Genomic DNA, 144,179 nt, shown 5'->3' with positions numbered 1-144,179 from the left:
AACAAACAATTAGCAATGTAAGGTATGTTATTAATGTCTCATTAAAGTCTCATCTGAGTAGGCCATGTGACTATAGAGTCATACATGCAGGTGTATGTACAATGGTAAATGACAGCCCACTCCCTTCTTCCTCCTCCATGCCCACTAATAAGCTAAATAGAATGGGGGTGGGATATTGCATATTGATTGATGGAGGCTTCCTCTCCCTGCTATTCGTAGACACAGGTTGGAGGGGAGTGACACAGCCCATCACTGGCAGAAATCCACCCACACCATTGCACCATGCTATTGTCAAAAAATAAAAAAGATTTGATATCAAATATATATTTGCATGATGATTTTAAAAAAGTTTATTTATGTTAACTTCTTATTTTTACACTGTATCCCAAAGGCTGTTCAGCCAGAGAATCATGCACTTGTAATGCATCTGAACCAGGGGTGGACTGACCATTTGGAACTCAGGCACTGCCCGAGGGCCCGGGGTCAGTAGGGGGCCCCATGAGATGCCCCTGGTACCTTTTTCATAGGCTTTTTTGAGTTTGGGCAAGGACACAGGGGCCCCATGATTCCCTATTGCCCTGGGGCCCCATGAGTTGTCAGTCCGCCCCTGATCTGAACCTACAGCATCATTAATGTAGTAGGAACATTTAATTGCAAGCTCCTTTGTTGAAAAGCACCAATGTAAATGGCTCCATGTACCCTGTAAAGTGTTGCATTTTGAAAATAAGGAGACAGAAAGAAAATCTCATTATAAGCTTGAGTAACAGGTCGCAAGGGAACAGGATGATTAAATGTTTCTTAATTATATGACTGCTGCGCTGTTGTTAGCACAACTTACCGCAAGAGGGGGGTGTTGATTAATTGGCTGCTAATTGCTAAGTACAAGTGATAAAAGGTATCTCATCTATCAAGACCTTGCACATTTTACTGTCGCTGGGAAATTGATTGCAGGAGACGAGCTGACAATATTATTATAATCTATCTCTGGTGAGATTCCGCCCACCATCTTATCCCTGGGCAGCTCCGGGAAAATAACACGAAGATGTAATAAATATCCCCACTTAGTGGCAACATATCATTAGGCTTACTGTAATCCTTGATAATTGTGCTTCAAAAATAATCGTCACAACAAGTAGGAGAATGGCATAGTGGGAATATTGGAATGATGCATTTCTAAGGCATGATCTGTTGGAAAACACTTGTCATCAATTACTAACTTACATTCCAAAAATTATTGGAATTTTACTAAACACTTTGCTACAACGAAATCGTGCAGAACTCATTACATCTTCCTCTCGGGTATTATGCCGTTTATTTTGCTTTTATGAGATGAAAATTGCTTCCAAATTTCAGTTCTGGGTTGCTGATACATGAGCATACAACCATATTCATATTCTATAGTTAAAATAAGCAAAGTTTTCAGCCTCATGTACTGTCCTGGGGACCTGCATGCATCTTCTGTTATGACTTATGAGCTATCCTCTTCCACCCACTGCCCTCATCCTACTCTTATGCCTCATTGGCACCTCCATTCTTTGTCAATGGTGCACCTTCAGCATATCTCCCAACTTTAAAAATGGTGCAGATAACATACAGTGTGCGCAATACCCATTGTCATAAAATGATTGGGTGTAGCAGTGTAGAGCCCTTTAGCAGGCTATTAGGGTTAGTTACATTAGGTTTTTGGCCTCCCTGTAATCAGGGAGAGCAGTTATTGTTTTGTCAGTACCTGTTTTAGGCTCTGTTGGTGCAGGCTCAGCTACTTTCCCTTGCATCCCATTGAACTCTGGGATATAGTGGGTGGAAGAGCTTTGACCCTGGTCTGCATATTCATGGCCTTTCAGCCAATCCTTGGTTAGGAAAGTGAGTGACCAGCAGGGGGCTGAGAGGGTGTATAAGAAGGCCTGGAACAGCTTCCTCTGATTCCTGGGGGAATAAGACCCAGCCTGAGGGCTGTAGCATCCCTGGGAGGCTACCTGCAACACCAAAGAAATTTTTTTTGGGTCCCAGCTCCTGCTTGGGCTTGGGGACCTTTGGTCTAGCCACCTGAAAGCATGCAGAAATCTCATCTGGGGATTCAGGACACAGGCAACATGTACAGAAGCTGACTGATACTGCAGGTGGCAACCCAGTACACAGAACACAGAGAGTACCTGCCATGTGGATTCCAGAGACTTTTCTTTGCCCTGTTTGGGGGATCTTACAGCAGTACATCCAGCATTATACTCTTGTTGAGGAGATCCTGTTTGGAATCTCGTTTTAATCAGCAAATAGACTGTAAAAAGACATGCATGGCCTGTTCCCTAACTTGATTGACTGAACTACCATGTGCCTGGCTGCCTATCAGGGAATATAACCTAGGACCAAACAGCCAGACTAGTCCTGGGTTTGCGCTACAGCAGCATTGTAAATAGTGAGCATGGCCTAAAGAGGCATGGCTAAGCCTGAGGGTACTTGCTCTGCACACATAACCTGTAGTACTAGTACCCACAAAATATTCCTTAAAAGAGAAGTATGGCCAAAGATTTTTTTTCCTGGGTCACAGGAGTGCACTTACTTGTGCTCTATGCTCAGAGCAAACTGAGAACTGAGCTATCATTGGTCATGGCATTGTTCAGTTTTGGGCTTAGTTGGTGGGGGACAGCTGCAGCATCACAGCGATGCTGCAGCATGAAAATAAATATGGATGTTTGTTTTCATATAACTCCATACACCTGTTCCGCTTTCTTGATGATTTATCCGCCTGGCTACCCTACTTTCCTCTCCTCTGAACTACTCACTATCATTCTCGGATATTTTAACATCCCTATTAATGTCAACAACCCGGCTACATCCCAACTCTTCAACCTAACCTCATCTTTTGCATTAGCACAGTGTATGCAGTCCTCCACTCACTCTGATGGGAATACATTAGACCTTGTTTTCTCCCATCTTTGCACTCCCTACAAACTCACAAACACCCCTTTTCCTCTCTCTGATCACAATCTCATCACCTTCACAGTCTCCTCGTCTTCAAACAACTATCCCTCCAAGCGGCAAACAATTACCCGCAGAAACCTTCACAACTTGAACCCTACTCCTTTCCACTCTGCAACTGACCAACTCTATGACAGAATCTCTCCCCTGTCCTGCCCTGACCTGGCCACTACTGTCTATAACAGTTCGCTTTCATCCACATTAGACTCATTTGCTCCTCTAACAACACGAAGCATCAGGCCCCGACCATTACAACCTTGGCAGACTGACGACATCAGAAATCTTAAATGACATAGTCGTTCGCTGGAGTGATTGTGGCGTAAAACCAAATCTCAACAAGCATTCACCCTATATACTGTAAATTTGCTCTCTTAACATACAAGTCCTCCCTTCATGCTGTCAAACAAGCCTACTTTGTCACTCTTATTAATATCTTGTCATCCAGTCCTCGTCATCTCTTCTCTACTTTTAACTCTCTACTTTCTCCACCTCCACCCAGTACCTCACTCACTGCTCACGAGATTGCAAATCATTTCAAAAACAAGATTGATGCATTTCGTAGGGCATCGCCACTGCACAGACATCCATCCCACTTAGCATACCTTATACTAAACCTCCCTCAACACTTTCCTCTTTTGACCTCGCTACTACTGAAGAGGTCACTAAGGTTTTCTCAGAAGCCCGTCTCACTACCTGCACCTGGATCCTGTCCCCTCACAACTACTACGGTCACCCTCTTCTTCCATCCTATGCTCCCTCACTCACATCTTCAATCTCTCCCACTCTAACGGTGCCTTCCCCACGCCTCTAAAGCATGCGCACATCACTCCCATACTTAAAAAGCCCTCCCTTGACCCCACCAACCTGAACAACTTAAGACCCATCTCCCTGCTCACATTTACCTCTAAAATCCTAGAATGCTTAGTCTACAATCGCCTGAGCTCCCACCTCACCGACAACAACCTTCTTGACCCTCTACAGTCTGGCTTTCGCTCACTACACTCCACTGAAACTTCCCTACTAAAACTCACTAATGATCTACTAATTGTAGCTTTTGATACGGTTGACCATCCCCTCCTCAAAAAAAAACTCCACTCTCTTGGCCTCAGAGACTCTGCTCTCTCCTGGTTCTCCTCCTACCTATCGCAGCGCTCCTTCAGTGTTACTTATAACGCTACCTCCTGTTCTTCACTCCCTCTTTCTGTAGGAGTCCCTCAAAGTTCTGTCCTTGGACCCCTTCTCTTCTCCATCTACTCCTCCTCCCTTGGTCACTTGATAAGCTCCCATGGCTTTAAGTACCATCTCTATGCTGATGACACACAAATCTATCTTTCTACCCCTCACCTCACCCCTTCAGTCTCCTCTCACTTCACTAACCTACTAAGGGACATATCAGCATGGATGTCACTCCACTTCCTCAAACTCAATCTTTCCAAAACTGAGCTCTTAGTATTCCCCCCAGCCCGTGCCCCCTCCCCTGACTTCTCCATCAAGATCAATAACACAATCATCAGTCCCTCCCCACATGTCAGGGTACTAGGTGTAATCCTAGACTCCCATCTGTCCTTTCAGTCCCAAATCCAATCACTGTCCAAATCTTGTAGACTTCACCTCCGCAACATCTCCAAGATACGCCCATTCCTAACCTCGGAAACCACTAAGCAACTTATCCACTCCTTTGTTATATCTCGCCTTGACTATTGTAACTCCCTCCTCATTGGCCTACCTCATCGCAAGCTATCCCCTCTTCAGTCTATTGTGAATGCTGCTGCCAGACTCATCCACCTTACTAACCGTTCTGTATGAGCCACCCCTCTCTGCCAATACCTCCACTGGCTTCCTATTGTCCAACGGATAAAATTCAAAACACTAACAATAAGGTATAAAGCCATTTATAACTCTGCCCCAAATTACATCACCGATCTTGTCTCTAAATATCACCCAAACTGTACTCTCTGCTCCTTGCAAGACCTCCTACTCGCTAGCTCCCTTGTCTCCTCCTCCCATGCTCGTCTCCAGGACTTCTCCAGAGCTTCCCCCATCCTCTGGAACTCTCTACCCCAAATAATCAGACTATCGCCTACTCTGCTCACTTTTAGGCGATCTCTGAAAACCTATCTCTTCAGGGAAGCCTATCCTGCCCCCAGCTAATACTGGAATCTTCTACTCTTCCAACCAGACCATCCCCCACAGTTACTATCTTTTGTACCACTAGCCCCTCCCCTCCTAGATTGTAAGCTCCAAGGAGCAGGGCCCTGAAATCCCTCTTGTATTGAACTGTATTGTTGCTGTATTGTCTCCCGTTATATTGTAAAGCGCTGAGCAAACTGTTGGCGCTATATAAATCCTGAATAATAATAATAATAATAATAATAATAATAATAATAATAAAACATCTCCTTTAACCACTAGCCCACCACTGTAATTGTGTGTTTTGGGGGCCATGGTATGCATCCTGTTTATTATTACTGCTATCGGACATCACAGATCATAGGAAAAATGCACAGAGCCAATTGGAGTGGCTCTGTGCTTTGTGATTGCTGTGATGACCAAGCACAGCAATCACAGATATAAACAGAGAATTTCATGAATGAAGGCATCCTAGGGAGGCAGGCAGCAGCACCACTGCCGTACATCTCATTTCCATACGGCCTCTTTGGTGCCTGTATATTAATGCTTTCGTCTCCCATATCCTACACAGTAACCCCTTCCTCTCCATCCTCCCTCTGTATATGACCTGTACAATAATGTATATAGTACAACATTTCCAAGCTCCATGTTTACCACCCCACCCCCTCTCCAATGCCAGCATGTTTCCTCATTCCCAAAAAATGTGGCAAAAAAGAGATCACCTTGGGGTGTCTACTTTCCAAAGATAGGTCTTTTGGGGGGTTTTAATACTGTCCTGGCATTCTATTTGATGTACACCTCCTTTAACCACTAGCCCACCACTGTAATTTTATGTTTTGGGGCCATGGTATGCATCCTGTTTATTATTACTGCTATCAGACAACACAGATCATAGGAAAAATCTTGTAACCCATAGTGATCCGTGGGATCAGCTTCAGCGGTTTGCAGCCTGTAAGGGGTTAACTGTGGCAGCTCTGTGCTAAAGGCAGAGATCGGCGATCAGCTTCTTAGGCCTGAAACCGTCACGTTGCTTCAGAGGATACATATCTTCACAGGTCCGGGATACTCATTTTACCACTACACCGGAGGCAGCTGTCACTGTGCCGGGAATCTGGGATCACCCCAATAACTGACCAGGACCTTCACAGAGCTCAGTAGCTCTCCTGGCATCCTTGTCCTGCACCCCCTGTGATGGTGTCACCCGATGCAGCCCCCTTGGGACGCCACTGAAATTGTTCTGTAGACCAAGATAAACACAGGGAAAACTCCCTGAAATAACACAGGTATGCACAGGGTATAGGACAGTAAGAATTTGAGAGGATCAGAAAATGTTTTAATGCTTATCAAACAGACAAAATTATATATATACATACGGTACATATATATATATATATATATATATATATATATATATATATATACACACACACACACATACACACACACAATTATTTGCAGTGCCTAAAAAACACAAATAGGTAGGTTACTATTTATTTGTGTTTTTTATGCGCTGCAAATCATTTCTATGGTGTTTTTTTTCTGTATGAACACTTTTTGCTAGCAGCTAATTTCTATCGCTGAGTACTGACACTTTTGTTTTATAGATTTGTGTATATATATATTTTAATTAGATTTTTATTAAAATTTCCCTTTACATATAGTTTTTTGCACTTAGAACATGGACAGAGACCAACACTTTGAGTCTGCTCCAAAGAATGGGTCAGGACAATGCAATACTCAGTATAATGGCACTGCATGGAGGCTGTAAAAAAGATTTCCTAGTCACTGGAGTTCAGTGACAATAAAACAATCACCCTCTAATTATTGGAGGCCAGTGACAGCAAATTCTTCCCTCTCTCCACTAACTGTTGGTAGCCAGTGGCAGTTAAGAATACCCCTTAACAATTGGTGAAGAAATTAATTCCCACCCCCAAACATTTGTGGTCAGTGGCAGTAAATAGTCCCCCCCCCCAACATTGGTGCTCAGTGGCAGTGAATAATCCCCCAAATCATTGCTCCTCAAGCCCCTCCCCCCCGCCCCCCATCATTGCTCCTCGGTAGGAGGAAATCATTACAGCACCCCCCCCCCCTCAACAAGTCATTGGTAGTCAGTGGGACTAAATAATTCAATACAGTATTGGTGGACACACCCAACATCCGTATTCTGCACTATAGCATCACTCTTCCTGTTGGATCACTACAGGACTATGCAGGAAATATTTCAGAGAAAAACATGGAGGCTGCAAATGTGGCCATCTGATCATCTCATTCTGCAAACACTGGCCACATGGCTGTTGTGCTAATCCCCTGGCCTCCATACCTTCAGTCACTAACCCTGAATGCAGTTACAGATGAAGACTACTGACTTTAGTGGTCAGTGGTTCTGAATACCCAAGGTAGAGGATCAACATAGCAGACAGGAGGCTAGCATTTTACATAAGATCAGGAATGGCAGCCCCCCTCCTCTCTTAGAGAAGGCTTACTTCGAGCTACTGAAATGGCACTGAAATGAGTCCTCTTCTAGTAGTAGGCCTCCACAGAATAATTGGCTAACAACAAAATTTCCATGGAATTATTGATCCATTTATGCAATCTCCAGCTACACCAACTTATCAAAATAACATAATAACATCTTTGGCAAATCCTGGGAGCCCATACCTTTTAATAAACTTTAGGACATTTTAGATTTTTTCATACTCCTGCAAACTGTGGTTGTTTTTGATATAGAAGTTATGTGCCAAATTTTCCAACAATTTAATGTTTGGCACTAGACAATGGTGCAAGTGGATTTCTGTTGTCCATATATATTTGGCACCAAGACCTGTGCCGTATGCAATAGTTGGGGCACATTTATCACATGTGAAAATCTAATTATTTCCACCAAAAAAATTTACATGACAGTCTACCAAGTGACAAGGCCAGTGTCTGTTCTCCCCTAAATGCTCTGGTCACAAACACTCCTGTTTTGGAAAATGGAGGAGGAGGGGGAGCAAGTTAAAGAAAGTTTGAACACTTTTATAAAACAACAGTGATAATTTTCTTTTCTAGAAAGCTTCTTCAGAGTTGTTATGAGATGGTTGAATTGCCCTTGAATGTTCTTTAATATCTTTACTTAATTCTAAACTTAACCCCCAAATCAAAACCTCATTTTGACTCTTTGAATGTAACCCCTAACCTAAGTCTTAGTTTTAAATCTAGCCCAAGACCACATGTGAACCTCTCAAGCCCTGGTGCTCAACAACCACATGTCCTTGGTACTTGTTTTGTGGCCATTGAACCCCAGCAGCCAGCAGTTGGAGCAGTTATTTAAAATTGAGCTGTCATTTCTTTGATATCTAGAAGTATCTTGTAGCATGTCTCCAGTTTTTAATTTTCTACTGTAGCATGTCTCCAGACTTCAACCAAGCTGGCAGCATGTCCACAGTCTCTGACCATTTAATTTTTACTGAAAACTTTATGTGGCCCTTTGGTAATGTTGGTGATGCCTCCCTAAAACCAACCCTTATTCATTTATCCTTAAAGGCTAAACCCTTATCCTTATCCTAAAACCTAACCAATACCCAACCTACTCCCCAATCCTCTACCCTTATCTTCAACCTACACCCTAAACCTAACACCTTATCTTTACTCTACCCCATGAAGCTAAATCTTTATTGTCAGCCTTCACCCTAAAGTCAACCATATCCTCAACCTATCCTTTAAGGTGGAACCCACAATCTTTAAACTTACCCCTAAAGCTAAACCCCTATCCCCAACCTTACCACTAAAGTCAAACCCTTATCTTTAACCAATCCCATAAAGCTAAACCTTCATTGTAAACCTCCACCACAAAGTCAACTGTATCCTCAATCTATCCTTTAAGGCGGAACCCACATTGTTAACCTTAACCCTAAAGCTAAACCTCTATCCCCAACCTTACCACTAAATCCAAATCCTTATCCTAAACCTACCCCTAAGTCCTTGTCCCCAACCTTCTCCTAAAACTAAAATTTTATCCTGAACCTAAACTTTGATGCTGCCACCCTTAATATTATTCCAATAAAAATATTATCGTGGTGATACTAGCTGTGATAAAGCAACTTAACTAGAATTATGTTTTGTTTTGTGCACCAAAACAAATGATTGCTGCAATATGTCAAAAGCAAAAATCCCAGTGCTTACATACAATGTGCCAGATAATCACCTGTGCAGAGATTGTCCTGCTGGAATTCAGCTGATCCATGCAGCAATAGCAACTGGTCACAGGGAAGGTTCAATTCTTGCACTTTCACAAATCCTGACATCAACCTGTCAGGAGATTTACAGTGCTAACATAACAGAAGAGAAACCGCAGGAAAAACGTCTCTCTAAGAGATCATCTGAGGATACCAATAAAGACAGTTGTGTTAGCTGTCAACACTAAAGTATCTAGGGAAAAAGACATATGTTAATGATGATGACTGGTGATGGCTTGAGGGATTCGCCAGAGAATTTACAGTAAAAGAAGGAAGAGAAATGTTTGTAAATGGAATAAATTAACATCCAGTGGAGAAGACATTGTTGAAGGTGATTTGCATATTATTTACCATCTGTTCTTTCTCTGCTGGATCAAAAGGAAATTATCACCAAGAACGAACTTACCCGCTAGATCGACCTATCAAATTGTGTATTTACTGGCTCCCATGTTGATTCACCCTCTATATTCCTCCTGTTACAATTCTTGTTTATAACTAAGGGAACGCACTAGTCTCTGTGCAATTTCTGTGCACATTTGTAGTCGACAGAGTGTGAAAGAATAACTTCCAAACTTCTTAGTTACAGAGGATACAGAAAGCTTATTCTCATACAGCATGTAGAGAACAATCTGAAGTCCCTCAACACAAGTTTTTTTACTCAGTTAGACTTAGCTACAATGAAATTAATTATGAAAAGTGTGCTAGAAAGAATATTGCTTGATATCAATAGCAACCAGTCAATCATTCTTTAAGAAAGTGCTGCGCCGAGTGGAAACACACACCAGAATCGAACCTGTTGGCTATTTTATTAAAGAATATTATTTTGCATCTTGCTGTGTGACATTCCTGTTGCTGGTGCAAGTAACCAGAGAATCATTGTTTCTGACCTGTTGACCTGTAGAAATAACATTCTGTGATTGGAGTGTGTCAAAGTGTTTGGAATTCTGTCTAGTCAATCCTGTGTAGCGCACCCCCTAAGGAGCTGCTGGTGAACTGACTTTTTTCCCCCAATTAAAGGACACACAGTCAAGCACACAGCACTTTCTTCACTTTTTTACTGGCTTGAAGAGACAGTCTATGGGTTTTTATTGAAACGATGAATGCTGATGGGGTGAAAGAGCATGGGATTTCCCAAAACAGGTGAACTGAACACTATAAGGACTCTTCTCTAGTTTGATGAACCACACGAAAATGTCCCACAGAAACTTTAATGCTGACAGATGACAAGGACTTTTCCCAAAAGTCCTGCATACAATCACTAACTTCCAGCACAGGGTCATTTACCCACTCGGCCACAGGATCATTGGCTGCCTTCTTCCGATATCTACCAGGCACTCTCCAGTGAGGGAGATAGGAACGCACACCAACATAGGACAGCTGGACAACCTTTCCCCCCAACTACCTCCTGGTACTCTCTAGTGAAGTTCTTCAGACCCAAACTCCTGGACTACACTTTTGTGAAAAGGCCCCCCAGCTGAAATTTCAGCTGGGACCTTGATGTCTTCTAGTTGGCACCTCCAGAAATCCTGCCCCAGGAGCCGAGCCCTGCACAGGGGTCTCCTGCAGCAGGACTGTACCCAGGAACTCTGCGGCGCCAGCCTCAGACCCAAGACTATTTATGTGCTTCTCCACCACCTTCTGGGCACACCTCTCCAGGGATTGGCTGGAGTCCCATAAATATTCAGGCTGCTTAGTCTATTCTTCCTCCTATTATAATTCTAAAATCCTCTAGAATGCAGGGAAACGTAATCAGAGCAGCAGCCTGTGAGACACTGAGCAGGCCTTAATAATCAACCCTTTGCTTCACTGATATCAGAGGAGCTAACTAAATTTACCTAACACTCTACACTACTCTAGGAGGGTGCTACACCTATATTCAGGCATCACTGCCAAACAGCACAGCCAAATTCTAGACCTTTCCTGCAGAAGGATACACCTCCAGCCTACTGATTGGATAATGAAAGAGTATCAGCACACTGATGAGATCATCTCTCTGCTCTACTTGAGCTCTTCTCCTGTCAGCATGTTCTTTATTAGCACATGTGCACTACAGCTGTGCCTGATTGGCTTGTAGTCCTGAACCTTTCCACTCCCAGTCCGAGCGCTGTGCAGGCACTTACAGGAGGTTTGCAGCAAGACAAATTCAGATACTTACACTACTTGTATTTAAATATACATTGCATTATTTTTAGTAAACACGTAGCTGTACGAATTCAATTTTTAGCTCTGTCTGGAGTTCAGCTGTAACAACTGTTCATTATGAATATCCGGTAACATGACCCTAGGTCAACGTACGACAACGCTATAGCTTAAGCTTAATCCACCTCGGTGGATGGCTATGTGTTATTACCAGTTTATTGTAGGAGAGATGCAAGAATAAAATGTCACAGGGAAGAATTTGATGTGAGCTGACAGGAAGCCGGCGGTGACTGTTGGTGGCTGTTACACAACACGAGGAGAAGAATTCTTCACAGAGATCAGTCTCTAAATGTCTGGCAGCGATCTGGAGGATTGTGACCTCTGTCCAATTAGCATGATCCCTGTCAACGAATATGAGTCACATACTGACTCACAGAGGATGAGAAGCATACATGGGGGATGCTTAAGTCAATCACCATCTAAACAAACAAGTAAAGTGTTATTTACCAAACAGTAAGCAGGGAAATAGTCAGGTGAGAGATACGTTGTAGCAAAATAAATGTCAAGTATGAAAATTGCAGCAAAATCCAAAGAAGAAATTGAAAAAAAAACAGTCAATATAAAATGAGGTGATTGATAAAATGACTACAACAAATTTCAGTTTTTGCAGTCTTTTGCAATGGGAGAAGATGTTATAACCAATTTATGGGTAAGATGAATTCTAACAGCTACAGAAAATATTCCGATAGCAATATCAACTGTGCCAACATCTAAGGCAGCCATTCTCAACAAGGGTTACATGCGGTGGCTAGGTTCCTTGAGCTGTTGCTAACTGACCTTCTATCTGCTGATGCCCTCATAGTGTCAGGTCCAACCCCACTTGGCAGAGCCAACGGCATGACTGCAAGAGTGGAATTTTGACCACCACTGTAAGGAGGGCATTCTTCTTACTGACCTCACTAGAGATAAGCTTGGCTTGGTTCAAACCCATGTTTGGCCACACCTGGAAGGAAGTTGCCAGTGTTTGCCCAATCAGTTGCATATGGGGCATTACCTAGCCTGCAACTACATCTGCATGTACACAAAGGGGTGGGGATGCTCATGACATCATTGAGCTAATATGGCCAGGTAGTCAATCTCATCACTAATCAGAACCAATTTAAGGAGCATTTTCCCAATAACTTCCAATGGACTAATCTTGGCAGGGGTTCCCTGAGACCTGGAAATAATTTTAAGGGTTTCCCTGGTGTAAAAAGCTTGAGAAAGGTTGATCTAACAACTCACAGCAGCAGCAAGGTCACATTTCTGCTGTTATAGTTGTGCTCAAACGTTTGCATACACTTGGAGAATGGTACTATACAGTATGTACTGTTCTGAAAAAAAAAAATAATTAGTAAGCAGGCAAAACACATTTCTTTTACTTCTTATGAGATTCATATTCAACTGTAGGTCATAACAGAATGGCACAATCGTAAAACAAAACATGGCAACAAGTAAACAAATGAAATGACTCCTGTTCAAAAATTAGAATACTATTAGTTCTTAATATTGTGTATTTCCCCCTTTTAGTGTCAATGACAGTGTGCAATCTTTTGTAATAGTTGTCTATGATGCCCTGAATTCCTGCAGGTGGCATAGCTGCTCTTTCGTCTTGGAAAAATGCCTCCAGTTCATGCAAAGTCCTTGGTCGACTTCCATGAACCGCACGTTTGAGATCTCCCCAGAGTGACTCAATGATATCAAGGTCAGGAGACTGTGATGGTAATTCCAGAGCCTTCACCTTTTGCTGCTGCAGTCACTGGAGGGTTAACTTGGCCTTGTGCTTAGGGTCATTGCCGTGCTGGAAAGTCCAAGAGCGTCCCATGAGCATCTTTTGTGCAGAGGAATGCAAATTGCCTGCTAGCATTTTCTGATAACATGCTGCATTCATCTTGCCATCAATTTTCACAAGATTCCCCGTACCATTAGAACTCACACACCCTCAAAACATCGGTGAGACACCACCATGCTCAGTGGAGATGGTATTATTGTCACTGTAGACCCTGCTGACTCCTCTCCAAACATAGCACTTATGGTTGTGATCATAAAGCTCTATTTTGGCCTCATCACTCCCAATTACAGTGTGCCAGAACCTGTGAGGCGTGTCAAGATGTTATTGGTCATATAATAACCAGGCATTTTTGTGGCATTGGTGCAGTAAAGGCATCTTTCTTGCAACTCAACCATGCATCTTATTTATGTTCAAGTATTGTCATATTGTGCTCCTTGAAACAACCACACCTTCTTTGCAAAGCAGTCTGTATTTCTCCTGAGGTTACATGTGGGTTATTTCTTTGTATCCCAAACATTTGTGGCTTCAGTCTTTCTTGGTCTACCTGACTAGACACGTCCAGGGGTGGACTGACCATTCGATCACTTGGGCACTCCTCGAGGGCCCGGGGTCAGAAGGGGGCCCCATAAAATGCCCCTGCTACCTTTTATAGGCTTTTTTGGGTGTGTTTTGAGTGTGGGCAAGGACACAGGGGCCCCATGATCCCCAATTGCCGGGGGCCCCAAGAGTTGTCAGTCTGCCCCTGGACACGCCCAATTTGTTTTGTCACAAATCAAAATTCAGACAAAAGTTTTGTTATTCAGAGATTCAGATGTATCTGAATTTCTGAATCACAACAGTAACTAATTTTATTGAATCTAAAATAAATTACAACAAAACAAACTATCTGAATTTGAAAACTAATTTGAATTACAAAATTAATTTGAATTTGGAAAGGAAACATATTGCAATGAATACAGTCAGGTATAACACTGAAATAGGATGATGATTCCTAGGCTGCTTTATAGAATAGAATAAAATAGAATAGAATACAATTAAATAGAAAAGAATAGACTAGAAAAGAATAAAACATAATATTATATAAAATAAAGAACAGAATAGTAAATAATAGACTAGAATAGAAAAAATAGAATAGAATGAATATAGCTGTCTTACGAAATTCAAATAGAATAAAATAGAAAGAATATCGCTATCCTACGAAATTCATATTTTGAATTTCGAATAAAATAGAAAAAGCAGAAAGAATATAGCTGTCTTCCGAAATTCGAATTTCGAACAGCATAAAATAAAGTAGAAAAAATAGAGCTGTCTTCTGAAATCTGAATTTCAGATAGAATAGTATAAAATAGAAAGAATATAGCCATCTTTTGAAATTAGAATTTTAAATAAAAAAGAGAGTATTGCTCTCTTCCTAAATTTGAATTTCAAAATTCGAATTGATTTTAAAATAACAAATATATGAATCTGAAAATATGAAACAAATTCTGAAAAGGTATCATTCTAACATAACTAATTTGATGAAACAAAACTATTAACTTAAGGAACGAATCCTAAACAAAACAATTTTTTCTGCTGCACATAGCTCTACCTTGGATTGGGTTTAAGTGATCCCTGAATGTTCCACTTATTAATAAGTGATTGAACAGTACTGACTGGCATATTCAAGGCTTTGAATATCTTTTTATATCGTTTTCCATATTTATAAAGTTCCATTACCTTGTTTCTCTGGTCTTTTGACAGTTCTTTTCAATTCCTCATGTCTCAGTATCTAGCCTGCTCAGTGCATCCTTGTGAGAGCTAATAAACTTATTGACTATTTATACACAGCCACTAACTGCATTTTAAAAAGCCACAGATGTGGGGAAATTACCTTTATTTGCCATTTTAACCCGTGTGTGTGACCTTGTGTGTCTGTACCAAGGCCAAACATTCCAGGGTATGTTAACTTTTGATCAGGACCATTTGGGCGATTTCTGTTATTATCATTTAAAGCCATAAAACGTGATAATAAATGGTTTCATATGATCACTATCCTTAAATAAAAGACAGTTTTATGGCATGATCAGTCATATTTTCAATACCAATGCCTGCCAGGATATGCAAACTTTTGAGGACAACCATATACACTTCAGAAGGAACGTTGTCACCCTAGTAGAGGAATGGCCTAGCCAATGGTTCTACTGGCACAATCAACAGGTATTTACAAAATGTTCTCAGGGGTACAGTTGTGTTCAAAATAATAGCAGTCAGACATCACTAACCTGATCAATCACTGTTTTTGGCAGAAATTATATTTCTACATGGCAAATAATTTACTAGCAGGTGTAGTACAGTAATAGAAATCCAACAGACCCAACAGTCATGACATGCATGCTGCTGATTCTGTGTAATTGAATCACTAATTGAAAGGGGCATGTTCAAAATAATAGCAGTGTGGAGTTCTATTAGTGAGGTCATTCATTCTTTGAAAAACAGGTGGCAATTATTGCCCTTATTTAAGGAATTAAGGCAGCAAATGTACATGCTGGTTACAGTGCATTTCTCTATGAAATTCTGAGGAAAATGGGTTGTTCCAGACATTGTTCAGAAGAACAGCGTACCTTGATTAAAAAGTTGATTGGAGAGGGGAAAACATATAAAAAAGTGCAGAAAATGATAGGCTGCTCAGCTAAAATGATCGCAATTGCTTTAAAATGGCAACCAAAACCTGAAAGACGTGGAAGAAAGCGAAAAACTACCATTGGAATGGATAGAATAGCCAAAATGGCAAGGACTCAGCCAACAATCAGCTCTAGAAAGATCAAAGAAGGTGTAAAGTGACCTGTGAGTACTGTTACAATTAGAAGACGCCTATGTGAAGCCAAGCTATCTGCAAGAAGCCCCCGCAAAGTCCCACTGTTGAAAAAAAGACGTGCTGAAGAGGTTACATTGACTGGGCTAAAGAGAAATGGCGCAACATTTTGTGGACTGATGAAAGTAAGATTGTTCTTTTTGGGTCTAGTGGCCGGAGACAGTTTGTCAGACGACCCCCAAACACTGAATTCAAGCCACAGTACACTGTGAAGACAGTGAAGCATGGTTGCGCAAGCATCATGATATGGGGATGTTTCTCATACTACGGCGTTGGGCCTATTTATCGCATACCAGGGATCATGGATCAGTTTGAATACATCAGAATACTTGAAGAGGTCATGCTGCCTTATGCTGAAGAGGAAATGCCCTTGAAATGGGTGTTCCAACAAGACAACGACCCCAAACACACCAGTAAACGTGCAACATCTTGGTTCCAGACCAACAAGATTGACGTTATGGAGTGGCCAGCCCAACCCTGAATCTTAATCCAATAGAAAACTTGTGGGGTGACATCAAAAATGCAGTTTCTGAGGCAAAACCAAGAAATAGAGAAGAACTGTGGAATGTAGTCCAATCATCCTGGGCTGGAATACCTGTTCACAGGTGCCAGAAGTTGGTTGACTCCATGCAACACAGATGTACAGCAGTTCTCAGAAACAGTGCTTATACAACTAAATATTCATTAAGTGATTCAAAGAAATCATTTTTCAGTTTATATAGTGAATGTTTGAGTTTGTAAAGAAGAATACAAACACTGCTATTTTTTTGAACAGTCTAATATTCACTTTTCTTAACCACTTGCCATCCACCTGCTGTTTATAAACGGCAGGACGGTGGCACTCCAGGGGCGGGTTGCCGTTCATAAACGGCACCCACATTTTCTAGCTGTGCGTGCTCCCTGGGAGCACGCAGCACTGCGATCCGGTGCCCGTTGTGTCCTCCGGACACAGTGGAACACCGATCGTGGGAAGGGACCTCTGTGTGAGGTCCCAATCATGTGATCACTCATTGGCCAATCAGTGATCACATGCAGAGTAGTAAGCAAGATGTCACGTGTGACATCATTGCTTACTACGTGTGAAATCTGTGAATGATCACAGAGGTCACATGGTATAAGGCTATTCACAACATCCTTGTACCATGTGACAAGGTGTGACCAATCACAGCTCACACAGTAGTTCTCAATGGCTGCAAGAATGCAGCTAGAGAGAAGGAGAAATGATTGCTTTTACAGCCTTTATGGGTGTAAAAGCAATCAGTGTAAAAAAAAAAAAATCTTCATCACCCCCCTACAAGTAGTACAGTGTCACCATGATGACACTGTACTGCTAGGGTGACAGTATGTAAAAAAACCAAAAAACAAATAATATGAAAAAATGTAAAAAAAAGTTTAAAAATTATAATTTTTGGTTATAAACTAATTTGGGTTATATTTTTTTTTACTAAACAGATAACGGAATACATTTTGGCCAAGATTTATGATGAAATACTATTTATTTGCAAAATTATATAAGAAAAACACTTTTTTTTCAAAATGTTTGGACTTTTTCATTTACATAGCTAAAAAAAATAAAAATCCCAGTGGTGAATAAATACCACCAAAATAAAGCTTTATCTGTCTAAAAAAAATGCTAATAAATTCATATGGGTACAGTGTTGCATGACTGCGCAATTGTCATTCAAAGTGTGATAGTGCTGAAAGCTGAAAATTGGCCTGGACAGGAAGGGGGTGAAAGTGTCCGGACTTGAAGTGGTTAACTTTTTTTAGAGGAACAACATAAATTTGATATATTTTTCTTCATGTTTTGATTTGGAATAGAATGTGTAGTGTTCCCAATGCATTTGTGTGTATGGAAATAAAAGCTATTAGAAGGATTTTGAGCTTTATTCACTTTTTTCAACACACTGCTATTATATTGAACACAACTGTACTTATTAACACAGATCGGTGTTACTAGTATGAAATCCATGAAACAAGAACCAAGCTTCTAATCGTATTGTTGAATCTTGACACTAAATTCTGGACATTTTCAAGGCTAATATACAAGTTATTTTTAAATAAAGCTCATAGGTAGCTGTGCGCTGCTATGGGAAACATTTAAAGGCATTGTTCACTTTCAAATGCTTTTGTTGTTTTAGGTATTAGTGTAGTTATATTCCCAATGCTGTTTGCATTACTTTAGTGTGATGGGCTAACACGTTGTAGATGCAGTTTGTAGTGTCATGATTGATTGATTCCCATATATCCGTGTATTGCTGCAGGCAGCCGGTCCCTATTCACTAGTGGGATAGACAAGGTAATAGGCCTGAATTAACTGGAGGAAATATGAGGCACAACATATCTAAATTTACTCTTAAAAAAATAAAACTAAAGCCCCCAACCTAATTCAAAATTGGACAGTGGCAGTTTTTATAGTATGTTTTGTGATATTGTTTCCAGTACCACACTGAGTTAACTCAAAAGCTTTATAAAACATCAAGTAAGAGTTAAAAAAAACCTTCAAAACCAAAACCATGCATTGCCTGAACCCTATACCATTCCTGTATCCCCGATTATTCACAAATATTCAAAAATATAGACTTCAGACAGGTGTTTAGTAAGTTAGAAGTGTGTTATCTGAGATAAAATAGCAACAAATATTGTTCAAGGGCTGGACAGTATGTAAGCGACTTGGTTAGACCATATTAAAAGAGGAAGAGATGAAGCAGGTTTTATCTTGAAATAGAAATGAGAGTGTATTATTTGAGAGCCAAGTAAACTTTTTTTTTTTTTTACCAAACAATAGTCAGGGGAGTGCTGGCAGTTAGATACTTTGTAGCAAAATAAATGTTAAGTGTAAAAACTGTAACTTGAAATTAAAAACATCAAATATAAAATGATGATGCATGATTAAATGACTACAAATTTCCATTTTTTGCAGTGTAAGTTTGCAATGGGAGAAGAAGTCAATGTATAGTCAATATGATTTCTTAACTGTGCTAACATCTAAGGCACCCATTCTCAACCAAGCTTCCTCCAGAGATGGGCAAGGGTTCCTTGTGCTGTGGCTAACTGAACTTCCATGTGATGATGCCTTCATAGTTCCAGGTCCAACGCCACATGGCCGGGCCAGTGGCATGACTTCAAGAATGGCATTTTGACCACCACTATAAGGGAGGCATTCTTCTTACTGACCACAGTAGAGATGAGCTTGGGTTTAGTTCAAACCTATGTTCAGCAGCACCTGGAAGGCGTAATAAAAGAGGAAGAAACAAGGCAAGTTTGATCGCAAAATAGAAATGAGAGTGTATTATTTGAGAGACCTAACCAAATATATCATATAGCAGCTGAACAGTATGTAAGCAGCTTGGTTAGGGCTGCAATACAAGAGACAGGGACATAGAAGGGAGGGTTAATGTAGAAATAAATATTAAAGGGTATTGTCTGAGAGAGACTATAGCCAAAAAATCAGTTTGTGTGCCGAAGCACCTTAATAAGCCACAAACCTTGAGGCACAATGCAGGATTTCCCTGCAGCAAACATTCGGCAGTTAAGGTCCAGCTGTGGAAACATCTCCTGGCACCTTACATTCCCAAAGCACTGAAAAAGGACAAGAGAGAGAAGACAGACATTCCTTGCCTCTAGGTGCTGCCCAACCACAGCTTTGTCCTGTAGAACCTGTTCACATTCTACTACTTCAACATACAGAATATCTGCCTCTCACTTTAAACCTGCCTGACAAGGGGATTGCCTAAATGTAATGGCATATACAGTATAGCAACAGGGGAAACAAATATGTAGTGATTTGGTGCACACTGCTTTACGGCAAAAGTATGTGATGCAGTGTTGTGCCTGTGCCAGCAATAAGTGTACACTGTGCCCCCAAAATAAAAAAAAGCTCTAACAAAATAACAAGAAATTGGTAAATGTGAAATAACAGAAAATTAAAAAATAGACTGATAAGGTAGGTGTGTGTGTGTGGGGGGGGGGGGAGGGGGGGGGGGCTAGACTGCAACTACAGTTGTTGCTGACACACATAAAAATGGTAGTCCTAAAATGGTAAAATGGTCTGTGGGGTCTCTGAACTGTGCGCATAGGGATACACAACAATATACAGTATGTTTGTTACTGTCTTGTCTCATATTCTGTCCCCCCTGCTACTGTACAGCGCTGAGCATACCCTTTGGCGCTATATAAATACTGTATAATAATAATAATATAGCCCACCACACTGCAATTATTATTATTATTATACAGTATTTACATAGCGCCAAAAAGTTTGCTCAGCGCTGTACATTATAGTGGGGGGGGGGGGTACATGAGAAAATACAGTAACAAAACAATATACGAGAGGTTGGAAGGCCCTGCTCTTTCGAGCTTACAATTTACTACAATATACACAGCATAGCAATTAACTCTCCCTGCACAGATGGTCAGTTCTCCTTAAACTACTTCAGCACACAGTCACGATGAATAATGGGAACCCACCTTTTTAGAGTGAGGAGGCTGGCATAACAAAGCCCCCAATATTGTCTATTTTAAGCCAGCTGACCTCAGTTTAAAGACCAGGTAGTGCATTATAGTTACAAAAAATTTAGTTTGCTGGATTCCCACATTAATTCACCAGTACCATGAACCTTGAACACACCTCAATCTCATGGTAGCTACAAACCCTAACCTCATCCCTATAGGGCAAAAGATCTACAGTGCTGTGAAAAAGTATTTGCCCCCTTAATGATTTTTTTTATTTTTTGGCATATTTGTAACATTTAATGATTCAGACAATCAAACAAATTTAATATCACACAAAGTTAATCCAAGTAAATAAAAAATGCAGTTTTTAAGTGATGATTTCATTTATTAAAGGATAAGTTCACCTTTGGGAACATGTTAAATGTTCCACCTGCTTTGAGGGTGGAACGTGTAACATGTTCCGGTCCTGCAGCTGCTGCCTGCTGCCTGTGACAAAAGTACGGGGAGAAGTTCCCTGTACCAACTGTCAGTTTTCAAAAACAGCACGGCCATGCAGGGCTATGCCCACATAACCTCATCATTCATTCACTGTGTTCTGTGAATGAATAGGCAACAAGTTCTGACAGTCTTAGTGGCTGTTGGCTTATTATTTTTTGTGGAAAGGTGAACGTATCCTTTACGAGAAAAAAAAAACTGTCCAAACCTGCCTGGCACTATGTGAAAAAGGTAATTGCCCCCTCCCCCTTACTAAATCATGAATGTACTGTGATTAACCACCTTTTATCACTTGCTATGTCCAGGTCTGATTACTGCCAGACCTGTTGAATCAAGAAATTACTTACATAGAAGCTGACAAAGTGAAGCAAACTAAAAGATCTCAGAATGCAACACATCATGCTGCAATCTAAAGAAATTCAAGAATAGATGGGAAACAAAGTAATTGACATGCATCAATCTAGAAAAGGTTACAAAGTAATTTCTAAGGCTTTTTTGGACTCCAGTGAACCATGGTGAGAGCCATTATTCACAAATAGAGAAAACACTGAACAGTGGTGAACCTTTCCAGGAGTGATTGACCTACCAAAACGACTCCAAGAGCACAACGATGACTCATCCAGGAGGTCATGTAAAAACCCAAAACAACATCTAAAGAACTGCAGGCCTCACTTGCATCAGTTAAAGCCAGTGTTCATGATTCAACAATAAGAAAGAGAGTGGGCAAAAATGGCATCATGGGAGAGTTGCAAGGCAAAAGCCACTGCTGACCAAAAAAGAACACAAAGGCTCGTCAAACGGTTTCCAAAAAATATCTTGATTATCCCCAAGACCTTCCAGCAAATATTCTATGGACAGACTAAACAAAACTTGAACTTTTTGGAAGGTGTGCGTCCTGTTACATCTGGCATAGAACTAACACAGCATTTCATAAAAAGAACATCATACTGTACCAACAGCGAAACATGGTGGTGGTGTCATGGCTTTGCAGCTTCTAATTTAAAACAAATAATAAAGGCACAGTATTTTTTTTTTTAAAAGTGAACTTATCCTTTAAAGGTTCTTACACTGTTTAGCTGGACATGGATCTGGACAGCCTGTTAGTGATGCTCAGAGTATCTGAAACCCTAACCTTTCCTCCATGTGTGTGTTGAGAAATAAAACCTTTAAAGTGGTAGTAAACATGTTTTTTTAACTTTTACCTACAGGTAAGCTTATAATAAAGCTTAGCTGTAGGTAAAATGAATACCCCTAAATGTACACCGTTTAGAAGATATTCTTTCTTTTTTAGAGCCAGTGCATGCGCTCTTAAGGAATGGGAGTGATGTCATCGAGGCCCGGCGTGTCAGATGGCTGGGTGAAGATGGAAGCTTCTGCAGCAGTGGCAGCGGGCCATTGGAGGGCTTCGTTTTAAAGTGGTTGTAAAGTTTGAAGTTTTTTTCATGAAGGTAAAAAACCTTCTGTGTGCAGCAGTGCCCCCAGCCCCCTTATTACTTACCTGAGCCTCATCAAGATCCAGCGATGTGAATGACAACCTCGGCTGTCACAGGTCTCTGCTTCCTCATTGGCTGAGAAAGCAATGAGGCCATTGGCTCCCACTGCTGTCAATCACAGCCAGTCAGCCAATGAGGAGATTGGGCGGGACCAAGCCATGGCTCCATGTGTGAATGGGCACATGGAGCATTGGGTGCCCCCATAGAAATCTGCTTGCTGTGGGGGCACCCAACAGACAGGAGGAGCCAGGAGAACCTGCGGGGGACCTGAGAAGAGGAGGATCCAGGCTGCTCTGTGCAAAACCACTGCACACAACAGGTAAGTATGACATGTAATTTTACAATAAAAAAAAAACAAAAAAACAATAGAATTGCTTTAAGGTAAGTTTGACATAATGTGCTAGTATGCAATGTATATTAGCACATTATGACATTACCTTGCAGGGGACTTTTTTTTTTTTCTTCTGCGGTTTACTATGGCTTTAAAAAGACAGCAAGTGATTTGTGCCCAATATTTTCTCAGTCCCCCATTTTAACCATGGATTCAACCCTTCAGCCCTGGGATGAAATGCTGGCCCTCCCTATCTCTGGGGTACTCCACCTGCCTCTGGAGGGATCAGGGGGCATTACATTGAACAAAAATGAAAGTTCAACTTTAAAGGATCAATTCACCTTTGGGAACATGCCATGCCGCAGCCGCCGCACACCACCCCCTCTACCTCTGAAGTCTGAGAAGTCTCCACGTACTATCTGTCAAATTTGAAAACAGCATGGCCGTGCGGGGCCCCGCCCACACGGCCGCATCATTCATTCAAGAACTTGCGTGAATTAATGAACTGGGTTGTAGTTTTCAATGAACTACCATGGCGCTGTAGAACGCCCTGGTAGTTCATTGAAGCTTCCTGTCAGAATATCTGCTTGCTCGTACATCCTGTACAGCCAGCAGATATTCTCACAAGTCTGCAGGAGACCTGCATGGCATCAGCGATCTACTGATTACTGGTGTAATGCTTTCCAGGCTCCTGTAGACAAAAATAACAAATGCACATTTTTTTACCTGCAGAAAAATGTGCATTTATTATTTTTGTCTAAAAGGTGAACTTATCCTTCAACCGCTTTCCCGCCATCCTATAGCAGAAACACTTCTACAGGGCAGCAAGGCTGCGCAAAATCACATATATACACGTGATTTTGCATTTTCGGGTAGGGGATGCGTCTGTGATTCCCCGCCACCACCCGATGATCACCTTGTATCACTGACAGGGGGAGAGACCTGTATGTAAACAATACAGATCTCTCCCGTCACCTCCTGTGCATTGCTTTGTATTGCTCTGAATAGCAGATCAATACAAAGCAATGTGCTTACACAGTGAAGCATACAGTACAACAGCACACAGTTAACCCTTTGATTGCCCCAGATGTTAACCCCTTCCTGCCCAGTGTCAGTAGTACAGTGTCAGTGCTTTTTATTAGCATTGAACACTGTTTTGGTTAGTCAGCCCCCCCCCCCCCCCCCAGTGTCAGAATGCCCGCTGCAGACCCGCTATAAGTTTCTGATCTCCACCAATAATAGTATAAAAAAAAAACAATTCCAGTATCTATAACACCATTTATAACTTTCACATAAACCAGTTAATTTACAGGTATTGGAATTTTTGTAGCAAATACATGTCGCAGAATACATTTTGCCCTAAATCTATGAAGAAATATGATTTTTAAAATTTTTTACTGGACGTGTTTAAAAGCAAAAAGTCAAAAATGTTTTTTTCTCAAAATTGTCGGTCCTTTTTTTTATAGAGCAAAAAATAAAACATGCACAGACGATCAAATACCACCGAAAGAGAGCTCCATTTGTGGGGGAAAAATGGACATATATTTAATTTGGGTGCAGCGTTGCACAATTGTCAGTTAAAGTAACGCAGCGCTGTATCGCAACAAATGGCCTGGTCAGGAAGGGGGGTAAATCCTCTGGAGAGCAAGTGGTTAAGCAGCCAGTTTAATCCCCCAACCCCTCCTTTTGCCCCCGGTTCAGGCTCAGTTTTGCAGCAGGTGTGTATAGGGTATAGAGAGTCAGCTCTCGTTCATATTCATCTTTTAGGCAAGGTTCACATCTGTGTGGGTGGTGCCACTGAGGATCTGCATGAAAATCCGTGCAGCCGCACCACCCCACAGAGAAATGCGGACCCGCGGGCGGGTGCCATTAGTTCTAATGTCACGCTGCCCGAACTGGAAAACGCAACCATACTGGGAACCAAGGTTCCCGTGCGGGCTGCGTTTTTAGAAGAAGTGTCACGGGGCACGGCCGCATATATGTGAACCGGGGCTTACAGTCTAACGAAGACCCTGCCAGAGAAGATGGCTTTTACATTGCGACATCCCATTAGCATCAGCCATATTCCCAACTGTAGTCAAATACAACCATACTCTGCTGTCAGATTACAGCAACATAATCCCTACTCATCATTACAATATTTAATGTCTACATTTCAGCAAACCAAATTGATCTTGACTGGCAAAGCCGTAATGAAATGTAAAGTAGCATAATCCCTGTCTTGTCAAATTATAGACTCTTGCAGAGAACTTGCATTGGGAATGTTTACGTAAAAAACATGGTCTTTATATATCACACTTTAATATTTCCAGGTAGGAATAAAAGTTCAAATTCCAAGCATTACAGTGAAACAGGAAATATACTAATTAGTCTGCCTGATAACTAAAGAATCGGAGAGAAACAGCAAGATTGGTCGGCACTGGGAGACATAACCCTAATTACGGCTAAACCCATCACAGACTGGCAAAGGCTGCATTAGCTAATTATAATATAGATAAAAGGCCCGGGGAAAAGCCTGCATAAATCAGAAGCTGGTATTAACAGAAAATCTGTAAAAGCGAGCGGTTCAGCCTGAGTGTATTAAGACATGGGATGCAGGGAGACATGCATTGCTCAGGACTAATTGGGAGATAATGAGGGTTTCAGAGTCACAGTGCCGTACTTGCACCATGTTGCAGTCAAAACTTCAAAGCGAATTTCTCTTAAATATTTTAAAAAATGGAATGCAAATGTAATCTCTGTAATGTTATACTATCAACCTGTATATAAACTCACCGGCCACTTTATTAGGTACACCTTGCTAGCGCCAAGAAAATATCCGCCATACCAGTACACCACCAACCTGAACCATTGATACAAGGCAGGATGGATCCATGCTTTCATGTTGTTTACGCCAAATTCTGACCCTACCATCTGAATGTCGCAGCAACCAGTCTGTCCATTCTCCTCTGTCACCAATAAGGCATTTTGGTCCACACAACTGCCGCTCACTGGATATTTTCTCTTTTTCGGACCATTCTCTGTAAACCCTAGAGATGGCTGTGCGTGAAAATCCCAGTAGATCCGCAGTTTTTGAAATACTCAGACCAGCCCATCTGGCACCAACAACTATGCCACGTTCAAAGTCACTTAAATCCCCTTTCTTCCCCATTCTGATGCTCGGTTTGAACTTGATTAGCAATTTGTGTTAGCAAGCAATTGAAAAGGTGTACCTAATAAAGTGGCCGGTGAGGCCGGCCATACATGGGTCGAAATTCAACTGATTTTTCATCAGAAAATCAGACCTAAGAATAATCGCCCGATTTTCGCTCTGTTCGTGGGTCAATGGCATCGGCCGATTTTTGTGGTTCCTCCCCTTTTCGTTGATCAGGCATGTTGGAAAATTTGTGGAAAATTACCGATTTTGGACTTAATGATGGTCAAATCATACAATCGTTTTTCCAAAAAGAATATGCACATGAGTCGTGACCTGGAAGGAATAGAAGTTTCACCTGTTATATGGGGTGAACGTTATGATTTGGTTGGCCGATTTTCGAAATCATTGATGGCACCATCAGATTACCGAGCAAACAACGTTTTTGATTTTCAGACGAAAAATCGTTCGGAATTCAAACCATGTATGGCCTGCATATGTGTATATCTTTTAAATGTTACAATTGTTGTTTTGTTTTAATGAGTAAGGGCTCTTTCACACGACGTTCCGATAGGGTCCGCCTGAACATTTTTCAGGCGGACCTGATCGGAACCTCCATTCTCCTCTATGGAGTGGCGGGGATAAGCAGACATGTGTCCATTTATACCCACAGACATCCGATGTGATAAAAAGGGACAGATGGGGATCCTATTCCCCTTCTGTCCATTGGAATGGGTTGGATAAAAATGGACAGGTGGACAGGCCCATTGAGGAGAACAAGCAGCTCTGTGTCTGCTCTGCAGCAGCAGAGCAAACATAGAGCTCTCATCTGCTTGCTCAGTGGGGATCAACGGATCCGCTAAACAGGTCCACTCCGTGTGAAAGGACCCTTTAGTGGACCATTAAGTAATTTAAAGCAGCAGTAAACTGAAGAAGAAAAATGTAATATATTGCAGTTTACCCGTTCTTAGATGTAGCTGAATTAGTTTTCCTTTTTCAGGAAAAGAACATTTTCAGCAAGTACAGAAAATATCTGTTGATCATACCAGAAATGCAGTGTCCTTGTCAGGAATCAACAGCAGAGATGGCCGGATCTGCGTAGCTACACTAGGAAACCGGGGCTAGACTGTATATTCTTTATATTTGATTTATTTACAGTGAAACAAAATTCACACCAGTACACAACAAACATAAAAATAAAAAGTGAGCCAAAAACCCAGTGACAGTATACCTGATGAATAAATAAAAACAGAAAGCTTTAGGCTACTTTCACACTGATCCGCGGCATATGTAATATGTATGTATTATTGCCACATTTTTTCACGCCACGCTTTTGCTGAATTTGCAGTGAGTTTTTAAAAAGGACATGTGACTAAAAAAAAACATTTTTTCCATTTTTTTTCCATGTTTTCCATTGATTTCAATGGAGAGGTGTGTTTTTACTGTGTTTTTTTTTTACCGCACCAAACCTACACCAAAAACGCAGCAAGCAGGGTTTTTAAAAATGCACCTGACCTGCAAGGGATCAGTGTGAAGAGTGCCATAGAAATACATGGTCAGACCGTTTTTTTCTGCTATTTTCGAAACACGAATCAGTGTGAAAACAGCCTAACAACTAAACATATACAAGATATACAAAATACGGAACAGAGAAAGTAGAGAAAACTGGAGGTGCAGGGAGCAGATGAGAAGGGAAAACCAAAACTGGGGTCAGGAAAAAAGGAGAGCAGGTACAATGCAGCAGGATACAGGGTAGAGCATACAGGACAGGAACAGGGTACATGGTAACAGTCCTCTCATGACCTCCAGCTCTCATGCTCCTTTGTCTCCTCCTCCCATGCTCGCCTCCAGGACTTCCCTAGAACCTCCCCCATCCTCTGGAACTCTCTACCTCAGTCTGTCCAGCTATCCTTCACTCTGGCTGCCTTTAGGTAATCCCTGAAAACTCATCTCATCAGGGAAGCCTATCATGTGTCCAATTAAACATTTATCACTTCCATCAGCTCACCCCCCACAGTTATAACCTTTTGTACCACTTGCCCCACCCTATTAGATTGTAGACTTTTATGAGCAGGGCCTTCTTAATCCTCTTGTTTTTTTGTATTGTAACTGTACTGTCTCCCTTTATATTGTAAATCGTCATGCAAACTGTTGGCGCTGTATATTAATAATAGTATTAATAATAACAGATTCTGACTGGAGCAAAAGGCATTAAAATGGGAGGACCTAAAAACCCTCCAAGCAACGAGCATCAGAAGGAAACTAATTACTGGGGCCTGCTTGCTGCTGGGGGACACCTTCTAGTTGACACTGGGATTACAACCCTCCGCACAGGGAACCACAGTGCCACCAGAAGGTGATCCAGTTCCTGACACCCTGTGAGCTGTACATAAAAAAAACAATTCTCTTTCTTATGTAAACTACTAATCTCATCATCCCTCATGTCATGGAGTTGAAGAAAAGCACATATATTAGTAGTCCAACCTGGGTGGTAACAACGGCTGCCTGTGTAGATAATCATGATGTGGTAAATCTACAGCAGTTGATAAAATTTGTTGGTATCCTTGCATGAAAAAAGAAAAACACACAATTCTTTTTCTGAAATAATTTGAAGCTAACAAAAGTAATTGGTATCCATATTGAATAAAAATCAGGTTTTACTTCTGATTTTCAATTCAACAGAATATTTTGAATAAGAAAACAAATGAAAAAATTAAAATATCACCGAAAATAATGATGGAACACTTAACCTAATATTTTGTTGCACAACTTTTAGAGGCTATCACTGCAAACAAGCAGTTTCTGTAATGAGACTTCTGCACTGGCCAATAGGTAGTTCAGGCCACTCTTCTTAAACAGACTGCTCCATGTATTTTTGGAATTATATGGTATAAATAATAATAATAATTAAAAAAAACACTGGTTATTAACCACTTCCTGTCCGGACACTTTTACCCCCTTCCTGTCCAGGGAAATTTTCAGCTTTCAGCGCTATCACACTTTGAATGACAATTGCGCGATCATGCAACACTGTACCCATATGAATCTTTTACCATTTTTTTGATACAGATAAAGCTTTATTTTGGTGGTATTTATTCACCACTGGGATTTTAATTTTTTTGCTATGTAAATGAAAACGTCCAAAAAGTTTGAAAAAAAATGTCTTTCTTATAAAATTTTGCAAATAAATAATCTTTCATCATAAATCTTGGCCGAAATGTATTCCGTTATCTTTTTAGTAAAAATAAAAATAAGCCAAATTAGTTTATAATCAAAAATTATAATTTTTAAAAATTTTTTTTACATTTTTATATTATTATTTGTTTTTTTTTGTTTTGTTTTTTACATACTGTCACCCTAGCAGTACAGTGTCACCATGGTGACACTGTACTACTTGTGGAGAATGATGAAGATTTTTTTTTTTTTTTTACAGTGATTGCTTTTACACCCATATAGGATGTAAAAGCAATCATTTCTCTTTCTCTCTGTCTGCATTCTTGCAGCCATTGAGAACTACAGAGTGAGCTGTGATTGGTCACAGCTTGTCACATGGTACAAGGCTGTTGTGAATAGCCTTGTACCATGTGACCTCTGTGATCATTGACAGATTTCACACGTAGTAAGCAATGATGTCACACGTGACATCTTGCTTACTACTTTGCATGTGATCGCTGATTGGCCAATCAGCAATCACATGATCGGGACAGTGTTTCACTGTGTTCGGAGGACACAGCGGGCACCGGATTGCGGTGCTGCGCGCTCCCAGGGAGCGTGCACAGCTAGAAATGGCGGGTGCCGTTTATGAACGGGGCACCCGCCCCTGGAGTGCCACCATTTATAAACAGCAGGCGGACAGCAAGTGGTTAAATAGCATCAAAAGAGAGTGCTATATTTAAAAATTATATATATATATCCTAGATTGTAAGCTCCAAGGAGCAGGGCCCTCCTATCCCTCTTGTATTGAACTGTATTGTTGCTGTATTGTCTCCTGTTATATTGTAAAGCACTGAGCAAACTGTTGGCGCTATATAAATCCTGTATAATAATAATAATAATATTATATATATAATATATATATACATATATATAAATTTACTTTGTTGTTGCAATACTAATTAAACTATCGCAGCACTGAAAACAGAAAAAAGGTCTGGTAATGAAGGGGTGTTCTTTTGCTCTTGTTATATGATTTGCCTTGGCTGTGATGATGTCATCAGTCCTCTGCAGACAGTAGGAATTCTCCTCTGCCCCAGTGATCAGACTGCAGCATTGCATTTTTGTACAAGGTGAAAGGTTGCAGCAGCTGTGGATCTGTTCCAGACTTTTGTGAACCAAGAGCTGCACAGGCACCAGAATTCCCTTGATGTGATCACCTTTGAAACCAGCATCTCAGTCCAGAACTAGATGGTGACACTGAATGATGACTGCAGTTTAAGACCTCATGCACACTAGGCTTAAAATTGGTGCATTTACAGGTGTTTGTTTTTTCAGCCTGTAAACGCACCTCTATGTTAGCCTATATGTCCATGCATATATAGGCGTCTTAGAGGCCAAAAAAAAAAAAAAAAATCACCGGTGTGCTCAGGAGAGAAGCTTTTGGGCAGAAAAAACATTGTAGGGGCATTGTGGCTTTTATCACATTTTTGGGCAGAATTTCTTCTGCCAGGAACAAAGGCGTTCACAGGAGCTGGGCAAATGCTCAGTGTGCATGAGGCCCTACACACAAAGGTAGACAGAAACACAGGAGAATTATGACAAGAAAAACATCCCCCTGGCATTTCTAACTGTGGCTATCTTGAGTAAGGGCAGGTGATTCATTTAGCATTTACTTTCTGGAATCTATCTGCACTTAGCTCAGGCATGCTGGCAGGAAGGTGTGCTTAGCTGAGAAAACTCCTCCTCCACTCCTCAAAACGAAAGAAACAAATGTTTATGAAGACTCCCAGGATGTATGGCATCATTTTTACCTAGGCCAGAGAGCAGGAAGCAACTGAAGAAATGTGTAGTACTACCCCCTTAGGAGTCGCTAGAGATTTGGGTCCCTCCATAGTCCTGCACAGCCAGGCAACATGCATTCCCTACATTCAGAATTGTACCAGGAGACGGTAACCAGTCCTTGAGCTTTGTTTTGAAGTTTTATTGAGTGGTTTAAAACTAGGAAGGGGTAAGGGGTGTACGGGACAACCAAGGGAAATGGCAATTGAGGACAAAACTTCATAGGTGCTATGTACAAGTCTTTACAGCAAAGTCTCTCCTCTGGAGAGCTAGCCTGCGTCTCCTGTAGTACCACCCCAGACCCCAGACCCCAGATCCCAGATGACTCCTCTCCTCACCCAGCTGTAATGGATGAATCCCTCGGCAGGGTATCCAGTGCCACCTTCATGTCACATTTCAGCCTGGATCCGGCCTAACTGACGTCCCGAGATTTCGGGAAAAAGACCTTGCAATTTTCAGTTTTGTAATCTTGAGAAAAAAAAAATTTGCAGCAAATTATTTACTCTTGTATTTTGTCATGGAGGCACCAGGAACCTGGAAAACGTAATACTTTTCTGTAAGTTTCCTTTTTCAGTGCCTATCCATGGCAGCATACACCCTCCCTACCTCTTTTCTATCACCGGCAGTATTTGATACTAGTTACCAGAATGGATTGGGGGGGACCCTGGTCTTTCTTTTATAGTTAACATGGTCCTGTGGGTTGGTTGTGGGCAGAGCAATCAACCATAGGAAATGCTGCCATGGTTAGGCACCAAGAAAGGCAAATTCTGGTAAGGTTAGTATTCAGTTTTCCTATCTATTTACTAAGGTTAGTAGCATAAGGATTAAAAATAATTAAGTTATATGTAAACCCTCACCTTGTAAAACAACCCATTCAGTTTAAAATAGAAATGAAAGGCAAAACATGTGTGTATAGATATATATATTAAAAAAAAAACACCTTTTTTTTCCCCTTTTTTATAGGTGATCACATACCCTTTGTTCTTAGCTGCAAATAGAGATGAGGGAGGAGAAACAGCAGCACACTCATCGTCCCACTGATTTGCTGTGCAGGGGAGAGGGCATGTCAAGGACAAGTCTCGTCACTGGATGAGAGCCAATAAACAAAACAAAACCAGCGCTCAAATCTTCATGCAGACTAGGACAACTGTAACTGCCATTCGTTGAGGTGAAGCCCTTAGAAGATTGGGAAATCTTGGTACTGGTGAACAAAAGCAAAACAGGGCGCACTGTCTTCGTGCATTACCGTGGTGAGACACAAATTTATTTAAAAGCATATACATGTTAGAATAGCAGGCCTACATTTTAGCTTTGAAGAAGGGAGTACGTCTCCCGAAACACGTTAGCCTACCATCACTTTGGACTGCTATTACGGACTCTTCTTCTCTGTTTTTATTCCTCTTTGGTTTGTGAGTATGCATGTATATGCTTTTAAATAAATTTGTGTCTCGCCACGGTAATAGACGAAGAGAGTGTGCTCTGTTTTGCGTTTGTTCATCATTGGATGAGAGCACAGCAGCAAACTGACCACAGTGTACTCTCAAGTCTGGTGTGGTCAGTTTTTAATAAGAAAGCAGAGGCCTGGGAGGAACACCAGAGATTTCACACAAAGGAAGCAATACAAAGAAAACGGGATACTTTTTCACACAAGTACATGGTATCACAGGCACATAACAGGAATATGAAATGTTGGGTTTACCTATTCTTTACTGTTGATTGAGAGAGTTTAGTGTCACTTTAATACAGTGACTTCCCAAGATTGTCAGCTCCATCTACCGGGCATAATGCAGTGTTTATACTTATTGGGATATTTGAGAAAAATACTGCATTACAGCCACTAGATGTGTTTTTCTTCATACAGTGATTTCCTGTGATCATCTGCTCCATCTAGTGGTCGTAATGCAGTATTTTTATTTATTGAGATATTTGAGAAAAATACTGCATTACGGCCACTAGATGGAGCAGATGATCATAAGAAATCACTGTATTAAGAAAAATACAGCCAGAATTTGTAAAGGATGGAAGGATGCTTGTTCATCCAACAATTTGTCTTTTTTTTTTTTTTTTTTTTACAAAAAGACCCTGATATGTTTGTTTGAGAATATTATAAAAGGGTTCAATCTCTTGTTGTCAATAATGTTCATTGATTAAACAATGTATTCAATAAAAATACAAACCATACTGTGTTACTTGTTAAGTCAGACAATTATTGTGATTTAATTTAAATTCAGACCCCTTTTAGGAAACATTCATACAGAAATCCCACAAAGTCCTAGGGGTTCGCAGATTCTTCCATCTGCAGAGAGAACCTTGCTGGTACTAAGACTGGTGCTGTCTAAGGTCGGTATTCTAATCAGAACCCTCATGCTCTGTATTATGCAAAGATTCAGAGAGCTGCAAGCCATGTAGCATACATCACATTAGTCGTAATTTGGAACCCACAGTAGCTGTAGGACGAGTCACCAGAGGGTGCAATAATTGTACAGTCCATTGGTTATCCACAGGCAGCTCTGAACTTTCCTTACAGTCATGTGACTGCTCCAGTTCAGTTGCCAAGTACTATAATTTAGGGAAGATGAATGGTTTATTAGAGAAGAAAGGTCAGACATTACTTCCACCTGAGAGACGAAGACATTTCATCACATTCACTGCATGTACTACTCCCAACTAATGGATCTAGCTAAACTTTTTACAGTTGGTATATTTAAACTTTCTTTAAATGAATGCTCAGCTTCATGTGGGATTAAAGGCAGACACTTTCAAAAATGTAATAAATGCACCCACGTTAATAAAAAAACAAAGGCGATATTATATTTTTACATTAATCCCTACAGTGTTTTCCAACATCAATTAATGCGTTGCAGGTGGAAAGCTCAGCATTGGTTACCCCCAGCCCCGGGCCCACAAGGAGCTTTAAATAGGCTTAGTTAGCTAATTCTAATGCTGACACTAATCCAAACCAATGCAACTAAGTTGTTAAAGGGTGTTTTTGATGCGTTTAAGGTGCTCAGACACTCAGATACCCTCCAAGTGATTTTTTTTTTATTAATGGGGTAAGTGTTTTTTCTCCCAGCTCACTGATATTTGATAAATGTGCTGTAAACCCTACAGGCACATTACTGTAGACTTGAATGGAAGGAGTTGACAAACTTCAACTCATCCCAGACTCAACATGTAGCTTCATTTTTGCCACAAAATGATGTGAAACAACTTAAAAGCTACATTTTTGAAATGTGAACAGGTCTATCTGCTGTTCATATTATCCATTGTGCTAGCCGTTTGGGGAGCGGCAAAAACACTCGGCTGAGGTGGCAGGGAGGACTTGTAGCAATCACATTCACAGATCTTTGTGATCGCATAATGCGGCTATGTGTGGCTGCAAGAACATAAAACTAAACTTAAGAAAAAAATAGGGAGAGGAACCCCACAGTTCAAGTAAGAGTTCAGGGTAGGGAATGCAACCACATAAAAATGTCTTATCTGAAAATATATTATCTCTCTCACAAGAGAGGGGGAAACAAAAATTAACACCAGCCAATACCGCAGTAGCCCTTGCGTAATTCCAGTTGCCTGTTTATAGCTCTCCTGGTTCTCCAGAACCTTAACTGGCCAGTCCATAGTTAAAGAGTTCAGGGGTGCCGCTATTTATGATAAGGGTGCCAGGACTACACCTTGAGAGGATAAGAATGTATTAAATAGCAGTTTATTGGTGATACAGCTTAATGGGTCATTGGATAGGGGATGTTTCATAAGATCAAGGACTCTCAGTGAAGACAATTTATTATAGACATTGCACTAACAATGTTAATTTTTATATTCTTATCACCACCTTCCTGTTACAGCAGTTGTGCAGGGTATACACATGGGAGTGTGTAGATCAATAGGCTCCAGAGTTCACCCAGTAATCAAAACACATTTACAGAACTGGCCAGGCATGCCCACTTCTCTGCAAAGAGTGTGTGAGGGTATTTGTGCTGAGGGGTGTGGCTGTTAGCCAGCTACGCCAGCACAGAGCACTGCAATGTGAGGATAGAAAACAGCATTTGTACAAAGACAAAATAAAAAATATTTTAAAGAATTTCAAAGTAAATGCAATTGAGTACTGTCCATGATACTTTTTACAGCTACAATCACCTCACTTCAGGCAAAGTAAATGCAGAATACTGGACTATAAAAAGATGCATATTCAAAATGGGGTCATATAAAAAAAAAAAAAAAAAAAAGTTACAGCTGCTGGGACATACCCCATATATCCACTTCCATTCCTAGCTAGCCTCAGTTTTGTGGCAAAGAATAAAGAGATCATAGGATCAGAGGAGAGGGCACTGTGTCCTATACTGTTTGTAATACTCCAAAATGTGGATTTTACCAGTAAGACAAACATTTTTTTTCCTGATTATACAGATGGAGACACAGGCTTTTTAGTCTTTATAACAGGGATGTCCAGAAGCAGTCCAACATGGAGGTAGGCAACACAGCAAACAAGGGCAACAGGCCCACATTACAATCTAATAGGTAAAGAAAGCTCAAAAGCTCAGAGAGAGGCCTATAGCACCTTACACATGGAAACAGCATCAGAAGAGGCTTAAACATCCACCTGGTAAAACGTAATGAATGTTTGGACAGACGCCCAGGTGGCAGCCTTGCAAATCCAAGAAAGATGCCTGGTGCTGGAATGCCCATGGTGTACTAATAAATCTGGTGAAATGTGCCCTGACAGAGAAGGGAGGCAACCTATCTCTCAGATCACAGGTCTTGATTATAACCAATTTACCTTGCAATGGAGAAACAAAAAGCAGGGTGTCATGCTTACCCCTAACACAGATGGTCAGGCTCTATACCTGGCTTCTGTGTTCTTTAACCATAGCAGCCCCTTCCCCATAAGACAAGCAGGAATACCAATACTTGGTTGGCCCTAGGTCTTATACACAATCCTATAGTGCATGGCTACCAAGCCGGAACAGCCCAAACTCAGCACAGTGAACAGGTATTTCTGTTTGGCAGACAAGCAGAGTAGTCAGGGCAGACTGAGTTCTGAGCGTAGGCATTATCCGATCCAAGGTCAATAACAAGGGAAACCAAACTAGCAGGCACAGGAACAGGACAGACAAACAGAGAGCTTGAAGCATGTGTTACATACACTATCACAAGCATGAGACTACAGGCTTGGCTGGCTAAAATCAAGTTTGGACTCCACCCAGAGACTGACTACATCAATTACCTTGCAGGTGGAGTGACAGACAGGAAGAATGAATCACAGTCAAAACTAGGATGCTGGAATGAGACCAGCAGCTGTGGTGAAGCAGGAGTGCTACACACGCCTGACAAAAGGAAACCCTTGTGTGAGTCCTCAGACAGTACAAAGGGGGAATTAAATTTCTGAAAGGAAGCAGTAGTAGAAAGGTAATCTATTGCAACCCACACATTAAGACAGTGCAGTGAAATTTCTAATTGGGTACCTTTGAGCAGGACATAAGGAAGGACATCATTCTGTAAGTTGTAAGGCAGAGACCATCTTGGGAGAAAGGAGGCTTCAATGCTCCTTTTCTCTGTGCAACACCATGAAAGGCTCCTTGCAATATAAAACCACCAATGCAGACACTCTTCTCGCAAATGTAATAACAACCTGATAGACCATCTTCCATGTAAGGTCTGACAACAGAGAATAGCTTCAAAAGGCTGTTTCTGCAAAGCCTAGAGAACAAATAGCCTTAAATGAAAGAGTAAGACGCCAAGGGGCTTATTTACTAAAGCTGGAGAGTCCAAAATCAGACTCCCTTCTGCACAGAAACCAATCAGCTTCTAACTTCAGCTTGTTCAATGAAGCTTTGGCAATGAAACCTGGAAGCCGATTGGTTTCTATGCAGAAGGGAGTCTGATTTTGGACTCTCCAGCTTTAGTAAATAAACCCCCAACTGTCTTTGAGATGGAATGGAAAATGCTCTAATTTGTCCTTTAATGTTTCTCAGGCCAGGTTTTGGTTCAGACCTGAAAGTTTTGGTTCAGGAAGAACAGAATACAACCCACCAAATACTTCCTGGGATGAAAATTCTTTACCTTACACCAAGCACAATAGGATTAATAGGTAAACCTTTGAAAGGAGAACTTTCTAGTCTTCAAAAGGGGATGCATGAAATAATCCGAGAGCCCCCTATCCCTCAGGACTGTCACTTCAACAGCCATGCTGTCAAACTAGCACTCCAGAAGTGGAATGAAACACTGGTCCTTGGGACAGGAGATCTGGATGGTCTGGAAGTTCCCACTAAAGTCTGCCAAGAGCCTGAGAATGTTGGAGAACCAAGTTCTCCTGTGCCACTTCAGTGTGATGAAAATCATCAGGCCACCCTCCCTACTGATTTTGCAAAGCACACAATGAAGAATCTGGAGGAGTGGAAAGGTATAGAGCAGACTGCACTGATCCCATGGAGTCAACCAAGCATCTGCTGTGAATGCCAAAGAGTCCATGGACCTGGTGATAGACCTGTCCAGTTTGTTGTTGAACCTGGATGCAAGCAGGCTATGGTGCAGCCAATTTGATAGAAGACTCAGCCATGAAAAAAAACTACAGATATAATACTATGTCAGAGCAAGGGGTGATGGGAATTTAAATGAAAACTATATTTATTTTTGGTTAGCTCTATTTAAAATTTTACTACTTAATCTAAAATTTCATAAATTAGCATTTAAAGTGTCCTAGTGTTCTTTCATGGTACTGTGTTGGCAGAACTTGCTGGTCTATTTCACAAGGCCATCAAGTAGCGGTTTCTCACTTGTGGGCCATTTCTTTCTAATTTTGAGCTTGATGAACTAGAGAAGAAAGTGGGGGGTGGTTCTCCTCCGACTTATTCAGTTGTGGTCTAAATATCCCCTTGTCTCCTTAGCGTAGTGCACATACAGGGTTATAAATATATCAATAACAAAGGTGTAAATGTTCTTTTCTATTTAGTTCCCAATGAGGGAGCAGTTTAAACCTGCAGATTTAACCAGTTAACAATTTTGAGTCAGCAGGAGCCATGTTGTGTATGTGACTGACCATGCATTGGTGACCTTTGGCATGCGGAGGACTGCCAACACTCAGGATATTTTTGTGTCTGACTTTTAGGGTTCCCATTATGTTGTCACCATCACACATGCATTACAGTGACATACTTACCTGCAATGGTGTGATGTGGTGCCACTCATTTCATTGGCAGAGCATCATTGCAGGTATATGCGTCGCTCTACATAGGTGTTACCACAAAACCAGGTTGCCATTCATTGGAATGGCACCCCAATACACCTTCCTGACAGACATGTAGCGTGCTGTTAAAAAGAGGCACCAAAACACAGTATGTTTTCATTTTTAATAGAGCGGACCTGTTTGAGTGTCTGTCTGAACAGACTGTACTTAATAGGTAAAGAATCTCTTTAAAGCCCACCTCCCTAACCCCCTCACTGTGCTCCCCCCCTGCTTGAGCCTCAGTAAAATAACAGCTACAACTGTGGAGAATTATTGTGGCAGTATATGGTTTCTAAATGGTGATATACTGTTATTTCTGCATTACTTGTGTTAAAATATTCACAAGCAGTCAGCAGGTGGAGCTTTAAAGTGTTACTAAACCCACAACAGTAAAATCAGTCTGTATATGCAGTAAAGCATGCTTGTTATACTCACTGTGGTACATAAGGGGTTAATCCTCTGCACTGTGTAAAAAGGACACTTGACCCGGTCTTCTCTGCCCCTCCTCTTGTTCAAATGCCCACACCTTATCTCCTGTTAAGACAGACTGAACCCGTAGCCATTCTGCACATGCTCCGTTTAGTGTGTACTGCTAGAGGGTTTTTTTTTTTTCTTGGGAGAGTGCACGTGATCAGCACAGGGCCAATCAGTGCTGTCTAGACAGAGGTCAGGGGTTTTGCATTCTCCTAGAGCAGAAAGAAACTCCTCCTACAAGCTTTAACCAGTGCTCTGCTGGGCACTGATAAAAGTCACAGGACTGCTCTAATTGCTGATGAGAAAAGGTATTTAGCAGTTTATATTTACTAAACTAATTGCACTTCCATGTTCTGTGTACTGTGGGAGACCAGATATAGTGAATGCAGGCTCCTGGGTAACACTTTAATCTCCTTTTCTAGTTATCTCTATATAAAACATTGGACCCACACAATTTTAAACTCCCTTGTAAGGGAGAAAAAAAAAAGCAAAACAAAAAACACACACACACACACACACACACACACAAGAAAAACTCAGTACATCTCTGCAACTCATTTCCACAGCTTTCAAAAATACCTGTTTACTTGCCAGAAATCCCGTGTGCTTCTAATTTCTTCTTTGGGCTGCCATTTGTGTTGCAATCCCAACAAGTATCGTCAGCCCTGACTGCTGGACCACAATTCTGCCTATCCCTGCCCCTTCATCTCCAACTCCAACCATAAATATTTATTTCCTTACCAGCAAAATAGTGCTGTTTCCTTGACTCCTGAGAGCGTGTTCTTACACTATGGGAAAAGGTTTTCAGTAGATGTAGTCCTGTGGCTGTCCCTACCTAAATAGGGACTGAGCTCCCAGCAGTTGCCCCTGCAATAATGTAGAAACCTGGTGACCACATCACAGGGAGCTTTAAAAGCAGTTTTTCTCGCTGAAAGCAGAATGTATTGTTCAAGAGCAGCTTTGTTCAGGGTAAATGTGGGTAGTGCATGTTAGCTGTGGTCATATGAATTTCTCTATGCACACTAAAAAGCCATCTTGAAAGCGAGCAAGAAAGGGTGGCTTCCATGGAGAACAAACATAGCTACATTAAAGGAAGTTGGAATACAGCAGCATATGAAAAAAGGAAGAAAAAAAAAAAAAAAAGAAAAAAAAGGGAGGCATTTGAAGGAGGCTGGGCACAATAGAAGGTACTTTCTGGAGTTTTGAATACATACGGTCATGGCCAAAAATATCAAATGTTTAAGCATTCTCATGTTCATTTCTCTTGTTTGTATTGGTATGACACAAAAAGGTGGAGAACCAAAAAGCCACATTTTTCCATTCCAAGTTTGTGATGCACCTGTAGTTTGTAAGTAAATTCACCTTTATCAATTAACAGGTGATGACAATATAGAAATCACACCAGCAACCAGTTAAAATGGTGAAAATTGACTCAACTATTCTGTTGTGTGTCTTGTGTGCCACATGAAGCATGGAGAAGAGAAAGAGCAGCATGAGGATTTGTGAACAAAAATTGTGGAAAAGCACAAGTTACAAGTCTATCTTCAGAGATCTTAATGTTCCTGTGTCCACTGTGCACAACATTGTCAAGAAGATTACAGCCTTTGGCACTGTAGCTAATCTCCCTGGACTTGGATGAAAGAGAAAAACTTGATCAAAGATTGAAACAAGAGGATTTCTCAAATGGTGGATAAAAAACCTCTATCAACTTCCAGACAAATTCAACCTGGCCTTCAGGCACAGGGTACAACTGTGTCAGCTCGCACTATACTTCGCCATCTGAATGAAAAGTGACACTATGGTAGGAGGCCCAAGAGGACCCCACTGCTGACACAAACATAAAAAAGCCAGGACTGGAGTTTGCCAAAACTTACCTGAGGAAGCCAAAATCCTATTGGGAGAATGTGCTGTGGACAGACAAAAAAAAAAAAATTACAGCTTTTTGGTAAAGCCCATCACTCTACGGTTTTCATAAAAAGCAATTAAGCCTTTAAAGAAAATATAGTCCCTACAGTCAAACATGGTGGATGTTCCCTGATGTTTTTGGGTTGCTTTGCTGCTTCAGGATGTCTTGCTCATATGCATGATGCTATAAAATCTGAAGACTACCAAAAGAATTCTGGGGTGCAATGTAGGGTCCAATGTCAGAAGGTTGGGTCTCCGTCAGAGGTCATACAGCAGGACAATGACCCAAAGCACATGTCAAAAAGCCCCCAGAAATGGTTTAAGGCAAAGCATTGGAGAGTACTGAACTGGCCAGTAATGAGTCCAGATCTCAATCCCATAGAGCACCTGTGGAGAGACAGCAGTTGGGAATAAGAACCCTTCAACTCTGAGAAACCTGGAGCAATTGGCGAAAGAAGAGTGGTCCAAAATTCCAGGCAGAGGTGGAAGAAACGCATTGATAGTTACAGGGAGCGATTGATTTTAGTTATTGTTTATAAGGGGTGTGCTACCAAATATTACATTGAGGGTGCCAAAAAATTTGGCCAGATTTTCTTTTTAAACCAAAGTTTAGTGTCACTTTAGGGGCAACAACTATGAATGCTACGGCAATCATGTTTATGGAGTAAACTTGTTTACATTCAATCGCTACACTAAAAACAGATGAATGGGGGATCCATTCCCCTCCATCTAGGTGGACTGGATGACAGTCAGGTGTAAAACGGACAAGCGGTCCATTTACATCTGACCACCCATAGAGGAGAATGGGCTGTGTCTGCTTATGCAGACCGGACATGGACCAGTCATTAGTGGACAGATCCCCCACAAACATCTAACATCTTTGGAGTTTTGAGTGGAATGTGTCAGATTTGGCTTTTTGTTGCTCCACTTTTTTGTGTCATAACCATATAAAAAAAAAAGAAATACACATGAAAATGCCGAAACATATATTATATAATTGCAACAATATTCTTGGCAAAGTGGTGCATTATCTGACAGAAATGCAGGTTGCCAATATTTTTGCCCATGACTGTATGTGAACAGATTTTATTCTTTTTAAACCAAAGTTTAGTGTCACTTTAGGGGCAACTACTAAGAATGCAATGGCACCTAATAGCATCTGAACCTATATGCTACTTTTTTTTCTACCACAGGATTACCAAAGATCTGTTAGTAAAATCGCTGTGATATCATAATTAAAAAAAAATACACAGACATTATTAAGATAAATTTTATTCCAAAACAAATAAAAAAAAGAACAGCACACAGTGCAACACAAAAGTAATCAACAAAGATAAACATCTTAAAAGCAAAACTTGCAAGTTAGTTAAGAGACAAAAAACTAAGTGAAAAACTTGCTTTATATATATTTTTTTTATAAAATGCTTTCTAAAAAGCACAGCTTTTTACCAGTGTAAAGATCTTACAAAGACAAAATATACATTGTAAGACATATTTCTCAAGCACACAGTCATAAAATGACATAGTCAGGTAACACTTGCTTCATTTACCTATACACTCTTATTTCTATAACTTAAATAAAGATGCCAAATCCTAAAAAGCAAAAACAAAGTGAAGACTGTAAAAAAATACTGTTCCACAAAAAAAAAACAAAAAAAAACACAAACTCAAATTGAAAATGTGTCTTGCTTTGGCAGTGAAGGAAGTACGACAGAACCAGTCTGAAAAGAAGTGGTATCACCAAAATATAGGACTTGCTACAAAATTAAAAGCACAAAAAAAAAAAAAAAACACACTAAAAAATACTTCTTAAATATGAAAGACATACTGTTTGTCAACCAAAACATTTGGGTTTAAGACATTAAAAGAAAAGCTTTTACTTTTTTAAAATTAAACCCTGTGCCCAGTACTGCATGCCATCGCTAGAACTGGGGCAACTTGCTGTGAAAGCTGGCAGAAAGCAGGTACCAGGGAGGGGATATGAAGCTGAGTAAATTGCTTTTCAGTGCTCCGGAAGTAACTATATTTTTAACCTGAACCCTAGGCGCACTCTGTCACTTCATACACAGGGCAAGTATCCAGACGTTTCCAAACGGATTTGTAATATCTGCCTTTGGAAGTGAAGAAGACAACAGTCCAAAGGTGCATTCAGAACTTTTGTAAGCAATTAAAAGGTTTGTGGCATACAAAAGATCTAAAAGCCATGACAAGCGTCATCCAAATATTGGGGAAAGGAAGATATTTTTTTCTAATAAAATGTAAAAATTTGGCCATTTTAAATGCTACTGTAAAAACCCTCCCCAGATTTATGAACTCTGTCTGATCTTAATTAAAAGAAGCCACATGGAGCATTAGAGCGTAGGCCATAATGTGATTTCACTTACTTGTCAGCTACAATTAAGCAGATATGCCTTGGCGCTTTGGTTCAAGGGCACGCACCCTGCATTAGGTCATGTGACTCAAAGCAGCTCTGCATTGGAGGCACAGATGTCAGTTTGACTGAAGATTGTGCTGAAATCAACAACCCAGAAAACAGCCACCACGGCTTCAAGTCACATCACCATGACACCTATGGGACCTGCTTAATACATCCAACGGATGAATGTGTACACATCCTAATTCTGCTATGCATGCTCCTTTAATATTTATATGCAATGAGTGTAAAGCTGACCATACAAGGACAAAATTTCAGCAATTTGCATTGAATCAGGCAAAGTCAATTTTGTGGGTGAACATTTCAACACTACCTGAATCGGGAAAACTAACATTTTTTATTGACTTTTTAAAATTCTCAGGTGAACATTGCCTGCATCCAATCAGATGCAGATATTGTTTGGGTATTGTGACAGTCAGGGATGCTGGCTGTGAGAACACAATAGCAAGCAGTGCAGATTTGTCCATCTCTGCTGTTTATCATGGATGAGGAAGTGATGGGGAGAAACTATTTCTCTTGTTCAGACCATGGGTATGGCCATCTTTAGAACTGGATAACTGTAAACAAATGTTTTGAATGTAAGATCTAAGGCCCATTCCACACTAGCGGTTCGATCGGGTCCACCTCTTCGTTTTTTCAAGTGGACCCAATCGTACCCTCCATTCTAGTCTATGGAGCAGCACACATGTTTATGGAGTAAACACATTTACATTCAATCGCTATGCTAAAAACAGATGAATGGGAGAGAGATCCGTTCCCCTCCATCTAGGTGGATTGGATGACAGTCAGGTGTAAACAGACAAGCCATCCATTTACATCTGACGGCCCATAGAGGAGAATGGGCTGTGTCTGCTTACGCAGCCCGGACATGGACCAGTCATCTACCTGCTCAGCAGGGCATTAGTGAACAGATCTCCCACAAACATCTAACATCTCTTTCTACAAAACATAAAATGTACAAATGTAATAAATCTGTTGTAACAAATGTGATCATTAAAAGCAGAACAATAAAGTGGGTTTTGTAAGAAATATTTATTGCCCATCCTGCTCCTAAATTTACAGGCTCTTTAATGATCCAATCTGTCAAACAGAAAAAGGTTCCAAATTTTCTTGCTGCTTGAAACTGTAGACATCCCCATCTACAGAATGTACAGACGCAACATTGCATAAGCTGACCGCTCTCTAGATGGCAACATGGAAAATAATAGTTCTCGATTGTCAAAGTGGCAGCTTCAAAGCATGTACAAAAGAACAAAAAAGGCAATAAAATCGGTGTACAGAGTGGATAAGCTCAGCATTGTACCTTCTAGCCTAGAAACCACCCAAAAGGCAGATTTATACATGGATATTGTATATGATAGTCTAAAGCCAACCTGCAGATTCAGCTCTTGGGGAAGTGCATACTGCAGCCATGTTGGGTAATGTAGATCCTCAACAGCAACAACTGCAAATCACAAACCCTGATCTAACGAAATTATTGCATAGCAATATAAACATACAAAACAGAATCATAACCTTCCCCCCTACTCTGTCGATTTACAATTTTAAGGCCCCGTATGTCCCGTTTCTATGGCCCTGTAGAAAATAGTGCTGTTGTGAAACGGGTCAACCTCGCCTATCCTGAGTAGCGCTTAAGGTTACAATAGTGCTGAAGTACAGAACCTTCTGGTACAGGGCTTGATGGTTCTCCAAAGTTGATATTAAGTCATTCCATCCCAGTACTATGAGCCACTCACTGCCAATCAACTAGTAAATTAAACAGGAATTGGCTCCAGGTGAGAAGCTGCGGTGTTCACCTTGTGCCTAGAATTCAAGAGAGTCCACAGATACTTTCAAAAGGTTGTTGCTCGTGAAAGGCAAAGCAACAGGTTAACTTTAATGCAGCCCTGTCTAGCAGCATATACTTACCTCCCTTATGCTTCCCCACTGCTCCATCTAGCTGCCAGGAGGAAAGTTTACAACTTACACTAGGCTATAGACTCCACATGTGACAGTGCTGATTGGCCCACATGCTCTTTCGCACTTTTCTTTTGCTTCAGCACTGAATGTAGCAATGGAAAGAAAGGAGGGTATATGCGGGTAAAGCAAAACCATAACCTTGCATTAGGATAAGCAGGGAGAACTACAAAGGACAGAATCTTTTGTTTGTTCATCGTGTACAAAAAGGAGCTTTAAGATAAAAGTACTGCACACTAGCATGGATGAGGATAATGGAAAAATACCAAATGAAATAAGACCTTAATGCTACAAATCTGTATATGCCAGCTTTTGCTTCATGCATTCAACCCACAAAAATAGCAATGAAATGGAAAACACAAGTTGGAAAAGAATAAATAAACTCTCTGCTAGCAATCCTAATCGTGTTTGCAAAGCAATACACTATATGACGCAAAGGTTTTATATAGAACGATTACAAAAAAGTACCAAAATATTATTTCTTTGTAAAAAACAGTAGATCGTAAAAGTCTCAGTGTAAACATGGAAAAGGGTCTAAGCAATAGGACTTTAAGCATTTTATACAATAGTGACCCTTTGTTGCATTTTTTTCAGACCTTCTCAGGTTAAACAAAAAAAAAAAAAAAAAAAACACCCCAAAAACTACAAAACTCCATAGATGATGTGCAGGATCCATGCATGTATTTTCCAGTGCACCATTTGGCCACCATGTATTTTATGTGGAAGATAGACAGCAATATGCTTGAGAATGCTTTAAGTAAAATAAACAATAGTAAACAGTATAGAGAGCCCCTTTGCCCTATTCCATGGATCACTAGCTTTTAACTTGAATCCTTTATATTATCTAAACCTGTATAACATACACTGCTGTCTAAAAGCAGGGACCACAAGGTGTTTTAAGGCACCTTTAATATACAGAAAATACTCTTCTCTGCAACAAGGAACCCCCTCCCTCCCAAACCCTGATGCATGCTTTATAGAGGCCTCACACCTTCCAAATATCTTTTAAATCAATAAACGCAATGATATTGGCCATTGTGGTGCTCTTTTTGGACAGTGGAAGGTTGGTGGCACCGGAGCTCCAAGGCAGGGCTAAAGCCAAGACTTCTCTACAGTGTACCACTGTGAATGGGAGAGGTAGTTGCCCTGCTGCAAAAGAACAACTCTCCATGGTTGTGTCACTACATAGATTTCACATGTAGGAAAAAGAGCAAAGTAAAAATCTCTAATCACAGTTCCTGGTTAAGGTCTGGGAGTTGCAAAAGAGGAGATGTATAGTAACAAAGTGGCCAAACAAGGATTCCCATTTCATTTAGAAATTTCCCTATATGCCTTTTACATTGTCGTGAGCTCCATGAGGGCATGTGTTGACAGGCTTCTGCTCACTTCAAACGTGATTTGCATTCCCATAAAAGTCTATGGGGTTGACAAAAACTTCTTGAGGCCATAAGGAGGTAACTGTAGATCAAATTTTGAATGATCTCAGATGTATCTCAAACTTAGGCTACACTCACGCCATTGACACAAGCCAAAAGCCCATCAACAAAGGCTCTCAGTGTTATTGGCAGTCAGGAGGGGAAAACCACTTTCAATGAAGTGACAAAAGACCTATTCCATGAGTCCGTTAATAGATTACATAACTCAGGCCTCCAATATCTGCACATTAGCAAATCAATAGTAAAAAAAAAACTCTGAATACTACATAGTTCTTTGGGCTGTTGTCCTGCTTCACTTGGCATTCTCATGTTTATTGCTGTATGCATACATAGGACTTACAGAACTCTACTTGTAGTGTCCAAGGTCTCAGCTACCAGAAAGAATAACAAAACAGAAATGGACCGTGATCACAAGATAAGCACCCAAGGGTATACCAAAAAGCACCCACGTATGAGCCCTAGTTGACAATATGCATTTTCTTCACCTGTTAATACAAACCAGTGCTGCTTTTTGGAAGAACAAGATGAAACTTTAAAAATCTGACCCACAACATTTTCAAATAGGCACTGAGGCTGCATGGTCTGTCGCAATACTTGTCAGTTTTAAAGGTGACAACTGAAATGCTCTCGAAGAGTAAAGGCAGAGATGTTCTTAAAACTTTGAAAAAGGCTGTTAACCAGATGGAGCCATGACAGATATTTTTAACAAAAGCAGCCTGCTGGTAGAAGGCCAGGCACAGCCCCCCACTAACTTTGTCTCTGTCCTCATAGCTACATCATCCATATAATGTGCAGGGGACTCGAGAGCTGCCAATCATCTCCTCAAATCACAAGTTAAATATCTTTAGAAAAATATTTTCTGTATAAAGTTGGTAAAAATTTCATTCCACAAAAACGGAATGGCTTTATAGCATATCCATTATGAAAGAAGAAGTGAAATGGCAACCACAGAGTTTCTTTGTATATAGCTTCTCTCTTCCTTACAGGAATAAAAGAAAGGTGTGGTTAAGATTCCAAATAGTCAACTCTATGGTTGTTTGCTGGAGGCGGACTGCTTGGCTTGTCACTGTACAACAGAACCTTGTTTGTACTAGTTATTGATTGTCATGTTAACTTTCATTCCTGCCCGACCCATCTGGAGACAAGGCAGCTTTGAACAGTTCTTCAGAAGTTGCTCTATGGCAATGTGACGTCCATGGAGTTCTGACGATAGAGCATCCTTCTCTTGAACACCACAGCTAAGGTCTTCAAACACATCTAAATAAAAAAAAAATGAATATAAGTAACTTGAAAATCCTAAATATCAATTTTAAGCCAAGTATTGAACAAGTAATAGTTAAAAAGACTGCTCTCCCCCAACTCCTATAGTGCATATTTTTTACATGGTATAATATATGGAAGATCTTTCCTGGAATAGTATTTAAGATTCTGTTCTTGAAGCAATACAAAAGAAACCGTTACATTTCCTACTAAACACAAATTCTCCCTAAACTATTCTGTATACCATTCTTCAGGTGTAATTTTTGCACTCCTATCTTACTGACAGGTTGGTTGTTCCTTTGTGTTTTTATTTTTAAGCTTTTTGTTCACAATTCAAAAGAAGTATAAATCACCACTTGAAAAAGGCCCTTTCAACTAATTTTAGTTCATTAGGCACAGGTGATTGTTTAGACAAAAGACCTTTTCCATGTTACACTATATGGCCAAAGGTTGTGAACACCTGAACATCACATCTATACAAGCTTGTTGGACATCAATATGGAGTAGGCTTCCCTTTGTGGATACACCATACCTTTCTGGAAAGGCTTTCCAAAAGGATTCTGGGTGTAGCTATCGGAATTTTAGCCAAAAGAGCGTTTGGGAGTTCAGATACTAAATGCTGAACAAGAAGACCTGCCTCAAAATTGGCAATCTGATTCAATTTAAATTCAAGGTGTTTAGCAGGGCCGAGGTCCTGGCTCTGTGCAAGTCACTCGAGTTCCTTCACATCAAACTAGTCAAAAACAGATCTTTACAGACCTGGCTTTGTGCACAGCAATGTTGGGCAAAAAAAAAAGGCTTCCCCAAAGTGTTACCACAAGGTTGGAAGTACAGAATTGTGTAAAATGTCTTTGTATGCTGTAGCGTTAACAGTACCCTTCACGGGCAACAGCCTAACTCAATCATTTGGAGAGTTGTCCACACACTTTACATCATATAGTAAGCGTAACTGTCAGCTATACACAACATTTGGATCCACATTTTCTCCACTACTGTACTATTCTGCATGTTCTGAGCTGTTTGGTGTAGTGCACATGCAAAAAAAAAAAAAAAAAAAGCAAGCTTTTGTATGCTACTGAATGGAAACATTAATATAAAATTGGGCTATATAAAACAATAGGCTACATAACACAAAACAATGATTTTTTTTTTAAACTGCATTATTGTTGCGTCGATGCCAATACCAAGTATTTTCACAAGTAGTCCAACTCGTGAAAATGCTCCCAATACCCAAACTGATACTTTGCAGTGTGATTTGCGTCATTACACAATTTATGGATGCAGATTGGACAGGACTCTTGTTCAAATCGCATGCTATTCTTTGTGGTGCAAACAGCATGCAAATCCTGTCCAAATCGCATGTGGTTTCCCCACTGCTCCTTCGTGAACTCAGACTTTTCATAGCCAGAGTTCACAGAGCAGCGCTGCGAAAAACCTCCCAGTAAACAGGCGAAGGATTGAGGCAGATGCTCCGGATTCTCAGTTGTAGGAGAAGAGAGAAAGCCATGGGGATCTCTACTCTCCTTGCAGGGATGAAGTGCCTAAACAACGTTTCTCTTTCAATATATTTTTATTTTCATATTAATAAAATACAATACAGACATCTCCCACGATACACGGGAGGAAAACAACAAAAAACAAAATTGCAATATTTCCATCAATGAGGACATATAAGCACATTCCACTGTGACCAACATAAGAAAGGGCACAGCAATAACATCCTTACAGTACAGAAAGGCCCTTCACAGAATGATATGCCAACAATGAACTCAACAACCATAATTAAAGAAAATATAGAATGAGAGAAAGAAAAAGAAAATAGAAAAGTGGGAATAAAATAAGCAAGAGAAAAAAAAAAAAAGGAAAAAAGTGAAAGTAGAGGCACCCCCCCCCCCCTCACCACCGCGGCAAATGGACGGTCCCAAATCTCTAAACAACTTTTGACAGGTCAGCACCTTCACAGTGCTGACCAATCAGAAGCAGTCTAACCCGTATTGTCAACCCTGCACTGAGGAGAAAAAGCCACGGGGATTTCAAATCCACACGGCTATCTCTCCTATCCTTGTAGAGAAGAGAGTATGGGCTAGACACAGACAAAAGTCGTTTAGCTTGTACTATCATCCCTGCAAGGAGAGGAGAAAAAGCTACAGGGATTTCAAATCTCCGTGGATTTTTCTCCATTCCTACAGCTGAGAATCAGGAGCATTGCTGCGGCTTTCTTTCCGCTCCTACAGCTGAGAAATCGGAGCATCTGCCTCCATCCTCCAATGGCCGACACCAAGATATACATCCCCACACGCCCTTCTCTCCCACTCACTGCCCAGTATGGGGTTGGTGCAGGGAGGTTTCCAGCATCACTTCTGTGTGAACTCAGGCTATGACAAGTCTGTATTCACACAGGTGAAACCGCATGCGATTTGGACAGAAATCACATTCCTATTCAAATCGCATGCTATTCTTTGTGGTGCAATTTGCGTCTATACGTTTTGTACTGACGCAAATTGCACTGCAAAGTATCGATACTCGCAAGTACTTGACAGAAAGTATCGATACTTGTACTTGCCGATCAAAAAAATGGTATTGGCGCATCCCTAGTTAAAATGCAATAAAACTTCATTCTACAAAAAATAAATAAATAAATAAAAGGATTACCAGAGACGATAGAGGACTGAAGACAATATGTATACAATGAGAAGGTTATATTATGCGAATCAGTGGCCGTGTTACAGAAATGCCTGCACTCAAAATATGCCACTTAATGCCGTTAAAGCTGTTCTGCCTTGTAAAGTAGAGGCTAAAAATAAAAGCTATAATGCCATCAAGCACTGATAAGCTTTACTGTAAACTATACTTAGCTGGCGGCTTAGATTACTGCACATCTGCAGCTACCGCTGCGGTGTTCTGCTGATTTCCTGACAATGAAGAGGACCCACTCTCTTGTAAAAGCTCATTAAAACTAAACAATTCTTAAACAGTGACTAAGCTAAAAAAAAAAAAAAAAATCTTTTCAACAGATATAATAGCTAATGCATTTACTTGAATATTATCAGCAGGGGGATGTAATTTTTTTAAAATCTTTCCTGCCAAAAATGAGCTGACAGTGCCTTCTGAGGCCATAATGATCTAGTAGGATGGAAGATGTGGTTCTTTGACAACCTAGGGACAGAAGGTTTTGACTGGACACTCCTGCTCTCATATTGCAAAAGCATACCATGTAGTATTGGCCCTTGTGTTGGTAATGCCTATCATCTCTGTTTGGGAAACTGTAAGCTCCTCCTAGCCAGGGACTGATATGAAAGTTCCGATGTACAAAGTTCAGTGCAAAAAGATACTACCTAAACATGCAACCAAAATGTGAGCTAGTGGGTTATGGAAATTTAAAGTTAAACACCAGCAAACATTTTAATGCCATGGGACTTTTATTGCTGTCCATCTATTCCCGAGACCTACACAGTCCTGGCTGACAGCACAGCTTGTAGTGAGGGCACGACTTACTGCTAAATACAGTGGTGCCCCCTCTGCACCACTAGCCTGCTGACTAGACAGTGAAACAGCCGGAACAGAATGACGAGATCATCCCTCTACTCACTCCCATCACCATGCTCCTTGCCAGCACATCTGCATGTAGCACATTTGATTGGCCTACCCCACCCCCCGATCGGAGTTCTGCTGTATAGAGAATTGCAAGAACTGATATCAAGTTAGACTGGGGATACCACTGTTTGCAATAAGACATACAGTACACAGTGGTTTAATGGTTAGAATGTCTGCCTTAAGCACTAGGGTTATTCAAATGTATTCAAACTAGAATACTAACTGCATGAAATTTGTATGTTCTCCCTGTGCTTGCGTGGGTTTCCTCCAGGTATTCGAGTTTCCTCCCACTACTACTTTGGTAGGTTAATTGGCTCCTGTATAAACTGGCCCTACAAAGTGTATGTAAGAATGTGATGGCCATGTACAATATTACGAGATGTGACAATTTAACTCCTGGAATGCCCGCGGCAAGGCACTATGGTGGCGAGACACACAGCCATTTGCAATCAAGTGCATTCTGACATGTTCTACCTTGCACTCTTCTGGGTTTCAGACCAGCTTAGTCTTAAGGAGTAGGAGAAACAACATGTGTGCATTGCGCTGATGGAGGAAAATGAGTGAGAGGAATCTGGAGCAGCGGATTGACATCAAATTTTGTGCAAAAAGTGGCAAAAGTGCAAGCAATACTTTGGCTCTGTTACAACAGGCTTATGGTGAAGAGTCTATAATCTAATCAAGTGATTTTTATTGGCATAGGAGGTTTAAGGAGGGCATGAAGATGTCCATGATGACACAAGAACATGGTACAATGGTCAACCAACATTGTTACTGGGAAATTCTGAAAAGGTTGCGGGAATCTCTTTGGAGGAAAATACCGAAAACTGCCCTGACAAGTGGATTATTCACAACAATGCTTCTGCACATGATGAGTTACGTGTTAACTAGTGCCCAGAAATCCATTCCGGAACATGACCAACCACCTTATTCCTCTGACTTAGCACCCTGCGACTTTTGGCTGTTTCTAAAATTAAAAAAATGCCTGGACACAGATTTAATAACATGCCGGACATCCTGAATACTGTGCAGTGCTCCAGAAAATGAATCCCAGGAATGTTTTTGGCAGTGGCGCAACCGCCTAGAGACGTGAATTGCTTCACAAGGGGAGCAATTTGAAGGGGACGACAGACGCTAATGTATAGTAAGCATGCTTTTTTTTTTTTTTTTTTTTTTTACAGTCCATTCTGGGAAATAAATTGTCACACCTTGTATGTAAAGTGCTGTGTAAAATTGTTAGTGCTATTAAATACATGCATGAAGTACATTTAAAATGATTAATGAATACAGAGCTTTTCTATCTGCCTGGAACTCAGATTTAACAGAGGATTACAGGTAATGATGCACACAAAGATGTGTGGTTTGCAGTCAGGTTCAGATCTTTGCCTGAAGCACATAATAACCTGGCAAGACACAGGCAGTTAGAGAACACAAAGCCAAAGCCCCCCTGATCTCAAGAGAACGCCCCAGTCATTTGATTTTCAGACGTACCCTTAATTTGCCGGAGGAAATGCTCCTTTAATCGTCCCAGTTCTTCGGTGTTCATCAAACTCACTAGAAGATAAAAGGAGATGCACACAGTCAGTTATTTGCAAACAAATATCCCAGTAAACATTGACACCTTTAAAAATGCTGCTAGCTCAGTGATGGGGACCACACGATATACAGACATTTCTTATAAACGGTTTCATCCACTTTTTGAGTCTCATTATTGACTGGCTTCTTAGATTTGTCAGAGCCCCAGCAACAAAAACTCTGCACAGGGGTTGGGATGCCTGTTGGGTTTAGTTTTCCATTATGGAAAATGTTGCTAATCCATCAAGTCTCCTCTTGCTGTTGTGGAGGCAGCAAAACAGCCAGTGGGCAGAGCAAGGTAAGCTGGTTTCTAACCACTGAAGATAATAAGATGCTACCCAACAGTATCCAACCAAAAATGAAATAAGTTTGGGTGGACTGACCCAAACCAATATGCACTGGTGACTTTCACAGGGATAAAACTTTTTTTTCTTTTGCCAACCAGATACACAACGTTGGAGATTCCCTTTCACTCCCTGCTCTGACATTAGCATCGTATACATGATGAGAATATCAGGCAAAAAAAAAAAAAATTTTTAAAAATCGAGTGGCCAAGACCACACACACTCATATGACTAGCATGCAAAAAAAAAAAAAAAAATCATTCAGTTGATATTCTCATCGTGTGTACTAGGCTTTACCTCATTACTTGGACAGGAAATCGAGAAGAAATCTCTCTAATGAAGACACAAACTGACCCTTCAGAACTCAAAGAAAAATTGGGTCAGCAATAAGTTTTCAGTGCTAAGCTCTGAACACAGAACAAGTCAATCTCTAGAATGTAATGGAAGAGACTGTGTACAAAGTACACACAGTTTCCGAAGTCCACCATGCATCCAAGTACTTGCCAGTTGATCCCATGACAAACACCGACCTCACTGCCCTTACCAACCACAATACCATAGGGCAGTAGAAACAAAAACATGGAGAATGTAATTGGTTGCGATGGGAAACGAGAGTAGCTCTTCCTACTGACACTTTACATTTATTTTAATTATTGATCACAACTAAATTCATTGTGCAAAGTAAATGTCCAGCCTTCCCTTGCCTGTCTCCTAATTAGAATCCAGGGGATGCCCAGCTTGCCAATTAGAAAATCGCCTTTGGCAGATTCTTTCATATCATACAGTATGTTAGCTGGATGATTCCCATTATGTTCCACAATCCCCTACAACATTCCCTCCTTGCTGACAGCACATTTGGCAATGCTATGGTACAGTAATTGCTTTATTCCAATTATGCGGTTCCTGAGGTACTTTCATTAAATATAGACCCTTAGTTCCTGGGGTAAAGTGGAGTTAATGAGTAACGCAAACCTAGAATTGTACAGTGCAGGGAAGAACGCTATGATAAAATTCCAGAAGAAAGAAGTCTCACATCCTATATGTCAACAACTGTGGGATTCCTTGATGATGTGGGCAGTGCTTAGCGGATGGGCTATAGCCAGTGGTCAGATATTATTTCAGCAGGAAGCGATCGCTCAAAAGGTGTTGAGGAAATACCCGATTCAGGACACAGCCTACAAGCTAAGTGACCAATTTACAAACTGATATTTATGTGAGCCAGCAAAATGCAAGTAGTTGTGTTCCCTGGTCCATTTGCCCCCATCTCCCCAAGCCCCCTGCAGAGGGCTTCATCTTTATGCCCTTCTTTGGGAAGACAACCTCAGCTGTGTTCTAACTAAACTGACTTCAAACGATTTGGCTTTCTGCTGGTACCTAGCCTGTAAGCCCTGAGTGAATAAAGCGCCACTGCAAGGAAGCCACCACCTGATACATAGCAGAAAAGTAAATCCAGCCATGCAAGGATCACAACTTGACCGGTTCAGCAGGGACCAGCAGATTTTCAATCCATGTATGTGCAGGGAGGTTGTGCAGAAATCGATTTACTGATCAACTTTTGTACAACTGCCCTGTTGAATGTTTGCCACTCAATCAGCTCAGTGGGGATGATTTCCCCATCAACCTCAAATATGTAGATGAGGTAATCAGGTTAGTTTTTCCCACTGGTTGAACAAAAATAAATATATAACTAAATAACTAATGTATGGGCTGCTTCAGAGTACATGGGCTTTATACACAAATGCAGGTGCCCTACATTTGAGATAATTTTGAGACGCATTCACATGGACCTGTACAGAGAAATAAAAAGCAAACAATTCTGATTCAAGGCAATGTGTAGACTACTCCACAGTATCAACCTTAAAAGATAAGTATGGGTTTGTAAAAAAAAATAAAAAATTATACTTATCTAGGTAGATACAGCATCAGTCCGTGCTGCATCTGTCCCCTGCTGGCTTTAGGACTGAGAACTGAGTGATCAAAGATCACTGATCACTTAGTTCTCAGTCTTCAGTGAGCAGAGAGCCAGCAACTGCCAGTCATCAGATCTTTACTTTGTCCTTCCAGTGCTCACTGGAGTGCCCTGTTGTGGAGAGGGTGGAAGAGGCTGGCTCAGGCTCTCTGTGGCTTGCTGAGAGGCTGAGCCAGCTGCCAGTCTATGCATCTGGGTGGTTCCCGATCCAGAGATCTTTTTCAGAGCCTCATACGGCTTAGTGATGTCAGCTGACAGTGGGCTTTAGCCCGCTGCTGACTGAAAACGGGTCACAGGAGTACAGAATGAACTGCGATCATTCTGTACTCCTGAACGTGATCCAAAGCTATTTTGGCTATACTTCTCCTTTAAAATGATAATGCCGCATTCCAAATGTGTCAAAACTCCTCTGACAAATGGACTTCAGACGCAAAATATAAAAACACTCATGTATACAAGCACCAAAATTGTTTCTTCGTTATGTCACCAGCTCCAATTTTCAGCCTTTTTCCAGGCAGAGGGGGTCACAATAGGGGGTCATGATGAACTATTGTCTACCTTGCAGTTTAATAAAAGTATCAGAATTTTGTTAAGTAAGGTTTACTTTACCATGCTGAAAACACTCCATGCAAAATTTCCATTGGGACAGGGATGCTCAACTGGCATTCTGATGGCTCTGCATGTGGTACTCTGAAGTCAACCATGTATTACAATGATTCCTTAGAATCTAAAATATCTGCAAGTATGCAGAAGAAAGTGTAGCCACACAGCCAGAAGCATAGCTTGTAACTCTGTGCTACTGTCAAATAAATAGCAGGTAATGACTACATACATTAAATATTTATATCTGTTGTGCATTGACAACGCTGATCTTCTAAACAATATTATTCACATGCTAAGGAGGCCCTTTGGAGTCACTGATGACCTCTCCTTTTAGGAAGACTAGTTGCCTAGTTGTTATGTGATCTTTCAGGCTTCTGACCAGAAATGGCATGCAGATGAAGACTTTTCTCTGAATGCTGCATGTATGTGTTTTGGGTCTGTGCCTAAAAGGTACTGGAGCCATTGTGGTCAGCACAATAGACAGGCAACCAACATCTTCAGAAGGAGATCAGCAGTGGCACACTACCACATTTCTCTGACTGGTGTACGTAGAAAACATAAAAACGCGAGCATAACCGAGGCTTACCAAAAACAAAACACACAACCAGGGGTGGACTGACAACTCATGGGGCCCCCGGGCAATAGGGGATCATGGGGCCCCTGTGTCCTTGCTCAAACTCAAAAAAGCCTATGAAAAAGGTACCAGGGGCATCTCATGGGGCCCCCTACTGACCCTGTGCCCTCGGGCAGTGCCTGAGTTTCGAAATGGTCAGTCCGCCCCTGCACACAACATTCCTATAAAACATCAAACTTCAGGTTAGCAGCAATCCAGTTCGAACTTGCTATTAGTTTGAATTTCCTCTATGCAGAGACTGTAGCAGCATAAGACAGAGCTGTACTGATCTCCACAGTGGGAGAGTCACAGCGCTATTGACCCATGAAGTCTCTGCTAATAACTCAGGTCTATGCAATCAAGCAGCAAGGGCCATGCCATAGATCATAATGACAATGTCTGCCAGTGTGACTTTGTTAGAGGGCAGGATTATCTCTCAAATCAGACAGGTGACACATAATGGAGACAACGTGAGGTGTGCTGAAAACTGCAGACTCGTTAAAATAAGTTAACTTCATGTTAATGAACTCAAACTTCTCCTCATGTTAGAATTTAGTCCTAATGCACAATGGACATTTTACAGCTGCTGTTTTTGGCTTTTGCCATTTTTTTCTACAGCCAGTAAACTCCCCAGCATGGTACACTATGTATTCATGCACACATAGGCTGTAGTCAGCGTGTTTTTTTTTTCGCAGGGGCGTTTTTTGGCTGGGAAAAACCCCCCAGAACTATTGGGTTTCTAGAGGAGTTTTTTTTAAGCTGTAAGAATGCTCCAACGCTGAAAAGAAAAAAACACGACAAACGAGAGTGTTTAATTTTTAAAAACACAAAAACACGGAAAAACGGGGCAAAAAGCCAATGCAAAAACGCTAAAAAACTTGCGTTTTTAACATGACTTTACACAACTATCGCTACCAGCATTATTACAACGCTCAGTGTGCATGGAGCCTTAAAGTTGGCCTTAACTGGAAAAATAAAGATTTGCTAGCTTTTAGAAATATTAATTGTGCCCAAGCATGAAAAAGTCTTGAGTTTTCTAGGAACTCTTCCTGAAAAATAGCATGGAGGGTTGGTTGGGAGTTTTTTAGTTGGGATTAAGTCTGATATATTGAACAGGGTGATAAGCAGTGGTTCATGCAAAGATGGAAGCGTTACCGCAAGATAGGGTCACTATATATGCTATGTCCTGGCAGCCATGGGTAGATCATTACCTCCCTGCACACCTTGATGCTACACTACTACTACCAAGATGCTTTGCTATTTGGCGTTACATCATTTTCATGGGCTATCTCCAGCAGACCCCTGACCCCCCTATCCCTCTTAACCCCCTCCCCCCCCCCCTCCTGCTAAACCATAGATGGTATAGGTTGCCTCGCTAGCCATTCAACAATCCTACAGACATTTGGCCATGTCTGACTGCCTATCTACACTCGCTTGCTGTTCGCAAAGGTTATCATGTCCATACCGAGCTTAGATTAGGTGAATGCTTTTCCATCTGTTCTAACCTAATTTGTGAAACCCTAAAAAGTCTTCCGGGTCAAATGTTTGATTTAATATAATTGTAATCCATGTGTCTTACAGCCATTGCAACTTAACTAAACCAATAAACATATTGAACAAGAAAAGTCTGATATAATGTAGTGAATGGGATCTACACCAGGCGACCAGTAGACATCATTTCTTTAGGACAGGGTTTCATGGAACCATATGCTTCCTCCAGAGGTTGTTAGGGGTTCCTCAAGCAATTTCTGACTCTCCGATAAGTTCCCACTGACAACACTTATATTTTAAGCGATCTGTAAGGGGGTAATTCATCCCAATGACTTCATGTGCAAGGGGCATTCTTTCACTAATGTATCATGAGTTGTCAATATGGATTTTTTAGCAGGGGTTCCCTGAGACCGGAAAGTTATTTCAAGGTTTCCTCTGTGTTGAAAGGTTGCTTTAGGATATAATGGACATACCATATTTCTGCATTAGAGTATGTACAAATATATTTTTGCACTCCCTCTACAGTGCTCTTAGTCCAAAAACAAACAAACAAACAAACAAACAAAAAAACACTATTACCCCCGGTTCACATATATTCGGCCGTGCGGGCCTCGTTTTGCACAGGCACAAGAGCACATTCATTTGAATGGACTTCTGTGCCCATGACACGCAGGGAAGAAGTCCCTGCACTTCTTTGGAAAACCGCAGCCCACACAGGAACCTCAGTTCCCAGTACGGTTGCGTTTTCCAGTGTGGGCGGCGTGCCATTAGAATTAATGGCACAAGCCCGCGGGTCCGCATTCCTCTGTGCGGGTGCACGGATTTTCGTGCGGATCCGCAGCGGCACCACCCGCACAGATGTGAACCAGGGGTTAAAGGAATATATTCAAACATCTATACATAGCACGAGTGTACTTAACTTTAAAACACATCTTATATATACAGAAGCAGTCTCAGCCCATTTGTCTTACTGTCCATCAAGAGCGACAATATTTGTAAAAGGCATGTACACCTCCTAAGGCAGCGGGTTGCAAACAGTGCAAGACTGACCTTTGTGTGTCCTATGGAATCTGTCACTGGGCCAAGAGGCAGAGTGGGAAGAGAATAAACTGACTTCTTTGTAAACACTATAGAGCCTTCTCAATAAAACAGGGCAAAGAGCAAACATCCATATATCAACTTTCAGTTACACAACTCCAGATTACAGAAATCACACCATGTTCATTGAGCCGGCTTAACGGCAAGGGCACATGGAAAACAATTGTATTAGTTGCCTTATTCACAGCATACATGTGCAGAGCTGTCTGTTGCTTAAAAATGCAGCATGCCTGGCTGTACTGCACTGGCTGTACTGCAGTGTGTGGCAACATTTCTACAGTTTGCTTTTTTCTTTTTAATAAAAAGGTAAACAGTGCATGACATCACCCCTACCTGGCTCCGAATGCACCCCTTCTGTTGTTAACAAGCCCTAAAGTGGAATTCTGTGCAAACACTGTCATGAAGCCACATTATGAGATAATGCAGATAGTAGGGCTGATATAATTTCTCTGAGAAAATGTTGCTCTAATTACCCTCCAGTGCTGTTCACAAACCAAAATACTGGGCATTTAGTCATGTGAACTCTGTCGAAATAAAAGATCAGAGTTCAGGCTGACTGATCCCCCCCATTTACATCTAGCTGTTTGGGAACGCAGATGGGACCGCCATGATTCTGCCCACAACTCCAAATCGCATTGCAGTCCTGGCAAAACACACTACACTTGTGCAGTTTTGCTGTGACTGATCATGTGGTAGTTATGGCAAACTGCATCGTGCAAAGCTTGTCACCCAAAAAAAGCACCTGTTTCTTTTTGAACAAGCAGCTCTACGTGGCAAAACCGCACAGCATTTTAGGTACCATTAAAAATGAATGGCACACAAAAACATGTAGTGTGTTTTGCCAGGACTGCAGTGTGCTTTGGAATGATTCTATCCATGATCTCAAATTGCTAGATGTGAATAGGGCCTAAACTGATCGTTGCTCCGTGCTTTAACTTTAAAAATTTTTTTATGCTTTGTATGTATTCTAAAGAAAATAAATAATTTTTCTTATTTAACCTTTAGTATTCAGTAAATACATGGTTAGTATTAAAAGCATAACAAAGCTCTAAATATATATATAAAACATTTCTATCTGTATATATTTGAGGATAATTATCTGCACCCAATACAGAAATAAAAGATTGACCTATTTACTTTTTTTGACTGTTGAAAGGTCTCGCTCTCTGGTATTGATATTAGAGCAACATACAGTAGATGTGAAGAATGGAAACCATACTTGACCTGAATGTGCAAAGTAACAATGTCTTTTAAAGGCAAGTTCTCCAGAAAGAACAACCTGAACCCACTGGACACATATCTTACCCACCCTCAACTTTATCATCAGAGCTGGTAGTCCAAGTACTGTCTAATTGTGGTGCACCGAAATGAAAATTCGGTGCCAAAACAAAAAATTCAGGATACACTTGGCCGAAAACCGAAACAAACCGTTTTTTTGTTTTAAAACATATATTTTTTATAGAATATAATATTAATAATAATATATAATTGTATTATATTCAACTTTTTAATTTTATTGAGGGCGGGCACTTGAGCAGAGTAATGGCCATGGAGACAGAGCCATTACCGGCACTTTTTTTCTTTCAGCAAAATGCCGATAACCCTATTTTCGGCCGATATATCTGTGCATAACTAGTGTGTAATCTCCACACATGGGGGTTTATTTACTAAAGCTGGAGAGTCCAAAATCAGACTCCCTTCTACATAGAAACCAATTAGCTTCTAACCTCAGCTTGTTCAATGAAGCTTTGGCAATGAAACCTGGAAGCTGATTGGTTTCTATGCAGAAGGGAGTCTGATTTTGGACTCTCCAGCTTTAGTAAATAAACCCCATGGTGTCAGAGCTTACAGACATATGACTGGCTGATCAGGTCCATGCACTGCAGCCAGTAAGAGAGGGCAGTCATATGCTCCCCCCATAGCTGGAAGCCAATCAGGATGGCCAAAGACTAGGAACCTGTAAGAAGACTGGGTGAAGATGGAAGAGCCAGCGGTGGAGCGCAGTGCAGTCATCGCTATAGAGGGGATGGCTTACTAGCCATTTACATCCACTCTACATTATCAGTAGTCTTTCCTATACTTAGTAATAGCCGAAAGTGTTTTACAGGACACAAATGAATGCAATGAAGGATGGGAACTAGGAAGTCATTGTGTGCTATGCTATAGGTTTAGATCTCTACCAAGCATATACCAGTGTGTTACTGAACAGCATGGTCCAGTACTGAAATAAGTTTTTATTACAAAGTATATTTTGGGGTGAGGTATAGAAGACTTACATTGTTCTTTGCTGTAATGCTGATATATTCTTTGTGCAGTGGGTCTAGATTCCAAGGCAGAGTTCTCACTCGATTGTGACTGGCTGGTACTCGGCCACAGCTGGCCATGGCAGAACGCTGTCCTAGGATTCTGAAGAGAGTTGCTTTGTTCTAGTACTCCCTGTCTACAGCTAGAAAGGCTGCGTGCTCCCGTGTCCAGCCATTTCTCAGAGTAGCGCGGTACCTGTGAGTCGTGCTGGGGAAGGAGGGACCGGTCATTCAGCTGCCTGAACTTATAAAGCTTTTGTTGGGTCGGTTTGGAACACTCTGTATCCGCATACAAATCTTTATTCTGTGCGTACTGGACAATCCAGCTGATCTTTTTGCTCAGGATGGTCTTGACCTCCTCATAAGGACTTTTGGTGAGTTTGGAGCGGGAACAGTCCTGGTTTGCAATTTTATGATATTTCTCAAAACAGTCCTTGTGCCCCCGTACAGACTTTGTGTGCAGAAGATCAGACCTGGGGATCCCTGGAAAACAAAGAACAATGGAAATATATTGGTTTGTGTGTAAACCAAAATCATTATTTTCTTTTCCATACATGGAATGGTATGATAATGAAAAGGAAAACAGCTATTAGAACAAATAGAATGCTGAATGTTATCACTGATGAGTAAGATCTTTAAAAAGAAAGCAACTGTTCAAACATCAAAAAATAGATAAAAATCATCTGCAAATGGTATCAGCCATGTGTTTTCATTATGTAAACATACATGTAATGCTCCAAATCTACTGCCATGATAGAAACACAGCAGCTTGTTAAATGTGCAGACAATGATTACAAGATTAGTCCACCAAAACATATTTTAGTCTTTGGTACATGCTAGGGGTGCATCCTCATCAACCCGCTTTACTTTAAATGTATGTAAACCTGAACAGTGAACTTCTATTGGCTCCTTTTTTGTCTATTAACCTGTTGCCACCACACATTAAGTGTAGCAACAAAAGGGTGGACTTTAATGCCCACCAGCCACACATCTGTGTCATTGGGTGGCTGAGGTTTCTGTGCTGAGTGGGCACTCCCAGCACAGAGACTGAGCTGTCAAAGATAGCGGTCGGTCCCTACGAATAAATAGGTAACTGGTAGGACTGTCTCCTGATCTTGTGACCCCAATCGCACTGGTCTCATCATAGTCGATCCTATGGGTATAACATGGTACATGATAACTGATCACAAAGGTTAACTAAGGCTTCTAAAAAAAAAAAAAAAAATAAAGCTCTGCCTAGAATACTGTAGGCAACAAACAGAAGAGTTGTCCAGATGCATGACTCAACCACTTTTTACTGTTCGCATGTGCAGCTTCTCCTCCACAAAGACACACTAAATATTCCTGTTTAGTTAATGAAGCAAAAAGTTTAGCCTCACAAGAAGCAGACAGTCCTTTATCTTCAATAGCAAAATATCTGTGCCCTAGATCCCAGATTCACCTACTTGTCATGGTCATAATGAGGGACGTTCCAGGCCCGCTTGTTTAATGTTCAATAGTTACCATCAAGGCAAGGCATCAAGGAGCACAAACGTCTTTGGTGGGGTACAGCAAGAGGTGTATTGGTGCTTTAAATAACCAGAAAATAAATAGAGATGTGAATCTGGGTTCCTCATCCTCTCTCGTACACTAGACACTGTTAGTTTGTCTAGAGTTATTTCATTTTGCAAGCAAAGGGGCCTGTATTGAGGTTACTATTGAAGATACCAATATTTTACTTTGTTTATTAACAAGGGTCCTGAGCAGTGAACTTTCTTTTAAGGTTGCACTTCAAGGCAAAACACTGAAAACTATTCTTCCAAAGGATTATGTTTGAAAGTACTTATACAAACAGCACTAGAAGTTTTTACTGGAATCGCCTGTTTGCAAATGAAAAGCTTAGTACCCAGGGCTTAATATGAGACTGAAAATGTTGAAAGAATTTCCCTCTGCACAGGCGGCTTGTCCTGAAAGCAGGTAGGACTGTGAAACGGAGATAGGATTGAGAATGTTTTAATTTCACGCTTATTAGCTGATTTCACAAAGGGATGTGAAATTCTTGACAGGGCTGGTGGACATGAAACGTTTGACGGGAAGGAATGTAATGTAAAATTAGGTCACTTGTAGACTAATAGAGTATGAGACTTTTTTCGAACTTTAAAAGGGAACGTGTTACTGCCCATGTATTATGGCTATACATCCACAATGAGTGGTTTTCAAATTATAGCACATGAGCAGCAATATGGCACATTGGTAAGGTCTGATCTCCAGCACAGGACTTAGATTGCATACTCCTGGCCCTCAGAAGACCACTGAAGTCTATAGACCAGCTGCGATTTCTCCTGCGCTCTAGGGCCCAGACCGGTGGCAAATAGATGGAACCAACACCAGAGCAAGTGACCACCAGTATATTTCAGACATATGACTGGCTTGTGCAGCTCCAAAACAGGGCTGGGGAAGCCCGATCGATACTGCAAAGTGAAACAAAAAACAAGAAGCGCACCAACCTTGCGCATTACCTCAGTAACAGAATTTATTAATAGAAGATAGGTACTCACAAACAGCAAATAAAATCAGGCATGTAGTCCTCAAAGGGACTTCAAAGATAAGAAGCCAGTGCGAATCCCATCATGGGGGTAGGCATAGCCTTCGAAACGTGTCAGCTATACTGAGTGTCTACCCCCATGATGGGATTCACGCTGGCTTCTTATCTTTGAAGTCCCTTTGAGGACTACATGCCTGATTTTATTCGCTGTTTGTGAGTACCTATCTTCTATTAATAAATTCTGTTTCTGAGGTAATGTGCAAGGTTGGTGCGCTTCTTGTTTTTTGTTTCACTTTGCACCACTGAAGTCTAGGTGGTGTTTACAAGCCTAGAGCACCATAATGCTTCTTGTGTAGCTGAGAGCAAAAGGGCCGCAACTTTTTTTTTAATCCGCAGAGGTGCAAAAAACAAAAACCTGTAAGTGAACAAAAACGTGCAAGTGCAAAAACACAAAAAAGTACACTTAGGGGTGTGCTTTAGTCTACCCCCTGAAGGGGTAGGATCTCTACCCTGATCCCACGGGTGCAAGGCTCCTGACAGGGACAAAAGGTTTCCACATTGTCCACCTAGCCAAAAGGCCTGGCAGACCCTTTCCTTGTGGTTAGCCGAAGACCACCACCAAGTACTAGGTCAGGGATCCCTCCCGAAGAGAGACCCCCCAGGAACAGGGGAGGAAGGATCCTAATGGCCACGCATCCTCCCCCTAGACTTCTGGGCAGGCCCGAGGACCCACACCCTCCATCCTAGTGAGAAATAAAAACACACACAAAAGTGAAAGGTGACAAAATGGTGGGAGAAAAATTAAGCGGCCGTGCAATTGTGCACTGGCTAAACCCTGATGCCAGTAGCAAAATAATTGCCCTGGACTTAGCGAAAAGTCCTAGCCCTAAAAGGGGCAGTGCAGAAAAAGTGTTTAGAACAGTGACCATGTGCACTTTTCACACTTGGGATCCCACCCCCATGTGCTACTAAAAGCACCCCTGAGGCGACCACTGTCAGGGGGCACTGCTTTGCGGACTCCCGGGTCCCCGGCCAGACAGGGTAGACCCATTCAATTCAGGAGGAACTGGGCCTCTTCAGTTTTCCCGGGGGAATTACTCCTGGGCCCCAACAGCCTGTCGGCATCTCGGTTTCTTTTCCAGTCGGTACTAACCTTCAGAGCCCTCCATCATATCAGCAGGGGTACTATACAGCCAGCCATTCTCACCTAAAAGCAAGAATGACGGCAGAGCACCCCTACTGGACACTGATACAGATACTACACTTAGCTCTTAGGTAGGGTAGCCTTTTGGCTAAGATGAATCAGAGTGACTTGCGAGCCACAGGTGTGATAATTACTAGAGGATCGCAAACATGAAAACACATAACTACAACTGTGTTGGAAATATCTACAAATATATGTTGCGCTCCTAAATACTTCTCAATAAATAATAATTAAATTATTACCATTAAATTAATTCAAATTATGATACAAATAACTAATAAAAGTGTATAAATACCAAAAAATATTTAAATAGATAGTTTCAACTAATCAATCTCCTCCAAATAAATATCAAAATAATTCCACATGAAATACTCCTCTAAAAAATATTTTACCAAGTGCTCATAAATCATCTATTAGTGACATGATGTACTTACTAATACCCTCAATTTCATTTATATTCATAATACCCTCATTTAATATAACAAAAATAATAAACCAACTAATAACCCTCAACTAAAACGCATTTAAATGATCCCCCATAAATAAAAATAACCAAATGCTCATAAATAATTAATAGTGATTAGTATGAATCCAAATATCATCAAAATAGTAGTCCCATTGAATAAACAATTGTTTATATATAGTTACTTGGTGCTTGTTGTTCTTCAATTTGGAACTTTTGTGAATCCTTCAAATAGTGAAGATGTGCGCTCACCTCCTTTGATGCCTGCAATTAGGCTATACAAGCTTTCGGTTCACTTTCCCTGGAACCTGCTAGACATATACTTTTGCTGGTGAAATAGGGAGATCCTTCCTTTAGGAGTAGTCAGCCACCAGAGGATACATCCATTACTCCTAAAGGAAGGATCTCCCTATTTCACCAGCAAAAGTACATGTCTAGCAGGTTCCAGGGAAAGTGGTATTTTTTCGTATTTATACACTTTTATTAGTTATTTGTATCAAAATTTGAATTAATTTAAATGGTAATAATTTAGTTATTATTTATTGAGAAGTACCGTATTTATTCGAGTAGAACGCGCAAAATTTTCAACCAAAAAAAGAAATCAAAGTTTGGGTGCGCGTTATAAACGAGGGTTGGTGTGTGGCGGCCGATCCATTGAGGGCGCAGGCGCTCACTGTACGCGAAGAAAAAAAAAAACGTCCCCTGTGCCGGCCCCGCCCCTTTAAGGGGCGGCGAAAACAGGGGATCGTTTTTTTTTTCTACGTCCCCTTGTCGCGTACAGTGGGCGGCCCGAACTGGCGAGATGCACTGGTGGGGTGACGCAGTGGCGGCCGGTCCATTGAGGGCACATGCGCTCACTGTAGAAAGAAAGAAGAAGAAAAAACGTCCCCTGTGCCTCTTCATTTCGTATGGTCGCTTCTTCATTTCCTTTCCTCGCCCACACGTTACGGTAAGCATTGCTGTTTTGCTGTGTTCTTCATTTTATAATCATATTCAGTGTAGTGTTCTTCATATTATTTATTGATATACTGGTACCCGTTAGATGGCAACTCAGGGAATCAAGAGAAAACGTTCTGCATATGACGCTTCATTCAAGCTCAAAGTTGTTGGTCATGCTGAAATTCACGGAAATCGAGCAGCTAGCCGAGAATTCACTGTACCAGAGACGAATGTTAGAGAATGGAGAAAACAAAAAGTCGTCCTGAAAGATATGAATAAAACCAAAAAAGCACAACGAGGGAGACAAGCCATGTACCCAGACATGGAGAAGGAACTTTATGAATGGATCATTGACCAAAGAAGTAGTGGGTACATTGTCACATCACTCCACATTAGACTTCAAGCCCAAAAGTTTTGCAAAGATTCAACCTTCAAAGCCTCTAATGGATGGACACAAAAGTTTATGAAAAGGCATGGACTTGTAATACGCCAGAAAACAAAGATAGCGCAGAAGCTGCCAAGTGATTTAGCAGAGAAGATCACTTCATTCCATACCTTTATAATCAACCAACGCAAGCAGATTAATTTTGAACTTTCACAGATAGGCAATATGGATGAGACCCCCATGTGTTTTGACCTACCAGGCAACAGGACAATTGACAGCAAAGGGAAGCACACAGTCCAGATTAAAACCACAGGCCATGAGAAAACTCATTTTACGGTTGCGTTATCCTGTATGGCAGACGGTTTTAAACTTAAACCAATGGTGATTTTTAAAAGAAAGACTATTCCAAAAGGAGTTAAATTTCCACCAGGTGTCGTGATCCATTGTCATCCTAAAGGATGGATGGATGAGAAGGGCATCATGTTATGGTTAAATAAAGTTTGGAATACTAGACCAGGCGCACTACTGAAGAAATCCATGCTTGTATGGGACCAGTTCCGCTCACACCTGACAGACACTGTGAAAGACAAACTGAAAAGTCTAAAGACATTTCAAGCTGTGATTCCAGGTGGACTAACCTCTATTCTTCAGCCACTCGATGTTGTTTTAAACAAACCCTTCAAAGACAGAGTCAGGGAAAAGTGGATTACCTGGATGAAATCCGAAGACAAAGAATTGACTGCAAAAGGAAACCTCAAGAAACCTGGCCTATCTCTCGTGACATCTTGGATTAAAACATCATGGGAAGACATGCCAAAAGAAATGATCATCAAGAGTTTTTTAAAGACAGGCATCAGCAATAAAATGGACGGCACAGAAGACGACCTGCTGTGGAATTCAGACTCAGAAGAAAGCGAAGAAGCTGGAGAAACAGATGTTCCTGCCAACTGGGACACTGATGATAAATTAACTCTAAAAGAATGGGAACAACTCTTTAGTGTATCTGATGATGATGAATCTGACTTTGAAGCATTTTAAATAAATATTGTTACCGGTAATTTTATGTCGGTATTGTGTTTACCTTGTCAATAAATGATTTTTATCATGGCCGCACGTGTTCAACAACGTTTGTTAATTACAATGCTTGGTCTGAGCCGAGGAAAAGTGAAACAAAATTTTATACCGATTTTTAATCGAAAATTAGGGGTGCGCATTATACACGTGTGCGCGTTATACTCGAATAAATACGGTATTTAGGAGCGCAACATATATTTGTAGACTTTTGGCTAAGATCATGTCATGACCCCACCGTTCAACAAGCCAATTCCATGGCCTTTGTTAGACTCTGAGGTTCTATCACTAGACTGGAATGGATATACAGGACTTGGCTCAGAGCAAAGATAGAGGAGTGTTCCTGAGATAGTGAGAGCAAACTGAAAGTGATTAAAGGCACACCCAGTCTTGCTAAAATCTGTAAGTCAAAAATTTATAAAATTAGGAGCCAGTAACCATGAAAGAATTTGTCAGGGAAATGGTTATCATGGTGAACAGATTACTAGGATTTGTTGGGCTTTGCTTTATGCCCCATGTACCGTGGCCATTTAGCCCTGATGCATGGAGCCCTGGTGCCAAGTTGAGAGCAGACTGAAAAGCGGAGTGTCTGACAGCCGCCATAACTGGCTGGTGCACCTAGTAGTATGAATATTTAGGGTGGTATGCAACCAGAGACAATATCCTGCGCCATAAGCTTACTCATGTTTAAAGTGATATTAAAGCTTTGATTTCTTTTTTTTATTAAAAAAAACAAACAAACAAACAAACATGTCATGTCACAGTTACCTGCTCTGTCCAGCCCTGATCCTCCTCTTCTCAGGTCCCCTGCTGCCCCCCCGTGTACAGTCCCCCATAGAAAGCCACTCTATTGACACAGGCAGCAGAGCTCAGTCTCACCCACTCATCATAGGGTTTGATTGACATCAGCAGGAGTCAGGAGAGCGGTAAGTCTCGGGCACAGCGCTGGATTGAGATCAGGCTCAGGTAAGTATGGGGATGTTATCTTCTATAACAGAAGGTTTGTTACCCTAATGCATAGAATTCCTTTAAGTAAAAATCCTCAAGGCTTTAAAACCACTTTAATCCTGAGCCATCAGCTTCAAAACAGCATCTGTAGGAGGGCGGACCTTGCAGCACATTATTATGGGGTTGTCTGCCTAAACTAGGAAGAGACAGCCATCTTCCAATGACATCAGTAAACGAAGATAGTGGTGTGTGACCCGGTGTGCAGCATGGGGCAGCAGGACCCAGCAGACCAATGCGGGATTCACTGATCATGTGTAACTTTAAAAGAAGATAATCCAGCTTGAGAGGTAAGAAGAGGGGGAGAGAAAAAAAAAAAAAAAAAGGAAGAATACACTACACTACATAATCGCACTGAAAGCTGGATCAAAATCAGATTGCAGCAATGTGAACTTAGCCTTAGAGGTTATTCTTGCACGCATTTTATAGTGAAATAGATTTTTTATTTTCTGGTACAATAATTTTTATTGTTGCAGCAAAAAAAAAAAAAAAAAAAGTATATGGCAGATCACCCACATAGGGAGAACACAATGTATAATTGGTCAAGTAAGCGTGAGTGAGATTATGCGCGGCAATTATTTTAACAGTGTAAGTTGCTAATGGGCAACTGGAGGAAAAAGTCGGTCTACACAAGTTACTCAAGCCACAAGGTCCAGGGACATATCCGACAAGTGAAAATAGAATTAGAAAACAGAAGGGGAGGGTTTGGGAGAAGAGAGAAGAAAAAAAAAGAAAGAAGGGGAGGACATGGTACTGGAGGGGTACTAGAAGGAAGGGGAGGGAAGGATTCCTGCAGGCCTGGGTGGTGGCATCAGTGGCTAGAGGTTGCCAGGCTGGTCAGATGCAAAGTACAGAAGGCGCAGGACCACCAAGGAGTCCAAATTTTCAGGAATTTGGCATGGGAGTCATGAAAGATGCTGGAAATCTTTTCATTTATCATCACAGTGATCAGGATGCTCTTCACCATTGCAAATGAAACAGAGGGTGTTTTCCAAGCCCTGACTATGGCACACTTTATATCAACAGAAACTTGCAACGTTCATTGCTGCAAAGATAAAACCAGGGATTGGGCAATGCAATAGTGCCAATTTAGCATTTTTTCAGATAGGTACATGAAATAACGTGTGCCCAAAACCTCAAGACCAGAACCTTGTTAAATGTGGACAAATCCACCAGGTGTGAAACACATACCCGCGTTGGCCGCAACCTCTGAAACACCTATCATTGGACGATGGGTTTAGACCTGCAATGCAAGCAGGGACCAAATACCACCTCAGGAGAACTTTATAGGTTGCCTCACATGTTGTCGTGTTGAAAGAACATTTCACTATAGATGACCAGGTGTCAGGAATGGACTTGCCTGTAATGGTGGGACTCACCTGCCTTGTGGGCTGCAGTACCAGGGCTGGCCAGCGGGTGCTCCCAGCAATCAGAGACTCAACCCTGCAGCCAGCCAAACACCTGAAACTGCTTATGCAGGTGTATTTAAGTGATGGCCAGACCTGCAGTCTTGGCCTTGGTGTGTGTGTTTTTCCTGGGCCCTGTATCTTGTTCCTGCATCCCTGTTCCTGTTCCTGTCTCTGTCTGATTCGTTGCTGACCCTGCCTGATCCGGACCTCTGCTGACTTCTCCTGTTTTATCCCTGGCTTGTGACCCCGATCATTCTCTGCCTGACCCCCCTGTACCTACCTGCCCCATTGTTATTGACCCGGCCTGCCTGACGACGCTTGCATTGTATGTATTATCTGTGGGTGGTTTGGTTTGTTTGCACTGTGTTATGTTTTAATATTGCACTGCGTTTATGTTTGTATTGTTAGTCTTTAATAAGTTATATTGTTTATAACTTATCTGAAGCCTGCGTTTCCCTGCATCAGTCACATACCTCTGGTCATACCCTGGAGCCCTGACACCAGGCCTTGCTCCAATCTTCTGGGATCAATAGCGGTCCCCAAGTCTCGCTCTCAACGTGACTTATAGGAAGTGGAAGAAGGAGGGTCAATAGCATTCTAGGAAGAACTGATCATAGACATGGTGCCCAAGGCACTGGGGAGTGTCGACAGATGTGTGCAAAGGCTGCAGTTTGGAAAGGGAAGGTAGAATTAAATCTCAGGGGAGGTCACCAAGTGGCGAAGCTGCACATAGCAAAAAAAACTCTGCAAGCGGAGCTTCATGGGTCTCCAGATTAGAATACCATGGAGGGAATGTGCAGAAGGTTGCAGACCTTCGTGAAGCGGTGGGACGACTACCATGAAAATGCTCTTGACTGTTCTAAACCAGGAGGAAAAAGGATTATTAAAGAGAGGAAGGAGGGGGAGATAAGGTTGCTCAAGTAACAAACAGGGTCCCAGATTTGTATGCTGTGAAACAGAAGGGGCTAAGCGGCGAAAGACACAGCCTATGGGGGAGCCAGAGAAGGGCTGTCATGGAGATCAGTGCACAGTTAGGGAGCTCCAACAATACCCAAAAGGGGGTGTCTGTAGTAGCATGAAGTAGGATCAGCTGGAAAATTTGAGCAGCCATGTAATATTTTGAGATATTGGGGACTCCTAACATTCCACGCAATCTGTGGGTGTACAGGGTGCAGCGTGAAACTCTAGGGCACTTGTAGTCCCAAATAAAAGAGGATTCTTCTCTGCATAAGGTGTAAGTAGAAGGAGGTTATGTGGACCGGTAAGGTCCTAAAATACAATACTTTAGGGAGTACGGTCACTTTGACTGCATGTATGCGACTGTTCCATGATAAAGAGAAACTGCTGAAATAGATTTTTCTTTTTACAATATAATAATTTTCCAAGGTCACCTGATCTTGCTTATGCTCTTTGTCCAAAAATATGTAAACAGTACCTGTCTCAAATACACAGTGTGAGCAGCCATTGTGTAAGTTCCCAAAGGCTAGAACCCTCACACATCTTGAGGATATAATTCAGATAAAAAGACAATAAATTATGCAGTTCACTAAGCAAAATGACCATGCCTGCCCCAGAAGTGCTCTTTATGTCATCCTCTAGGAACAGAGCTGTGCAGCCTTGCTGTAAACAGACACGCAGTTAGCATATTCCTGCCGAAATCGGTCAGCTGGGATTCAGATTTATGTGCTAAATTGGAAAGAGAGAGGATAATAAAGGCAGACTCTCTTCTGAGCTCAAATCGTGCCTTAGGCAGGGAATGTGCATCTCCGGCTCAAAGCATATTGCTAAAGTACAAGGCCAGAGGCTTGGGTTATCCTTCTGTGGATAGCGGACAAATGTAGCTGAGCAGTTGGCAGCTGGGTAACAGCCCCCCCATACACATACACACACACACACAATTCCCAACCATGACACATACAAAACTCCAATACATATAGTCATACCACTCTGTAATACAATGCAGGTCAGACCTCCCCTCTTCAATATAGGATTGGAACATCTTTTAACAGCTTAAAATAAAAACAAAACACTATCTTCACAGGCAATCCCACCACTACCACCATGGTATCATCTATGAAAAGGCTCCATGACTGATCTCAAGTCCAAAAGGTGTCCTATATTTCAGTATCACTTGTCATAGCTGAAAGCCTATCAGGATTCGAGAAGGCACCAATAAGCTTTACTACATGTTTGGAAGGAAACATTTACTTAAAAAAAAAAAAAAAAATGTATATATATATATATATATATATATATATATATATATATATATACATACATACATACACACACACACACACACACACACACACACACACATATACACACACACACATATATATACATATACACACACATATACACATACATACATACATACACACATACACAGGTTGGACAAAAATATGCAAATGCTAGATGACTTGCAGGTGTGAAAGTGACATGTTTTGCATTGAAAGAGGACGTGATATAACATTCTTTTGCGTCGAGACACCTAGCTAACAGGTGGGAAGCCTCATTTTCGTCATTCACTGAGTCACTGTAGTAATATGAAGTCTTATCAGAATTTACCGAATTTCACAGAGGGTAAGTTATTGGTGCCTGCTTAGCTGGTGCCTCTGACTAAAGTTGCCAATTTATTTGCCGTGTCCTGAGGTACAGTTTGAAAAGGTTATGACGTTATATACAGTTTCTGGAAAAACATTGTCTGATAATCTGATAAGCATGAGCGCAGTCGACATAGTCAACTGACAGAAAAAGATTAAAAAAAAAAAAAAAAGACATTGAGCAGGATTGTGACCCAGAATAAGAAAACAACGGCTGCAAAAGTAACTGCAGAGCTCAATCCCAGTCCTCCAAAGCATGTTTCCATGAAAACTGTGCGGAGAGAACTCCATAAGCAAAACATTCATGGGTGAGCTGCAATTGCCAAACCACTAGTGACCGATATTAATGCTCTGAAGAGGAAAGATCATGGACTATTGTTCAATGGAAGACTGTAATATGGTCAGATGAAAACAGCTTCACACTAGATGAGTTTAGGTGTGGCAAACACCTCCCCAAATGTACAAACAGGACTGTCTTGTGCCAACAGTAATGCATGGTGGCAGTGCAATCATGGTATGGGTAGGCATATCTTGGTATTCTGAAAGCCTATCATCTTAAAAGGCAGAGTCACTGCTAGCAATGTTTACAAATTTTGGCCAACATGTACACCCCATGGCGCAGACAGTGCCATTTACCAAGTCAATAATGCTCCAATTCACACAGCTGGTGTTGTCAAATCGTGGTTGCAGACAAAGTCTTGCACCTTCCCTGGTCGTCACAGTCACCAGACCTCAATATCATAGAGTCACTATGGTCAATTTTGTATAACAAGGTATGGGCTTGATTTCCTCCTCTGGCATCTCTGTATGAAGAATGGTATCAAATTCCATTATTCACCATTCAAGGCTTGTATTTGTCAATTTCCCAGAGAATTCAGGCCATCTTGGATGCCAAAGGAGGTCCTGCAACATATTAGGCAAAGATTTTGAAAGAAAAAAAAAAAAAAAAACACAAACACATGGAGGTAGGCCACCATTGCTGACCTAGTTTCAATTTTGTTTCTGGCTTCAATACATTTTGGGTGACCGAGTTAAGCATGCAACTAATGAAGTCAGAAAACCTTACTTGTTCTGAGTTACTGACCCAGAATGTTATGAAGTCAGAGAATCAGCATTATGGACAGCAATTTTCTCAGTAATGCCCAATAATATATACTAAGCTGCTGTAGACAAACTAAATGGAGAAACGTTACCCACCTTAAGCTTGAAGGGGCTAACAGAAGGCTTTAGTGGGCCTCATGTAAGGAGTCCAGTTTATCATCACCAATGTGCAAGCTCTGGGTTGCAGGAGTATTCTTGGTGGAATTGAAGCTGGAAGAACCAGCACCAGATCCACCTCACTTCAAACTGAATGCTGCCACAGCAGTACAACAGTCATTGAGCTAACAGGAGGATTTATCGGGCCTCATGTAAAGATAACAGTTTATCATCATCGATGTCAAACTCTGGGTTACAGGAGAATTCTGGTGGAATCATAGCTGGAAGAACCAGCACTAGATTCATCTAGATCCAAATCAAATGCTGCTACATCAGGGGCGGACTCACAACTCATGGGGCCCCCGGGCAATAGGGGATCATGGGGCCCGTGTCCTTGCCCAAACTCAAAAAAGCCTATGAAAAAGGGTACCAGGGGCATCTCATGGGGTCCCCTACCGACCCCGGGCAGTGTCCGAGTTTCCAAATGGTCAGTCCGCCCCTGTGCTACATAGTCCACTGGCTATAAAAGTAGCAAAAAACATCAAACCCAATCTACTTATTCACTCATCATATCACACCTACTGTAGGCAAAGTATAATTCGTTGGGAATGTATGATAACAAGAAACGAATAGACCAAGGAGAGCTAAAAATAAAAAGCAAAAATAAAAATGCTCACACACAAAAAAAAAAAAAAAAAAAAAAAAAAAAAAAGGAAGAAGAAGAAGAATCCCATTCTCAGAGGGGAGCTTTGTAGCGTGAAGACTCCAACATTATACCAACAAATGTCACTTTATTGAGAAGGAGCCAGTCAGCAATCGCCTGCTCGCTTAACCTCCATTATGTTTGTGCATTTTGTGTTGTAAGCTGCTAAGCATGACTTTGGTTTTTCCGCTCCATCAAGTGACATTAATCCAGCAGGGACTGGGCACTTACTGCCCCCGAATCACAGTTCCCACAGCCAGTTAGGATGTCTCTGCAATAATTTTTCAATTGTAGACACAATAATAGATTTAGAACTCTGAGGCATAATGAAGTCAGTGAAAGGCACAGGAAAAAAAGGGCCAATAAACCAAATTAGTGAAACACTTAGCAAGGTTACACAAGAGCTCTGAGGAGCATTAACAGACTTTCAAAACCACCATGATAACCTAACCAGAATAGAAAATATCTTCGGAAAAATGTTTTTTTGGGGAAAATTAAATTTTGTGTCTTCACATCTGCCAATATGACTATTTAGAGAAGCTTGATTTCTTTGCTCCTGTGTGCACTATACCTTCTCCTAGATTGTAAGCTCCAAGGGGCAGGGCCCCTCCTTTCCCTCTTGTATTGAACTGTACTGTTGCTGTATTGTCTCCCGTTATATTGTAAAGCGCTGAGCAAACTGGTGGCGCTATATAAATCCTGAATAATAATAATCAGTCAAACCTGGTGCAGCTTCCAGCACAGTGAAGGAAGCGCATATTCTCACAGGGTTTTTGATCGTTAACTCTACCAGAAGGCAGTAGTAAGCACAGTGACTCCACCAGGGCTTTTAAGTGACCAGAAGTTGGGATCCAATGTACTTTTCTTTTTTTTCCTACTAATATGTCAGTTTTAGTCTGTTATTTAAGATGAAAACTCCCAGAAAAGCACTATGTTGTGTTTTTAATCTCTGTGGTATAGGCTGTTACAAACATTGAGAGTGCATCTCACAATTTGTCACATAACTAAATACCTGAGATGGAAGCATCAGATACAAGCACCCTTCCCAGCGGACTAGTGATAAGTCACAAAAAGCTTCCACTACAGCAGGGGTGGCAAACCCAAATTCATAGCTGGCCGTATCAGGATTATGGTTGTCCTCCAACGACCAGTTGTATCAGTATAAGACTAGATGTCCAGAGCAACCCCTCCACTATCAGAAGTCAAGAGTCCCCCACTCTCCCTTACATAACAGTGCAACCAATCACCCTGTGCTTTCGCTGGGAAGAAACTGGGGGAAGAGCTGGGAAGCAGAAAGTGCAGGGTCTGGGAGGAGGACCAGAGGAGGGCTGTAGTCAGCTGCCAGAGTCTGCTGAATGCGGAGACAGAGGGAGGATTAGACGAGGAGGTGCTGCAGCTCCACAGAGAGGCACAGGATCTGGTGGAGGAGTTCTGTCTTCCTCTCTGCTGCCAACTGCCGAGACAAGGTGGGGAAGATGAGGGGAATGTCGCAGAAGAGAGGTGGGTCACATGAAAATGGCCTGGTGGGCTGGATTGGGCCCACGGGCCTTGTGTTTGACACACATGCACTAGAGCAGGAGTGTCAAACTGGCGGCCCTCCAGCTGTTGCAAAACTACAAGTCCCATCATGCCTCTGCCTTTGGGAGTCATGCTTGTAATGCTCAATCTTACAATGCTTCATGGGACTTGTAGTTTGATATCAACTGGAGGGCCAACAGTTTGACACCCGTGCACTAGAGGATTCTCAAACAGGCACTTTGTTGCATGGCATATGTTCTTTTAACTGCATGGAAGCTGCATTGCCTAGAGTAACAGAAATTTGCCCCAGCATTTCTATAGAAACGCCTCAATTTGCAAAGGTATGTGAACTAGTTCCAACTACAATTCATTTGGGCCTGCTGGTCTCACACCAAGGTTACAACTGTTGGCATACCTATGCCTAGCTTAACAAACAATAATACCCATACAGTACTATGGGGGAATATGATCATATAGTTTACAGGCCACGTCCGTTAGTGGACAACTGGCTTTTGGACAAACCATAACCAAGCTTAACAAAAAAGGTCATTTTTTGCGGTGAGAAAAGCAAAAGTCACTAAGTGCAGACACCACAAATAGCTTTCCCGGGGGTGCCTGAATTTACTGATAGCTTTGTAATTTCTCTCTTTTACAGGACAGGTTGACGTATAGGAAAGCCAAAGAGTGTGACTGGTGAATTAGGTTTTGTTTGTTACAATCCAGCTCAGAACTCAGTAAGAGCTACTTAACAGAACAGATATCTTTATCGGTCCCATGTCCTTTGCAGTAAATGTGCTTCCTGAACTCAGCCAGCATCAGGGACATGCACGAGTGCTCAGCTGTGGAACGAGCATCTGTGTGAGCAGTGCAGTCCGGCGTTTAACTGGAAGCATAAAACACTTATGATGCACTTAAACATCAAAAACTTTAAAGTAAGTTTGATCTAGAACTTAAAAAGTTTCAGTTTGAAGCCGTCATTGTGATGTGATAGTTACACATTTACTCTCATTCTTAAAGGCAGAGCTGGCCCAAGATGGAGGCACCCTCCTTGGGGACTATGTTATGGGAGGCACGGCTGGACCAGGAGCTTCTCCTGCCTGTGCATTGCACACTAATGTCCTGCATTGTGCAGGACTGAGCCTTTGGACTGACAGCTCAGTCCTGCACATTACACAGGGAGATTACAGCTCTTCCTGTGTAACCAGCAGCACAGAGATCCACTCTAAATATAGCTGCTGTCACCGAGCTCTTATGATTACACAGGGAGAATTGCTTTCTTCTGAGCATTCATTTATGAACAAAAGCTGCTATTGGAGATTTCATTCATAAATGACTGTTCTGTAGAACAGCAGGTAGGCATAGTGCCTGAGAGTACTAGCTGCCAGCTTGCATTGTTATAATTGGTTGCACTGGTCTGCAGACACCTTCTCTCTTGCTTCTCCTTCCAACCCAGCACTGCCAATGTGCCAAGACAAAGAAATCTTGGAGCCAGCGGCAAAGCTTTCTTTGCTGCAAATGTCAATTGGAAGGAAGGAGAAAGGCTGATGAGTGTTCAGAGGGAAAGCAGAGATCTCAGCATGCAGAGGCATGCAAGCCCATGGAAAGAAGCTGAGTGTCTCTCTCTGCCAAGCAGAACTGTGATGTGGCCTGCATTCCTATCTTTATTCAATCTAATTAGACATGAGAATGAAAGGGGTGCTGTACTGTAGCTCCTCGTAGGAATGCCCATAAACTGGGCTTAGCCCTGGGTGGAGCTACAGCCAGCATAAACAGAAAAAAAAAAGAAGGCATGCAACTGAATGGGAGCATGTGCTTCTGCTCGTTGTGGAATAGACACCACATAGATTTAACAAGTATGGTGGTCGTTCTGCCTTTAACCTTGGTGGAACAGGAATAAAAGGTTTGTACTTCAGGTTCAGTGTATTTAGCATCGCTCCCATTGCATTGTGTGATGCAGGAGATATGGCTAAATGCCAGCTTGGAGAATCTGCATTGTAAGTGTAGGGATTGAAGAGCAGACTGATATAGGATGGAAGGGTGTGCACTGTGTCTTTATGATGCCTGTGCTTGTATAGGCATGTTGGATTATACACACTACTTTCATAACAGATTTACTTTAAACAAGTCTTCCAGGATTCAGAAAAAAGGTTCTCAAAAGCATCCAACAATCCCAGTACATACAGGTGCTTCTCAAATTAGAATACCATAAAAAAGTTAATTTATTAATTCAATCCAAAAAGTGAAACTCATATTATATAGAGATTCATTACACAGAATCATACATTTCAAGCATTTCTTGCTTTTAATTTTGATGGTTATAGCTTACAGCTAGTGAAAACTCAAAATTCAGTATCTCAGAAAATTAGAATATTGTGACAAAGTTCAATATTGTAGACTCATGGTGTCACACTCTAATCAGATAATTAACTCCAAATACCTGTAAAGGTTTCCTGAGCCTATAATGGTCTCTCAGTCTGGTTCAGCAGCTTACACAATTATGGGGAAGACTGCTGACTTGACAGTTGTCCAGAAGACAGTCACTGACACCCTCTACAAGGAGTGTATCGCATTTTTCGCTCCATAAGACGCACCTGACCATAAGACACACCTAGGTTTTTGAGGCGAAAAACAAGAAAAAAAAAATATTCTGAACCAATGGACTGCAGACACAGTGCAGGAGATGACCAGAGACTACGGACGCAGTGCAGGGGATGACCAGAGACTGCGGACGCAGTGCAGGGGATGACCAGAGACTGCGGACGCAGTGGAGGGGATGACCAGAGACTGCGGACGCAGTGGAGGAGATGACCAGAGACTGCGGACGCAGTGCAGGAGATGACCAGAGACTGCGGACACAGTGCAGGAGATGACCAGAGACTGCGGACACAGTGCAGGAGATGACCAGAGACTGCGGACACAGTGCAGGAGATGACCAGAGACTGCGGACACAGTGCAGGAGATGACCAGAGACTGCGGACACAGTGCAGGAGATGACCAGAGACTGCGGACACAGTGCAGGAGATGACCAGAGACTGCGGACACAGTGCAGGAGATGACCAGAGACTGTGGACACAGTGCAGGAGATGACCAGAGACTGCGGACACAGTGCAGGAGATGACCAGAGACTGCGGACGCAGTGCAGGAGATGACCAGAGACTACGGACGCAGTGCAGGGGATGACCAGAGACTGCGGACGCAGTGCAGGGGATGACCAGAGACTGCGGACGCAGTGGAGGGGATGACCAGAGACTGCGGACGCAGTGGAGGAGATGACCAGAGACTGCGGACGCAGTGCAGGAGATGACCAGAGACTGCGGACACAGTGCAGGAGATGACCAGAGACTGCGGACACAGTGCAGGAGATGACCAGAGACTGCGGACACAGTGCAGGAGATGACCAGAGACTGCGGACACAGTGCAGGAGATGACCAGAGACTGCGGACACAGTGCAGGAGATGACCAGAGACTGCGGACACAGTGCAGGAGATGACCAGAGACTGCGGACACAGTGCAGGAGATGACCAGAGACTGCGGACACAGTGCAGGAGATGACCAGAGACTGCGGACACAGTGCAGGAGATGACCAGAGACTGCGGACACAGTGCAGGAGATGACCAGAGACTGTGGACACAGTGCAGGAGATGACCAGAGACTGCGGACACAGTGCAGGAGATGACCAGAGACTGCGGACACAGTGCAGGAGATGACCAGAGACTGCGGACACAGTGCAGGAGATGACCAGAGACTGCGGACACAGTGCAGGAGATGACCAGAGACTGCGGACACAGTGCAGGAGATGACCAGAGACTGCGGACACAGTGCAGGAGATGACCAGAGACTGCGGACACAGTGCAGGAGATGACCAGAGACTGCGGACACAGTGCAGGAGATGACCAGAGACTGCGGACACAGTGCAGGAGATGACCAGAGACTGCGGACACAGTGCAGGAGATGACCAGAGACTGCGGACACAGTGCAGGAGATGACCAGAGACTGCAGACAGTGCAGGGAATGACCAGAGACTGCAGACAGTGCAGGGAATGACCAGAGACTGCAGACAGTGCAGGGAATGACCAGAGACTGCAGACAGTGCAGGGGATGACCAGAGACTGCAGACAGTGCAGGGGATGACCAGAGACTGCAGACAGTGCAGGGAATGACCAGAGACTTCTGACCTTTGGGGAGGGAGGGGGAGCGGGTACCTGAATTTGACAGGTACCCGCTCCCACGGAGTTGTCCTTCCCTCTTCTTCCCGGGCCGGCTTCTGTGACAGCCGGGTGCCCACTGCGCATGCGTGAGAAGCGCTGCGCTTTGTGAATGGCCCGGCGCCTTCTGGGACCTGTCATGTGTCCCAGAAAACACCGGATCATTCACAAAGCGCAGCGTATGCGCAGTGGGCACCCGGCTGTCACAGAAGCCAGCGCGGGAAGACTGTGCAGCGCTGGACCGAGGAACAGGTAAGGCCCTGCAGGAGAGAACAGCTGAGCGGCCGGCCCGGTATTCTGACATGGTGGCGGCAGAAATACCGGACCGGCCGCTTTATATTCGCTCCATAAGACGCACTGACATTTTCCCCCCTTTTTTGGGGGGAAAAAAAGTACGTCTTATGGAGCGAGAAATACAGCAAGTCATGAAAGGTCATTGTTAAAGAAGCTGGCTGTTCACGGAGTGCTGTATCCAAGCATATTAATGGGAAGTTGCATGGAAGGAAAAAAGTGTGGTAGAAAAAATGTGCACAAGTAACAAAGATAACCGCAGCCTTGAGGATTGTGAAGCAAAGGTCATTCAATAATATGGGGGAAGATTCTCAAAGAGTGGACTACGGCTGGTGTCAGTGCTTCAAGAGCCACCACCACACACACACACACACACACACACACACACACGGGATACAACTGTCGCCTTTCCTTGTGTCAAGCCACTCCTGAACCAGAGACAACATCAGAAGCGTGGGCTAAGGAGAAAAAAAGGACTGAAATCTTGCAAAGTGGTCCAAAGTCCTATTTTCGGATGAAAGTAAAATCAAGGTCCCAGAATCTGGAGGAAAAGCGGAGAGGCACAAAATCCAGGTTGCATGAAGTGCAGTGTGAAGTTTCCACAGTCAGAGATGATTTGGAGAGCCATGTCATCTGCTGGTGTTAAACCACTGTTTTATCAAGTCCAAAGTCAACACAGCCCTCTACCAGAAAATTCTAGAGCACTTCATGCTTCCCTCTGCTGATCAGCTTTGTGGAGTTGCCGATTTCATTTTCCAGCCGGACTTGGCATGAGCCCACAATGCCAAAAGTACCAATACCTGGTTTAATGGTCATGGTATCACTGTGTTCGATTGGCCAGCAAACTCACCTGACCTAAACCCCATAGATAATCTGCGGAGTATTGTCAAGGAGGAAGATGAGACACCAGACCCAACAATGCAGCAGAGCTGAAGGCCGCTATCAAAGCAACCTGGGCTTCCAGAATACCTGAGCAGTGCCACATGCGGATCGCCTCCATGCCACACTGCATTGATGCAGTAAGTCATGCAAAAGTAGGCCCAACCAAGTATCGAGTGCATACTATACTGTACATGGACATACTTTTCAGTAAGCCAACATTTCTGTATTAAAAGTGTTTTTTTTTATAATTGGTCTTATGTAATATTCACATTTTTTGAGATACTGAATTTTGGATTTTCAATAGCTGTAAGCTATAATCATCAAAATTAAAAGAAAGAAATGCTTGAAACTCTGTGTGTAATGAATCTAAATAATATAGGAGTTTCACTTTTTGAATTGAATTACTAAAACAAATTAAGTTTTTGATGATATTCTAATTTATTGAGATGTACCTGTATAAGAAACACAGTACACATGATTCGGGCCTTTTCACCTGTTCAGGTCCACAATCTTTATAGACATTAAAGTGTAGCAACATGGATTCTTACAAACCTGAGACTGCACCTTTCAAAGTACAACAAAAAGGTTCTTATAGGACAGTCTAAATAAGTACTAAGTGTAGTTACTATGTGATGAACAAGACCAGTAAATAAACAGCTTCTTTTCCCTTCCCTGACTGAGCCACAGCTTGCTTTGTTTTTGTCTCATACGCTCCCCTTCCCAGACACTACAGCTCACAATGGGAGGGCTTTCAGCAGCAGAAGCAGCACTGCCAATCCAGAAAGCAGTGGGCAGGACTAGGTTTGGCCAGGTGCTCATTGACAAGCTACAGACCTGTGAATCAGCAGTCAAAATGCTGATAGCCATACCCCCTGAAAAATTAATTTTTTTTCAACAGGGTAGCATAAGTAGGTATAGTCTAAATGAATGACAACTCTGCTCTGAAATCATCATCAACAGTGCAACATTGATGTGCAGCTTCCAAAGATAGTGCGGCAACACTGGCAGGATTACAGGTATCTGTGGGACAGTGCAGAGGGGCTATGGGATAAATGGAAACTGCAGCACATTTATTTAAAGAGAGTCCACAGTTCTACTTAAAGCATTGTACCATTAAAGTCTGTGTGCATCCTTTTGTTTAACCACTTGACCTCCGGAAAATTTACCCCCCCTTCATGGCCAGGCCATTTTTTGCGATCCGGCACTGCATTACTTTAACTGACAATTGCGTGGAAATGAACCGATGTACATAAATGAAATGTATGTAATTTTTTCCTACAAATAGAGCTTTCCTTTATTGGTATTTGATCACCTCTGCCTTTTTTTATTTTTAACGCCATAAATAAAAGAACACCAACATTTTAAAAAAATCCAATAAAAAAAAAAAAAAAAAAAATCAAAATTTCTTCATAAACATTGAGGCCAAAATGTATTCTGCTACATATTTTTGGTAAAAAAAAAATCCCAATACGCATATATTGATTAGCTTGCACCAAAGTTCTAGCATCTACAAATAGCAGTATATATAATGTTTTGGGTTTTTTTTTTTTTAATACTAGGAATGGTGGCAACCAGTGACTTAAAGCGGGACTTCAATATTACGGCGGACAGTCTGACACTGACACTTTGTGGGAACCAGTGACATTAATGCAGTGATCATTGCTAAAAAGTTACACGGTCACTGTATTAAATGACACTGGCTTGGAAGGGGTTAAACATCTAGGGTGATCAAAGGGTTAATTGTGTGCCTGGCCAGTGTTTGTGTGTACTGTTTTTACTAGGCAATCTGCTAGATTTTATTCCCTTTGCCTTGTTTCGGTCATTCTCCTCGGCGTTCAAGAGGTGTTCATGCTCATCCACTGGCCATCACTTGCTGATCGGCTTCTGCGGTGTCCAATCACAGCAGAAGCAGCGTTCTGGCAGCAGGCGTGTGCCCCCCCAGTGGCGGAAGTGCAAAATCACGTTTATATATACGGCAAATGGTAAAGCACTCAGCAATAAAAAGATAAGCTAGAGGGATGGCCCTTGAGTATCGGAATTTGTTGTCCATCATTGCCTCTACAAACAATTGTTTCCATTCCAAAACAAAGTCTTGCAAATATGAATGAACAAGCTTCCCCGCAGCACTAAAGTCTCAGCAGGTGTAGCTGCTTCAAGGTGAAAGGTGAAAGCAGAGCAAGACTATTTCTAAGAAATTAAGCCTTCCAACTACTACAGGAGTCGTATATCAAATCAGGCACTCAGTCTCCACAGGAATGGCTCACCGCCAGCATTCAGCGGTCATCCACAGTCAAACAAACCCAAAGCAGAACACTGGAGAAGCATCATAGTGCAGTAAGCATTATTGTTATTACGTGCCATCAACTCGAGTGCAAGTCCTAGCAACTTGATGAATAAGTTGGCTTTGTGCTTGTGAGATCCTCCAGTGTCATATCCACAGTTGTAGTCAATGGGTTCAACCACCTAGTAGTCAGTCTCCCTCTTGTCTAGTTCCTTCGATCTTTCCAAACTTTATCTCCTTCTCCCATGATCTCTCTCTTCTGACAGTGTGACCAAAATATGACAGCCGCAACTTCATCATTTGGGCTTCTAGTGACATAGCTGGTTTGTTCTCTTAGTTCTATGGGATGTCAACGGCACACAAAATCCTTCTCTAGCACCAAAGCTGAAATGAGTAGAGATGTAAGAAACTCATTGATGGTTACAGGAAGTGATTGATTTCAGTTATTGTTTCCAAGGGGTATGCTATCAAAATATTAAATTAAGGGTACCAATCATTTTGTCCAGTCCATTTTTTTTGTAGAATGCGTCAGATTTGGCTTTTTGTTTCTCCACTTTTTTGTGTCATACCAAATACAAAACAAAAGAAAAACATGAGAATGCCTAAACGTTTGTAATTGCAACAATTTTCTGGGAGAAATGGGGCATTATCTGACAGAAATGCTGGGGTGCCAATATTTTTGGCCATGAAATGTAAGTACTTGCACTGTATCATTGGGTTTCTTAAAAGTGGTATGCACACCAATTTCCATAAAAGTCAAAACCCTTACAAAACTAATGTTCCCCACACTCTTCTGGTGCCATTTCTGCCTGCCGAAACTTGGCATTTACACCACTTATGTCAAAAGAGAATGTTATAACTACATCAGAAGTGAGCAGCACATATAGCAAAGAAGTCATCAAGAGAACTTCAGTGCTGCAATTTCATACAGTAAGCTGGCAAAAAAAATGCTATTTCACCAACGGATTCTCTATGAATTTAAAGGGCAACCCTGTACCAGAAGCAAAAATAAATATTGAACTATAAAAACTATAGAAGAAACTGTAAAAGGGTCTGTGACCACCAATATTTGTTTGTGTGAGAACTGCTTCTCTTTCCATGCAAGTCAATGGAAATGCAAAAGCAGCAAGGTTTATGTGGCTTAGTAGGTCATCAAGCGCAGAAAAGGTCAAATGCAAGAAAAAAAACAAAAAAAAGTCAATTTAAAGTAGAACTCCAGGCTAAAACTTACTACCTTCACTGAATGTGTCGTCCATCTTCTAGTTCACTCAGTAGTTGCTCTGAAATGGCCTATTCATTTTCAAATCAAACGGTTAATGCTCTTTGATTTCCTGTAAGCAAGACCAATGGCTGCTATGCCTCCTATTCCCCCACTGGTCTTGGCACATCCCTTCTGTAGTTCTTTCTCCAGGAAGCAGTGATGTAATTTAGCCCCACATGCAGTGGTGGGCAAACAGACTCTCAGACACATTCAAAATGTACATGCCTAGTGTACCCAACCAACATTCACTACAAATCCCTGAAGAGAGAGAGACTGAAAGAGATGAGAAGATATAATGTAATCCCTGTTACTCCTCCTTGGCAGAGCAGATGCTGCTATCTTTTGAATTACAGAGATGAGGTCATAAAAATTCAATTAGACTTTTCCTCTAAATTGTAAGGATTTTCAACATTTTAATAACAGTTTAGTGTACGAACGAGTTATTTTTTTAGCCTGTCCCGGAGTTCTTCTTTCATTCACCTTCAAGTTTGAAATAATTGATTTCGGCCCAAATGAACTGGCTATTCACGCTTCTTCACTCAGTAGGTAGGCAATGTAATTTAGAGATTTTAAAAGGAATGTGCAACAGGTTCACTATAAAGCAGACCTCCCTAACCAATATACTTTAGTTTCCTCACGGCCAAATGAAGCGGCAGGACAGCAAAGAATCAAAGACCAGTGCAAACTAAGTTGTCCCAGTTGTAGAGCATGCATAGCTATAAACTCAATATTGATTTGCCCAGCACTATCACATTGCAAGGTCTGCTGTAAAGGCAGATTCCAGCTTCAATTTTTTGGTAGTAGTCTTCTTTAACACAGAATAGTTGCTGTCCCATGACAAAGCCTGCATTCTTATATTAGAAAGAAGATCTCTCCTGGGTAACATTGGAAAACAATGCCAAAAAAACCGCAACAAAACAAACATTTGCCAAGTGAAACAGAAGCCCCGACTGTGGAAACATTAGAGCAGTTAATGTCCTATGCTAAATGTTATCTCTGAAGTAGAAAAACAACGGCACTATATATTCCACAGATAATGGCGCTTCCATTTCCACAGGGTGAACTTCTCCCAGCTCATTAGGTCTGTTCCGTGTAATGTGCCCCGCGCTGTTAATTTCACATTATATAGCTTGATTAGGCAGATTTTGGAGATCACGCTGCAGAGGACAGTGAGCACTCCACATCAGAGGTTCCCTTTCTGCACATTACAGCGCACAAAATAGAATACTGCATTCCAACCTCAAATGTAATGGAATGTTAACACGGGAAACCTAAAAGAACTATCCACCTCAAAAGGCTGGACATGTGTGGCCTAGTAATAGCAGGAATTGCACCCAAGTTATCTTAATTAAGCTGCTTCATGGGACTGAGATCGAGCTCTGCAATCACTTTTGCAGCAGTTGTTTTCTTATTCCGGGTCACAATCCTGCGCAATGGTCTTTTGGTCAATCGACAACTTATCAGGCAACGTTTTCCCATAAATTGTATATGCCGTCATAACTATTGATACTGTACATCGGGACACAGCAAATAAATTGGCAACTTCAGTCACAGAGGCACCAGCTAAGCGGGAACATTTGTCCTTAGAAACTCCGTAAGCTCTGATATGACTTTGGATTGCTAGCAGCGAATGCCAAAACTGAGGCTTCCCCCACCTGTTAGCTAGGTGTCTCATCACACAGCAGAAGCAATAGAATATTACATAATTTTCGCTTTCAATGCAAAACATGTCATCACTTTCACACCTGCAAAATTATGTAGTGTTTCCATGTTTAAGTAAGTGCAATGCTGGTTGCTGTTCTGAAGAACTCTGCTAAATACACTAATATTATGAAGGTGGCTACGTTGGCTTTAGAAAATCCCACCAACTGTGATACGTAGCCGCCATCCTCAGGGCATTCCTGATATGAACCACATTAGTAAGTGCCGACACATGCAAGCTCTGCAATTCCCCTATTCACCACAGCACCACCTACAGTCCAGTTGAGTGATAGCAGGACCAGAACATAATGCTTCCGTGGAGATTGTGCTGCAAACTACTACTACTAAAATAAAAAAATTTAAATAAGATATAAAAAAGGAGGTCATGTTTTATTATCACTCTGGATCCAAAAGCTGCTCTATGCAGGAGGGTGTTTAGTCACACTTTCAGTTTAGAAAAGGAATGTGCCATCTTACTGTCAATATCAAATGGAACATACTGCATGTTCATGTCCTTGAGAAAAAAAGAAGACAAACTAGGAGAAAGACTAGAGCGACCCGTTCCCACACTGATTATCAATCTTGGCCAAGCATTGACAGGATTGCAAAAAAAAAAAAAAAAAAAAAGCCTTCAGGAAAATACACAGCCCTCTAGTAATATCTCTCCCTCTCTGGAGAGGACAGAGTAGACACCCCCTCTGCAATCCTAATGCTAACTTTCCACTGGTGCACGACAATGCAACACGAAGACTGATATCACATTATACATTAGCTAAAGTTAAAACCAGGTCATAAATTGTCAGGAAAAGAACAATAGAGTGTTATATATATATATATATATATATATATATATATACATACATACATACACACACATACATACATACACACATACACACACATTACTATATACACACACACACACACACACACAGTCAGGTCCATAACTATTGGGACATCGACACAATTCTAAAATTTTTGGCTCTATACACCACCACAATGGATATGAAATGAAACGAACAAGTTGTGCTTTAACTGCAGACTGTCAGCTTTAATTTGAGGGTATTTACAACCAAATCAGGTGAACGGTGTAGGAATTACAACAGTTTGCATATGTGCCTCCCACTTGTTAAGGGACCAAAAGTAATGGGACAGAATAATAATCATAAATCAAACTTTTACTTTTTAATACTTGGTTGCAAATCCTTTGCAGTCAATTACAGCCTGAAGTCTGGAATGTATAGACATCACCAGACGCTGGGTATCATCCCTGGTGATGCTCTGCCAGGCCTCTACTGCAACTGTCTTCAGTTCCTGCTTGTTCTTGGGGCATTTTCCCTTCAGTTTTGTCTTCAGCAAGTGAAATGCATGCTCAATCGGATTCAGGTCAGGTGATTGACTTGGCCATTGCATAACATTCCATTTCTTTCCCTTAAAAAACTCTTTGGTTGCTTTTGCAGTATGCTTTGGGTCATTGTCCATCTGCACTGTGAAGTGGCGTCCAATGAGTTCTGAAGCATTTGGCTGAATATGAGCAGATAATATTGCCCAAAACACTTCAGAATTCATCCTGCTGCTTTTGTCAGCATTCACATCATCAATAAATACAAGAGAACCAGTTCCATTGGCAGCCATACATGCCCACGCCATGACACTACCACCACCATGCTTCACTGATGAGGTGGTATGCCTAGGATCATGAGCAGTTCCTTTCCTTCTCCATCCTCTTCTCTTCCCATCACTCTGGTACAAGTTGATCTTGGTCTCATCTGTCCATAGGATGTTGTTCCAGAACTGTGAAGGCTTTTTTAGATATCGTTTGGCAAACTCTAATCTGGACTTCCTGTTTTTGAGGCTCACCAATGGTTTACATCTTGTGGTGAACCCTCTGTATTCACTCTGGTGAAGTCTTCTCTTGATTGTTGACTTTGACACACATACACCTACCTCCTGGAGAGTGTTCTTGATCTGGCCAACTGTTGTGAAGAGTGTTTTCTTCACCAGGGAAAGAATTCTTTGATCATCCACCACAGTTGTTTTCCGTGGTCTTTTGGTGTTGCTGAGCTCACCGGTGCGCTCCTTCTTTTTATGAAAGTTCCAAACAGTTGTTTTGGCCACGCCTAATGTTTTTGCCATCTCTCTGATGGGTTTGTTTGTTTGAGGGAATAACACACACCTGGCCATGGAACAGCTGAGAAGCCAATTGTCCCATTACTTTTGGTTCCTTAACAAGTGGGAGGCACATATGTAAACTGTTGTAATTCCTACACCGTTCACCTGATTTGGATGTAAATACCCTCAAATTAAAGCTGACAGTCTGCAGTTAAAGCACATCTTGTTCGTTTCATTTCAAGTCCATTGTGGTGGTGTATAGAGCCAACAATGTTAGAATTGTGTGGATGTCCCAATATTTATGGACCTGACTGTATATATTATTATTATATAGTGTTTACATAGCGCCAATAGGTTTGCTCAGCGCTGTGCAATAAAGTGGGGGGACAGTACATGAGACAATACAGTAACAATACAATAAACGAGGGGTTCGAGGGCCCTGCTCTTTCGAGCTTACAATCTAGGAGGTAGGGGGTAGAGGTACAGGAGGAAGTGGCTGTGGGGGATGGAGTGGTAGGAGGAGTGGAGGAGAACGGCTGTTAGGTGAGGGTGGGGTAGGCTTCCCTGAAGAGGTGGGTTTTCAGAGAGCGCCTGAAGGGGAGGAGGGTAGGTGACAGTCTGATGGCTTGGGGTAGGGAGTTCCAGAGGATGGGGGAAGTCATGGAGAAGTCCTGCAGTCGGGCGTGGGAGAAGGAGACCAGGGAGCTAGAAAGTAGGAGGTCTTGTGAGGAGCGAAGGGTCCGGGCAGGGTGGTATTTGGGTATCAGGTCAGTGAGGTAGTTTGGGGCAGCGTTATGGATGGCTTTGTATGTCAGAGTTAGTAATTTGAATTTAATGCGTTAAGCAATCGGGAGCCAGTGAAGGGATAGGCAGAGGGGGGTGGCAGAAGTGGAGCGGTTGGTGAGGTGGATGAGTCTAGCCGCTGAGTTCAGGATAGACTGAAGTGGGGATAGCCTGCGTTGGGGGAGGCAGGTGAGAAGGGAGTTGCAGTATTCTAGGTGTGAGATAATAAGGTACGAGTTGTTTAGTGGTGTCTGGGGTTAGGAAAGTACGTATCTTGAAAATGTTGCGGAGGTGGAGCCTGCATGAATTTGCTGGTGATTGGACATGAGGTTGGAAGGAAAGGTTTGAGTCCAGGGTGACACCTAGGACTTTGGCTTGCGGGGTGGGATTGATGGTGGCGTTGTTGGATGGGGGGGGGGGGGCACGTGCTGGGGGGAAAACTATTAGCTCGGTTTTGGAAAGGTTTAAACTTGAGGAAATGGAACGACATCCAGTCTGATATGTCGTTTAGGAGGTGGGTGATTCGGGTGGAGACTGAGGGGGTGAGGTGAGGGGTGGAGAGGTAAATTTGTGTGTCATCGGCATAGAGGTGATAGTTGAAGCCGTGGGAGTGTATAGGTTTGCCAAGGGAGGAGGTGTAGATGGAGAAGAGAAGGGGTCCGAGGACAGAGCCTTGGGGGACCTCAACAGAGAGGGGGAGCGAGGGGGAGGTGGCAGCGTTATAGGTAACACTGAAAGAGCGTTGGGATAGGTAAGAGGAGAACCAGGAGAGAGCAGAGTCCCTGATTCCAAGGGAGTATAGTTTATTAAGGAGGAGGGGGTGGTCGACTGTGTCGAAGGCCGCGGAGAGGTCGAGGAGTAGGAGGACTGAGTAGTGGCCGTTAGCTTTGGCGGTCAGCAGGTCGTTAGTGACTTTTAGGAGGGCGGTTTCGGTGGAGGGTGGTTTCGGTGGAGTGTAGGGGACGGAAGCCGGACTGTAGTGGATCAAGGAGGTTGTCAGTAAGGTGGGCGCTTAGGCAATTGTAGACTAAGCACTCAAGAAGCTTGGAAGTGAGTGGCAGCAGGGAGATGGGTCTAAGGTTGTTCAGGTCAGTGGGGTCCAGGGAGGGTTTTTTGAGTATGGGGGTGATGTGCGCGTGCTTTAGGGGGGAGGGGAATGTGCCAGTAGAGAGGGAGAGATTGAAGATGTGGGTGAGGGAGCGGATGATAGAGGAGGGGGGTGACCAGAGGAGTTGAGAGGGGATAGGGTCCAGGGGGCAAGTGGTGAGGCGGGCTTCTGAGAAGACCTTAGTGACCTCCTCGGTGGTAGCAGGGCTGAAGGAGCGGAGTGCTGGGGAGGTTATAGTGTGCAGGACGCCTGGTCAGAAGCATAAGGTTGATGTCAAATGGGCATTTCTGCTGCTGGATTGGCAACGGAAGAATCGCTAAATAAGCTGATGGTTTGCTCTTGTAAGAAATCGCTCCTGCAGCCAAATGCAGAGAGACGTTGGGTCAAATGCTTGAGTCTTTAGCAATGGCAGCAACATCTTGTTGACTCAGCCAAGGAGAGATTCCATAGGGACAATCAGGTAACCTCTTAGGGATCCTGCCGCTGACAATTTAAACAAATTACCAGTTGCATGGTTGCTAGCAGCCAAGTCACCCATCTGATGTCAGCCCAAGGATCAGACAGGAGGTGTCTACCTCAACATTAGATTTCCCTTTTAGTTTGGAAGCTCAGTAAAGATAATCATAAAAAAAACAACTTTATACATGGGCAGATATGGTGGTAATGTGACTGATTTCCCAATCCAGCAAAGCAATGGAGGCAGCAGACAGGTAAATACAGCCTGAAAGCTCAAATATAAACCTGATTTAGTTTATATTTGAGCTGAGTGTTATTTAAAGACCACTTGATAGTATGCAACAAGTTGTTGCCACTACAACACCACCACTGATAGAACCTCCTTAAACAGTATTCATGTATCATTTATTATACAAAAATGTTCCGAATAGCACCATTTTTTATGCAATATATAAAATGTGATGCCACCTCTCTGTTATTCTCTATGGTAGGACTAGGTTTACTGCTGTGAGGGTGGATGACAGCGATCAATTACTAGTTACTGTCCCTCACAAGTTTCCCTGTGAGGAAGTGAATGAAAGCAAATGAAAGCGAACACCATACATAGACACAGTTAGGCCTCTTGCAAATGCACATAATAAAATTTATTGAGTTTTATACTCAGGATCTCATTAACAGAAAGATCCTGAGTAAAAAGTTTTGTAAAGATCTTGTGTAAACGTGCATATGCATTTACATACATAAAATTCTACATCCTCTTAGCTGCCAGCATTGCAACATCCAAGCATATACATACATATACTACACACGTATGAATGTAAATGACTGCACTCAAACATAAAAAATTATAAAGTGTTATTCTTCAAAACAATGCAGCTGTGTTCAGATCAGTAAAAAAAAAAAAAAAAACCACACAGCATTTTTTTTTTTACTCCCGCGTGCAAGAGGTCTTCTAGGATTTTACTAAAATTGGAGCACACAGAATCTGGAACAGCTGTGTACAGTAACCAATCAGCTTTTGGCTCAAACTTGTTCAGTTGAATTTGAAATATTGCATGAAAGGAGCTTGTGCTGCACAAAGCATTGTGTACTCTTAGGTAAGGTCAAACTTGACAGGTTCTCTTTAAGGTCAACACGTTAAAAGCGATAAAATACAAATGAGCATCTCTCAGCCACGTCAGAATGGGAGACTTGAAATGATGAAACATTCAAGCAGTTTTGGCAGTTAACACTTGAGCCAGCACTATATAAAATCAATTTAAACTAAGTTATCTAGCTTTGTAGTGAAAATAAACTCAGACAAGCTACAGAGATAACGTGTAATCGGTGTCAGCAGGGACATTGCGAGTATGGCAAGTACAATATGTATGTAGTGTGGTGTTGTTAGAAGGTTCGGAAAACAGGATGTTGGATTGAGACAAAAATATTCCACAGAGACCACGGTGAAAATAGAAGATGGAAAAGTTCCAGCTGCCTGCTGTAAACAAATCCGACACAATCGGACTTACTGAATAAGGTGCCTAGACTGGGAAATGAAGTCTACCCAGAGCAACAAGAATTCATTTTCTGTTACTTCACATCTCAAGAAAAACTGCTGCCAAGAAAAAAAATCTTTAGTAATGATTTCAAAATTCCAGCAAATCTACAGGCGGTGGCCCCCCCAGCTGCCAGCAACCCTTCAGGCGGTGGCCCCCCCCAGCTGCTGCAACCCTTCAGGCGGTGGTGGCGCGCCCCCCCCCCCCCCCCGACTGCAAGCTGCAGCAACCCTTCAGGTGGTGGCCCCTGGCTGCAGCAACCCTTCAGGCGGCGGCCCCCTTGGCTGCCGGCTGCAGCAACCGTTTAGGCGGTGGCCCCCGGCTGCAGCAACCCTTCAGGCGGTGGCCCCCGGCTGCAGCAACCCTTCAGGCGATCATGCCCTGCTGCGAGCTGCAGCAACACTTTAGACAACAGTCCCTGGCTGAGAGCTGCAGAAACACTAAAGGCCATGGTTCCTGGCTGAGAGCTGCAGAAACACTTCAGGCTATGGTCCCTGGCTGAGAGCTGCAGAAAAACTTCAGGCAGTGGCCTAATGCTGCAAGCTGCAGCAACACTTCCAGCAATCATGCCCTGGTGTGAGCTGCAGGAACACTTTAGATGTCCATTCCTGGCTGCAAGCTGCAGCAGCACTTGCGGCAATGGTCCCCAATTGAGATCAGCAATACCTTAACTAAAGGTTGATGTGATAACAGAAGTATATAGAGGAGTGTATGGGGAGAGGGTAGTGTAGAAGCATAATGGTGCAGACAGGCTTCAGCTTCTGTTTCAGGTCCAAAACGTTAAACAGCACGGTCTCTGATCTATCACAATTTAGCTCATTCACCTTTATAGTTATTGCTCCTGGCAGTGACAATCATATGGTGCAAGGAAAGAGCAAAAAAACATTGAGAAGCCTAAAAGGAATAACAAAATCCCCTGCAATGATCCTTTGTTATATATACAGCCAAGTTGCACCAAGTCTTGTGAAACCGTAACCAGCACTGAACTTGAATAAAAAGAAAAGGCTGTGCTAGTGCCGATACGCTTACACGCTGAAATATTTGATCGCAAAACCCAGCTCCTTTATTTAGCTTCTTATATTTATGTTACAGGGATCCTCAACCCACATCACCAGTTTACAGTTTCAGTGTTGGAAGCAGGACAAGTGGACAACATCTTAAAATTCTCTGTAGAATTGGGAGTCTTGCACTTTGGATCCTTGCTAATTAGCAGTTTGACGGACGTTCTGTGGCCTGCAGAGGACTTGGCAGTGGCTGTCTTTTTCTTGGTGCGACACCTCTGGCCTCATCTGATCAGTGATGATCGTTGTGCAAGCAATGGGAAAGATCTGCTTGACATGTACGTCATATGCCTGTCACTGCAAGTTTACACAGGATGTTTGCCCTTATTTTCCAACCTACACTACAAAACTGACAGCTACAGTGTAATAGGTTACTGCAAGCAACTCATTATTTTATACAAGTTCAGCTTTGAGAAATCAGCCATATTGTGGGATGACAGCACTTTGAATTTTCAGGTAGAAAACTATAACTTTAGTCAAAACCTATTTTTAAAGGCTAAACTTTTTAGGAGGATAGAAAAAGAAGTGTGATCATATCCGTTTTGGTTATTACGGTTGTCTGTTTATATAATTATATTAACCTGTATAAAAATCTTTATTAAAAGTACAAATAAATCTTTGATTTAAATCAGTTTAATACATTCTAGGTCAGTGGTCTCCAAACTGCAGCCCAGAGGTCTGGATGCTGCCCTTTGCTTGTCTTTATCCAGCCTTTGGGGAACCATGCCTCCCACTGATGCCAGCGGTGGGGCGCTATGCCTGCCCCTGATGCCAATGATGGAGCACCATTTCTCCCACTAATGCCAAAGATGCACCGTTTACTCCAGGACAATTTATATTCCCAATGGACACAGTCATCTCCCACCCAAAATCTGAAAGACAGTAAACTGACCCTTTGTTTAAAACGTTTGGAGACCCTTGTTCTAATTGCATTAACACAAAAGAAGAGCAAAGTTTTCGTTTTCTCTCTAAAGCAGCTAGAGCCTGAGTAAAAAAGCCTGTCCCCTGCCAGCAGCTGCAGAGTGGGACCCTTGTTCTTTGTGTGCAGAGGTTCAACATGTTTCTTACGGAGTAAGATCCAGAGCTCACCAATTAGCAGGGAATGTGAGTTTTTGCTGATTGTGGAGCTATAGATCTGACTCCGCAAGAGAGTGTTGGACCTCTGCAATAAGACTGTTACACAGAAAGCAAGGATCAAACCCTGCAGCTGCTGGCCTTTACCTGCCCTTTGTGAAACAGCAACAGTCTTTGTTTTTTTTTTTTTTAAACTGAAGATTCAATGGGACTTTAAAAATCATTAAATAAAAAGGCAACGAGACTCACATTTTTCAATAATATATAACGGAATAATAAATGGAAAAAAAGAGTGAATCTTGGATAAAAAGCTGTACGAATTTCATTTATAAACAGATCCAGAAACGTTAAGATTAACTTTTAATTAAGGTTTTGTTTTAGCATTAGGGAAAAAAGTCACTCTCCACCCAGGAACACACACTTCCAGTAGATCCAGCGTTATCACATCACTGTAACCCACTTAGTTCCTCAGCTGGTGTCTTTTTTTTTTTTGCTTATGTCATCAGGAGCCAGCTGTCTTGTCCGGGTTCTAGCAGCTGTCTCCCTGATGACGCACCGATACGCATGTGCAGTGTATTCTAGTTGCCCCAAAACTTCCTGGGACGTGCGACATGAGTATCCCAGAACACTTTGGGCAGTTGGGGACATTTACTGCCCATCAACCCTTCCCCCTGTAAAGGCAGCAGCTAGGGGTGTACACATGGCAGTAATTATATCCCAGTCATGTTCAGTGTGCACTACTACCCACAAAAAATGACCTTTACAAGTGAATGGGAATGTTCTGCAACCCCCCCGCAACCACATGCAAATGTATGCAGTTGCAAGTGGTAGTGGAGCATTTGGGGGGGGGGGGGGGATTGCTTTTCAGAGGAGCAGCAGACTCTGCTGCTAGTGTAAATGAACTCTTAAATTGGGAAACAGTCGTCATAAAAAAGTACCCTACCTTAAAAAAAAAAAAAAATAATGGAGAAGAGGCCCCTAAAAACATACCAGCTCTATCTTTACTCAAGCATATCTGAAATTGTATGATCTCAATTGGCTGCCATGGTTATCCCTTACATTAAGCTTCTATATAAAGATTATATTTATAAGATCATTCATTCACTGTAACAATATTTCAAAGTAAGACAGGAATCTTCACAATTAAGAACACATTTTTGGTTCAAAGAATGAGAGATGTCTAACCAAATTCTATAAATGAGACAAAAATAGCAATTCTAGACTGGGGCAATGTTCATCCAAGCCCATCATATAAACATAATCAGACAAGTCAATCTTACCCTCAATATTCAGCTCAAAGCAGACATGGCAAAATGACAGGGTCTCGATGTCCGTGCCCAGCTTGCAGATACCGCACACATTGTCGTCATTCAAGTCAATGTTCACAAACTGCTCCTCTTCAGCCATGGTGCCCCTAAGACAAAAAGGGAGAGAGTTGATTACCAGAGTGCTTCTGCGGGGAAAGGATAAAGGTCTAGGCAAGCACAGCTGTTTGGGCAGCTAACAACTAACAACTGTGCACACAACAAAGTTCAAGTCATACGAAACTTTTGTCTTGTCTGTCAAAACATGTTTAGTCATCCAAGTAGATGTATAGGGATGAAATACAGGAAGACCAAATTCTCGGGCTACTTGTGTTCTTTAGCTCATAAAACCAGGATATCCATACATGGGTGGGGTGGGGTGCGCTGCCGGTCACCTGCACTTTTCCATTATTGGCAGTCTGATCTGCAGCAGATTTGAATATCCACGGTGATGGACAAATATCCTAGGAGATGGCCATATCTAACAGATACTAAATTCAAAGGCAAACATCAAAGAGGAGCACCAGACCAATTGATAAAAAGGTGTCAAACACCTTATGTTGTTGAGATTTGTTATTGCATGGTTTATATTTTCTGGGTACCTCACTGGAGGCCCTGCTGTGTTGTAAGCAACCTAACCAGAGTGCGCTCTGAAGGGTTATTTCACGGACCTATATGGATAAGGACTGAAATCCCAGCATCGTGGGTGGTATATACACCAAGGTACTACACACTGAAGGCTTTTACCTTCATGCATAGAATGCATGAAGGGTAAAAAACCTTCAGCCTTTAGAACCACTTTACGATCCATAAGAGTGTAGATGAACTCCTTTGACCTGAAAGGGAAAAAACTGGCCCTAGAATGAACAGAAAGAGAGAGCAAATGATAGACCAAGAGCTAACCTTCAAAAGAGATACAAGCTGAACTCCAAAGTCAAGGTACACAAGTTATTTGATTGCACCAGCCTTCACTTTTTGAGCGACAGTGGTCTCAAACAGAGAGCAGGGGAATGCTATTGAAAGAAAGACCTAAAACTGTCAAACTGGAATTTACTAAAGTGCATATTGACAAGCCAAAACGCTTTTGGAAGAATGTCCTTTGGACAGAGGAGACAAAACAGGAGCTCTTTGGCAAGTCACACACTATGTGTGAATCTTTGGAACAAAAAGAACACGGTACCTACTGTGAAAAATGGAGGAGCCTCGGTTAGGTTTTGGTGGCATGCTGCAGCGCCTGAAATAGTACCAACAAATATGTCCAGGTCTGTGTATGTATATATACTGTATTTTGCAAAGAACAAGCAGGGCACCATGTCATGAGTTTCTTATATACCCTGCTGTCCCAGGGACGGGCCTGTTTGACAAAGGAGGCGGAGCTTCTGAAACGTGTTGCGGCCCACCCTCTTCTCATTCACGGCACCTGTCACATCTCCCTACTACTCGGCGGGAAGGCACGGAGAGAGACGCAGGGGAGTCTACCGCAGCGGGTCTCTCCTCGGGTCATGCACTGATCATCGGCTACACTGTCCCTGCCAGTCGCACATATCGAGGGAGTTTTCGATGTAAGTGTTTTTATAATAAAGCTCTATTGTTTTTATCCACGTTGACTTGGCGCCCTGCTTGTTGTTCTTTGCATGCTTCTGGAGGGATCCACCCATCCTTGGCGAGGAGCTGCCGGCCTGTTCGTGTGTCTTCCAGCTTCCATTGTCCATCCCTCTCCCATTCTGCACACCACTTGGATGAACTTCTTGATCGCCATATCATTGTTATGCCATTTGTCCAGTACCTTGTCTTCACTTCATTCAACATTGTGGACTGGCTCATTTCTAATCATTCATTCATCCATTCTATCATTTGTGTGAGCACTGGATATGTTTGTTCATTGCACTAGATGATCATCATCATATATACCGTTGCTTTTTTTTTTTACTGCACACAGTTGTACTGAAGTGATAAGTGATGGCAACAGTTGCACATGTTCCAATGTTCATGTCAAAAAAATGGCCTGCGATCAGTGCAGTGCAGTGCTATATAATTTGCAAGCCAACCTAGAGTTTCAAACAGCTTGTTGTAGAAATAATCAAGCGGAACATGCTAGCAGTACTGAACAGCCTCCAACACTTCCACAGCAATGATCCGTGTCCCAAAGGCTGGGGGTCACTGGCTTTATTGATGGTTGAACACAGACAGATCCAGTGTGTTAGGGGGCTGTGTGGACACACAAGTCAGCACAGAACATCGTGCACAGGGAAGTCTCGGATTAATGCTCCATGTATGACAAGCACACTTACACCTCCTAATAGTTTTGTTTTGAATGTTTAGTGCGTGTTTCCCATTGACTCAGACTCCTGATGTAACAGTGTACACAGCAGATGACAAAGACTAACTGGGAGTTGTCTAATTAAAATTCATCATTATGAAAGCAATTAGCACCTACTGAAGTATTTTCTGTGATATGTTACACCACACTGCTACAACAAATGGGCAGCATGCATAAAAAAATCCCATCTGGAGGGGGGGGGGGGGGGGGAAACACAAAGCCTCAGTATAGCAGACATATATAGTGCACCCATTGCTCTGCTTCCACCAGGAACTATTGCCACAGCAAATACTAGTGTACCGGGCTCCTGGCTCCCACTAAGCCACATCCATACCAAGCAGCATGCATAAAGATGGCCATTCATGGGTAAGATTTCTTATTCAGCCCTGCAGGCTGAACGAGAGAGATCCATCACTTCCCTCATCTGGGCAGCACAGTGGCTAAATGGTTAGCATTTCCGCCTGGCAGTACTAGGGTCCTTTGTTTGAATCCCAGCCATGGAACTTCCTGCCTGGAGTTTGCATGTTCTCCCTGAGCCTGCGTGGGTTTCCTCCAGGTACACCTGTTTCCTCCCACACTCCAAAGACATGCTGGTAGGTTAATTGGATCCTGTCTAAATTGGCCCTAGTATGTCTATGTATGAATGAGAGTTAGGGACCTTAGATTGTACACCCCTTGAGGGTTAGGGACTGATGTGAGTGTACAATATAGATGTAAAGCACTGCGTAAATTGACGGCACTATATAAGTACCTGAAAAAATTAAATACGTATGGATAGAGGAATGTCTGCTACTGGCCACTGTATTCATCACTGAATATCTAATCAGTGCCTGCATCTGATTGGATGCAAGTTTTGTACAGCAATTTCAGACTAGCTGCTTTGACAAATGTCAATTGAAAAATAAGACTTTGTTGAGCAAAGGGTTGCGAATGGACCATCCACAAATCCAATTTTGGCTGACTCAGCGAGAAGCGGAGTGACTAAGGAACAGACAAAAATGAGTATTTACAGCTAAATATGAGCAATTTGCAAAAAAAAAAAAAAGAAAAAAAAAAAAAAAAAGTTACTTCCAAGAAATGTTATTACTTTTTTTGACCTGGATCTTACCCAGCCTACTGTGCTTGTTATGTAGAGAACACGGCAATACCAGCCACAGTATGCTCTTATTTCAGGTACTTATATAGAGCTGTCAATTTACGCAGCGCTTTACACACACACACACACACACACACACACACACACACAATTCACATCAGTCCCTAACCCCCCAAGGGGCATACAATCTAAGGTAACAACAGATCTTCATGCCTTGTGGTGTGTTGCAGTATAGGTACATTAACTACATGCCAACCGCCAGCAGTACATTCACTGCTGGTGGGTTGCTCCCCCAGGCACAGTACCTGTATGTCGCACTGAACTTCCTGGTTTAGAGGCACATACCCACATGCACCCTGTTGAAATGTGCTGTGATTGGACACAGCACGACATTGTCAGCAGGTTACAGCCAATGGCTTTGGCTGTATACAGTGAGGAACAGAAGTATTTGAACACCCTGCGATTTTTCAAGTTCTCCCACTTAGAAATCATGGAGGGGTCTGAAATTCACATTGTAGGTGCATTCCCACTCTGAGAGACAGAATGATTTTTAAAAAATTTGTCTTGCACTGCTGAATATAAGTATTTGAACATCTGAGAAAATCAGTGTTAATATTTGGTACAGAAGCCTTTGTTTGCAATTACAGAGGTCACACGTTTCCTGTAGTTCTTGACCAGGTTTGCACTGCAACAGGGATTTTGGCCCACTCCTCCACACAGATCTCCTCTAGATCTGTCAGGTTTCGGGGCTGTCGCTGAGCAACACGGAGTTTCAGCTCACTCCAAAGATGTTGGATTTAGGTCTGGAGACTGGCTAGGCCACTCCAGAACCTTGATATACTTCTTACGGAGCCACTCCTTGGTTATCCTGGCTGTGTGCTTCAGGTCGTTGTCATGTTGGAAGACCCAGCCATGACCCATCTTCAATGCTCTGACTAAGGGAAGGAGGTTGTTGCTCAAAATCTCACAATAAATGGCCCCATTCATCCTCTCCTTAATACAGTGTCCCTTTCGCAGAAAAGCACCCCAAAGCATGATGTTACCACCCCCATGCTTCACAGTAGGGATGGTGTTCTTGGGATGCAACTCATCCTTTTTCCTCCAAACACGACGAGTGAAGTTTAGACCAAAAAGTTCTACTTTGGTCTCATCTGACCACATGACTTTCTCCCATGCCTCCTCTGGATCATCCAGATGGTCACTGGCAAACTTCAGACGGGTCTGGACATGTGATGACTTGAGCAGGGGAACCTTCCGTGCAATGCATGATTTGAAACCATGACGGCGTAGTGTTCTACCGACAGTGACCTTTGAAACTGTAGTCCCAGCTCTCTTCATGTCATTGACCAGCTCCTCCCTTGTAGTTCTGGGCTGATTCCTCATCTTTCTTATCAGTGATACCCCATGAGGTGAGATCTTGCATGGAGCCCCAGTCTGAAGGAGACTGACAGAAAATGGAAGAGGCTAAAGATGACTAACAATTGCTCCAACAGTTGACCTATTTTCACCAAGCTGCTTGGCATTGCCTCGTAGCCCTTTCCAGCCTTGTGGAGGTCCACAATTTTGTCTCTGGTGACTTTTGACAGCTCTTTGGTCTTGCCCATGGTAGTAGTTGGCGTCTGACTGACAGTGGGGTGGACAGGTGTCTTTAAAGAGCTCAGACAGGTGCTACTAAGTTAGATTAATGAGTGGAGTAGAGGTGGACTTTTTGAAAGGCACAGTAACAGGTCTTTGAGAGCCAGAATTCTTGCTGTTTCTTAGGTGTTCAAATACTTCTGTTCAGCAGTACAAGACAAATAAATTCTTTACAAATCATACAATGTGATTTCCTGAATTTTTTTTTAAATTCTGTCTCTCAGAGTGGGGATGCACCTACAATGTGAATTTCAGACCCCTCCATGATTTCTAAGTGGGAAAACTTGCAAAATTGCAGGGTGTTCAAATACTTCTGTTCCTCACTGTACCTGCCGATCGGCTGTGGCCAATCACAGCACAGAAATCTATGTGTAAACACAACACGCAGATTCTGGCTGGATTTCTCCCTTCTTCCAGTTACAATTCAGAACAGAAAGCAAGGAGAGGCCCAGCCAGATCTGTAAGTAAAAGCAACACACACTTGCACCCTTTGATTGCCCTCCTGATCACTCCTGTCACTCAGCCAGTTTCATTAGTACAGTGCACTAATGAAAACATTATAGGCATCAGTGTAATGGTGCCCACACACAAGACAAGTAATAGTTTCAAAATCTGTCATTTAGACAGTTTGTTTTTAATACAGTCAGTGAGTACGAATCAAAAAATAGGTAGTGACAAAAAAAACAAACAAAAAAAAAAAAAAACACACACCATGAAGGAAAAAGTTTAGAAACGTTCTGCTGAATGAAGGATAAGTTGAAAAGTTAATGTTTCTTGCCCATTAAAAATCAAACTGTTGGTACTGTGCATATGTGACCCAGAAGCGAAAAACTGATTCAGTTACGTCTATTTAATTTATCATTTGGTCACCTCATGATGGCAATATAGTTTGCAGTCATGACAGTTTTTCAAAAACCTGATCAAATGATTTTCCGACTGGTGTTTGGCTAGTCAGTTAGTGTCCTTCCCAGCTAGTGTCAGTTAGCGCCAGATTACATGCCACACTATAAATCGATGATCACAACCATCACTATTATAGTGTCTGTACAGATCAGTATCTCGATCAGAGCTATACTAGTGTCCCAAATAGTACAGTGTTCTCAAAAACACAGTTTGGTTTTCACCAAAGACATGTAGCAGAATACATCATTTTTTTTTAAATGGCGGTCTTTTTTTAATCAAATACCACCAAAAGAAAGCTTTGTGTGAAAAAATTAAATGAAATTTAATTTAGGTACAGTGTGGCATGATCACTTTCCAGTTAATGTAGCGCAGTGCTGAATAACAAAAAAAGCCCTGTTCGTGAAGGGGGTAATACCTTCCAGAGGTCAAGTGGTTTGGTTGAGGTATTGGGATGCCATTCAAAATTCATGTTAGCACAACATACCAACGTACACACAGTGGGGTACATTTATTAAAACTGGAGCACTCAGAATCTGGTGCAGCTGTGCATGGTAGCCAATCAGCTTCTAACTTCAGCTTGTTCAATTAAAGTGTTACTAATCCCAGGATCCTGCATTCACTATATCCGGTCTCCCACAGTACACAGAACATGGAAGTGCAAATATTTTAGTAAATATAAACTGCTAAATACCATTTCTCATCAGCAGGTAGAGCACTAGTTAAAGCTTGTAGGATGAGTTTTCTTTCTGCACTAGGAGGATACAGAACCCCTGACCTCTGTCTGGACAGTGCTGATTGGCCCTGTGCTGATCACATGCACTCTCCCAAAAAAAAAAAAAAAAACCTCGCTAACAATACACACTAAACTGAGCATGTGCAGAATGGCTATGGGTTCAGTCTGTTATCAGGAGATAAGGTGTGCTCATTTGAACAAGAGGAGGAGCAGAGAAGAGAGGATCAAATTGCCTTTTTACACAGACAGTTAACCCCTTAGGTTCCACAGTGAGTATAACAAGCATGCTTTACTGCCTATACAGACCGATTTTGCTGTTGGGGGTTTAGTAACACTTTAAGCTTTGGCAATAAAGCCTGGAAGCGCATTGGTTTCTATGGAGCAGCACAGTGGCTAAATGGTTAGTACTTCCACCTGGCAGCACTAGGGTCGTTGGTTCGAATCCCAGCCATGGCATCACCTGCCTGGAGTTTGCATGTTCTCCCTGTGCCTGCGTGGGTTTCCTCCAACACTCCAAAGACATGCTGGTAGGTTAATTGGCTACTGTCTAAATTGGCGCTAGTATATGTGAGTTAGGGACCTTAGATTGTACGCCCCTTGAGGGTTAGGGACTGATGTGAATGTACAATATATATGTAAAGCGCTGCGCAAATTGACGGCGCTGTATAAGTACCTGAAATAAATAAAAGTGCACCTAATTTTGCACTCTCCAGCTTAAGTAAATAAACCCCTGTTACCTCAATGGGTGGTATGAAGAGGGCTTTGAAAAAAATGGTAAGAATATTGTCTCTTGAAATAGAACTGGGCTAGAGGGATTTTTTCCCAGTTTCCCAGGGTATTACCATTTTGTTTTATAATATGGACTCTGTTTCTATAAACTCTAAAACTCCATGTGTGTCTGGAAAACATTCAAATACACTTTCTGCAATCTTTTGTCTCCCAAAAAACATAATCAGGAAGCCACACACTGCCCATTGTGAAAAGCTTTGTTAGAAAACGTAGCATGAGGCAGCCCTGGGGGTGCAAGGGAAGAAAGGAGCTCTGGAAATTTATAACAAAAACATCCTGAAAAATGGAAAATAAAATGTACATTAGGCTTCCCTTGTTTAAATTTGCACAAGGATCTAAGGGAACAGCATTTCAGGATTTTTTTTCCCTCTACAGCATATTAAAAGGCACATTTGCCAGCATGTTGAAACTCATTTTTTATTGCAGAAAAAAAGGACAGTTCATGCACCCTGAATAGGTAAAGCACAGGCTTGCTTTTAAGCTGCCCCAACTGTACAAAGTGAAAATACTTAAAAAAAAAGCAGGCGAGTAGGGAGGTGTGCAAATTAAAAACCCTCCACTTCAGTCTATTTGTGCTGCCTTTGTGTATCGGCGCACAGGGCGGCCGGATGTGGGAGGCGGAGTGCCCAGGACGGCCGGATGTGGGAGGCGGAGTGCCCAGGACGGCCGGATGTGGGAGGCGGAGTGCCCAGGACGGCCGGATGTGGGAGGCGCAGTGCCCAGGACGGCCGGATGTGGGAGGCGCAGTGCCCAGGACGGCCGGATGTGGGAGGCGCAGTGCCCAGGACGGCCGGATGTGGGAGGCGCAGTGCCCAGGACGGCCGGATGTGGGAGGCGTAGTGCACAGGACGGATGGATGTAGAGGCGTAGTGCACAGGACGGATGGATGTGGGAGGCGTAGTGCACAGGACGGATGGATGTGGGAGGCGCAGTGCCCAGGACGGCCGGATGTGGGAGGCGCAGTGCCCAGGACGGCCGGATGTGGGAGGCGCAGTGCCCAGGACGGCCGGATGTGGGAGGCGCAGTGCCCAGGACGGCCGGATGTGGGAGGCGCAGTGCACAGGACGGATGGATGTAGAGGCGTAGTGCACAGGACGGATGGATGTAGAGGCGTAGTGCACAGGACGGATGGATGTAGAGGCGTAGTGCACAGGACGGATGGATGTAGAGGCGTAGTGCACAGGACGGATGGATGTAGAGGCGTAGTGCACAGGACGGATGGATGTAGAGGCGTAGTGCACAGGACGGATGGATGTAGAGGCGTAGTGCACAGGACGGATGGATGTAGAGGCGTAGTGCACAGGACGGATGGATGTAGAGGTGGATATCGTTCAGAAATGACATTCATTTTAATATAGAATGTTAAAAGCAATTTTCGAAAGACATTTGTCCATTCACTGAATGTTCAAAGAATTTTCATATGAGTTTTCGTACAAATATTCTCATCCGAAAATCTACACGTGTATGGCCAGTTCTTTCACACAGCTGGCTGGGCCGTGTTTTTACTGCCCCCCTGACCTCCCAACTAAAAGCTGATGGTGATGTACACATGGCATGGCCTTGATGATTTGTACTGCAGCTGCTGAAAATTGAACAAGGCTTTTCAGATTGACATGTAGCACTGACTGTCAAAATGCACTCATTCAAGCAGATGGAGCCACACTGCAACCACATGCCATACATACAAGAGTCCAGGGCTAGTCCCAGTTGCAGGCAATCAGGTGGTGGCAGAATTGTCTCCCGAATGCCTGATAGTGGATGCTTAGCCACCCTTTGAAAAGCACTTCAATGTGAATCGCTTTTCAAAGACAGTACAAGTGCAAACTTAGCCTTAGGCCCCTTTCACATAGTGCGGATCCAATTGCTTCAGCATGGGGTCTGTCTGATGATCCCCTGCTGAGCAGAGCGCCTGGATGACAGGTCTGCTTTTGCTCAATGTTTGCAGAGCAAAACTGGATACAGTCTACTCTGCTCTATGGGTGGCCAGGTGTAAAACGGACCAGCTGTCCATTTTCACTTGACTGCCCTACAATCCGATCCACCTAGACAGAGGGGGACGGATCCCCCTCCATTTTTTTTTTTAGCACACTGGATTGGACTGGAGGAAGGCAGGTATACATGGCCCATTCAATCAGGTTTGTCTGAAAAACTGGCAGGCTGATCTGATCGAATCACCCATGTAAAAGGGCTCTGACACTTATGCCTTGTTCACACTGACATGAGCATTTTTTGGAAGGGTACGCAGGTTCCTGCTTGCATAAAAACGCGTCCAATTAGACGTGTTTGTGCATTTTTACTGCATGCAATCTGTGTGGCCAAGGACACACCCTTGCTCCATTTTTTTTACACTGCTAAATGCAGAACTACATACGAGTCCCCAGAACTAGACCCTGCGCACATATGCACGCAACGTTTTTTATGTCCCGTGTGAACAAGGCCTCACCCCATCTCTCCAAACTATTAGGAAGAAAAAAAAAAAAAAAAGTTTGCTTTAGATTAACTTTACCAAAGCAGAGCACAGACAATTGATGTGTGATAAACCACTGCAACTAGATATCACCTTCCACTAGAAAGTTGCCAATTGGCTGTTGAAATACTTTATGTTCTGCATAGACATATTAAAATAAACAAAAACATTTCACTAAACGTATGCTTTAATGTCAGTGTCAACACTGGTTGTGGAGCTTAATTAAAAAAAAAAGTAGCAAAACTCCTCACTCAGCTGTGTAAGGTTTAACAATGAATAACAAAGTCAATGAAACAAAAAGTAACAAAGTGACTGCAAGTATGAACAGGTTATGGCACAGAGAAAGCCAAGATGCTACCAACAGTAAAAACGGTTGTAGAAAGCATTGCCTAGTCATGGAAGAATCCTTGTACTAACCTTATGGGCTCACCTTTCAACATTTTACTCCAAATCCCCCCTACCCCCCTCAGAATGGACATTTCATTTTTTTTTTATTTTTTATTAATACCTTTTTAGAGGAATCCTTACTGCCTAGTCGTGAAGGACATATTCAGATACTCACATCATACATCTCAGGAGGCCTCGGGGCACTCAGCATGCACAGTGATATTGAGGGGGCTGGCTGTCACTTCTTGCCCCTTGATGATGCACCATAGCACATGCATGTCACCAGGGAACTGGCTCCAGGAACCCAGAAGATACAGACGGCTTATGATAATGTCAAACAAAAATATGGCAGCACAAGACCAGGTGTCTAGCAAAGAAGCAGTGGATCCCTACAGAGCACCTATGGATTTACTAGACATGTGAATGTGCTTTCTGTGGATAATCCAGCACAAAAAAAAAAAAAAAATGGAAGGAGGAAGGGAGAGGAAGGGCAAAAAACCCATGGGGAGGTGAAGTTCCTTTTTAAGTAAATTGTAAAGCAAACTTTGATCCCATACAGAAGCCAGTTTAAGTGCCTTCAGGCCATGTTTCTTGCCTCCCTCACAGTGTCAGCACACACATCATTAGCATCACAACAACTCTGGCAGCACACATGATGAATGGCCATAACAAAGGAATGCATGAGTGCAGATGTACATAAACAACTACACTATATAATAGTAACACCAATATAATTGTGTTAAAGGAGAAATAACTGCCACATCTGATTCACGCTACATGTGATCTACATTATGTAATATCGGTAGCATAATCCTAGCTGTGACAGTTACAGTACAAGCTTATCACTGTAGTCTTTGGTGGTACTTTATTTTCAATGTACAGTACACATTACGAAGCAAACCACACAGATCTACAGATCTGGTCACACTGAAAGCAGAAAAAAGTAGCTTTCCTTGCTAGTGACATATTGTGCCTTATCACAAGGGAGGAGCATAACTGAGGGTTTCCATCTACTGAAAATTGGACGATTTTGACAAAACAAAAATGTATGCGAGTCCATGTGGTGCTGTTGAGGGAGTGGGGAATCAAATTTTGCACTGCACGCCCAGGGTGCACTGTGCTTTAAATAGCCCCTGGTTACAGAAGCTACTTTCAGTTACCCTGAACAGCTCCTGTGTCATCCAACCCTCATGAGAGCTATTAATTTAGTTATTTTTGTTTTGTTTACAAAGAGGAAAAAAGGTTACAAAAAAATGAAAACAACAGTACACCAACTGCGATGAAACACAAAATAAAAAAAATATCACACATGGTCTATCTTAAAATGGTTTCACATAAGATTCACATTTTTCTAACTCTATATAGAAAAGTATAAGAATCTTGGGTCATAGGTCTTTGCCTTAACATCTCAATGAGACAGTTCCTTCTTTGGTTAATCTTGCATGAAAATGTATTTTTAGACCCCTGAAGTTACCTAAAAACTACCCTAAAGAAAATTAGAACACCCAAACTTAATGCTATATATCCTACTATGTCCCCTAATTATTGTTGAGGATGTTCCCTTCCACGCAATTTTGTACACATATACTGGTCTCACAACAGATTTGCACTACCTGGCGAAAAATTGAAGAGCTTGCTTCTAAGTTAGTCGGTAACTCACGTATATGGACTATGGCTGATTATTTACTTTTGCACCCATACCCAAGACCTCTAATACGTCGGAAAGGTGGATACATACATCCTGTGTAGCTACTCAGTGGGCTATCACCTTTCAATGGAAGTCAGCAGAAGCCCCATCTATATTTATCAGAAACAGATTAGACTCAAATACACTTATGGAATGTATTTACCATATACTAAATCATGCAATGGCTTTCCTTCACAGTGCGATCTCTGATACAACCGTAGAGACATGTTTTTGTAAACCTTTTGGAGTTATAGTTACTTGTCAATGGAGTGCTGTCTTCTCAAAATCTTTGTTTTCTGACATTGGGAATTTTATTGCCTTTTTTTTCACCTGTGATATTGGTATGACTGTAATTCAAAATGTTGATGTAAATTTAATTTTTCACTCTTCACTATTAGCTACATGAATGGCTTCATCACCTTGTTGTACATTGTATATCCTTTTTTTCGGATGGCTTTGATGCTTCTCTTTGTTCAATGTTGACTTTTCAATAAAAGTTTGTAGACAAAAAAAAAAAAAAAAAAAAGAAGAAACTAGGAACACATGGGGGGCTATGTATAATTGTTTTTACACACACACACACACACTGTTCACACAGTATTCTTATGGAATCCAAAGAGTGTGGGCCCATAAGAATGGCCTCCTGCTATTGGGTCCTTCAGGTAACATATTGTCGGAAATGTATTGAATCTCTTCTATTCTTTGTAATATGTACAAGATCCATTATATATTAGAAAAAATCTCATTAAAAATTTATTGAAACAGACAAGTGTATCTTGGGTGAAAGTTGTATGAAAAGATTTATAAACAGACCCCTCACCCTAAACACCACATAGAACACACAGGGGTCGCTTTATAAAGGTTTGAACACAACTTTTCCCAAGGATTTACACATTTTCTAAAGTAATCCAATTAAAAGTGTGTAAGGAAACATTCATAGCAGACTCCTCAATGAAATAAACAACAAATTCTCTAAATATAGAAAGAAGATTTTGTTTGTCTGTTTTTTTTAATCAACTTTTGCTTTAAGCAGCTCAACAAGCGGGTTTCTGCTTTGGCAGAAGGCAATTTCCATAATGGTGGCCATGCACACTGATTTTGATATCTAATGTGTGATCAAAACGATCAAATCTACCAACAACTGAATAAGCATAACTTCCCCTCCAAACGCATGTAATGTATAGTGAGCTTAAAGTATACCTAAAGGCAAAACATTTTTTTTGTTTTGGACAGAGTGGAGAGGGATTAAAACCCCTGTTAAGCTGTTATTGCTGTCTTTGTCCCTGCTAATGAGATTTACCATCTAGATTTGTCCTATTTACTATTATCCTTAAAAGTATAAGTAAAAGAAAATCCCAAATTTTGGGTTGTCCCCAGAAAAGTAAATCTTCCAATCGGGACACTAGTTGTGGTGAGGCCAAGGTATTCCTCTAATTCAGGGGTCTCAAAACTATGGCCCTCTAGCTGTTAAAGTACTACAAGTCCCATTATGCGTCTGCCTCTGGGAGTCTTGCCTGTGGCTGTCAGAGCCTTGCAAGGCCTCATGGGACTTGCAATTCCTCGCCATAGTTTGGAGACCCTTGCTCCAATTTGTAGGTTTTTCCTCTCTCTTCTTGTTTGGCTATGGGACAGGAAGTGAAGGGAAATCTCCCCAATGGGACACAGATAGCGGAAAAAGATCTGACAGGGGTTATAACCCTCCTTCACTCTATCCAAAATGAAAAAAAAAAAAAAGTTTGCCTATAGTTCTACTTTAAAGTGTAGGTTTACCTTTTCATGAAAAAGTGAACCAACTCCAAATATCCTGGCCACCCCTCTGTGATTCCAACGTACCTCGGAACATGCAGCCCCAAAGCATCCATCATAATGCGCACAATGGCAAACACTCATTGAACAGCGAGAGGGGAAAAAAAAAAGTACTTCTCATTGGTCAACAAGTCTACATGACCATGGAGAAGTACATCTTCCTTCTGGGACACCTTACCAGAAGATGAAGCAGCGGATGCACTTTTCGTTGGTCAGCACAGACACATATCTGTGCTGACCAAGATTTACTTGTCATTGTGAGCATTATACTGCATGCTAACTGCGGGGCTGCATACTGCGGTGTATGGACCAGCTACACTGGCAGGACAAGGCATCTTGGCTGCTATGTCCAGCTGAGTCCGAGAGGTGGCCAGGATATTTGGAGTTAAGAGGATCTTTACCCTAGAAGAAAAAAAATAAATTAGCAGCTAGAAATACTGTAACTATTTATTACAGGTACTTATATAGCGCCATCAATTTACGCAGTGCTTTACATATTCACATCAGTCCCTGCATGCAAAGAGCTTACAATCTCAGGCCCCTAACTCACATTCATACATACACATACTAGGGCTAATTTAGACAGAAGCCAATTAACCTACCAGCATGTCTTTGGACTGTGGGAGGAAACTCACGAAGACACAAGGAGAACATGCAAACTCTGGGCAGATGGTGCCATGGTTGGGATTCAAACCAACGCCCCTAATGCTGCTAGGTGGAAATGCTAACCACTTAGCCACTGTGCTGCCTGACTTTTAGTTTAATAAAAAAAAAAAAAAACACTTACCTGTCCAGGGATCCAGCTCTGTCCTCACCCGAAGCAGCTCTTTACTGGTCTTCAGGTTCCTAGCGCCACCATGTTTAGTGTGGGAAGCAGGTTGTGACTCTCTGTGACTTCACAGCCAGCTCCCCACAGTGCATGTGTGAGAAACAGTGCACTTTGTGAATGGTCGCACGGCTTTCTAGCACCTGCAACATGTCCCAAGAGGTTGCAGGGTGGAGGTGGGTTGTTAGAACTTGGGAAGTGGGAGTGGGTACCTGCCAGAAATAGGTACCCGGACCACAAAAAAAAAAAAAAAAATGCCAAGGGGGGGAATTAGTGAGGAATTTTCCTTTTAAAGGTGACGTTCCACTTTAATTCACCTTTTCATTTTTCATGAAGAGGTCAACTTACCCTTTAAGTCACAGTATAGTTATCTGATTACTGCAAGTGATCTCACAGTACAAACTGTGCTTCTTCCTCATCCTACCACAAACATTGTATCCATCTGCCTACTGAAAGTGATCTCATAGAACAACATGTACTTCCTCATCACCATCCTGTAGATCACACACATAGTATCCATCTGTCGAGGACACTGTGATCTACCTATTATAACTGATCTCATAGAACACATGTACTTCCTCATCACCATCCTGTAGATCACACACATTGTATCCATCTGTCGTAGATACTGTGATCTACCTATTATAAGTGATCTCATAGAACAGAGGTTCTCAACCTTCCTAATGCCGCGACCCTTTAATACAGTTCCTCATGTTGTGGTGACCCCCAACCATAAAATTATTTACCCAGTAATTATAATTCATGAAGTGTCGTTTTACCTCCAATACTGCTGCTCTCTACACAGTAGCTGCTCTCTACACAGTAGCTGCTCTCTACACAGTAGCTGCTCTCTACACATTGGAAATATGTGTTTTCCGATGGTCTTCGGTGACCCCTGTGAAAGGGTTGTTCGACCCCCAAAGGGGTCGCGACCCACAGGTTGAGAACCACTGTCATAGAACAACATGTACTTCCTCATCACCATCCTGTAGATCACACACATTGTATCCATCTGCTGTAGATATTGTGATCTACCTATTATAAGTGATCTCATAGAACAACATGTACTTCCCCATCAGCATCCTATAGATCACACACATTGTATCCATCTGCTGTAGATACTGTGATCTACCTATTATAAGTGATCTCATAGAACACATGTACTTCCCCATCACCATCCTGTAGATCACACACATTGTATCCATCTGCTGTAACTGATCCCAGGGACATACCTGACAGTACAGTGTGCCCACCACTCACCTACAGCAGAGAATGGACTTACCTGTGTCCTGTAGAAGATGTCTCCTGCTCCCCCTCCTTACTACACCAGCATGGACATCCCCTATCATCACCCACTCACTTACTCTGCTGGATCATACCAACACCGCACAGCCCGGAGGCAGAAAATACCATTCAACTAACTACAACAAAGTAAACATAAACACGCGCGGACCCCCCTCTCCTGACATGGAAGCGGCGGAGCGGAGGCATGCTACCCACACAAAGCCGGACACTAACTTGTCACTCACCTCTCCCCACAGCTATGGTTCCTTCCCTAACCAGTAACTACATCATAACACTGATACAGTGCCAGACTGAACCATTCCACAGCGAAAGTAGGGGGGAAGCAAAGAAGAAAACCTTTCTCTCGCCTCGTTATGCAGCAGGATAATTATACAAAGTTAATACAGTATATGTAGTTGTGTTAAAGTATATGATAGACGTAAGACTTTACCTCCGCCGGCTCTCCGTACTCTCCTTGGAGTATGGTACGGTCCGCCCGGGTATATTCCCAAGGAAAGTACACGCTGCTCTTTACGTCATAGAAAGAGACGGTCTGAGGCTGAGAGGAAAGAGACAATGAAAACAGAGAATTCGTGTGGCCCCGCCCACGAAGCGGATTGGTCTTTGGGAGTGTGGTAGGCGACGCGTCACTGGCCCGCCTTTTTTCCCCGTGAGCTAGTGTTCTGCGGCCGCCCGCGTTATTTTTTATGATTCACAGATTTATTTTTCGATTCATGTAATTCGGGCGAACAGATCTAACCAGATCGAATACTGCTTGCACTTTACATGGTGGTCAGGGGCGGACTGACAACTCATGGGGCCCCCGGGCAATAGGGGATCATGGGGCCCCTGTGTCCTTGCCCAAACTCAAAAAAGCCTATGAAAAAGGTACCAGGGGCATCTCATGGGGCCCCCTACTGACCCCGGGCCCTCGGGCAGTGCCTGAGTTTCCATATGGTCAGTCCGCCCCTGATGGTGGTACAATGCAAATGTACATAAAGGTAGAACTAAAAGCAACATAAACTTTAGAACAAAGATTGTGGCCGGGTTTTTATTTAACCACTTGCCTAGTGGGCACTTACACCCAGTGGGGTCCCAAGGCAGGTGCAAGGGGTTCAGTCCGCTCCGGGTGACACCGACTGTACTGGACCCGCTCTACGAAAAGGTAAGTTGTAAAGAAAGTCGATGATCCCCACAGGATGGATCTGATCTGCGGATTGAGCATAATGGATCGGAGTCCAATCCATTATGCTCAATCCGCAGATCCGATCCATTCTGCGGGGATCTTCAGAGGGGGTGTCACCAACTGTTACCGCACCGGGTGACACCAACCCTAGGGACGCCTCTGCTTACACCCCTTTCCTGTACAGGTCAATTTTCAGCTTTCAGCGCTGTCGCACTTTGACAATTGCACAGTCATGCAACACTGTACCCATATTATATTTTTTTCACACAAATAGAGCTTTCTTTTGGTGGTATTGAATCGCTGCTGGGTGTTTTATTTTTTGCATTATAAAGAAAAAAAGCAAAACATTTGAAAAAAAAAAGTTTTTCTTTGTTTCTATTATAACATTTTGCAAACAGATAATTTTTCTCCTTCACTGATGTGCGTCAATGAGGCTGCACTGATAGGCAGCACTGATGGGTACTGATAGGCAGCATTGATAGACACTGATAGGCAGCACTGAAGAAGCGGCACTGATAGGCAGCACTGATGAGGCTGCACTGATATGCAACAATGATGGGCACTGATAGGCGGCACTGATGGGCACTAATAGGCAGCACTGATGGGTGACACTGACTGATGGCACTGACTAACAGTACTGCTGGACACTGACTGGCGGTACTGATGGGTGGCACAGCTATGCAGCACTGATGGGAGGCACTGATAGGGGGGGGCACTGCTGGGCAATGGTGGGTGGCACTGCTGGGCACAGGTGGGTGGCACTACTAGGCACTGATGGGCACAGGTGGGTGGCACTGCCCATCAGGGCACTGATCATCAGTGCCCTGATGATCGGCCCTGATCCGTCCTCTGACAATTGCCAGTTATAGGCAGTACTTTCCTCAGGCTGTGACAGCGTGAGGAAAGTGCAACTGGTAACCGACAACGGCGTTTACCGGTGATATGCTGTGTCAGTGGACACGGCTGATCACATGGTAAAAGGCCGCTGTGATTGGCCTTTTACCACTTCACGTGATCAGCTGTGTCCATAGAACACAGCGATCATGAAGATTGCAGGGTGTGCTCCCCCCGGGGGCGTGCTGGAGGGCGCGTACTGGGAGGACGTCATATGGCGCCCTCCCAGAACTGGACAACCACGCTGTAGCCATCATTCGGCTATAGCGCAGTTGGCAAGTGGTTAAAGGGGTTGTAAACCGTTACATTTACATAGTGAGCTGACTGGTCTCAGGTGTTACACAGAGATGAAACAAATCCTCCTACATGAGATGTACCTGTTTATCTGTAGTTATCTCTTCTCTATATCCCTTCAAAGTGCAGAATTTTAAAGCTTGTCTGAGAGTTCAGAAAAAGGGGGCAGAGAGCTGAAGTTACACACTGCCGAGCTCAGTGAGGAGAGTTCTGAGAGCTGATCTTGGCAGTATCAGAATGACATCTGACACCAAGAGAAAAATGGCGACAGGGAAGGTACCTCCAGCAGATTGACAGCCTCAGCTCTGTTCCTGTGTGCCATGTGGAGACATGGCACACAGGAACAGAGCTGAGGCTGTCAATCTTCTGGAGGTCCCTTCCCTGTCACCATTTTTCTCTTGGTGTCAGAAATGATTCATGTAGATAGCAGAGAAATGAGGCAGCAGAAAGAAATGATGCTTAGTTCTCTGAATTGAGAAGTACACACTGTAGAGGGTTTTGCTCTGTTCATATTTCATGGCTGAGGATTACAACCACTTTAAATCTGATTTTGAAAAATACTAGTTGGCTGGGAGTCATGGTGATCCCTCAGCTAGTTCACCTTTACAAAAAAAAAACTGCCCATGAAGATAAGGGATGTGTGTAGATAAAGAAACAAACTGTAGGTTTGACCAAAGTTGAATAATATCCTTGCTATAGGTGTAGGACATTTAAGTACCTCATGAAGACTGACTGGAATACGCCTAGGGCGTTGCTAAGAATGTTGCTATGAAAGGCCCAGCTGTTACCAGTCACCCTCACCATCACAGGAGTGAGCTCTCAAATGCTGACCTCACAGCTACTGCATCAGGGGAGAGAAAGAGCATGCTTTAATTGTTGTACACCGATGTGCTGTGTGGTTCATCATTAAGAAGTTTTGGTGGCGTTTGACATCCACATCTGTCATTTCTCTCATAATCGAAGCACCACTGAATTCACAGTTTTTGGCTTCGCATTTGGATTCCTTTATTTTTTCAATTTGTGGTGACACATAAGAGTTTGATATATTTGCATTGCACTATTGTATTGTGCATACATTTTCATTTATTTTAGCACAGCACTATTGTTTTGTGAAGATGACAGTTGAGCCATCAAAAAAGGGGATACCTTACTTGTAAAGGCTAAAATTACAGGTGAACTGTATCTGCTTAACTGCAATGAGGTGGTTAATACTGCCAAGGAGAAAACACATTCAAACTGCATTCACATATGGCACAGATGACTTGGGCACAGAAGTCCTGACATATTAAAGAAATTAACTAAAAATGACAATGCAAGTGGAATAAATCGAGTCCATGTGCTCAAACAATGAAATGCACCAGCTGTATAAAAGGAAAAATATCAAGAAAAGCCTTTCCAAAGCAGAGTAACAGCAGAGCTGAAAAACCTCTGGGCTTAATTCATCCAGAGCTTTGTGGTCCAATGGAAAAATTTACTCCAAGAAATACAAGGTATGTTCTCACTTTTATGACTACTCCAGGTATACTACACTATATCTGTTACACAACAAAAGTGAAGTACCAGAGAATCTTAAACAGTATTTGGCTCAAGTAAGCAACAAATCTGGCAAAATGCTGAGTGTATTGCGCACAGACAATGGAACTGAAAATACAGGCGACAACACACAGGGTTGCCAACCACCCATGTTTGTACGGGAAACATGTAAAACCCGGGCACTTTTTTCTTGCCTGTAAATGCTTGTAACAGGAAAAAAGTGCTGGTGAAAAATTGCTGTGATGGCTCAGCTCAGAACTGCTGAAAGTCCGAGACCATCCGTTTGCCTGTGTGTTCAGTGCCAGCAGGAACGGGTCTGGCGGGGGCGAGGTGGGTGCTTGAGTGAGTGTGATGTGGTCATCATGATGGTGCATTTCTCACCACCACCGCTAGCCAGCTGCTAAAAAAACACAGGACTCAGGAGGTGAATGGAGCATGGCCTAATGTGTGCGGGATTGACCAGAAAGGACTCGGGAGCTCAGCTAGGCAAGCCGGGAGCGGCCAAGTGGGCGAGCGGGTCTGTGTCAGTCAGTGACTCAATCACAGGATGGCAGTGCTGTTCTGGACTGGAGCCTGGACTCTGTTTTGAGGTACCAGTGTCCATCTGTCCTGGCGTGGGAGACTGGACTGGATATAGAAGCAAGATATGGCATTAAGATGTCTGGAGATGGCAGATAGTTATAGTGGAATTGGCTTTCACTACCTGAGGGGTCCAGTGTCCAGGCAGGCAGTAAATTTCACATTGTGTTCAGGGGGCCACAGGCCCCATATCATGCCCTTCCTGAGCTGGAAAAAGCAGGGGGAGGGTGGAGGGGCAGAAATCCGTTTGCTGAGCACTGCAGACTGGCTGAGGGGATCTCCTCCCACATGGAAGAAAAATATATTTTAAATATATTTAAAAATATGCATCCCAAATATATTGACATATATTTGAAATACTACAAATTTGGCCATATTCAATATATTAAAAAATAAATAAAATTATACATAAATATATATATATACTGTATGTTGAAATGCGTTCTTTTATATATTACAAAATATATGAAAAATATTTTTAAAAATACATTTTCAAATATACTGTATGTCTTTAAAAATACATTTAATCTACATTTTTGGAATGGATTTACAAATACAGTATATGTAAAAATATATGTTAAAATGACTTTTTTATTTGTTAAAAATAAATCTGAAGAATATATTTAAAAAAAAATATTTGTAAAAATATTTTTCATACAGTCAGGTCCATAAATATTGGGACATCGACACAATTCTAACATTTTTGGCTCTATACACCACCACAATGGATTTGAAATGAAACAAACAAGATGTGCTTTAACTGCAGACTGTCAGCTTTAATTTGAGGGTATTTACATCCAAATCAGGTGAACGGTGTAGGAATTACAACAGTTTGCATATGTGCCTCCCACTTGTTAAGGGACCAAAAGTAATGGGACAATTGGCTTCTCAGCTGTTCCATGGCCAGGTTTGTGTTATTCCCTCATTATCCCAATTACAATGAGCAGATAAAAGGTCCAGAGTTCATTTCAAGTGTGTTGTATAGAGACAAAAATGTTAGAATTGTGTCGATGTCCCAATATTTATGGACCTGACTGTATATACTGTATGTGTATATATATATATATATATAAGGTGTGACAATTTATTTTCTAGGATGCCAGGGATGAGATTCCTGTTCAAATCGCATGCGGTTTCCCCACTGCTCCCCATTGTCCATGTGATGATGCTTATCAATAAAAAGTCCTGTAGACAGAACTGTCATCACTGCAAGAAGAGGAAAGAATGCAGCGGGATTTCAAATCCCCACCACTTTCTCTCCTACCGCTGAAACTCAGTATGGGATGCCTGCCTGCAGGCAAGTTTCCAACACTGCTCCTGTGTGAACTTGGGCTATGACAAATCTGGGTTCACACAAGAGCAGTGGGGAAACCACATGAGATTTGGACAGGAATTGCATTCTTGTTCAATTCGCATGTTATTCTTTGCAGTGTAATTTGCATCAATTAATGCAAATCGCACTGCAAAGTATCGGTAATTGGTGAGTACTTGACCGAACGTATCGGTACTTGTAATCGCTGATAAAAAAAACGGTATTGGTGCATCCCTGGTAAATACTGTTGCAAGGAACAGCACTGCAGAACAGAAAAGAGAAATGGATGTGTATGAATAGACAGTGCTCCACTATAATGCAACACATTACCAATATGTCATACGTTTATTTAGGTGGCACATGAAACATTAAATAAGTGTGCATATAGGAACTAATTTTTTTCTCTGTGTGCCAGTCTTTGTTAATTCTCCCTAAAAGTGTTAGAACTTTTTTTTTATAAGTATCTGTTCTCATTTTGACCTATTTTTGTAAAGTAGATCACTATATACTTTGTAGATATATAGTTTTTAATCAGTCTGAAACTCTCCTGAGTATTTCTCTGGTGAATTGAGGCCGGAAAATAATTGAGATGATTTATAAATCATTCTACTGGTACAGTATGTTTTTTATTAATGTGAATTTCTTTCCAATATTTATCTAAACATAAGAAAAGAAGTGTCGCACACATCAGAAAGTAAGGTAATATTCAGGGATGCTCAACACCAGAATCTAAAATACCATAAAAATTATACTTCGCTTTTAAAAAAATAACTTTTAATATTTCACTTGAAAAATCCTTTGGAGTATAAGTGTATTGTTCTAGGTTTATATATAAAGTGCAGTCCCCAGTGCAAAAATATGCATATTGTACCTCCAAAATGGTCCTGCTGTTTTATAGTTGGGGGTTTGCAGCCCGTAGTATAAAGGTGGCCATATACCAGTAGAATTTTGGTCAAAATTTCAGTTTTGGAATGTTCGTTCGATTTTCTAATAGTTAGTGGGGTCAAATTAAAGATGCTTTTCGACTATAAAAATTTTAAAATTCTAAGGAGCCAGGTGGAAAAGTTTTCTCATTTCTTATCTGAATGAACAAAATTCTAACTGTGAATGTAATTTCCATTTAGGACTTTCAAACAAAATTAGTTAATTCAATGACAGCAATATTGGATGCTCTGCATAGTAATTACAGGAGGTCACTCACTCGACACAGCCACCAAAGAACACCTTGCATTCTTCTCAATGAATGTAACGTCACAGCCCTTCCTCTCCATCTTGTCCATTCAAAGAACACTTTCCAGTCCTTAGAAAAAATGCAAGGTGTTTTCTATATGGCGGCAATGCAGAGTGAGTGACCTCCTGTGATTACTATGCAGAAGGGCAGCCATGCACAACAGCACTTGGAAGTTCATAGCCATCACTGTAGTGGCTTACATGTCAGCAGCCTAAGCTCCACCCAATGCGTTTTGTCACAAGAGACATATTCAGGGGCCATATTCCAGTATAAACACCTAGGCATGCAAGTGTGCATGGCTTTGCACACACTGGTGCCAAGAAGGATATTTAAAGTGCTGCCAGGCCCTAGTGCTGAAATGTCTTTAGCAGCACAGCATACCTGTGATCTGTAATCCTGGAATCTCACTCTTTTGATTCCTTTTACTAACCTGGCTTGTTTCTTGACCATCTGCAACTCTTTTTGTCTGCTCACTTGCTTGGTATGACTTGTGCCTGCTGTTCTGGTATCTCACTACATGTAAATTACCCTGACTCTGACCCTGCTTGCTGATTTGGTCTTGCCTTGCCCATGCATTTCTGACCCCACCTGTGTGCTACTACTTTGTCCCTACATTTTCTGTCCCTTACACAGGGATTGTTGGATTGGACTAGTAAAGGAAGCTGTCCTTGTCATCTCATGCTACCTTTCCAGGAAGGTGACAAACCCAAATAATAATAATCCTATCAGATTGATAGGCTGAGCATATCTACAGTGGGGATCGAAAGTTTGGGCACCCCAGCTAAAAATTTGTATTAATGTGCATAAAGAAGCCAAGGAAAGATGGAAAAATCTCCAAAAGGCATCAAATTACAGATTAGACATTCCTATAATATGTCAACAAAAGTTAGATTTTATTTCCATCATTTACACTTTCAAAATAACAGAAAACAAAAAAATGGCGTCTGCAAAAGTTTGGGCACCCTGCAGAATTTATAGCATGCACTGCCCCCTTTGCCAAGCTGAGACCTGCCAGTGCCATGGATTGTTCTCAATCATCGTCTGGGAAGACCAGGTGATGTCAATCTCAAAGGATTTAAATGCCCAGACTCATCTGACCTTGCCCCAACAATCAGCACCATGGGTTCTTCTAAGCAGTTGTCTAGAAAACTGAAACTGAAAATAGTTGACGCTCACAAAGCTGGAGAAGGCTATAAGAAGATAGCAAAACGTTTTCAGATGTCAATATCCTCTGTTCGGAATGTAATTAAGAAATGGCAGTCATAAGGAACAGTGGAAGTTAAAGCAAGATCTGGAAGACCAAGAAAAATATCAGACAGAACAGCTCGCAGGATTGTGAGAAAAACAATTCAAAACCCACGTTTGACTGCACGATCCCTGCAGAAAGATCTGGCAGACACTGGAGTTGTGGTACACTATTCCACTATAAAGAGATACTTGTACAAATATGGTCTTCATGGAAGAGTCATCAGAAGAAAACCTCTTCTACATCCTCACCACAAAAATCATCGCTTGAACCTTGCAAATGAACATATAGACAAGCCTGATGCATTTTGGAAACAAGTTCTGTGGACCGATGAGGTTAAAATTGAACTTTTTGGCCGGAATGAGCAAAGGTACGTTTGGAGAAGAAGGGACACAGAATTTAATGAAAAGAACCTCTGTCCAACTGTTAAGCATGGGGTTGGATCAATCATGCTTTGGGGTTGTGTTGCAGCCAGTGGCACAGGGAACATCTCACGAGTAGAAGGAAAAATGGATTCAATAACATTTCAGCAAATTTTGGATGTTAACTTGATGCCGTCTGTGAAAAAGCTGAAGTTAAAGAGAGGATGGCTTCTACAAATGGATAATGATCCTAAACACACCTTAAAATCCACAGGGGATTACATCAAGAGGCGTAAACTGAAGGTTTTGCCATGGCCTTCACAATCTCCTGACCTCAACATAATTGAAAATCTATGGATAGACCTTAAAAGAGCAGTGCGTGACAGACAGCCCAGAAATCTCAAAGAACTGGAAGACTTTTGTAAGGAAGAATGGGCAAAGATACCTCAAACAAGAATTGAAAGACTCTTGGCTGGCTACAAAAAGCGTTTACAAGCTGTGATACTTGCCAAAGGGGGCAGTACAAGATATTAACTCTGCAGGGTGCCCAAACTTTTGCAGACGCCATTTTTTTGTTTTCTGTTATTTTGAAAGTGTAAATGATGGAAATAAAATCTAACTTTTGTTGACATATAATAAGAATGTCTAATCTGTAATTTGATGCCTTTTGGAGATTTTTCCATCTTTCCTTGGCTTCTTTATGCACATTAATACAAATTTTTAGCTGGGGTGCCCAAACTTTCGATCCCCACTGTATAAATGCTGTAACACAGGCAGGTTGCATTCACATGGATTCATAACACAGAAGGGTAAAGCTGGGGACAGAGAGATGTTTGGCAGAGAACTGGCCAAAGTCATACTTGGAGCAGCAGAAAGTATGTTAAAGCATCAAAAAGGACTAGTGAAAACATTTGTTCAGGTTCTCTCTAATGCATTGAGCAGTATTTGAATGTAGTTCAGAATGATATCACAGCATTTGGGAAGCATGCATGCACCAGGGACGGACTGACAACTCATGGGGCCCCCGGGCAACAGGGGATAATGGGGCCCCTGTGTCCTTGCCCAAACTCAAAAAAGCCTGTGAAAAAGGTACCAGGGGCATCTTATGGGGCCCCCTACTGACCCCGGGCCCTCGGGCAGTCTCCGAGTTTCCAAATGGTCAGTCCACCCCTGGCATGCACTGAAGAATTCTGTTTATCCCCTTCCTGCACACAATCTATATATTATTGCTCCCCGGTAAAAATGCTCCATGCTAGGGATACATTATTAGAGATCCTCATCTTGAGTGTCACCAGTTGCCACTTTGTGTGGCTGGTGGCTCTCAATCCTGGCTGTCAGTAACAGCTCCAGTCCTCACTGATGATCAGCAATCAATGTGATCACTTTGCCAGTTATGACATAGTCATTATAGGACCCATTTTTAAACTTTGTTCATCTATAGTAAACTTGATGTTAGATAAATAATAATCTTTTAAATTTTGAATAAAGCTACTAAGAACTGGATGTTCCTACTTACCTTCCACAAAAAACCAGCAGATGTAAGTGGCAGAGGTAGCTACAGTATGGACTGAGACAGCTAGGGTCTCAGAGTACTGGCCATTCCTCTTTCTTCCCAGGAGAATCCATGTGTGAGCCCAGAGAAGAGTTTCCTCTTATTACTGTGCAAGCATTTTGGAGTATTCCAAGCCCTAACCCTCTCCTGTTTAACCACTTCCTGCCCAACCTATTTTCCAAAGACTGCTGGGTGGAACGTTTGTTGTTCAGGATGGATGTCATATGATGTCCTCCTGGAAGGCATCTCTCGTGCCACACGGGCCGCACTGTGGTGCAATCTGTCACAGGCTGAGTATACAATACACAGCCAATGACTGATCAGTGAACCACTGCCTGTACATTTGATTACTGTGACCAATCACAGCAGATCACATGACAATTGCAAACAATGAATAGCTTTCATTGTTTTTTAATCTTTTCAATCAGCTCCCACAATGGGAATCCCCGTCTTCTGAACTGGTATGCTTGCTGTAGTAATGCACTTACACCAGAGTAGTATATGAAATGACAGTTCACCTGTTATAGAAACACAAGCCCTCGTGGGACTGCTTGTGCCCTTCGACTCTGAGTTTGCAGGGCATACACAAATTGTATAATATTTAGAAACTTGTATTCACAGTCCAGATCATAGCGTCTGCAGCGTCAATTACAGTAATTTGACTAACTATGACTAATTTGCATACCTACAAATGTACTATATGTATACTTTGACAAATAAGGATTTTATTTGACACACTGTTTAAATTAATCAAAAAATGTTCTGTTTGTATTATTATTGGTTGACAAATGCAGAAAACATAATAACTAAAAAAAATTATTTCTGTTTTTAAGGAATGTATTATTTTTTTAGTACTATAACTGTAACCTTCGGGTTGCAGTGGCTTCTGCAATGCTATCTGCAGGCTGACAGCTTATTTTATCAACAAAGCCTCCAGCTTGCATGTGATTGCTATGTCAACTATGTCTTAATGATCAAATGATCAGGAACCACTCTAATGGGTTTCCATTGGTGTCAGTGACAGCCTAGATTAGGAGCCAACAGCCACGCAATGTCTGCTGGTGGCTCCGACAGGGAAGATGCTTATTAACATACCCCCGACATGGGGCATTGTGCTGGGGAACATTAATATATAGATTGTGGGTGGGAAGAAGTTAAAATGGATTTGACATGTTAGAAATTATGGTTCAAGTTCTACATTTGGTGACATATTCACACGTTGGTATTCATTCCCTATACTGAAATGTTGGCTCTCTTCTCGTGTATGTACAGAACAGTATGATCCAAACACTAAAATATTTAAACATATTCATATAGTATTCCTGCAGCAATACAAGTTTTATTATGATAATAAAATGTGCCTCATAAGTTCGGAAGGAGTGCTATTTTGACAATTCTGTGACTGAATGTATTGTTCTAAGGGGATGCTAAGAAGAGCTACAATTTATGCTTTAGAAACATTTTAGTTTGGCGGAATGGTTGCAATTATGTGTGACAGATAATGCTTCCTCATTCTTTGCTGTGAGGACAGCATGTGAAATTAATTTTACCTTATAATAAACTGCTATTACAGTCAATAAAGCCAGATTTTAGTAATTTATAGAACAAAAGACAATATTTATGTATATACTTAAGAGTAAATTTAAAACCCAAGCCTGGTCTATGGGTTCTCTCCCAGAGGACTTGTTCCTCAAGGCCCCTCTGTGTTTTTTTATTTTTTACTTACCTTTCCAGATGACTTCAGCTATGCGTCCATTTCCTCTTTGGATCATCTGTCAGTGGTGGTACATCAGAGCTGCTCTATGAATCAGTACATTGTATGTTCAGGGGACTGCTTCATGACACATTACACTGACAGTGTGTCCTCATTCTATATCAAACTGAGGATATCTTCTTGGGAAAGAGACACTGAGCGTGGAAGCACTAAACAGGTGGTCGGTATTGCAGCCAATGCTGGTATTTTTTAAACCTCCAAAGGAACTTACTGGTCTTGTAAGCACAATAGGCTAAATTCAAACACCAAGATAAGTACAGTAATACCTCGGTACCGAGGCAAATTTTCTTATAGGTTTCAATGTAAATCAGATTAATCCGTTCTTACCCCTATGAACATGGTCGCAAACCGAATTTGGTCGTCAACCGAATCAAATTTTCCCATAAGGTTCAATGTAAATAAGTTTAATCTGTTCTGAACTTTTTTTTTTTGTTTTTGATCCACAAAAATATGAAACAAAGTACAGTATAGTATGAAGAGAGAGAACACTAAACTTGCTTGAGATGGCATGGAGGACAGGAAGGCTGGTGGGAGGTGGTTATTGTTCGGAGGGAGAGTCCCCCTCCATAAGAACATTGGGGAGATCTCCTTCAGGGGTTTCCTGTCTCTTAGTTGCAGGCTCCGTTTTGGTGAAAAATGTGTCCAATGTCATTGCACTGCATAACCCTCCAGAAATGAGAGACCACGTTATCGTTCTTCAGATTCAACACTCTGTTTGTTACAGTTATGTTGGGCTGGTGCTTCTGGTCATCTTCATTACCACTCTGCACTTTCTTCTCAACAACATGCTTGCTCTGCACTTTCTTGTCACCTTCATTACTGCTCTGCATGTTTTGGTCACCTTCATTAACACTCTGCACTTTCTTTTCAACAACATGCTTGCTCTCCACATTTTTGTCACCTTCATTACTGCTCTGCACTTTATTCCTACCACTATGCTTGCTCTTTGGAGCCATACTGGATGTCCAATACAGTATGTGCTAAAAAGCACACAAAAAAACTTTACAGCAAGTGTGCACAGGGATGTACAATAACAGTACTGTTCAGTATGTGCTAAAAAGCACACCAAAAAACTCAGTACTGTAAGTGTCTTCACAGTACACTTTCAGTATCTGTCTGTGACCGCGATCTCGCCTACAGGAAGTCAGGACCACGTGTCAGAGCAGGGAAGATGGCCGCGGCTCGTGTTCATCAACCGAAGTGGAGTTCGCAAACCGTAGCAAATTTTTGCAAACTCTTCTGCTCGTGAACCAAGGTATCACTGTATACTTATTTTCAAAAATGTGTCAGTCTCAGAATACAATGAGATTTGAAAATTACTGTCACATGGTTAAATTAGAGAGCTGTATCCTTGTGTTAAACCTTTGTGAATTGACTGAAATTTAAAAACATACTCATAAAATGATATGGTAGATTTATCCTCACCTAGCTGCCCCCTAGGAGGCCATCCATAACTCAAAAAGCAACGCTCAAATGGCTCAGTGTCCTATAGCCACTCAAAGCATCCAAAGTTAAATGCAAGTAATGCAAATGTACATTGTATACATGTTAAGATATTATTTTTGGAAGAGGTCTCTCAATGCTTTTTCTGTTGGGAGGGGCAGGGTGGGGATAAGGCAGGTCAGCGTAGGATGGGTGCCATTTTTAAGCCAGCCTGATATGGTGGTGTGCCAGCAATCTTACGGAACTCTTTCCCTGTCCCATATGATGGCCAAGCTTCCCATTGTCTGATACTTCTCATACTTCTTCCATATAGATGTGGCACCCACCTAGCACAGGATGCTAGGCAAATTTAGCTTCTGGTTCCTTCTGTAGTAAAGGGAGAAAAGATTAATTGCTCTGGTTTGTTCAGGGTTTCACAGGCTGGGTGTTTGACTGATTCCCCCTGTTTCTGGAAGAAGTGACCATAAAATGGGGCTGGGAGAGTCAGATGCCCGGACCACATATTTATCATGTCCTAGCCAATCCCTAGAGGGAAGTGTCCAGAAGGTGGCTGGGAAGGTGATAAATGATCTGGAGCCCTAAATAGATTGTTCTTAATCCTTAATCGGGAGCAGGGGACAAAGACTTAAAGCGGAACTTTACCTTTTGGTTGGAGCTCCGCTTTAAGCGTTTTGAAGTATCCCATGCCTTAACCCCTCTCCTGTTTAACCTCTTCCTGCCCAACCTATTGTCAAATGACTGGGGACCTTTTGTCATTGCGGGTGGACGTCATATGACATCTTCCTTGAATGTGCCTCACGTTTCACGTGCAGCACTGCAGCATGATCTGTCACTGACACAGCCAATGACTGATCAATGTACTGAATCACAGCCTGTACCACTTAATTGCTGTGACCAATTACAGCAGATCACATGACAATTGAAAACAATGAATGGCTTTGATTCATGCTATTCATTGTGTACAATTGTGCTACTAGGCTGTGATTGGTCACAGTAATCACATGGTACAAACAGGGCCAATCACAGCCCATCTGTACCATGTGATTAGCTGTAGCCAATCACAGCTAATCACAACAATACACACTTAAAGAATCAATTTAATTCAGGAAAAAATGGTTGCTTATACCAGTGAAATTTACTGGTACAGTATAAGCAATCATAATGTGTAACGTTTTAGAAAATGTTTTTTCACAATTTCTTTTTTTTTTTTTACATACTGTTCCCAGTCAGTGTCCCTCATCACCAGCACACCAGTTACTGTATATGATGATGTAGTACTACACAGTATGTAAAACAAATTATGAAAAAAACTTTTTTAAAATGTCTTAATTTTCTAAAAAATTGCAACAAAAAATTGCAACTTAATAAAACTCGCCATGGCTCTTACTAAATACCTTGGACTGTCTAATTTCCAAAAAGGGGTAATTTGGGATATATTTGTACTGTCCTGGTATTTTTGGGCCTCTAGACATGAGATAGGCTTTCGGTATATCAGAATTGATCATTTTTCATATATATATATATATATACCATAGTTTGTGGACTCTATATCTTTCCTACAGACTAAATAATAAACACTGATTTGGGTTATGTTCACCAAAGAAACATGGCAGAATACAGTTTGGCCCAAGTGTATGAAGAAATATTATTTGTTTGCAAAATGTTATAGCAGAAATGAAGAAAACACATTTGTTTGTTTTTTTTATTTTTTGGTCTTTTTTGGTTTATTTAGTAAAAAATAAAAAACCCAGAGGTGATTAAATACCTCCAAAAGAAAGCTCTAGTTGTGTGAAAAAAATGATAAAATGTTCACATGGGTACAGTGTTGCATGACTGTGCAATTGTCATTCAAAATGTGACAGTGCTGAAAGCTAAAAATGTTCTTGGGCAGGAAGGGAGTGAAAGTGCCCGGTATTGAAGTGGTTAAAGTTCTTCAATCAATAAATTTCAAAAAGCCATTCCCTAGCCTGAGTTATTGGAGCCAGTGTGCATGGACTGGTGCCTGTGGTGACAGAGAGCCTCTATACTATTTGGGAAGAACCAGTTATTACCAGTGGTCCCCATGAGGGTAAAGTTACTTAGATGAATGGCGTGATGGGATAATAAAAGGAGTATATGGGAATGTGTGTGGGAGGGGGGCATTTAGCCCTGTATAGTCAAAGCACAGTTTTGCTCTAACTCAGGTCTATTACTCTGCTCACATTAATTGAAAACAATAAAGCATTGCGGTTTCATTGCTTTTATCCCAAAAACCATTAAGCCACAGCGATAGGTGCACTGGCCTCACATAACTTACAGAAGGAGAATCTGTATCATATATCTCTATATGCTATATCTGCATTTAACTGACAGCATAGTGTATTTTAAAGTAGACCATAGATGAGAATTTTTCTTTTCGTCATTCAGCCAGCAGGCTTACTGTACTTTCTCTATGTGTGAGCAACATTGTCACCCTAGGACAGGAATACAGACACAGCGAGGCGATAACTTCTCTCTGCCTGCGCACCACACCTATTAGTTAAATTGTTCCTAGCTATCTTTGTGGACTACAGAACACCTCCTTCTTTCCTTCACATGGGGTGGGGGGTCTGTAGTCCATAAAGACAGCTGGGAACAGGTTAACTGATAAAAGTGCAGAACAGGCAGAAAGCAGAGGAAGTTATCAACTCCCACTGCAACAGGTATTTCTTTGTACTTCTCAAATGGATATAACAATTCGATGGTAATTGGTAAATTTAACAGACTAAAATGGAGCATATAGGAGAAGCCGGTGTTTACATATAGTAACTTGAAAAAGTATTCATACCCCTTGAAATTTTCCACATTTTGTCATGTTACAACCAAAAACAAAAATGTATTTTATTGGGATTTTATGTGATAGACCAACACAAAGTGGCACATAATTGTGAAGTGGAAGGAAAATGATAAATGGGTTTTCAAAATGTTTTACAAATAAATCTGTGAAAAGTAAGGTGTGCATTTGTTTTCAGCTCCCCCAGGCAATACTGTGTAGAACCACCTTTTGCTGCAAGTACAGCTGCAAGTCTTTTTGGGGATGTCTCTACCAGCTTTGCACATCTAGAGAGTGGAATTTTTGCCCATTCTTCTTTGCAAAATAGCTCAAGCTCTGTCAGATTGGATGGAGAACATCTGTGAACAGCTATTTTCACGTCTTACCACAGATTCGTAATTGGATTTAGGTCTGGACTTTGACTGGGCCATTCTAACACATGAATATGCTTTGATCTAAACCATTCCATTGTAGCTCTGGCTGTATGTTTAGGGTCGTTTTCCTACTAGAAGGTGAACCTCCACCCCAGTCGCAAGTCTTTTGCAGAGTCTAACAGGTTTTCTTCTAAGAATGCTCCATCCATCTTCCCATCAACTCTGACCAGCTTCCCTGTCCCTGCTGAAGAAAAACATCCCCACAACATGATGCTGTCACTATGTTTTACGGTGGGGATGGTGTGTTCAGGGTGATGTGCATTGTTAGTTTTCCACCAGACATAGCGTTTTACTTTTAGGCCAAAAAGTTAAATTTTGGTCTCATCTGACCAGAGTACCTTCTTCCACATGTTTGCTGTGTCCCCCATGTGGCTTCTCACAAACTGCAAATGGAATTTCTTATGGCTTTCTTTCAACAATGGCTTTGTCAGGGATGCGGGTGTGACCAGAAGTGTGTGGACTGACACAGGGAAACGCAAGCTTCAGATATGGTATAAATAAGACAATTTATTAAGACTAACAATACAAACATAAACGCAGTGCACCAAACCCCACACTAACACAAATACATACAACAAGGTGAAACAAACCCAAACCTAAACTGATATAGATAAACAGGTACATACACATATAGAGCACAACGTAGTCAGGCAGGCCGGGTCGATAACTATCGGGCAGGTAGGTACAGGAGGAGCAGGCGGAGAGTAGTCAGGTCACGAGCCGGGTACAGCAACTAACGGAAAGGTAGGTACAGGGGGTCAGGCAGAGAATGGTCAGGGTCACAAGCCAGGGATCAAACAGGAGAAGTCAGCAGAGGTCAGGATCAGGCAGGGTCGGCAACAAGTCAGGCAGAAACAGGAAGAGGAATGCAGGTTACAAGATACAGGGGCCCATGGAAAAACACATATCAAGGCACAGACTGCAGGTCTGGCCATCCCTTAAATACACCACCTGCAATCAGCCCCAGGTGATGGCTAATTGCCGAAGTGAACCTCTGGTTGTTGAGAGCACCCGCTGGCCAGCCCTGGTACTGCAGCCCACAAGGCAGGCGAGTCCCACCACTATTGGCAAGTCCATTCCTGACAGGCTTTCTTCTTGCCACTCCTCCATAAAGGACAGATTTGTGGAGTGCATGACTAATAGTTGTCCTGTGGACAGATTCTCTCACCTGAGCTTTGGATCTCTGCAGCTCCTCCAGAGTTACCATGGGCTTCCTGGCTGCTTCTTTGATTTATTCTTTCCTTGCTCAGTCTGTCAATTTACGTGGATGGCCATGTCTTGGTAGGATTGCAGTTGTGCCATACTCTTTCCATTTTCAGATGATGGATTGAACAGTGCTCCATGAGATGTTCCAAGCTTGGGATTTTTTTTTACAACCTAACTCTGCTTTCAATCTCCACAACTTTATCCCTGACCTGGCTGGTGTGTTCACTGGCTTTCATGATGCTGTTTGTTCACTAATGTTCTCTAACAAACCTCTGAGGACTTCACAGAACAGCTGTATTTATACTGAGATAAAATTACACACAGGTGGACTCTATTTACTAATTAGGTGATTTCTGAAGGCAATTGGTTCCACTAGATTTTAGTTAGGGGCATCAGAGTAAAGAGGGCTGAATACAAATGCACACCACATTTTTCAGATATTTATTTGTAAAAAATGTTGAAAACCATTTATAATTTTCCTTCCACTTCACAATTATCTGCCACTTTGTGCTGGTCTATCACATAAAATCCCAATAAAATACATTTATGTTTTTGGTTGTAACATGACAAAATGTGGAACATTTCAAGGGATGTGAATACTTTTTCAAGGCACTATGCAATGTACAATTCACTTTCTTTCATGTAAACTATAGTATCCTAATAAAAATAAAATAAAATTTACCTTGCATTTTTGCTGCTAATCATCTCTGTACCGAGGGACAAGTCATGAGTATTATAGTCCAAATAAAAGTGATATCATTTCTACAATCTGCTACTTTTTGGAGTTGCCATGGCAACACAACCCAAACTGTAATGTTTTCCTCAATGCACGTCTGCCATGCATTTCAAATACTACCATGTATATAACTAGCAAAATAATGAGGGTTTTATTTGTTTAACTCTCCAGGAATCGTTCACATAACGGGCGATTAAACTGGTCACATGGAGAGGAAGCCGAAAAAATGTAATTAAGACTGGCAGTTGCACTAAAAATGACCATTATTTCTTTAACAAATCCACCAGGTCAAACTGTGTTCATGAATCTAGTGTGTTTAGTGGGTTTCTGGTCACATTATAAAAGCTTGAGCGATTTTATTGGGAGCAATGTGAGCATTAAAATCAGAAAACAATTCCCTAGAGCGCCGGCAAATAAGCCTGCTGTGCAACCGCCAAGTCCTGTACACTTCACTGCTACCTTATTAGTCAGCGCTAACTGAAGCAGATTGGAGAGTAGGTACCCTGACCTTTCATGGAACAGGACCAGTCATTGGACTAACACTTTCATACATCCAAACTGACAGCAGACTAATAGAGTCTAATTCATTGTTTAACTCATTGAGAGCACTATAGAAATCTGCACATCGAATTGAATTTGCCACATATCTGAAAGGTGCGCACTAGTCAAACGTGAAAATATTACATTTAAACCAGTACAGAAGACAGCTCATGGGTTAGATGACTCTCAATCTGACAGCCCAGCTGGCTAAATCCCTAATTGTTGATATCCTCTATATAAACACAGCAGTTGAACTAAAGCAGGAGAACGTAAGCAGCAGGAAGACACAACAACAGCAAGAAACTCTACTGCATGCTGGACAGACTGCAAGGAAACATCTTTTACATACCTGAGTCCCACTCCATGTACCTTATACACCCCTCTTCTCCTCTTCATATTACTATCCTCTGTTCCCAAATCTCATTTCTTTACCCCTCTGCTCCACCCCAAAACTTGTAAATCTCCCCCTGATTGCTATCATCTCTCTACTATTGCTTTCATCACCTCCCCAAAATGCCTCTTCCACTCCTCCTTCTCATTTTCCTCTCCTCTGTTCCCAAAATCCATTCACTATATCCCTCTGCTCCTCCCAAACATTTGTATATTGTGCCCTCACTGCTTCCCTCACCCCTCTATGGCACCCACCACCTCCTCCTATTACTCCACTCTCCCTCTGACCCGAACACCTCCACTAGTAGTTTCACACGCTCCTGCACATCCCGCTCCCATGCCACCTTTCTCACCCTTCTCCTCCTCATAACCGCGGGGGACATCTCCCCGAATCCTGGCCCTCCACCACCTCCCTCACCCGCACAAAACCCTCCCGCCTCCACGTCCTGCCGCAACCCCCGCAACTTAGTATCTGCCCCCCTGCTCCCTAAAATCTCCCCCCCGTTTTCATGTGCACTCCTGAACGCCCGATCGGTGTGCAACAAGCTTACCGCCATTCACGACCTCTTTGTTTCCCGCTCCCTCAACCTCCTGGTGATTACGGAAACCTGGATCCAGCCCACTGACTCTACCTCCCCTGCTGCACTCTCCTACGGAGGTCTCACCTGGACCCACTCACCCAGGCCCAACGGTTGTAAAGGTGGTGGGGTTGGTCTGCTCCTGTCACCGCAGAGCACCTTCCGAGTCCTCCCAAACCCCCCCTCCCTATCCTTCACCTCCTTCGAGGCCCACTGCGTCCGACTATTCTCCCCAACCCCCCTGAAGATTGCTGTGATATACCGGCCTCCTGGATCCATACCCCGCTTCCTGGAAGACTTCTCCTCCTGGCTACCCTTCTTCCTCTCCTCTGAGCTACCCACTATCATCCTTGGGGATTTCAACATCCCTGTCAACCTCGACAACCCGGACACAGCCCGTCTCCTCCACTTAACCTCCTCCTTTGCACTTGCACAGTGCATACAATCCACCACCCACTCCGACGGAAATATCCTGGACCTTGTCTTCTCCAACCGCTGCGCTCCCCACAACCTCACTAACACCCCCTTCCCTCTCTCTGACCACAACCTGATTACCTTCTCTATCTCCTCATCCTCCAACGCCTACCCCTCCAAATGTCACACTTCTACCAGCCGTAACCTCCGCAACCTTAACCCTGCCTCCCTCCACTCTGCAGCTGATCAACTCCACGACCGCATCCTCCCCCTGTCCTGCCCCGACTTGGCTATGACCACCTACAACAATGCGCTGTCAACAGCCCTTGACTCACTAGCGCCTTTAACCACACGCAACATCAGACTCCGACCGCTCCAGCCCTGGCAGACTGATCACACCAAAACCCTCAAATGACACAGTCGTGCCCTGGAGCGACTATGGTGCAAAACCAAATCCCAACAAGCCTTCACCCGCTACAAATCTGCCTTCCACACCTACACCTCCTCCCTCCATACTGCCAAACAAGCCTACTTCCTGACCCTCATCAAGGCCCTCTCCTCCAATCCTCGCCGACTCTTCTCCACCTTCAACTCTCTACTCTCGCCACCCCCACCTCCACCCAGCACCTCACTCACTGCCCTTGAGATTGCCAATCACTTCAAAAACAAGATTGACACAATTTGCAAGGACATTGCCGCAACTCACACGCCTTCTCAACCTGTCCCCTCTCACACAGCTACCCCCTTATCCCCCCTCCCCCTCGAAATAACCCACAGGGACTTCGTCACTGCTCAAACTCCCTCCAACCCCCTTTCCCCTCACTCAGCTACCCCCTCTACACCCCTCTCCCACGGCCCCACCACTGCTCTGACCTCCTCTCCCACCCCACCCTACATTCCTCATACTGAAGCTCCCCCAACACTCCGCACCTTTGACCTTACTACCATCGAAGAAGTCTCCAAGATCCTCTCTGATGCCCGCCTCACCACCTGCCCCCTCGACCCTATCCCCTCACAACTCCTACAACCTCCCTCCCCCTCCATCCTACGCTCCCTCACCCACATCTTCAATCTCTCCCTCTCCTCCGGCACTTTCCCTTCCCCTCTGAAACATGCACACATCACCCCCATACTTAAAAAGCCCTCCCTGGACCCCAATGACCCGAACAACCTCAGACCCATCTCCCTGCTCCCATTTACATCTAAACTCCTCGAGCGCCTAGTCTACGCCCGCCCATGCTCTCACCTCAACGACAACAACCTCCTCGATCCCCTACAGTCCGGCTTCCGTCCCCTACACTCCACCGAAACTGCCTTACTCAAACTCTCCAACGACCTGCTAACCGCCAAAGCTAATGGCCACTATTCAGTGCTCCTACTCCTTGACCTCTCTGCGGCCTTTGACACAGTCGACCACCCCCTCCTCAAAAAACTACACTCCCTCGGCCTCAGAGATTCTGCTCTCTCCTGGCTCTCATCCTACCTGTCACAACACTCTTTCAGCGTTACCTATAATGCCACCACCTCCCTCTCACTCCCCCTCTCTGTTGGGGTCCCTCAAGGCTCTGTCCTCGGGCCCCTTCTCTTCTCCATCTACACCTCCTCCCTTGGCCAACTCATACACTCTCACGGCTTCAACTACCACCTCTATGCCGACGACACACAAATCTATCTCTCAACCCCCCACCTCACCCCCTCGGTCTCCGCCCGAATCACACACCTGTTGAGCGACATATCAGACTGGATGTCGCTCCACTTCCTTAAACTGAACCTCTCCAAAACCGAGTTTCTTGTCTTCCCTCCAGCCCGGACACCACCCCCCATTGACTTCTCCATCATGTCCAACAACGCCACCATCAAACCCGCCCCGCAGGCCAGAATACTTGGTGTCATTTTGGACTCCAACCTATCCTTCCAGCCCCAAGTCCACTCTTTAACAAACTCGTGCAGACTCCACCTCCGCAACATCGCCAAAATCCGCACGTTCCTAACTCCAGAAACCACTAAACAGCTCATCCACTCCCTCATCATATCACGACTCGACTACTGCAACTCCCTCCTCACTGGCCTGCCTCGCCGCTGGCTATCCCCGCTTCAGTCCATCCTGAATACGGCTGCCAGACTCATTCACCTTTCCAACCGCTCCGTTTCCGCCACCCCCCTCTGCCAATCCCTCCACTGGCATCCGATTGCGCAACGGATCAAATTCAAAATCCTAACGCTGACGTACAAAGCTGTCCACCATACTGCCCCGAACTACATCACTAACCTAATATCCAAGTACCGCCCAGCACGCACACTCCGCTCCTCACAAGACCTCCTTCTCTCTAGTTCCCTGGTCTCCTCCTCCCATGCCCGCCTCCAGGACTTCTCCAGGGTGTCACCCATCCTCTGGAACTCCCTGCCCCAACCCATCAGATTATCACCTACACTCCTCTCCTTTAGGCGCACCCTGAAAACCCATCTCTTCAGGGAAGCCTACCCCGCCCCCTGCTAACTTGCTGACCTCCTCCACTCTTCCTACCACTCCATCCCCCACAGCTATCTCCTCCTGTGCCACCATCCCCTCCCTCCTAGATTGTAAGCTCGAAAGAGCAAGGCCCTCGATCCCCTCATGTTTTGCATTGTATTGGTACTGTTCTGTCACATGTTCTGTTCCCCTCTGTAATGTACAGCGCTGAGCAAACTATTGGCGCTTTATAAATACTGTATTATAATAATAATAATAATAATAATATGACCTTGAATCTTCCAAAAGGCAAGTCAGCAGGTTTTCCTTGGTTTTTTTGAGGAGTAGGAAAGCATTTCTCTTCAACCTGATTCTGCCTGGATTTAGGGGTAGTGACCTTGTTTTACAGCATATCTTGGGCCTCCAAAGGAACCAGCATACTCTCCCTTGCGTGTGGGGAGATCCTGGCTTAACTGATACCTGTTGACAGTCCTCTGCACATCTGCTTGAGAAGTCTTGCTTTACCCATTGAGCACAAATTTTATTTCCAGGAGACATCAACATATCAAGGTTAAAGGCCAACTTCAGGAAACCAAAAATTCTCTCTTGCAGTGGAGTTTCACCTGCACTACAAGGTTTAACTGCTCGTTTACGTCAAGAGGACAAAAAAAAGCACTTTTCTTTATCTGATCTTCCACATCACAGTAGACAGCAATTCTCCATGCTCCAACAGTGGACTATTCCAGGGCCATGGACCTTGCATCAGTCTTCATGAAGTTAGAGGACCTTAGACCACTGGGGCAGAAGAGACCACTAGGCTGGTCTAACAGCAGGACATCAGGTAAGTAAAACTGATTTACCAAGTCCCCTAGACAATAATAAGCAGTTAAAGTGGAGTTCCACCCAAAAGTCGAAGCTCCACTTTTCTGCCTCCTTCCCCCCTCCGCTGCCATATTTGGCACTTTTTTGGGGGGAGAGGGGAGTGGGTACCTGGCTTTGACAGGTACATGCTCACACTCAGTTCGGTGAGGTGAACTGAGCCAAAAGTTCAGCCCCCAGCCCTCTAGGACATTTCACAGTTCCAAAGGACTGCTGCACATTCACAAAGTGCAGCGTGCTTTGTGTATGCACAGCAAGAGACCAGCTATGAAGCCACAAGGCTTCACTGCTGGTTTCCCTTAGTCAAGATAGTGACGCCAGCACCCGATAGCCGATTGAAGCATTGGCTCGGGGTGAGGACACCACTGAATCCCTGGACAGGTAAGTGCCTTAATATTAAAAGTCAGCAGCTACAGTATATGTAGCTGCTGACTTTTATTTTTGGGAGGGGGCTGGAATTTTGCTTTAAGTCTTACAGTGCTGGTGCAGACCCACTGCTCGGTAAGATTTTTAGGTTCCTTTAAAGAAAGGAAAAAATTCATACCAGGAGTGCCTTTTCAATGGCTTACTAAATTATTGCAAGTAAAAGTATTTACTTTGCACTAATAAGAGGTGGATTGGTGAATTAAAGTATCAATTTTGTATTGTAGGGAAATTCTTATGTAATATATTGTTTTTCAAAGGTAAATTTAGCCAATGCAATAAAGGGTTAATTTTTAGATATATGGCCCAAGGCATGTCACATGGAGTCTACTGCTTCTGACAAAGTCATTCTGATGAAACTCATTGGGCAGGGCTTAATTCTGTGATGTCACTACGCAGGAGAGGCCACTGGTTTTCATTGACACCAGACCCAGCACAGACCTCTGATGAGTCAATATGCTTAGTGCTAGCATCAGTACAGCCACATGTGAGTTCAAAAGACTTGAGACTGGGACGAAGGTTCACCTTCCAGCAGGACAACGACCCTAAACATACAGCCAGAGCTACAATGGAATGGTTTAGATCAGGGATCTCCAAACTGTGGCCGAGGACCAGATGTGGCCCTTTTCTAGCCTATATCTGTCCCTTGGGGCACTATTCCTCTCAATTATATGAGTCTCAATCCTCCTACAGACACCAACAATGGTGCACCATTTTGTCCACTGATGTGGTACTATTCATCAACTAATACCACTGATGGGGCTCTATTCCTTCTCCTACTGACCACAAACCCTGAGGCCATGTTTATTCTCACCGATGCTGGTCCCAGGACATTTTTATCCCCACTGACCACAATCTGGCTCTTCTAAAGTCTGAAAAACTGGCCCTTGGTTTGAAAAGTTTGGAGACTCCTGGTTTAGATCAAACCATGTTCATGTGTTAGAATGGCCCAAAGTCCAGACCTAAGTCCAATTTAGAATCTTTGGCAAAACTTAAAAATTGTTGTTCACAGCCGCTCTCCATCCATTCTGACAGAGCATGAGCTATTTTGCGAAGAATGGGCAACAATTTCACTCTCTAGATGTGCAAAGCTGGTAGAGACATACCCAAAAAGACTTGCAGCTGTAATTGCAGCAAAAGGTGGTTCTACTCAGCCACTCAGGGTGGCTGATTACAAATGCACGCCACACTTTTCATATATTTATTTGTAACAAATTTTGAAAACCAGTTAACATTTTCCTTCCACTTCAAAATTATGTGCCACTTTATATTAGTCTATCACATAAAATCCCAATAAAATACATTTATGTTTTTGGTTGTAACATGACAAAATGTGGAAAATTTCAAGGGGTATGATTACTTTTTCAAAACACTGCCTGTCTGATTATTTAAAATAAAAAAGAATCAAGAGTTGTTTTTTATTGTCTATTTCCCTTCCATTGTGTTTTTTTTTGTGTTTTACACAAGAACCACTTAAACTGAGAAGATTAAAAGTTCAGGCTTTCTTTGACCTGCTTATCGAATAAGAAGTCAATATAAGGTGAGGAGATTACTAAGGGGGCACTTTCATGGAGAGGATCATTGAATGGTAAACTTTCTTATGATCACCTGGGATGACTTGTTTATCATACTGCACAGATCGGTTCACATTTTGCTGTGTGACATTGGACTTTGTTTTATTTATTTACAACAGTTCAAGATACTTTGTTACATTGTTTTCATTTGTCACTGGAGCACTTGAGATTTGTTACAGTTTTAACATGGATTGATCTATACTTATATGTACTATATGTGGTTATTTGCTTCACATTTTTTTATTTGTTATTGTGCAGAATGTTTGGTTATTAGAGCTCTTCATTTTGGGGAGGTTTTAACCCTGGTTCACACTAGTGCGACTTATCATGCGATAACAGTGATGACAGTTTCAAATCACATGGCAAGTCAAACCCTATTGCCTGCAATGGAACTGTTGAAAACGGCGCGACTCTGACTTTGCGGTGCTGCACCAAATCGAAAAAAGGTTCCTGCACTATATTTTGCGATTTCAGGTGCAACTTGAATAGATATCTGACATGCATCTATGAAATCGTGGGACTTGCACAATTTCAAACTCAGATCCAGTGTGAACCAGGGCTGTAATTATTTCTTTATATTTGATATTGTTAAATATTTATACAGCTGCTTGGGGGGGTGGGGTGGTACTGGGGTTATTAGAATTTGCACAGTACCTTTTGTTTATTCAATATAGTAATGTATCCGATAAAACTTCCGAGGTCTTTGTAAACTTAGCATACTTGTAATGTTTGCTAGATAGCATTAGCAGTAGCTTAACGCAGAAGTCCAGGAACATTCTTTTTGACCCGTCCAATGGGGCTGTCATGTTTCACATGACTGTCATATGCCTTTAAGTGTTCTCTATATTTTGTCTCTGCTTCTCCCTTTCCTCTGGTTTAGTTAATGCTGTATAGATAGCCCACCCCTTTTCCCAGTAAGGCATTGCAGCTTCTAGCCTCATGTCATGAAGCAGGTCACATTATCATCTTTTGACTTATCAGATGTTCATTGTTGTAAGATTCGCTCAGTTTATGGAATAAACTTCACAAGATCTACAAGATGTCTTCTGGATTGAGTCACTGCCTGTGATATTCAACTGAGATTGGAGTTATCGCTATCTCATCACAACTGTAAATTACAGAGATCACACTTTCAATGCTTAGATTGGAAAGACAGAACAGGGGCTGTGCCAACACTGCATGGGTCAAATGCTTGTTTTTGTTCTAGGAGAGAGGACACCGAAGATATACTCACCTGACCTACCAATCCTCCTAACACAAGACCTGTCCTTTTGGCTCCTTCCCCCCCCCCCCCCCCCCCCACCGTCCAGTGGTCTTGTAAATAAGCTGCTCCTGACATCAACACACTCCATGCACGCTCCACAGACAGGAACAGTCTACCTCTGGACCATGGGGGAGTGCAGTTTTTCATAGGATCAGCGGGTCTTAGTCCTCACCCGTAGAAGAAACGATCAGTCGATCCATGCAGTGGGGGAACAGCCCTATGGTAAAAAATTTCTAACTGGAGTTCTGCATTAAATTTACTGTAGCTAAAGCCCTAACATTTTTCTAGCTTGAGATAGATTGGGGAAGAGCTAAATCCCCTGTCATTTTTTCCTGTCTGTATCTTATTGGAAGAAATCGCACTACCAAAGTGCGCAGGATTACTCTCATATACCTTGCAATATATGCAATCTCTATTCAACCAAAAATCTTCTACCAAAACTATGTAGTCGATATTCTACCTAAACAAGCCACACATTTTTCATCTAGTCAGGGAGGCTTTTGTACTACATAATTGTTGGTAGGTTTAATCACTTTAATATAGCACTATAGCCAAAAGATGGCTATAGCACAATTCTTTTGTTCTGGGAGGGTGTCTATAGGAGCGTTCTGTGACCGGTGTCTTTTGGACACAGCTGGTCACAGATAACAGTAAAGGACCAATCACAGAAGCCCTTTATCATGTGATCAGCTGTGTCCAATCACATCTGATCACATGTAAACAGACTTGCCAGTTATTGGCAGTCTTTTCCTCACGTGTTGTGTCTGTGCCACCTATCAGTGTCCCTCAGTTCCACCTATTAGTGCCCATCAGTGCCACCTCATCAATGCCTCCTCATCAGTGCCACCTATCAGTGCCCATCAGTGCCCATCACTGCACCTTCATCAGTGCCCATCAATGCAGCCTCATTAGTGTCCTTCAGTGTCACCACATCGGTTCCCATCAGTGCAGCCTATCAGTGCAGTCTCATCAGCGCACATCAGTGAAGAAGAAAAAACACTTAGTACTTACAGAAATGAAGAAAAACCTTTTATTTTCCAAAATTTTAGAATTTTCTTTGTTCAGCAAAAAATAAAAACCCAGTGGTGATTAAATATCATCTCTATCTGTCTCAAAAAATGATAACAATTTCTTATAGGTACAGTGTTGCATGACCGCGTAATTGACATTCAAAGTGCAATAGCCCTGAATGCTGAAAATTGGCCTGGGCAAGACGGGGGTGAGTGAAAGTGCCCGGTATTGAAGTGCTTAAAGAAAATCGTTCATTCTATTTGAAAGGTATATGACAGTTATCACTGCAAAAGGGACTGACCCTTTCATGTAAACCCATCAAGCTGACATAAGCATGTACCTTGCTTTCTGATGCTGATCACCCTGACATATTCTGAACTAGGGTTGTTAAGACTGCTTCACACTGGGAATCGCACAGGAGCGCGCAGTATGTTCCTGTGTGATCCACATTCAGATCTGTGTGGTGGGATTTCTGCCCATTTATTTTGACTTTTGTACCATGCAATCCGGTGCAGACAAATGCACTGAGTTTGTGACATGTGTTTGGGGTGTAATTAAAGTGGTATAAAAGGTTTATCTTTTTTTTTTTTTTTTTTAAATGAACAAACATGTCATACTTACCTGTTCTGTCCAGTGGTTTTGCACATAATGGAATAGGGAAACCTGAGGCTGCAATCACCCCAAATATCCTCTCTATGCTATAGGTTCTGCTGATTTGTATAGCATTGTTAACTGTTTTCCATTATTTGGTTGCCTTTCTATTTCTACTTTTAATTTTGAATGATGTTGTATACTATTCCTAATAAACATTTTTTTTTACTATATACAATAAAATTTTTTGGACATATTGCTGCATTAACCACTTGCCCGCTGCTGTATAGTGGAAATATTGCTGCAAGGCGACAGGGCTGTGCAAAATCACGTATATATAGGTGATTTTGCATTTCCAAGTAGGGGCGCGCGTCCTACCCATGCCGCCATTGGTGTCCTCATCTTTCGATCACCGGGTCCTGGGATTGCCGAGTATCAATGACAGGGGAGAGGTCTGTATGTAAACAATACTGATCTCTCCCCTGTAAGCTTCTGCACACTGCTTTGTATTGCTCTGCATAGCAGAGCAATAAAAAGCAACGTGCTTACACAGTAAAACACACACACACAGCACACAGTTAACCCATTGATCGCCCCCGATATTAACCCCTTCCTGCCATTCATTAGTCAGTGCTTTTCTTTGCAGTGTCAGTGCTTTTTATTAGCACTGATCACTGTAGTTTCACTGGGGATGTCAGTGACAGTTATTGGGTTCCCCCCAGTGTCAGAATTCCTGCCACAGTCCCGTTATAAGTCACTGATCACTGCCATTACTAGTATAAAAAAAATTCCAGTATATACACTTCCATTTGTAAACGCTATAACTTTCACGTAAACCAATTAATTTACACGTGTTGGGATTTTTTTTTAGCATAGACATGCAGCAGAATACATTTTGGCCTAAATTTATGACGAAATTAGATTTTTTTAATTTTTTTACTGGACATGTTTAATAGCAAAATAGTAAAAAATATTGTTTTTTCATTTTGTTTTGTTTATAGCGCAAAAAATAAAAAACGCAGAGGCAATCAAATACCACTGAAAGAAAGCTCCTTTTGTAGGAAAAAAAAGAAACAAATTTAATTTTGGTGCAGCATTGACCATGCAATTGTCAGCCAAAGTAATGCAGCGCCGTATCGCAAAAAATGGCCTGGGGGGCAAGTTGGGGGGCAAGTTGTTAAAGTCCTCATATCTAGAGGGTATTGTCTTGTTAGTGGTTCTGACAGAGCACCAGATCCTCATCTTCTCTGGTCCCCCGCCGACACTCCTGGCTCCTCCCCCCCTTGACCAGTGCCCCCAATAGCAAGCCACTTGCTATGTGGCACTGGTGCATCCTTGCTCTCGAGTCTGGCTCTATGTTTCCATAAGACACATAGCGCCAAGGCTCAACCCCCTCACCCCGCTCTCTCCTCATTGGCTCACTGACTGTGATTGACAGCAGTGTGAGCCAATGGCTCCCTCTTCTGTCTCAGCCAATGAGGAGAAGGAAACCAGGGACAGTCGAGGCTCTTGTGAACATTGAGCATTGAGACTGGGCTCAGGTGAGTATTAGGGGGCTGGAGGGGAGCAGCACACAGAAAGTTTTTTACCATCATGCAAAGAATGCATGAAAGTAAAAAACCTTTTGCGTTTATAACTACTTTAACTTATTAATGACACCCACTGCAGATCACAACTGTAGTGCGTTTTGAATGCAGTGCAGGAAAAGAGCCACATTTGGGTGTGAACAGGCCCCTAAAGCATAGTTCCAGACTGTTCTGATCCAGTTACATTTTCTGACTCCCCTGTGTCAACCTGTGTCAACCTGTGGTGGCTGCAGGGTAGAGGGAGTGCCATCAACAGCCGGGACATGGGAGCCTATGGTGTCTTCACCGCTCCTAGAATGCCTAGTCATTGTCAAGTGCTTTCTCCTTCCCCTGCAGCTGCCGCTAGCTGACACAGGGGACCATGTGACTGGACCAAAGCAGGCTAAAAATAGGTAAAAATAAGAATAGTGATCTTTTTTTGCATGTTAGTGAGCATAGGTGTTAGGAAGGGGGAGGGGACATTTTAAGACTAGTTAGGTTTAGGCTGGACTTAAAGTTTTACTGCTAGATTTAAAGGAGTTTTATGGTCACAGCATACACTTTCATTTTATAATATCAGCATTGTAATACCAAGAAAAAGTTATAAAATAGTTATATTTGATAATACAATACAAGTTTACTTAAAAAATCTTTCATGTTGTGAGTTCTGCCTGTCTGCTGGCCATCTCTTTCCACAACTTCTTGGATTCCCTGAATGCTTTGCAGCTTCTCCTCTGCTGTTTACTTTTAATTTCTAAGGACTACATATCCCACAGTACCTTGCTGCCTGCAAGCAGGGATTCCTGTACTGACTCTGCCTCTGGAAATGCCTCCTCTCAGCTCCTCTGTAGTTCAGAAGGCAGGCTCTGTGAAATGTGTGAGACAGCAGTGCCTACCCACAGGTTATAGTGACTACATGCCACAGAATTCAATGAAGTTAAATGTTTGGGAATCATCACATAGTAAGTTTACAAACTTCAAGATCAAATTAATAGGAATAAGCTAGAAATTGTTGAAATGCAATGTGATAATCAACATTTGATTTATAATTTGACCATAAATACATTTTAACAATAGGTAGTCTGTACTGGCAGCAGACATGCCAAAGCTCCAATTTTGGTACTGAAAGTCTTCATTTATACATAGATTTTCACCACGCTCTGGTGCTCCTGGGGTGCTCACAAATATGAAGAATGTACAGTATGTGCAGTGTGGGTAATTTAAAAGCTTATGTCACATTTAAAACATCAGGGGCATAACCGATTTACATAAACTTTGAACCTTTTATTGTATATAATATTATATAAACTAGTATAGTGGGAAGATACTAAATGAATCAAAACACCTTCCAATGAACTAGTGTGTAGCACAGCAGAGCTTTCTTAGAACAGAAAATATGCCTTTCTCCTGCAATCTCTAGTCTACTGGACTTTCAATAGTCTTTTCTATTACTTTTCTAAATCCCTCTCCTGTTCTCTCATTTCCTTTCATTCCTTACCGGTAATGCATATACAATAAATTATCATTCCAAAGCTATTTAAAGCCCTTTTAGGGTCCCCCCTAGTTCTACCTGCTATGCCTGTGTAGGGAACTGCTGCCCCCT

At 42.3% G+C, this 144,179-nt stretch overlaps 1 protein-coding gene across 2 annotated transcripts; it reads right to left on the bottom strand.

The window, feature by feature from the left end:
* Positions 1–41,897: 41,897 nt before the first annotated feature.
* On the bottom strand, positions 41,898–112,881 carry CUNH21orf91 (chromosome unknown C21orf91 homolog). Of its 2 annotated transcripts, none has more exons than XM_089657378.1 (5): positions 112,777–112,881; positions 96,369–96,502; positions 61,288–61,797; positions 52,810–52,872; positions 41,898–47,724 (listed from the first exon to the last, which is right to left on the bottom strand). In XM_089657378.1, exons 2-5 carry the CDS (start codon positions 96,493–96,495, stop codon positions 47,558–47,560), a joined length of 867 nt encoding a protein of 288 aa, XP_089513504.1. In that variant the 5' UTR covers positions 96,496–96,502; positions 112,777–112,881; the 3' UTR covers positions 41,898–47,557. The 2 variants fall into 2 exon arrangements, with proteins under 2 accessions (XP_089513504.1, XP_089513505.1); XM_089657379.1 differs by lacking the exon at positions 112,777–112,881 and adding an exon at positions 112,324–112,420.
* Positions 112,882–144,179: the final 31,298 nt, after the last annotated feature.

Source organism: Staurois parvus, unplaced genomic scaffold (assembly GCF_062004578.1).
Source record: "Staurois parvus isolate SC_StPar_1 unplaced genomic scaffold, SC_StPar_1.0 ptg000988l, whole genome shotgun sequence".
Classification (NCBI taxonomy): Eukaryota; Metazoa; Chordata; class Amphibia; order Anura; family Ranidae; genus Staurois; species Staurois parvus.
The sequence above is the reverse complement of the archived record's forward strand: the minus strand, read 5'-3'. Positions and strand labels throughout refer to the sequence as shown.

Coding starts and splice junctions, on each gene's coding strand:
- CUNH21orf91 (XM_089657378.1), bottom strand. CDS start 96,495: ATGGCTGAAGAGGAGCAGTTTGTGAACATTGACTTGAATGACGACAAT. Junction 52,873..61,287: donor GCATTACAGCAAAGAACAAT/GTAAGTCTTCTA, acceptor TTTATCTTCTAG/TGAGTTTGATGAACACCGAA. Junction 47,725..52,809: donor TTTCCTCCGGCAAATTAAGG/GTACGTCTGAAA, acceptor TTTTTTATTTAG/ATGTGTTTGAAGACCTTAGC.